Source organism: Hemibagrus wyckioides, unplaced genomic scaffold (assembly GCF_019097595.1).
Source record: "Hemibagrus wyckioides isolate EC202008001 unplaced genomic scaffold, SWU_Hwy_1.0 Contig16, whole genome shotgun sequence".
Taxonomy (NCBI): domain Eukaryota; kingdom Metazoa; phylum Chordata; class Actinopteri; order Siluriformes; family Bagridae; genus Hemibagrus; species Hemibagrus wyckioides.
In genome coordinates, this window is record NW_026690776.1 from 722 (window position 1) to 144,900 (window position 144,179).

A 144,179-nucleotide genomic window follows, 5' to 3' on the forward strand; every position below is an offset into this window, starting at 1 on the left:
ATTAGAGAAAGTTTGTGTAAAACACCAGCAGGCAGATTAATGTTAGAAACACTAAGTGGAAGAGAATATGATTTATTTAAGAATGAGGAAGAAATGAGTATTTTCCCTTTGGTAATTAAGGTTGACATTAATCCCTTATTTCTCAGCTCTAACAGTTAAATCTGAAAAATAAAACTTTCCTGTACTCACAGTAGCATCAGAAGAAGAGAAAGAAGAATAAAGGCACATCTCACATATAAGTTTCTAGTTTTTAATGTTTTCATTGACACAGCAGGTGCCAAAGAAAATGACATTAGATGATTTATTTATTCTTATGATACAGTTTAGTGTTAAGTGGACAGTTGTGTTGCTTTTAAACAGAATGGCATTCTCTGAAATTAGCTTAGGCACTAAGAGAGAGAGTAACCAGGGCAGGGGGTTAGGATATTATATCAGCAGTATGTATGATAGAAGAATTGCAAGTATACTCTTATGTCTCAGAGAATGTGAGCAGGTTGTGTTGTGCTCTAGTTCTAGTAATTCCACAAGATTAAGATAAGTGACTGCACCATCTTGTGCCTTCACTGAAGAGAAAAACCTTAACACCAAAAAAAAAAATTGTTTTTGAACTCTACCAAATATGTAAAGCAGAAATATAATTGAAAAAAAAATAATTGTTTATCTCTCTCTCTCTCTCTCTCTCTCTCTCTCTCTTTCACACACACACACACACACATACACACACACACACACACAGCCATTTGCTCTACCCATTCACACCTAGGGACAATTTAACATTATCAATCAATCTACTTAGACTAGCTTTCATTTAGATATTACTTCAAACTTGTTGCAAAATATACACTAATAATATTAAAAATTAGATGGATTGTTCAGTAAGTGCACATATACAGTATCTCAATAAGAAAGTGAGTACAATTCCCTCACATTTTTTGTAAATATATGGGCAAACCTGTAGCTCTGGTGAACTCCATGCCCAAGAGGGTTAAGGCAAAGCTGGAAAATAATGGTGGCCACACAAAATATTGACACTTTGGGCCCAATTTGGACATTTCCACTTAGGGGGTGTATTCTACTTTTGTTGCCAATGGTTTAGACATTTCTCTCAATGGCTGTGTGTTGAGTTATTTTGAGGGGACAGCAAATTTTACACTGTTATACAGGCTGTACACTCACTACTTTACATTGTAGCAGAGTGTCGCTTCTTCAGTGTTGTCACATGAAAAGATATAATAAAATATTTACAAAAATGTGAGGGGTGTACTCTACTTTGTGAGATACTGTATGTCCATGTGTCCATACAGCCCCCAAAAAAACATCAGGCATGTGTGGCTTGGGGTGTGCAGTCAGAATTCTAATTCATCCCAAAAGTGTTGGAGTGGGGTTTGAGCTCAGGGCTGTGTGCAGTGTAACTCATTTTATTCCACACCAAACTTGTAATAAAACATCTTCATTGAGCTGTTGGAAACATGTTTTTGTAAGAATATAAAAACATCCTCATACAATTGTGCAGCAGGTTGAGAATGCCCACATACTGGTGTGATGGTTAGGTGTCCACAAATATAGCCATATTGTACATATTCAGGACTTTGTTAGAATTAGTATTGTTGTAATAATGTTGTAATAATTGGCTGTGCAGTAAGGTCAATAAAGAAACATATGTAAAAATAGAATTAATTCACTGAACCCCTTCTCAATATCTCCTCAGTACCTTGTCAGGTTATGGACTCTTCCTTTCATATACATATGCATACTTGTACCCTTCTCTTTTTTAAAGGGCATACTGTAATATAAGCAGAACATTCATAAAGCTGCAACAAAATGTTCCCAATTATATATTTGCTTGAAATCTAATTCTAGTGCAAAGCCAATATTAAGTTATGAACTTGTACTCAATTCACAGACAGATTAAAAAGTGCACAGTAGAATTGCACATTTTATTAGGTAGAATGTGTGTGTGTTCAGTGATTGTTTGCAGTCCGAATGGCCCAGGGAAGAAGCTGTTTGTAAGTCTTGTGGTGTGAGACTTTGTTGACCTGAAGTGCCACCCAGATGGCAACAGGTCAAACAAGTGATGAGCAGGATGTGAGGAGTCTCCTGTGATGGCCTTGATTTTGCTGAGGCAGCAGGACCTGGACATGTCATCCAGGGGAGGGCAGAGGGCAGCCGATGATTTTTTGAGCTGTTTTTTCACCCTCTGCACAGTTTGTCTGTCCTCATCTGTGCAGCCTGTGTACCACACACCCAGACAGTATGTCAGTGTGCTCTCCACAGAGGTCTATAAGTGCTAGCCCTTGGGTAGCGTGGGCCGAAAGTGGTCTAAGGCGCTGGATTTAGGCTCCAGTCTCTTCGGAGGCGCAGGTTCAAATCCCACCGCTAAGCAGCTGAGCCTTTCAAGGCAGTGGTTGTGGGCTCTGGCACCCCAAAGGCTTTACAGGGGGTGTTGGCTCCTGTGCCTTCTGCAAATGTGCTTAAGAGTTGCCATTAGCTGGCTGCCTGGCTGCAAAAAAAAACGAGCTCACATGGTACCGGAGCCCCCAGACCCAGGTCCTGAAATAGCTCCCAGGTTTCTGCAACTGGTGTCAATGCTGGCTGCTTCGTTTCACACCTTTGCTTTTTCAAACAGCAAGTCCAAACAACCGCAGAACGGCACGCAAATCACGGTTTCCGCTTGAGCCGCATCAGTCGTGCCCTTACCATGGTTACGAGCTACCAACAAAACAACAAATCAACCAAGAATAAAAATCGACATAAGAAGTGGTGGCCAAGAGGTTTGGGTAATGGAGTGCAAGTGCCAGGTGCACTGAGGTGTAAGGTCATGTGGGTGACTCCAGGATGCCAAGAGGTTAAGGAAACAGACTGCTAATGCACGTGGGATGGGCTCCAGTTGCTTTGGGGAACAGGCTTGTTTAAACGCTGCTGAGTTATGGCGCCGCTACGGAATTGTTGCGGTCTCTGTGGACATTTGGTCGTGGGTGCCACACCTGCGTCTGATGAGGTGGCCGAGAGGTTAAGGCGATGGACTAATCCTTTGTGCTTTGCACGCGTGGGTTCGAATCCCATCCTCGTCGCTTGTGTGCCCTTTAACCTCGTCTTTTCCACAACTCATGCACGGAATGCTTCGAGTGCTAGAGGGGATCGAGAAAAGCTAACCCTGGGTCTAGGTGTTTCGCAACCGTGGGCTTATTTCCATGTTGGTTGGACACAGATGCTGTAAGGCTGATGGGTCGCCACTGGAGATCCGTGCAGATCAATGCAGTGCACAGTCCCAAGACAGCGGCCCGGATCGCACCTTTATATATCTCTATCAAACCAGATGAAATATCTAATTGGTCTAGATTAACTGAGTGTGTTAAAGATATTAGAGATCGGATGACCAATAATTTCCTATTATTAAATTCTGAAAAACGGAGATATTACTTATTGGCCCAAAAACTAGTACACAGAAGCTCTCACAATTCAGCTTGCACCTAGAAGGATGCACTGTTACTACTAGCTCAACATTGAAAGACCTGGGTGTAATATTAGACAGCAACTTATCCTTTGAAAACCATATTTACAATATCACAAAACAGCCTTCTTCCTTCTTAGAAATATTGCCAAGCTTAGGAACATTTTATCTGTATCTGATGCAGAAATGCTAGTTCATGCATTCATGACCTCCAGACTGGACTACTGTAATGCATTACTAGGTGGTTGTCCTGCATCTTCAATAAACGAGCTACAGTTAGTCCAGAATGCAGGCACCAGAGTTCTTACTAGGTCAAGAAAATATGATCAAATAACCCCAATATTATCATCCCTGCACTGGCTACCTGTTAAGTTTAGAATTGACTATAAACTAGCTCTACTCACATACAAGGCTCTAAATGGTTTAGCTCCCACCTATCTATCCAGTCTTCTAACACATTACAATCCACCACGCCTTTAAGATCACAAAATTCTGGACTTCTAGTAGTTCCCAGAATATCAAAGTCCACAAAAGGAGGTAGAGCGTTTCGCATTTAGCTCCAAAACTCTGAATAGTCTTCCTGACTGTGTTCGGGGCTCAGACACAGTCTCCCAGTTTAAATGTAGACTAAAGACTTATCTCTTTAGCCAGGCATACATCTAACACTTCCCATAACCTTGCACTCCAGTACATCTGATTAAATGCACATTCAGCTAGTACTGTTAATATTATGAACAGCAGCTACGCTAATGCTGTTCCATTGTTTCTCTTCTCCCCATCCCGAGGCATACAGAGACTGTGCCGGCTCCAGTGGCATCCGGAGATGGACCAGCTCCAGCCGGGTTCTGCTTGTGAGGATTGGGATATTCAAGCAGCGCCATGGACAACAACCTCCTTATTGATTCACATAACACTATACACATGCTGTATCTGCATCACACAATTGTCACCCAAATGAGGATGGGTTCCCTTTTGAGTCTGGTTCCTCTCAAGGTTCCTTCCTCATACCATCTAAGGGAGTTTTCTGCCACAGTCGCCTCAGTCACCTCAGGCTTGCTCACTTGGGACAACATCTAGACTGTTTGTCTGTTTGTCTGTTCATATGTTTGTTGTTTTCTTATGTGGTTTCTCATGTAAAGCTGCTTTGAGACAATGCTCTTTGTTAAAAGCGCTATACAAATAAAAATTGAATTGAATTGAATTGATTGCAACAGACTGGGATGCAAGTTCATATCAGCAAACCTTGTCAACAAGAGCCTAAGCCTTTCAAACCTTTCCTGGGTTTGGATCTTGAATCACGCCTGGTAATGGAAGCATGCGTGGTACAATCCATTGCGACCGCCTGCCAGAGTGCCTCTCTTTCCCGACCTGGCAGGCCTCCCTGACCACAGCCCCACAACCTCCAAGTGCATGGGTAGCGCCGCCAAAAAAACTATGGTTATTAATTAATGTAATTAATTAACTGATTAAATATGATTGTGATAGTTAAAACTATTGATAAACTGATGAAAATGAATGACCTGTAACTAGAGTGAGAATCAGTGGTATGTATCTCACTATGTACAGTAAGTTGTATAGTTGATCCATTTCTGAACACAGCTCTGTGAGGATTCTGTATAATAGTGCTGGTATGTGCTGAACTTTACACGCCTCTAGAAGGACACACTCCAGGAAGTGATGCAGTTTTAGAGTTATTTTTGTACAGATCACTTCACACAGTGTCAGTGACAGAAATCTAGAGTCATTATGGCTGGTGTTGTATTTCAAGATTCATCATCTATACAATACTATAAGCCTTTATCTGTTTGTGTGGTTTTTAAATTATTTGTACATTTATAAATAATTATGATAATTTGCTGTGGAAAATCATAGGAAACTGATCCAGATTTAAACAAAATCTCTCATAAGTAAATTTGCTGTGTCTATAACCAAAAGGTAATTAAATTCAGTTCAATTCAATTCAGTTCACTTCATTTTTATTTGTACAGCACTTTTAACAATGGACATTGTCTCAAAGCAGCTTTACAGAAATACAGAAATTCAGAATAGAAATTACAAAGTTGAAAATTAACTTTACCCCTAATGAGCAACTCTGGAGGCAACAGCGGTAAGAAAACTCTGTGAGACGATATGAGGAAGACTCAAATGTGAACTCCATCCTCATCTGGGTGATACCAGAGAGTGTGATTATGAATAAATTACACTTCTAATTGTATATTATCAAACATTAAAAGCAGCAGAGGAGATGATCAGATCCACTTGTTTAGTTTTATCATCAACTTTAGCAGACAGACGTGGTGGCATAGGGATTTACCTCACATGGAGTGATGAAAAAGGAATTCAGGTTTAGATTTTGGATGTTGTTTGTACCATTGTAGGTTGTTTACTGAACCACTGTCTTTGTTGCTGCAGGACAGAGTAACATCATCACCTTCATCTACAACTTTATGAGTGAAAAGTGGTTCTAATAAATCTGCCATGGAGTCACCTGTTATAGAGAAGAGAACATAATAATTTTTTAGTTTTGGAGTTATATAACTCATATTCTATTTTTCTTAACATCACACAGGCTAATTAATCATTAATTTATTATCTCCTTTCTGAAAAGATCAATGTTAACTTACCTAATGAAAGCCACAGACACATGAATATAACAGTGAACATGATGAATGGTGTTAGTAAAATGACAATATTCTGAGGTCTTTCTGTACTCTATTATATTAATATTTCAGAGGTTCATGTCTCCACAAAGTGGGACATTCTCCATCCCGCCCCTGTATTCCAGAGAGAGGCTCCAGGTTGGAGCTTTAATTTTCAGAGGTAATTAACAGTGGGATTTGAACCTTCTTGGACCTCTGGAGAAACAAGCTTCAAGCAAGAACCAAGCCGGCAGTGCAAGTTTCCATGAGTTTTATCCCAACCACTCTATTCCATTTAAAACCAGGGCTCATCCGGGATTTGAACCCGGGACCTCTCACACCAAGCGAGAATCATACCCCTAGACCAACGAGCCAGGTCGCCCCTGTGGAGTTTGGTGTGCGCCAATGGAGGTTCACTGTACTCTGTAACTGTATGACCTTCCTGTTCATATGGACTGGGGTCCGAGTAAAAGGAACTCAGTTACACAAAGTCAAGTTAACAATAAAGCGAGGGCTCCTGTCGGATTTGAACATTTTTGGAATCGAGACGCTTAAGTATGAACCAAGTAAGCAGCTCTTGCCATTGGGCCAAATATGTCATTAATCTCGGTGGACATGAAGATCAAAATCAATTCTTGTAGAACAAGCTTGCTTTAGTGTCAGGTGGAGGTTTCAGTATAGGTCAAGTTTACAGGATTGTAGCTTCTTTGCTGGAAACTGTACTGTTGCTCCAGTATAGCTTGGTGAATATTATGAGGCTTCAAGTAGTTTCTGTGACATTTGCAGTAAGTTTAAAAATGATTCCAGTTGGTAATAAAATTGAATTAGCTGGTTGCTAATGAAACTCAGGTGGCTGGTGGGGTATGGTTTGGTAACTGTTACAAGGTCTCATCTGTCTGATAGGGTGACACTAGGAAGCTGTAATGGAGTCCCATGTGGTTGCTATGGATTTTAAAAATATTTTAGTATGATTTATGTCATTTACATGGTTGTTACTGTAGTCTTAGATTTCTGTTCTTGGTGAACAGGAATGAAACCCGATGTGGTCTTTAGCTGTTGTAGCTCATCTACCTCAAGAATTGATTATGGGGCACTATTTCAGTGGAGCTTATTTATTTCCTGATTGTGTGATGGAGACTGTGTTTTTATTTTCCACAATTTTATTCTTAGTTATACATACTTTCAGGTATCCTGTAATTTCCCTTTATATTCCTGTAATATAAAAATATATTAAAGATCCTGCAAAGACACACATGATGAACACATTAAATCTCATGCTGAGAAACAAACAAACAAACATAAAATAAAAATAAAAATAAATCAGATCAGATGCTTGTCAAAAGAGTTGTATAATGTGTACATTTTTTTTCCTAGAACAGATTCACATTCCAGCATGTGATCTTTTCACTGTCATTAAGTTAATAAACCATCAAACCTGCCACTATTGTTTATGAGAACTGCACTTAATACTGCAGAGGGAGTGAACATGTGGCTTCTTCCAAACACACACCTAACTTTTTCTATCTGTATTTGGATTCACTTAGAATGTTTTGTCTATTCACTTCAAATAAAGTATTCATATATGGTTATATACATACATTTCTATTGGATCAATAATCAGAATGCTGATGTTATGCATAGCTTCCAGTCTTTTTCTTCTTATTGTGATTCTTTAACACTTTCATGTTTGAGGTCTCTGTAGGTTTTGGACAGTGAAGTTGACTTTCCTGTCACTGTGGGCTGCAAGGCGCAGTAGTACAGTGCAGAGTCTGATACTGAAGCAGGCGAGATCTCCAAATCCACACGCTTCAGACTCTTATGAACTTTAGCAGACAAATGAGGATGAGGAGTATCACCTGTCTGATTCACTCCCTATTCCGCCAATAGAACGAGGAATTCTGGTGCTGCATTGGAATATTGTCGATACCACTGTAGATTGTTCATAGAAACAGTGTATTTATAATCACAGGAGAGTGTAACTGCTTGCTCCTCTTTACCATAGACAGCAGAAGATGTTGGAGTAATGCTGTCCTGTGTGCTCTCACCTGAAGAGGACATTTATTTTCAGAATATTATCATTTTATATTATACAGTATACATACAGTACATGCTTACAATCTAAAACACTCACACATGGAAACATTTCTTTACTAGTTATAAAACATTTAAACATGATATATGGGGATATATAAAATATAAGCTTACTCTATGAACATGGTAAAAACAGAAACACAGAAAGCCATCATGTTTTAATTTCCTCTGTTCTTCTGAAAGTTTCTTTTTATGTTATTGTAAATGTCAAGTTTCCTTCTACTCTGTCTTCAGTGAAGCATCTAAGCATTTCTTGTGTACAAAGCTCTCAACTGTAGCTTCCCTCTGTTTTAACCTAATCAGAGTGCACGATTTGCCGCATTATGTAAAATACACACACGTTCTAAAAGAATTTAATGAGCAAAAGATTCATATATTTAGTTCCTGTATTTCCTATTTCTATGAACTTAAACCTTTTCTAATCTACAAAATATATTGTTGCAATTACAAACAATTCTTATTGTGAAATTAAATTCTTCAGCAGATTTATAGTACACCCTTAAAGTCTAAACAAAACACCAGATGTACTGTAGATTGATAGGATTTTAAAAATTCCCATAAAATTATAATAATATAAAACCCCTAACAAGGTGGTGTTTGAGAGCATGTGCACAAATACATAAGCATCTTGTATTAAGCTCAAGATTCTGCAGTAATTCAAGTGTTTCAGTCGGACTGCACTCCACACACCATGTAATCTGTGCTGAAGCTTTGTTCAGGCTTTAATGTTCATGGCTACTTTAACACTCCACATGGTTCTGTTGTGTCCAGGTCCAATCAGGTTCAGTTCTAGAGTATTTTCATGTCATGTACTGCCACATCTGCAGGAGCTGAATTTAAATAGACATATACATTATTTACATCAAGAACCATCAATATATTTTAAAACAAAAGTATTGCTCACCACGCTGGGAATAGTTCACACTTTCAATTCACAGATTCATTTGGAATCATTACAGCATTTCAGCATATCAGAACACAAGAATAACCTGTCTTTTTCTTTTTATCTGTATTTCTGACATTAACCTAGACAAAAACAAGTCCTCAGATTCAGCATCCTTAAAGAGACAAATTTGCTGGTGTGCTTGTGATTATTGTCCTTTAATATGACCCAGTTTCAGCACAACATAAGCTCATGGACAGTCTTACATTTGTCTCAAGAATATTCTAATATAAAGTGGAGATCATCAATGTCCAAATGATTAAAAGTTTTCTAGAGCCTGTGGCTGCAAACAACTGAATCCTCACCCTCCACAAACATGACACTTGGTATGAGGTGTTTGTTGTGATAAACTCTGTTTGACCTTCACCAAACATGAAACTATGAATAATGATTAACCATCAGTCCAAAAAAATATTGTTCCCAAATTTGTTAAGATGCTGCCATGTTTTTTTGTAGATAAAGGGCTTCTTCCTCTCACCTCTTCCATGAAAGCCATATGTGGAGGCAGGACTGAGGTGGAGCACAGGTTTGTGAATGGAAGGTGGTGCAGGGAAGAGTAAGTGCTGTTTCCACAGGTCAGGGTCGTAACACTTAAGACCTGGGAAATGCAACTGTGAATGGATTTTTGCTGATCCATTTAAAATTTGGCAGACATTGTACATCCATTTAACTGAAAATACAAATGTTAATACACAATTTCCATTTTCATTTCATTTTCACTCAATCTTGATGAATTTCATTATGATCAATAAAAGGAAAGCAAATTTGACTAACACTTTCCTTATTCATCCATTTTAACTTCTTGTAACTATACAATGGAATTATGGTCTGGAGTGCTCACATTTTGTTCTGGATCTTAGTTCACATTTGGTAAAGTAACATACATTTATACACACAGGTATAATAAACACATGAAAGAATAAATAAATATATGAATGGAAAAAATTACAGGATATATAATTATAGGATATTGTTTGTACTCAATAAAGCAGAATGTTATCTCTGCTTCACTTATATGAACATTTCAGAGTAACAGTGTACTGAATAAACAAAAAGTAACCATGTGCCGTTATCATGAATTAAAGTTTAAACCTAATGTCATGTATTGGAGTTGAGTTGAAAATCAACATTTTATATATATACACATATCTTGATGTATAGAAATGATCTGACCGAGGCTGTAATAGATGCAAATGAAATACTTTATTAGAGTTAGGATAGGAGGATGATGAGAGGAGGGTTAATATTGGTTGAAATGACAAACACAGATAATTCATTAACACTAAACCTGGAAATGTAACGAGAAAGCAATTATTTCTAGTGAGAATGATAAAATGCTACACAGGCTACAACTGACTGTGCAATTCTGGTCCTAAAGTCCTGGGATCAAGTGCAGACCTGTCAAGGGGAAAAAGAAGAGAGATATTTTAAAATGTGACAATTGAAATGTTACAAAATCAATTTATACTCATCTGTGGAACTCTTGAGCAATGTAGGGACAAAATATGAACTGTAACAAAGTATGGAATGGGAACTTGTGCAATAAATTGTGTGTTTGTGTGTGTGTGTTGTGTTGGTGGGTACTGGGAAGGTGTAGAAGTAAGGGAAGGACATTGCCAAGAGCCTCTCCAAAGTCTTCACCATCTTCTTCTCGACATGCTGCCCGAGGAGATGCCTAACCGTAGCTGGCTAAAGCTGGCGGGTCGGGTGTAGAGCTCCAGGGGCTGAGAGAACAGTACCACAAAAAGGCCTGTAAGCTGATCCTATCAACAAATTACACAAACACAAATCCAGTGTAATGTCACTGTCTTAGAGATACAATGCTGACCATTTGTGTATCGTGGGCATCAGAAGATATTTGAACACTTACAATAAGCACTGTGAAGTAGATCTTTGCTCCAGGCTCCCTAACGCCTACATCCCACTTGATGAGCGCCAGCAGGCGCCCCGAGAGTCCTCCTGAAGCTTTAGGAAAGGAGACGACAAGCTCTGTTAATTCCAGGGTTTAAAATATGGGAAAACAAAATGAAATAAAATAGATCCTGTTCTCAAACTACATTCAAGCATCGCTAAATCTCCCGATAAGACGCTACTGGCTGAGGCGTTAAGCCCTTCGTGAAGTATCCGCAGAGAAGCAGCTCAGAAACACGCCCACGAGGTTGTAGTGGTAGGCCTGCAGAGAGCAGAAAAGTTACAAAAGAAATTGAACTTTACATAATGGAGTCCTAATGGAGTTCTCTATTATCAAAGTCTTTCAGATTTAAACAGCTGTCATGTTACACAGGCATTCATAAGCTTACACAGGACCCGGAGAGCTCTGCTTTGATGGAGTCCCGATGAGAAGGAGTCCTCAGGAACCGAATCGGAGCCACGGAGGCCAGCTGTACGCCATCTGCACCCTGTTAAAACGTAAAAACAAAAAAATCTCTGTAATTCACTTATGGTGTTCTAGATGGCTACTTAATTTACACCTTAACACGAAGCAGGATGTAAGACTAAACATGTCCTGTTCTCCAAAAAAGATGATGTACTGTACATTTCCTCCCGCCCCATCATAAGTGCTTCTTCTCATCGCAGTTTCATAATAACACATCTAACATTCTGTCACGTTCCTTACAGTAAAACAGCTTGAGTAAAATAAAGGAAAGGTTTGATTACCGGTTAAAAGGTTTGCATTACTCATTACGATATTTATCTTAAACGCCAGAGAGACCCTGATGTTTCTAGTGTTTTTTTGTTCTGCTGTAGGTACTTGTGCTCTGAGACTCTGGGACTCAGAGACTGAGGGAGATGTCTGTTGTTCTGTCTCTGCAGGAAATTGAATCGCTTTTGGGATTTTCTGGCCCAGAAAAGATCCTAGGTGATTTGCACCCCCATACCTGGAAGCTTTCAGTTTAGCCAAGAATGGCATTCAAGCCCAGATTGTCTCCCACTACCTGGACAACTGTGAACTTAACAACACCATGAAATTCGGGGTATCAACAGTGATGCCATCCCTCTCAAGACACCTGATCTCTTCAACAATAGGGCACAGCACTGCATCAAGACCATAGGTTGAATTGCATTATCTGATTTGAAAACTGCTAGAAGGAAGTGTGACCGTAAACTTGATAGCAGGTCTGGTGGCAAGCTCTTCATGATGAAATATATAAATCCTAACTTGTGAATCCCAGTCTTCGATCCAAGGGGATTGACAGTTTCACAGTCATCACTATACAGCAGTAGCAGAACTGAAACCTCAAGAATAGTGGATACGCTTTACAAAACTCCCATCAAAGACATCCTAAAGTGCATCACCCTCTCTCTGCTGCCATTCTATCATGGCCTTCAAAATACCAGGAATTTCAAGTAGCTTGACAAGAAGGCACTGTAGTGGAATACGCTGATAGGAATCAGGAACTGCAACTTGTCGGACAGTGCCAGTGGTGGAATCCCACTGCTGTAGCTAGGAAACCCCAGGCAAAACTCCTCAACTGGCTGAATAAAGTTTCCTGATTTAGCAAAATACTGCATCTGTTTATAGTCTGTTTCAGTTCTCTGAAAGGCTCAGCTGCAAGAGCATGAGCGCTTCTACTTTTGGGCTTTGATCAAGACCAAACTGACTAAATAACGACATAGTCTGCAATTGTAGTCTGCTCACAATATCGAAGATTAAACTAGAGGTCTGTTGTACCACAAAGTTTAAGTTAGAAAATGTCTGGGCAGATCTAGACTTCAGATTAGCTAAAAAAAAAGGGTCACCCATTCGATAATGTCCTCTTGCTGTAGTTCATCCCATTCATCCTCAACTTCCTGTCCTAACTCCTCTTCGGCATTAAGTTCATCATCAGGCAGGGCCAGCTGTTCGAGAGGCTCATCAAGAATCTGTTCAACTTGGTTTTCATGCTGCTCACTAGGTGTCTTCTGTAAGACCTGATGTAAGAAAAAGTTCTGCCACAACCATTTTCACTACATTGGAAATATGTTGATGAACTGTTTATATGGTGTACTGCTTGTAAATGTTTAAAGATACTCCTGACATCCCCAGGAATTTGCCTTTACACCAAAAGCAAACATATGCCTTGGGAACGTTTAAAAATGATCTGCTAAAATAATAGTGCAAAAAGTGGGGAAAATTAAGCCCTTTCCATTTGCAGTGACCGTAACTACTTACAAATTCTCTGAAGTATTCCATGAACTTTAGCCTTGGGCCAATTTTTGGGATTATGCAGTTGATGGTCCCCTCATCTAAAAGCAGAAAGCTTTCTTCATCTATTGCCTGATCTGAAAGACAAAATGACACAGAACACAAAGACATCTTGTCAACATTAAAATCATGGAAGCTAGTTATAATAATAATAATAAGAATAGTTATAATAATATTGTCATAACTCGGGAGAAATGCGGAGAATTTTGATCACGGAGTAAATGGGGAGAGGGTAACGTTAATAGCTATTGTCAGCTAGAGTCAGCTAAACTATCAAGCTATATAGCTCAGACCAGGCTGAAAGTTCGAGTGTAACGTTAACACGGTAACAGTAATAAATGTTACAAACACAATGATAATTTTTTCTGTCATATGTGACTTAAGTGGGAGAAAATGTGTATACAGACCTTGTATTTAGCGTTATTTTCGCTTAAATGCATGAGGGAGATGAACCGTCAGCGGTGTTGGAGCCCAAAAGAGAAGACACGAAGTTGACACAGCTGTTGAATACACCGCTGAACTTTGGGGGAGGGGCGGTCTTGTCTGTGATGTGTCAGCAGTCACTAGCTAACCCAACCCAAACCCAGCGGCTGGGTTACACAAAAAGTACCCAATTCTCTGTAAATAACCCAGAAAATTGACCCAACAGAGGCAACCCAGCATGTGGGTAGAAAAAATAACCCAGCATTTTTTAATGTATACAGTTAATCATGCTAAAGCTGGTGAATCTGATCAAATCTGTTGCTTCAGGTCTTAGCTAGCCACTGAGCTGAAATTTTCAAATTTTCAAGCATGCAGTTATAGCTTTTTTCATAACCTTATGTTAAATGTTAATTAAAAACAAAGTACCTGCTTCAGTAAATCCAAATACATTTTTTAAATCAGGGATGTCAAAAACATAAGTTCACATTTATTAAATTACTAAACCTTTAAACTATCAAAACTCTATCAACTTAACAAAAGAATATTAGTTAGGAGACCTGTGACCTTACTTAGTAAATTGAGTTAAGTCAACTACTTGGGTTAAAAGTTGAGTTAACTCAAAAATGCTGTGCAGCAAGTTGCCTTAAAATTTTAAGTTGAGTCAACGTTGTATTTTTTTACAGTGCAGTTGCTTTGGGAGTATAATGGTATAATGTGACCAAACTCTACTTAGCTACTTCCCATAAATTTTCCAATATAAAATCAAACATTTAAAACCAAGATTTTTACCACAACTCTGCTCAAAACACATATCGGCTGTGATTACCTCCGACCAGATCTCAGGGTGCTGATATAACAGCATTCCCTTTGTTTTTATATTGTTTAATATCTCACATAGTTAAAACATTTTAGACAATAAAAGCACATACTGCACTCATAAAATAAAGGACAATAAAATTCTTTACAAAGTGGTCAAAAGCAGAGCTTGCAAACACTGAACATTGTCTGTAAGTTTAGTACAGCTTTCCTAATTCAGTTCTCTTTAAAATTGTCTTCTAATAAAACTATTCTAAGACCAATTTAACATTAGGTAAACTTGACATTGTTCAAAACATCCTTATAGATATTTTTCTTTTTCAACAATTGGAAATCACTGAACTATCAATGTAGTACTGAAAAATTTCCTTTAGAGTTCTCTTAAAGACAGCTCTATTTACTCTAGCTCAACTCAGGAATGGTTTACCATGGGGAAAAATCACATCATAGCAATGATTTTACTATTACTGCATCAGGCGATTTTTTAGTGATTGATTTTAGGTTTGAGTGACTTGTGGCCAAGAGACAAAATCACTCTCTGTATGAAATCAAATGTGCTCTTCAGAGCTGCAGGATACTCTAAGTTTAGATCATAAATCAGTCCAAAGAGCAGACACATTGCTTGTGGAAGATTTTCCACATCATCCACAACCATGGTACCTTCCAAAATAATAGTTGTTGTTTTGGCATCAAGATGCAGGGAGTAGGGTAATGTTGCAGTTGCAGAGTGCTTGGGAATCACCAGTCAAAATTCCAATTGCAATTTCGGACATTTCTTCATTGTCATCACAGTCCTAAAAACAGGGCATATAGCAAAATAAGGTCAAAGTAAGACACAAAACATCTTTTAAGAGCATATACTCACAGTAAAATGTGAAACAAAATTAATAACACTACAATATGTCTAAATGTACAGGCCTTTTCAATCAGGACACAGCAGTGGATGCAGGAACGAATACAGACATTCAAACCACTGCATGAAAAGACAATAAATCAAACGGAAGGCCAGCTATATAAACTAAAACCTATTCTAAAACTCACAATTTGATATTTGAAAAGTTATCAAAATACACAATTATGGAGGAGAATTGACTGAATTTTTAAAAAATTTTCTTTTCTTTCAATCTAATCTCCTTTCTGTATTTTATATTTATTTTACTGTACTTTCTTACCTCTTTTACTGACTTCATCTCTGTTGCATCTGTCCTTTATTCTTCCTACCTGTCTAAATTTCCAACCTCCTGTTTATTGTCCTTCTTACTATTGTTTTTCTTTTCTTTTCTTTATGTATTATAAAAATGTCTTCTTACTGTCTTTTTCTTAATTTATCTTTACTTTCTTTTCTCTACCCCAGGTGTAGGCAAGTTCGGTCCTAGAGAGCAGTCCTGCAGATTTCAGCTCCAACCCTGAAAAAAGATTTGCTTGCCTGTAGCATTAGTAATCCTGAAAACCTTGATTAGCTTGTTCAGATGTGTTTGATTAGGGTTGGAGCTGAACTCTGCAGGATTGCGGCTCTCTAGGACCTACCCCTGCTCTACCCCTCTTCTGTGTTTCAGTTTCCGTACTGTTTAGATCTCAAAACTGTTTAAAGAGCAGTTTGCCTGTCGAAACTACTTCTACAAAACAGGTCTTGTAAAAATCGGTGGGGTCCTCTCCAAGAAGGAATGGTAATCCATAGAGAACGGCTGTTCGCCTCACGCTGATGTTGGATTTCTGCAAAGTTATGAAAATTATTATTTAATAGCGCCATGGCACTAACACAACACAAAGCAAAGAACAACAGCAAAGCAACAGTTGTTTTAATATAAAAAAAAATTGTGATGTGTGTGAGGAGCTTACATCATTTTTAATCTGGTGCAAAATCTTCTTAAGTTTGGATAAAATTCTGTCATCATTCACTTGCTCCTCTGAGTTTCTAAACCTGTATAAATGTCTTTGTCCAGCCGAACTAAAGGAAGATGTTTGTGAGAATGTCAGTAACCAAACAGATCTCATCCCCATTTACTACCATAATAGGAAAAATAAATACTATGGAAGTAAATGGGGATGAGATCTGTTTGGTTACTGAAATTCTTACAAATACGCTCTTTTTGTGTTCAGCAGAACTAAAACATTTATACAGGTTTGAAACTATCTGAGTAAATGACAGTTTTAATTTTGGGTGAACTATTTCTTTAATGATCCATAAAACCAAGAATATTTATTCACCTGACTCTGTGTGAAAAGGGCTGGCCACCTTTCCACTGTATTCTTCACTGCAGGTTCCTTCTCTATCAGTTCCTTTCTACACAAGGCAAATGTAGAATTCATGTTCTGGGCTAGTGCAGGATTAACATGACGTTTCTTCATGTCTTCCACCATCTCCTTCCTTTTTAGACTCCATGCTGGCTTCATCTTCACCATCAGGGAAGTTCGGTAGAAAGTTGATTTCAAACCTCTTGTGATGTTTCTCTGAGGCTGCTGTCCCCTTCTTTTCCAACCATTTATGGATATCTCCAAACATCCAGCTTGATGCAGTTTTGAGTGGTAGTTACCCATTTTCCATCTGAGGCTATCATACCACCTATTCCGCCTTAGATGAGCTCTCCTGACACTTGTAGATATGTTTTATCTCGCATGTATTGTAGATTTCCTGATGTAATCTGTATTCAACGCCAACAGGAAAAGTAGGGATCTCAAAATATTCTGGCCATGCAGTCCATAGACTATGAGATGAATGATCATCAGAAGCCACAGACAGGACTTCAGTGTCAGCTGTGTTAGGGTTGTTGTCATCACAGTTCCATGTGGGCTTATCTGGCAAGTCAGCAATGTAGGTAAGATTCACAAGGGAATTGCTGAATTCTGGATCTTCATACTGAAGCTTTTCTTCAAGTTGCTCCATCAGGAGTCAACTGTCTGTGGTTTCGCAGGAAGTATGATTTTTCTGATGTCATTTTCACAAACTATAACTCAGAGTACAGTCCTTGTCTCCATATTTATTCTCTCTACAAAGGTTAAAGAATTGGGTTGGTTTTCTTAAATTAAAGTAATAGCTTCAACAGAAAAACAGTTGTCCAATTGCATAATTCTAAACCCATCCTTTGAAAAAATGATTTGAAAAGTTTCACTCATCCTTGTTTAAATGTACTTTAAAAAGTACACAAAATAATTAATAATTTAATGTGACATCTGCCATACAGTCCAAGCATTTAAGGCAAATAAATTGGTTTGTTGAGAAATCAACTTCAATATATAATCCATTTCACTGGATCAACCCTTCACATAGAATAGCATTTAACTGCTGCTCTCTCAGGAGTGCATGCAGGATATGACCATTTAAAGAAAATGAATTACATTTCAGTTTGTTTCTTAATAAACCCATTGATACTATTCAAACACTTGAAGTTGAATGAAATTATATGATGCTTTTTGTGTCCTCCTGAAGTTTGAGAAGCAATGCTTGCTATCTTCTTACATAGTAGTCAGACATCAGCAATCAGAAATCATTTCAAAATAAGCCTTTTGTCTTCCAAGTAAGAATGAGAGTAAATAATTTTTCAATAATTTCAAGTCTCTTTAAGCCTGAATTATCATTCATTCAGCATATGATATAATGTTTGAGTGTAACACAGGTCCTTACACGAAGTTTATAAGAGTTCTGAGAGTTTGGTGATTGTCAGTGATAGCACATGACAGCAAAGTTCAAAAAGAACGCAGGTGCTGAATGTACCAACATGTCAGATCTTTACACACAAACAGAACAGCACTGTTGATGACAAGAATTTTGAAAACTGTCTGAAATCAGACAGGCCTGGAAAAGTACCAACAGATACAACCATATCTGGATTATACTTGATTCCATCAATGCTCACAGATGATGCTGTGAGGACAGGATATCAAGGGCCACCATGAGGGCAGAAGTCTAATAAATGCCCAATTCTCATGGGCATTACCCCAGTGGTACCTTATGAGGCAAATGTGCCTGGGATGATCTGAGGCTGATAAACTTTGTCTGAGAATTTGTAAGGTAACTGCTTGATAGCTTGAGTCAGGGATTCAAGAGATATTAATTTCCTGATACCAAATCATTAATGCACAAGGACATTTCAATAGGGATGACACCCTCCATAAGGTTGTGCATTATGTCAGGTGGAAAACCACCAACTGTGTGAAAATGTTCCAACCTTTCACTTAACACACAGCCACCTTTCACACCATGTTCCCACCAGACCTCCTTCTCCTGGATTTCACTCCTCTTTGCAAAGCAGAACCGACATGGGTGCTCAACACTGAAACTCTCCTGTAGTCCTGCAAAAGAATGTGCACCCAGATTATCAGATGAAACAAAAGCAAACTTCCTTTCAAACAGTCTCCTAACTGTTCAATATATACACCATGCTTTTCAAGAGTTTCAAGGTCCCTAACAAGTGGGTGCAAGATGTCTTTGTAACCATGATGTTAAATTGCACTAGCTCTGCATAAAAATGCTAGCTGAATTGACTGAAGTGATGAAAGATCTTTTGAGGAAAGGTTGGCTAGAACCCAATAGAGAGCAAATATTTTATGTTTCTTTTGAGAAGTGCCAAGGGGATTGGCAAGCTCAAATTCATCAAAATAAAGACCTAGGACAATCCTGAAGGTCTCAGTGTTGAAAAGTCATTTTCTTGATACTGAGAGAATCCATGGCCACTTCCAGAACAGCGGAGACTCCCGGCACATGTGGCAGGGCATCCAGGCGATCACCAACTACAGAACATCACCACCTGCCTGTGACAGTGACGACTCCCTTCCAGATGCGCTGAACGACTTCTACGCTCGGTTTGAGGCACAGAACAACACAACAGCGAGGAAGACCATCCCTCCTCCAAACGACCAGGTGCTCTGTCTCACCACAGCTGATGTGAAGAGAACTCTATGCAGAGTTAACCCACGGAAGTCTGCTGACCAGACAACATTCCTGGCAGAGTGCTGAGGGAGTGTGAGGAGCAGCTGGCATATGTCTTCACTGACATCTTCAACATCTTGCTGAGCAGCTCCATCATCCCAATGTGCCTCAAGACAATGACCATCGCCCCTGTGCCTAAGAAGTCTACGGTTTCCTGCCTCAATGACTATCAACCCGTCGCCTCACACCAATTGTGATGAAATGCTTCGAGAGGCTCGCCCTGAGGCACATCAAGTCACAGCTACCACCCTCACTGGACCCCTTGCAGTTTGCGATCGTCCTAACCGCTCCACAGATGACACCATCACCACAACCCTCCATCTTGCCCTCACACACCTGGACTGTAAAGACTCCTACGCTCAATGCTGTTCATAGATTTCAGTTCAGCATTCAACACAATCATCCCTCAGTGGCTGCTTGAGCAGCTGAGCCTGCTGGGCCTGAACACCTCTCTCTGCAACTGGGTCCTGGATTTCCTGTCTGGGAGCCCTCAGTCTGTCCGATCAGGAACAGCATCTCCAGCACCACCACACTGAGCACTGGAGCCCTCAGGTCTGTGTGCTCAGTCCACTGCTGTTCACTCTGCTGACTCACGACTGTGCAGCAATGCACAGATCCAACCACACTGTCAAGTTCGCCGATGACACAACTGTGGTGGGTCTCATCAGTAAGAGCAGTGAGTCAGCTTACAGAGAGGAGGTGCAACATCTAACAGCCTGGTGCAGAGCCAATAACCTCTCCCTGAACGCTGACAAGACTAAAGAGATGGTGGTTGACTTCAGGAGAGCACAGAGTGACCATTCTTCGCTGTTCATCGATGGATCCTCGGTGGAGATCGTCAAGTGCCCCAAATTCCTTGGTGTTCATCTGGCAGAGAACTTCACCTGGTCACACACACCAGCTCCATCACCAAGAAAGCCCAGCAGCGCCTCTACTTCCTGTGGAGGCTGAAGAAAGCCCATCTCCCTCCCCTCATCCTGACTGTGTTCTACAGAGGGACCATCGAGAGCGCCCTGAGCAGCTGCATCACTGCCTGGTTTGGGAACTGCACCGCCTCGGATCGCAAGACCCTTCAGTGGATAGTAAGGACAGCTGAGAAGATCATCGGAATCTCTCTCCCCTCTATCACGGACATTTACACCACACGCTGCATCTGCAAAGCTAACAGCATTGTGGCTGACCCCACACACCCCTCACACACACTCTTTCACCCTCCTGCCATCTGGAAAGAGGTACCGAGCATTCGGGCCCTCACAACCAGACTGTTGAACAGTTTCTTTCCTCAAGCCATCAGCCTCCTCAACACCCAGGACTGAACTGTAGAACAACTCTCTCTCACACACACACATAAACACACACACACACTCAAGACTGAACTGTACAAAACTCTCTGTCTCTCTCACACACATACACACACACACACACTCTCTCTCTCTCACCTGGATGGATACACTCACACACACACACACACATAATTTAAATTGTTCATTACTTGTGGCACTACCACTACCTGTCATACGCTGCTATAGTTATACTTATGTTTATTTCTATTTGCACTACCTCAACTGCTGCTGTTGAATTTATTTTGCACAATATTTTTTACATCATTTCTTTTATCTTATTTTATTTCACTTATATTCCATTACACATGTTCTTTTTCTTTCTTTTCGCACTAAGTGTCCTGTGTTTTTGTGTTGCCTTTGTTTGTATTTATTATTTTTGCACTGTCTTGTCTTCGATCTGTTTGCACCTAGCTGCACACTGTGCACTTTATGTGGCTAAGACAAACTTCTGTCCTAGCTCTGTGTTTTTTTGTGTTTGATCTTTATGTTGTATGTTTCTGTAGCACCAGGTCCTGGTGAAACGTTATTTCATTTCACTATGTACTGCGTCAGCTATATGTGGTTGAAATGACAATAAAGCTTCTTGAATCTTGAATCTTGAGTGCCATCTCTGTAAGTCTTAAATTCATTAACTAATCGATCATTGCAAAGAACCCTATATAGAATGTCAGCCCAGTTTAGCATTTTCTGCAACATTTGCAGAACTGGCACATAAGAGACTGACTCTGAATCAAGCTTGTATTCAACTGGCATGGCAATCAGAAATTCACTCTGAAAATATGATGCTCCTCTGCTTATTGTGGAAAGAGGCTCACCATCTTTGGTCATTGTCAAGATGAAAGAAGTAAAATTTGATTTATATGTTGAATTATTTCCTGTGCAGCCAAATCAGAAACATGCAAAATCACCTGCATTTTGAGAGAGTGAGGCTATAATTTGAGAAAGAGTGAGGCTCCAACTGAGGACGCAATTCATCAAAGTTTTCAATCTCTATATCATTTATCTCCAAAAGTTCATCTACAGGATCAGCGCCAAGGGCTATTCTTGTTGCACATTATCTACACTGTGTGTAGCAACATACAAGAGAACGTCAGATTTTAACTGCCCCTGATCAAATGTTCCATGCTCTCTACATTTATGGGAATTAAATGTAGAGTAGATATTGCTCTCAAAATTGCAATTGTTGTAGGAAACTGCACAGTTCTATGATTTTTGAGATGCTGCCGCAAATGAGAAAAATTAGACTCTGTGCAGGGCTCCTCAAAACTGCAAAGTGGGCAGTGAAATATCAAAGGGATGTTATCACATGGACTGGATAGGCTACCATGTGCCTGATGTGAATGATGTTTTGTTAAGTGTACACTTATTGCATTAAATGATTTGAATGAGCACAGACAATCTGTGTAGAGACATGGAATTGAGTACTTCTAGTGTAGCTTCCATGTTTTATTCTGTAGTGTTTCAACAGCTGAGCCCACTTTTCACACGAAAACAAGCAAAACCTACACTTCCACTGCATGAATTTAAGTCCCCAAAATAAGCACACACTAAATAAAAACACAAAATATGGTACATGCTTGTTAATTAAGCTATCTTAATTCAGGCATCATGTTGTTCATTTCCATGTGAACCACACGCAAGGATCAAACGCTCTAGAAAGAATGTTCATAAAGGCCGCACAGGTTTTTACATATCATTAATGATAAACCATGAACTTACAAACCGATTAAAATAGCTTAGAAATGTAATAAAACAAGTGTTCAGTAAAAGTCGATTTTTGCAACGTAGCACTGGTCGATTTGACATAAAACTACTTCAGTGTGCCTTTTTATGTCTTTTCCTCTTTCCACACAACTAGCAAATAAAATTGTATTTAAGTTGTAAGAGACACTGATGTTTATAAACAGATCATTGTGAGCATACCTAGTCATTCTACTACATCCCTAAAACGTGCTGTTCTTTGAGTTCTTCTTCGTCAATGTCTTCTCCAAACACCTGTGTTCTGTCACATTGCGCATGCATGAGACAAAAGCGTGTTTAAGAAATTAGAAGAGTAATTCTAATTGTGATAGTAATAATAATTGTAATAGTAATTGTCTCGCCCTATGGTGAAACTTGACCAAAGGGCAGTACATATATCAAGCTCTGTTCATACAAATATGGTGGATTGTGATGTAGCAGCCGCTGATTGGCAATAAGCTTAAATCTTACTGGTTTCCAGGTTATTTTATAGCCAAAGGGGAAAAAGACCCAGAACCTATAAATAAATAAATAAATACTCTTAAGTACTCTTAAGTTTAGTTCACACTACACAGTCTAATCAATTTAAATCAACAAATTTTCTAAAGTCAGTTAAATTTACAAGTTTTTCTTGAGTAGATTCAACAATTACTTTTTACAGTGCATGTGTTTGACTGGTCTATACCACAAAAAGAAAATACTGTATATTACTGTTAAATTCTATGGTAACCTGCTTAAGATTTTACAAGTATGTTACTGTATCGTACTGTTTGGAAAAAACAGTATGTTGCTGTTAGAATTTGGATGTAATTTTACAGTCTGTCACTGCTCAAGTCCATGTTCATAGCTTGATATTGGCTAATATGGCCCACAAAAATTAATTTTGTTATAAATCATGATCATTTCTGAAAGTAATTGGATGAAAACATTCAGGGCGGAAAACACTATCTTATCTCTATTATCCCAATAGGTGGCAAAATAAGTCAACAAACATGATTTAATATACAGTATTATATATATAATCATGATATACTGTGTAATCCCAGTTAAGTTCATTTCAGGTCCAGGTTGTAATAGTACAAAATGTGAAAAAATATATAAGCACTTAAAAATGTATATTTCTTTGCAGTATGTCTTTCAATAGATTATGCAGTATGTTGGCGATATATCCATGTGTACAATCAGAATATAGTATGTAGATGCTGATAAATGAACGGATTCAAGAGGAAATGTGTTTTTTGGTCACTAATCTGGTTTTATTTCTGGCCCACTTGTTCATTTCTTTGGCATGTCCCATGTTATCTTTTCTTGGTGAAACTAGTTTCTCTGTTGTCCTGGTTTCATGGTTGTTAAATTTTTTTAGCTACTTATTTGGGTAAACAGGTTCATTTCATAATTATAGATACTTTAATGTAATGAACGTGAACAGAGTCAGAAACTTTAATTTAATGAAATACTTTGCAATTGTAGATTTAAATCAATCATGAGTAACCGAAAGGAAACAGTTACATGGAGGAAACCTTTGAGATGACATGAGGAAGAAACTTTATGACTTTAACTCATTAGACAATACAGGTTGTAGCTACTCAGGCAGTGAGGGCTTAACAGACATACATGAGACAGCGAAGGTTAAAATTCACAGTGTATTTATTTGGTGCACATAGGGAAAAAGAATCTTGAGTACAAAATTCAGTGAAAATAGAAAAAGGAGCAAAATAGGGAAAACATGGTTACACAGCCATGGTTGATGGTTGATGGCTGAAAGGGGCTGAAAGGGGTCCAGGTACGGTGGAGCAGTGACGAGTGCAATGGCTTAGGATGTGTTCCTAAGTGTCAGGATGGCCGAGCGGTCTAAGGCGCCAGACTCAAGGTTCAAACCTTCCCCTGATGTAAGGAGGATTCTGGTCTCCGAATGGAGGCGTGGGTTTGAATCCCACTTCTGACATGATCCTTTAGGGGCAGTGGTGGCTCAGGTGGTTAAGATCAGGGGTTCAAGCACCAGCACTGCCAAGTTGCCACTGTTGGGCCCTTGAGCAAGGCCCTTAACCCTCTCTGCTCCAGGGGCGCCTCTGCTCTCTGACCCCAACCTCCAAGGATGGGATATGCTAAGAAAGAATTTCACCGTAATGTATATGTGAAAATAAAGGCTGTTTCATTTCATTCATTTTCATTTAATTTCTTCGGTCTCCAACAGCTTTGCCATGCTTCACTCGCCCACACCGCAGCCATGTGCTCCTCTGCTATCCAAAAACATTGATGGTGCTGAACCAGCACAGTCTGTTCAGGTTTTTTATCAAGAAGAAAACCTTAAAACATGTATCTTCAATTCAGTAAAACTTTCAATATAACAGAACTGTCAAAATTTTTGTACAGTGCAGCTGGGATTTCCTGTCACTGTGGGTTAGGTTAGAGCAGAGTAGCATAGTGCAGAGTCTGATACAGTTGCAGAGGAGATGAACAAATCCCCTTTCTTCTCCATGGACTTTAATGTTGAATCAGAAAACACTTTAGTCTAAAGTGAACAGTTGTTTTATATGTCTGAAATTAGTTTAGCTCCTGAGATTAACAATGGCAAGGGTTAAATATTTGTGCAGTATGAATGATAGAAGAACAGGCAGAGCCTATATTACAGAAGGTGCTCTTGTACTTGTCAGACCATAAGATCGCCATCTTGTGTTCATCAAGAAACATATCTTTCTTTTCCTCTATTTATGCTATTTATATTCTTGAGTCTACAAAACTTTCCCTAGGTTCTACCTAGCTTTAACCTTGCCATTTTAAAAACATGTCCCCACCAAGAGATATCAGAGTGACCATTTTAGCAATTATAAAGGAAACCCAGCAAATCTGTACACTCTATAGATTACACTGAGCACCTGCTTAGATACAGAACTGCTCTGATCAGCAGCTGATCAGCGATTTCTCTAATATCAATAATGCCAGCTGTAATAATTGATTTATTTTGAAGATGAGAGCCCGAGCTGCTTCTTTATATTTTCTGTAGTGTAGTGGTTATCACGCTTGCCTAACACGCCAAAGGCCCCCTGTTCAAAAACCGGGCAGAAACAACCCAAGGCTTTTGAGCTTTGCTTCAGTATGCGCCCACTCGCCCTAATCGGCACCCTGAAGGCGACTGGAGCAGTTTCTCCACAATGTGATGCCTAGTTTGAAATGCGCTTTAGTGCTTAGAAAATGAACAAGTGTCTACTTCAAATCAAGCAGCGCTGTAGGGGCTTTTGCTGCAGGCTGCAAGCCATCACTTACACCGCAATTGTAAATCGGAAAGAGCTCTCACCAAAGAACTCTGGCCAAAGCCTGTCAAATGCAACTGGTGGACTTTGCCGCTCCGCTTTGACTTTCGAGAACGGGCAGAAACAAGCCTTGAGCTTTGCTCCAGTAAGAGCCCACTTGTCCTAATCAGGACAAGACTAGAGCAGTTTCTCCACTATGTGGTGCCTAGCTTCAAATGGGCTTTAGTCCATGAACAAGTGTTTGCTTGTTCGAGTCGAGCAACAAGTAGGGCTGTTTTTTTTTGGCCTCAGGCAGCAAGCAACCACTTAGAACACAAGAGGAAATCACTTGTGGAAAGACCTCTCACAAGCAGAGAAGCCTTCGCCACACTTCTTGCCAAAGCCCGCTAAACGCAGCTGGCGGACTGTCCTGTTCCGCTTTGCCTTTCAAGGGCAGCCTCGTGATTTCTTTTGCCACGCCCAACATGCGGCTTAAAGGTCGTGGCGCTGGCCGAATCGAACCCTGGTCAACTGCTTGGAAGGCAGCTATGCTCACCACTATACCACCAACGCCTGAGGCCGCATACTCATTACTGGTTGAAGGAACGCTTAAGCCTTTGGCGTTGATCGATTATTTATTTATTTACTTACTTTGCGGTTCCCCGCTGAAAGGAAACGCTTTCCTTCGCTTCTGTTTCTGTAGTGTAGTGGTTATCACGTCACCACACACGCTGAAAGGTCCCCGGTTCAAACCGGCAGAAACTTCTTTTGGTGGTCAGGGGCTTGTGCTTTTGGCGTCGAATAAGACTCGAGTATTGCGCTCTGTAGCACCCGTGTTTTGGGAACAAGCAGAAACTGAGATCCGGCCCCACTCCCACATAGTTTCTGTAGCGTGACTGTTTTCACGCTTTTCTGCTCATTTGCACTGGCGAACAAAAGTCTTGATATTGTCTTTTTTTGTTTTCTATTTTGGTTTAATTGATTTATTTTGAAGATGAGAGCCCAACAGCTTCTTTGTAGTTTCTGTAGTGTATTGGTTATCACGTCACTTAACACGCTGAAAAGGCCCCGGTTCGAAACCGGGCAGAAACAACCCAAGGCTTTGAGCTTTGCTTCAGTATGCGCCCACTCGCCCTAATCGCACCCTGAAGGCGACTGGAGCAGTTTCTCCACAATGTGATGCCTAGTTTGAAATGCGCTTTAGTGCATAGAAAATGAACAAGTGTCTACTTCAAATCAAGCAGGGCTTAGGAGCTTTTGCTGCAGGCCGCAAACCATCACTTACACCGCAATTGTAAATCGGAAAGAGCTCTCACCAAAGAACTCTGGCCAAAGCCTGTCAAATGCAACTGGTGCACTTTGCCGCCCGCTTTTGACTTTCGAGACCGGGCAGAAACAAGCCTTGAGCTTTGCTCCAGTAAGAGCCCACTTGTCCTAATCAGGACCCTGAAGGTGACTAGAGCAGTTTCTCCACTATGTGGTGCCTAGCTTCAAATGGGCTTTAGTGCATGAACAAGTGTTTGCTTGTTCGAGTCGAGCAACAAGTAGGGCTTTTTTTTTGGCCTCAGGCAGCAAGCAACCACTTAGAACACAAGTGGAAATCACTTGTGGAAAGACCTCTCACAAGCAGAGAAGCCTTCGTCACACTCTTGCCAAAGCCTGCTAAACGCAGCTGGCGGACTCTTTCTGTTCCGCTTGCCTTTCAAGGGCGGTCCTCGTGACATTTGCCACGCCCAACATGCGCTTAAAGGTCGTGGTGTTGGCCGAATCGAACCAACGCCTGGGGCCGTGCACTCATTACTCGGTTGAAGGAACGCTTAAGCCTTTGCATTGATCGATTATTTATTTATTTACTTACTTTGCGGTTCCCCGCCGAAAGGAAACGCTTTCCTTCGCTTCTGTTTCTGTAGTTTAGTGGTTATCACGTCGCCTCACACGCCGAAAAGTTCCCCGGCAGAAACATCTTTTGGTGGTCAGGGGCTTGTGCTTTGCGCCGAATAAGACTCGAAGTTTTATGCCTGTAGGACCCGTGCCTTTGGGAACAAGCTGAAACTGAGGTCCGCCCCACTCCAACATAGTTTCTGTAGCGTGACTGTTTTCACGCTTTCTGCTCATTTGCACTGGCGAACAAAGGTCTTGATATTGTCTTTTTTTCTGTTTTCTTTTTGGTTTAATTGATTTATTTTGGAAGATGAGAGCCCAACAGCTTCTTTGTAGTTTCTGTAGTGTAGTGGTTATCACGCTCTCCTAACTCGCAAAGGCCCCCGGTTCAAACCGGGCAGAAACAACCCAAGGCTTTTGAGCTTTGCTTCAGTATGCGCCCACTGTCCTAATCGGCACCCTGAAGGTGACTGGAGCAGTTTCTCCACAATGGGATGCCTTGTTTGAAATGCGCTTTAGTGCTTAGAAAATGAACAAGTGTCTACTTCAAATCAAGCAGCGCCAGAGGGGCTTTTGCTGCAGGCCGCAAGCCATCACTTACACCGCAATTGGAAATCGGAAAGAGCTCTCACCAAAGAACTCTGGCCAAAGCCTGTCAAATGCAACTGGTGGACATTGCTGTTCCGCTTAGACTTTCGAGACCGGCAGAAACAAGCCTTGAGCTTTGCTCCAGTAAGAGCCCACTTGTCCTAATCAGGACCCTGAAGGTGACATACTCACAATTTGCTACTTTTTAAAAAACATGTGTTCATTCATATCTAAGAATATTGTATTTTGCAATAATAAAAATGTTTACTCACCCAGTGAAAGCCACAGATACATGAATATAACAGTGAACATGATGACTGGTCTCAGCTGATTGAAAATATGCTTTCTTTACTCTGATATGTTAACATCATAAAGGTTCATGAAGCTCCACTCCCAAAGCATCACATGACAGTGTCAGTGATGTTAGTGTTGATTCTTATTGAAACATCCTGGCTTTACATTCATTTGGAACCTGTCCTGAACATGCAGTAAACAAACAATAACAGAATGAAAGATTTTTAATAAGGAGAAATATTTATTCCATTTCATAACATTAATCAATAATTGAATTAGAAAATACTTTGTTGTGTAGATTATAAATAGTGCATCTACTTTGGGATATTTTGGGTTATTTGTTTATTTTGAAGCCTGTTTGTTAAATAGGATTACAAACATTTTGTGGAGTATTTCACTGAGGTGAGGAACAAACCAGCCTCTTTTTCTTTCTTGTGTCTATTATTTTTTAATCAATCTCATTTGATTTCTTATTAATATCATTATTCTGCTTAAAAAAATCACCGTCCCAAAAATCAATCATCCCATAACCTTGTACTCCAGTACATGTTAATTCTGAACTAATGCATGTACTAATCTCAAACTAATAAAGAGCTAACCTTAACTATGCTGTGAGTTTTATAAATTCATGTGGGAATAATACCACCTCACATACATTTCACACACACACACACACATATATATCATGGATATTTCCTTGCTAGACCACCAGAGGGCAGCACTGAACATTAGAGTTGAACTCTATTTTGGTTCTATGTTCATTTCCCCTGTTCAGTTGGTTCACCTGTTTAGTGTTATGTGAGTAGTGACACAGGAATTAGCTTCCCGAGTTAAGCTCCTTTGCTGTACCTTGTAATTGCCTAGCTTCTGTTTGACGCACGTTTGCCTAGCCTAACCTAGCCTAGCCTAGCCTAAACTAGCTTAGCATAGCCTAGCCTAGTTTATTTCCGAATCAGGTTTTGGTTTGCTTTATTTTACTGCAGTTTCTGCTTCTATGTAGTAGTTTATTCAGCAGAATAAAAGACAAATACAAAGTTATAAAAATGAAATGTTTTAAAATGTCTGTGTATTGATAAATCCTTTATTATAAGAAGAGGAATTGTGGGATCTTTTGATTCTGTTCGCCAAAAAGATTCGCTTAAATTCATTTACTGATGTTCTCAGTGACTCTTCATAAGTTACATCATTACACCAGTTGGTGTTTCAGTCTGTCAATACATTCATTTAAAAAAAAGGTTTCAGGAGACAAGTCTTAGTATTATAATTGATTCGAATTGGCATGTCGACTTTTAAGAGGTCTGATAAAGTTATTTTCAAGAAAGCCATTTCAGGCAGTGAGAGAGGATCGAGCGATACAAATGTAATTTGGAAAAAAATACACATTTTTATGTTAGTGTATTAAATAGTTTTAATACAATAATTTAGCCATCTAGCCAATGTAGCCATCAGTCATTTCAGAATAACAGTCTCTGTTTCTTTCCTGACAATGTTGGCATCTTCATCCTTTGGTCCAATTTTATCTGCAAAACTGCCTGGTGTAAGAATAACATAAAGAAATATATCAGTGAAGTATTTTTTGCAAATCATATAATAAAAAATAAAAAAATGACTAGATTAATACAAATGGTAATTAATCAATATAATTTATAAACAGATTAAATATCATTGTAATAATTATTATAACAGATGAAAAATAAATGACCTGTAACTAGAGTGAGAATCAGTGGTATGTATCTCACTATGTACAGTAAGTTGTATAGTTGATCCATTTCTGAACACAGCTCTGTGAGGATTCTGTATAATAGTGCTGTATGTGCTGAACTTTACACGTCTCTAGAAGGACACACCCAGGAAGTGATGCTGTTGTAGCATAATTTTACACAGATCATCACTTCACAGTATCAGTGACAGTGAACTGAGTCACTAATACAACACAGAACTTTTCCACTGTTGCTGATCAACTTTTTGTGTGATTTGGTTTGGATATTTTTGGATGTTTTATTTACCGTTTGCTCTCTTTTTGATCTTTTGTCTATTTCTGCACCTTAGTTTATTAGTTATTCCTCTTACAGTAAATAAAGTAATTAAAGTTATTTAATTACACATTAAATTAGTGGTGTCTGCATCTACATCTGGAACCAATATTCCATTTAACTCCAAACTAGTTTCTATAGTAAGCAAACATTTAAAACTAATCCATTTGACATAGTCATGTTGTTTGCATGTATTTTTCAGATTCCATCTAGAATAAACCAAATAAATCAAATGTAGCATTAATATTCTAACTTTAATGGTACAAGAATGTCCAGAACAGAGCGTTTACTGGGTTTCTGATCCACAGTGTCCACTGGTTCCATGCAATAATAACCAGTTACACAACAAACTAGCTGTATGAGGAGTTGTTAGTGAAGTGCAGTTTGGGCTTTATTCTACAAACAATACAACATTAGTTAACCTCTAATATTGTGTCCATTAAAATATTACATTTGATGGTTAAATGATGGTTAATGTGAAAGGATGATGATGAAGTGAATGTAAAAGTGTAAATATCTCCATCTTGTGAGAAAAGCATGACTCTTAAGTTGGTAAAAGGAAAAGAAGAGTAAAGCTCAGTGTAATCACTGCTTGACTCGTATGAACATTTTAGAATAACAGAGTCTGTTTCTTTTCTGACAATGTTGGCATCTTCATCAGTCAGCCCAATTTAATCTGCTAAACTGCCCATTATAAAGAAGAATATAAATAAACTATTTAGTAGAATAACAAGTAAACTCTATGTCACAATTGTTTACTGTGAAAAGTAGCAACATCATCTCAGAGAATGTGAGCAGGTTGTGTGGTGCTCTAGTTCTAGACCCACAATAAGATAAGTGACTGCGCCATCTTGTGTTCACTGAAGAGAAAAACCTTAACACACTAATAAATAGTTTTATAATTTAGCAATTTAAAATTTCTCTCTCTCTCTCTCTCTCTCTCTCTCTCTCTCTCTCTCTCTCTTTCACACACACACTCACACACACACATTCATGAAAATTTTAAGGGTGAGACACACTTCAGCAGGTAAAAGATAGTGTAGTGTGTGAACATTATCTGTGAGTGAGCATGTAGTGAACACACCCCTATTACACCAATAAACTTATCACATGCAATTACAATTTTGTAGAATGAAAGGTTCAGTGACAACAGCCTATGCAGGATTATAAAGGAAATAAAAGATTTAAACATTGCTTGGTGAAATATGTTTATGGCTTGTTAAAGTTGGGCTGTCAAAATACATAATACTTAAAATAAGTAATTGTTCTTTATAATAACAATGACACAACACCACACTACAAGAAAACACTTTAAGCAGAAGGATTTTAACAGTGTGATAGCACAGTGACACAGCAGGTAGTGTTGCTGCATCACAGCTTCAGGATCCCCAGTTTGATGATGAGTTCAGGTTACTGTCAGTTTGTGTGCAGTTTTGCATCACCTCCAAAAAACATGACAGTAGTAAATTTTTTTATTTTTTTATTTTACTAATAAATTCACTATGTGTAAATAAGTATGTGAAAGGGTTTGTGTATGGAGCTCTGCAAAGGACTGACATCCCATTCAGGGTGTTTCCTACCTCATGTGTGGGACAGACTCCATTTCAACCATGACCCTGATCAGTAGAGAGAAAGAGAGAATCCCCCAAAAGGACATGTAACTTTCTCTAAAGCATTGGCAAAACTTCTTTATATATAACAAAACTGTGTGAAAGTTTTTGTACAGTGCAGCTGGATTTCCTGTCACTGTGGGCCTCAGAGCACAGTAGTATAGAGCAGAGTCTGATACAGCAGCAGAGGAGATGATCAGATCCACTTTATTACTCGTTTTATTTTGTTTTATGGACAATCGTGGATGAGGTGGTTGAGCCTCAGTGACATAACTACCACTTTCATCAGTTAGCAGCAGAAACTCAGGTCTTGATCCAGGTTTTCGTCGATACCAGTGGAGTCTGTTAACTGATCCAGTATATGTGCAGGACAGTGAGATGTTGCTGCCTTCCATTGAAAATACATTGGTTTGATCTGGTTTAATGTTATTGTCAGCAGCCTCTGCTATAAAAACATTACAACAATATTGTGATATTTTAATCATAAATGACACATTTCACATGGAAAATTGTATCTTCTTAATTAGTAAAAATAATATTTTGTGTGCAGTGTATATGACTTACCAACATCAGCAAGAGTGAAAAACACCACGAAGAGGAACAACATTGTTTTCCTGAGTGTTTAGTTCAAACTTCTAGCTTTAGAAATGAATGTCAGTGTTACTATTTGATGTACATCTTCACCTCTAGCTCCACCTACTTGTATTTATGCATATTCATGACTACTTTTCTATACTCAACATTTTGACATTATGAGTTTGGATCTCTCTCTCTCTCTCTCTCTCTCTCTCTCTCTCTCTATCCCTCTCTCTCTCTCTCTCATTAATAAAATAAGAATATTTTGTTGTGATGTCTTCATAACCACCATATATTTCTCTTTTTGTGTTTTTTTCCCACAATGATGTTGAAAGCAGTCATAAAACTCAACTCTACTGAACTGGTCATAAAGAAAGTCCTACATCCTGTCCTATCAGGGGAGTAAACACAGAATATGACCTTAAATTTACTTAAATACTTGATTATTAATCACAAGATAATATTTGAAACCAAAATACTTTCATAAAATGATTCTATGACAAAACAGTAGAAAAAATCAGTGCACTAATGAATGAGTTCTAGTCAACCTTGAATGAGGAACCTGTCCTAAGCACATAGTAAACAAATACTGACAGCATGTCATTTTTAATAATGAAAACAATCAATCTATTCTATAAACATTAAATCATCATTAAATTACTATATATTGTGGTTGAAAAAAATAATATACACACATTAGGGCGTTTGTGTGCTTATTTGTTTGTTGTGATTATAAATAGGACAGTTTGGAGGGTATTTCACTGAGGTGATGAACAAACCAGCCTCTTTTCTGTCTTTGTCTATTTTACTTTGTCATGACCCATTTGATTTTAATATAATTGATAAAGCCATCTGCTTAATAAAGCCACTGTGAAAACATTAGGCATCATCAAAAACACTTTGCAGTTCACAAATTAGTATTGATTCACCCCTAATTATTAACAGTAGTACAGATTTATTATCAAATATAATTAGGATCATCTGTATCTTGGGACCTGAAACAAAAATCTCACTTAGAAGTTTCCTAAACAATCTTGCTTTCTTTTACAGTTTCCACAGATGCAGGGTCTCAGAGGGTAACAGACATATTCCCAAAACCCACAGCAATTAAGTGCTGAAGTATTCAATCAATGTCAAAAACACACTGGGAAATCAAACTAGTGGACATTCTTATTATTCAAGACTCAAGACCAAAGTAAACATGCAAAGAAACATATGTTGAACACGTCAGATCTCAAGCACAATAAACAAAGAAATAACTGTTCATCAAAGAATTAGCATTTATTATCATTATTCCTGTAATAGTATAGCATTTTGTGGTATTTCTAACATGTGAACTTTACACTGTCATTTACTAAGCTAGCTAAAGTCAATCGGCTAAAAGCTGCCACCACTGGCTATGAGAACTGCCCTTAGTGCTGTGGAGACTGAGTGAACATGTGGCAGCACAGTGAGAGTCTGGAGTGGAGCAACCATTTCCATTTCAACCACAACTTGTGATTTCAAGTGCTATTTTATAATCTGCCAAATAATGAAGAGTGAAGTATTTAGTTCAGTGTTAAATGAAAAATCAGCATCCTAAATTATTTAAATACATATTGTTATTGAACTTTGTGTAACATTTTTATTACATCAGCGGAATAACAAATTCATTTTTTTGATTTAAGATTAACATTTATTTTTAAAGGATTTCTTCTCTGATTGTTCAACCAATAAGCATTACCAACATATGTAAGAGGATCATTGTTGAAATTCAAAGCAAATCAACATCAGAGTCTGAGAAATAAGAAAGAAACCTGTACATAAATGAAACAGGTAAACATCTCCCCCTGCTGAGAAAAACATGCAGCTTGACTTTTTGTACAGTCTGTTTGAGTTTTGTGTCACTGTGGGCTCCATGGCGTAGTAGTACAGTGCAGAGTCTGATACTGCAGCAGGAAAGATCTCCAGATCTACTTTCTTCTCATTTTTACGAACTTTGGTGGATAGTCTTGGGTCATGTTCAGATTTAGTGACACCATCTGTGGATTTATGAATCTGCAGGAGATATTCTGGTTCTGATTGAGGTTTTTGTCGATACCAGTGGAGATTTCTAGCTGAATCATCATATGTGCAGGTCAGTGTGATGTTGCTGCCTTCACTTGAAGATATGATGGTTTGTTCTGGTGTAATGCTGCTGTCAACAGCACCTGCTGTAAAACATTACAACAACATAAACATTTCTACTTTCATTGTGTAAGTTAATTAATCATGTTTAGGTATCAGCTCATTTCCAGCATTCGTCTAAAGTTTGTGTATAATATAAATGACTTACCAATGTTTTTAACAACTATGAAAATAAAGAAGAGTAACATGACTGTTGTGTCTCTCTTGCAGTAGGTATAAATGGCAGGATCCTCTGTGAAACTTTCTAAACTGTATCTTACCACATCTAGCTCCACCCACTTTTACTTAGTAATAATATTTTGTCAGTTCTGGCATTATATGTGCTAAATCCATTGTTTAAACAACAAGCAGTGAATGTTCATAATATATTTTATTGCTTGTTTAAGTCTGTTAAGGCTAAATTTTGATAGATTTAGTGATAATATTAAGCAGTTCACTAGAATGAGAACCTCTTTATTAATTGTTTCCATATTGTTTCTGTAGTATAGTAACTGCATTCAATCATATATTCAGATTAATTTTAATTATTCTGTAATGCTACATGCTACACAGTGTCGTTAATGCCATAGTTATCTGTTTGTGTCTAAAGCCAGACTTCAGTATCTACCCTGAATGAGCCTCCCTAACACACCCATATAAAATGATTCACTATGCTGGTGTAAACAAATACTTCACAAAATGAGTCCCATTTGTTTCTGAAGGTATGAACACCATCTAAATTTGAACAAGTCTTACATCCTCTGTGATAAACAGACTAGCATTAATGTGCTCCTTAATCTCTATCACTAGTGAACCTTTGCTTACCTGCTACACGTTCTAATCATATTTTTTTTTACAGTGAATCATTTTTGGCATACGTTTATGCTGGTATTTTTTATTATGTGCACATTTTAGAGGCATGCAATACGACAATTCACTGCAGACTTTGGTCAAGTAAAAGCATGTCTCTTTTGTCCAGTTTGATGAAGGTCCTGCTGTGCTGTTTAGCTGTGAGATGAAGTCGTGTGAAGTCACCAGATTACGTCTCCAACCCGATAGCAAGCAGTTGGCTAAGTTCTGAATCATCTATATTTTGTTAAAATTTGCGTAAAATAATACACACACTAGTGAGCTACAGCAGCTAGTTAGTCAAGTAGATAAGTAGCACCTTGACATAGCTTCAGCATCCCTGCTTTGATTCTGAGCCACAGATTACTCACTATGTGTAGTTTTGGATGCTCTCTCCATGGCCACAAGACATGCCAATAGCTGATTTATCTAGATTGCCCCTAGGTGTGAATGAGTGTTTTAGCATGGTGTCCTGTAAGAGGCTTCAATCCAAGGACCCACCCTACTCCCAGCATTCCTGGGATAGGCTCAAGGTTGGAGCTTTGATTTTCAGAGGTTATTTGGTGAAATACACCATGGGATTTGCACCTCCTGGGACCTCTCGAGAAACAAGCTTCCAAATGAGAACCAAGCAGCCGGCACTCCAAGTTTCCATTAGTTTTGTCCCACTCAGTCTATTCCATGTTACATGTTAACAATATAGGAAGGGCTCATCACTTTTCAGTTGACGACTATTGTAATAATTTCACTAACTCCATTCTGTTGGAAAGGAGACATCAACAAGCAGTGTTCTTGGGGATGTGCCCAAAGAACAGAAAGGAATGAAAGGAAGCCAATATTAAGTGGCAGGAACTTAGTTCATTTCATGAAAATAGTCAACATTAACTAAATACAAATTAATTTCTTTTCATTAAGTAGCACTGGTTTCAGTAGAAATAAAAATACTTACACAAATAGTGACAATGTGCAAAGCTTCATGTACATGTACATTCTCAGTACTTTTTCCACACCTGTGATATGGTGTATTCCAGTGGCGGACTGTGCATTTCACACCTAGGCCTTCACTGGTGTCCTTCCTGAATTAATCCACCTCTACACCATCATTATGATGCCACGGCAATAGATACTAATCAACCTTTAAATAGCAAAGTATATATTCTCTGATTATCCAATCAAAGGACGGGAAATTGCTGACGTAATCATATGCCTGCTAGATGGACCCAATGACGCCAACTCGAAATCTGATTGGTTAATTTAACAGTTTCATTGCCATTTATTTTAAGCTATGGGCGCCTGCACTATTGATTCTGAAGGCCTTAAGGCAGATTTCTTTCACCCTGGCAACACATGATGTCAGCCACTGGCTGAAATATGATTGGATAAATACTCTTATCATAAATATACACTACTGGAAGCAGTGCAACCAAGAGAAAAGCTATGAAGTTTAGAGAATAGACAACTGTGAATAATTTAATACACATTCATGGAAAAATATATTAAATATATTAAAATGCAAGTCAGTGATTCAGATCACTGCTGTTTAGGCCAGCAGAGAAGGCCTTGCTGGCACTGATAACCCACCACTGGTGTATTCCCTCCTTATGCCTAGTGTGTCCATGATTCTGGAGCCTTTATTTAGGAAGATCAGTGAATGAGCCCATTGTGGAATTCATGTAATGATACACATGAAAATACATATTGTAATTAGTCATATTAACATGTTTGTGTTACAGCCTGGGAATTATGTTTGTTGGCAAAATTTCCCATCTTCTGATTAGGTCAGTAAAACATTTTAAAACTTTATCTACTGCCCTCTGTACAGAGTGTGTAAGCTCTTCTCTCTGGCAATTGCAACTGCAAATCTGTAACAGTCTGCCAGTTAGAGCACCTGAACTTATTTTAATGATATTTATGGCTTTTGTCTGCATTTTGATGACATTTGGAAGTCCAAGACAATGGAGGCACCAGACAAGTGCTTTTTTTAAATAAAAATACATAAGTATCATCATCATCAAGCACATTGCATAAAATTTACCTCAGGTTTGATTCTCTGACTCCCCTGTCCTCCACAAAATCTTTAAGAGAACAATGGGGGAAAATGCCATTGGGATATTTTCTGCAAGGTTGACAATGTTACTTTGGGACACCTTTGAAAATATTATTCTCCTTCCCTAGATTATACTACACCTCTTAAATTAGACACTTCTGAATGTTGTGAATCCCCAAACAAGTTGTACAATATTGTGCCTCTTAGAATACATGACAAATCCTAATTTGTGTTTGTACATATACATGAATGAAAATTCATTCGAATTAATCATGGGAAAAACTACAATGCAAAAGTACAATGAATTAAATTTTAAACAGTACACACCAGCAACAAATGACACAGTGTCTCTTTATTTTATTCTCTTTCTTCAGCTGCATATGTTTCCACAAATGTCTTTTGTGTCTGTGGTTAACTGATAAGTTGCTAAAGGAAGTATCTTTGATATTAAACGTTGAACTTCAAATGAATTATTTCATAGGTTTTTGTACAGTCTCTCAGTGACTCTGTATCACTGTGCTACTACTGTAAGAGCACAGTGATAGAGTGCAGAATCTGAGATCTGCAGATGTTTGATAGTAAGTTCAGTAGAGTCTGGGGATGTTTCTGTATTGAATCGAGAGCCAGAGGGGTTGTGCTGAACTGAACTTGCTGACTTTGCACCTTTATACAGTAAAAACTGTGGTGCGCTGTTAGGATATTGTCTGTACCAGTAAAGCAGAATGCTACCACTGCTTGATTCATATGAACATCTCAGAGTAACAGTGTCTGTTTCCTTCCCCACAATGTTGACATCTTTGTCCTTCGGCCAAATTTTATCAGCAGAACTGCCTGTTGTATTGAAAAATGATTAATAAAAATATAATACAAATATCGAAAAATTCTAAAAATGTTTTTTGTGTAACACCAAAAACACTGACATTAAAAATAAATGAATTAATTCTATGAATATTAGTTAATTCCATTAATTAATTGATGAACTGATGAAAATTACCTGTAACTAGAGTGAGAATCAGTGGTATGTATCTCACTATGTACAGTAAGTTGTATAGTTGATCCATTTCTGAACACAGCTCTGTGAGGATTCTGTATAATAGTGCTGTATGTGCTGAACTTTACACGTCTCTAGAAGGACACACCCAGGAAGTGATGCTGTTGTAGTGTAGAGTCATTAATATGGCTGTGTTGTATTTTAAGATTCATCATCTATACCATACTATAAGCCTTTATCTGTTTGTGTGTTTTTTTAATTATTTGTACATTTATAAATAATTATGATAATTTGCTGTGGAAAATCATAGGAAACTGGATCCATGAGTAAACTGGATCCAGTCTCTCATAAGTAAATTTGCTGTGTCTGTTCCCAAAAGGTAATTAAATTCAGTTCACTTCATTTTCATTCATATCACTTTTAACAATAGACACTGTCTCAATGCAGCTTTACAGAAATACAGAAATTCAGAATAGAAATTACAAAGTTGAAAATTAACTTTACCCCTAATGAGCAACTCTGAGGCAACAGCGGCAAGAAAAAACTCTGTGAGACGATATGAGGAAGACTCAAATGTGAACCCATCCACATCTGGGTGATACCAGAGAGTGTGATTATGAATAAATTACCTTCTAATTGTATATTATCAAACATTAAAAGCAGCAGAGGAGATGATCAGATCCACTTGTTTAGTTTTATCATCAACTTTAGCAGACAGACGTGGTGGCATAGGGATTTACCTTTTACCCTCCTTTCTGAAAAGGTCAATGTTAACTTACCTAATGAAAGCCACAGACACATGAATATAACAGTGAACATGATGAATGGTGTTAGTAAAATGATAATATTCTGAGGTCTTTCTGTACTCTATTATATTAATATTTCAGAGGTTCATGTCTCCACAAAGTGTGACATTCTTCATCCCACTCCCTGTATTCCAGAGATAGGCTCCAGGTTGGAGCTTTAATTTTCAGAGGTAGTTACAGTGGGATTTGAACCTTCTTGGACCTCTGGAGAAACAAGCTTCCAAGCGAGAACCAAGCCAGCAGTGCAAGTTTCCATTAGTTTTATCCCAAACACTCTATTCCATTTAAAACCAGGGCTCGTCCGGGATTTGAACCCGGGACCTCTCGCACCCTAAGCGAGAATCATACCCCTAGACCAACGAGCCAGGTCATCCCTGGTACCTTGATGTGCGCCAATGAAGGTTCACTGTACTCTGTAACTGTATGACCTTCTTGCTCATATGGACTGGGGTCCCAGTAAAAGGAACTCAGTTACACAAAGTCAAGTTAACAATAAAGCGAGGCTCCTGTGGGATTCAAACCTTTTTGGAATCCAGACGCTAAGTGTGAACTAAGTAAGCAGCTCTTGCCATTGGGCCAAATTATGTCATTTACAGGGTTGTTACTGTAGTCTTAGATTTCTGTTCTTGGTGAACAGGAATGAAACCCGATGTGGTCTTTAGCTGTTGTAGCTCATCTACCTCAAGAATTGATTATGGAGCATTATTTCAGTAGAGCTTATTTATTTCCTGATTGTGTGATGGAAACTGTGTTTTTATTTTCCACAATTCTTATTCTTAGTTATACATACTTTCAGGTATCCTGTAATTCTCAAAAATATATTAAACACCCTGCAAAGACACACATGATGAACACATTAAATAGCATGCTCAGTAAAATAAACAAACAAACAAACATAAAATAAAAATAAATCAGATCAGCTGCTTGTCAAAAGAGTTTACAATATGCACATTTTTATTCCTAGAACAGAATCAAATTCCAGCATGTGATCTTTACACTGTCATTAAGTAAATAAACCATCAAACCTGCCACTATTGTTTATGAGAACTGCACTTAATACTGCAGAGGGAGTGAACATGTGGCTTCTTCAAACACACACCTAACTTTTCTATCTGTATTTGGATTCACTTAGAATGTTTTGTCTATTCACTTCAAATAAAGCTCCGTTAATGCCAGGGTTTAAAATATGGGAAAACAAAATGAAATAAAATAGATCCTGTTCTCAAACTACATTCAAGCATCGCTTTTAAATCTCCCGATAAGACGCTTACTGGCTGAGGCGTTAAGCCCTTCGTGAAGTATCCGCAGAGAAGCAGCTCGTAAAACACGTCCACGAGGTTGTACTGGTAGGCCTGCAGAGAGCAGAAAAGTTACAAAAAGAAATTAACTTTACATAATGGAGTCCTAATGGAGTTCTCTATTATCAAAGTCTTTCAGATTTAAACAGCTGTCATGTTACACAGGCATTCATAAGCTTACACAGGACCCGGAGAGCTCTGCTTTGATGGAGTCCCGATGAGAAGGAGTCCTCAGGAACCGAATCGGAGCCACGGAGGCCAGCTGTACGCCAACTGCATCCTGTTAAAACGTAAAAAACAAAAAAATCTCTGTAATTCACTTATGGTGTTCTAGATGGCTACTTAATTTACACCTTAACACGAAGCAGGATGTAAGCCTAAACATGTCCTGTTCTCCAAAAAAGATGATGTACTGTACATTTCCTCCCGCCGCCCCATCATAAGTGCTTCTTCTCATCGCAGTTTCATAATAACACATCTAACATTCTGTCACATTCCTTACAGTAAAAACAGCTTGAGTAAAATAAAGGAAAGGTTTGTTTACCGGTTAAAAGGTTTGCATTACTCATTACGATATTTATCTTAATGATGCTACCAAGTTAATTATCCAGGCTTGCTAACAGTGTAGATAAACCAGTGTTTTTTTCACCCACACCCAGAAATAGAGGATTTTGATTTCTTTTTTTTTTTTTAAAAAGGGAGACGTAAAAATACAAAAATTTCCTTTTTAACGCCGAAACGTTAATGAACCTGTGAGTTTGTAAACTAGTTAAGCTGAGAATAAACAGACAAATATTAGCATTAGTTTGCATTATCTAGCATTAGCATTAGCTTGTGTAAATTCACCGTACATGGTGACTGATTAAAGTCTCAAAAACCTCCTGTCCCAGTCCATCATCCGAAATCTATCTAAATATTATACGGAATAATTATTAAAACCTTCACCCGAGTTCAGCAAGCTTTATGATTGTTATATTATATGATATTGTGTAAATGAAATGATTAGCGAGGTTCGCTAGCTAGATAACATACATCTGTAACCAAGTCCTGTAATTTGCAGCAAACCTTTTACATTTCCCTGGACAAGCACACTCCACAACTCCTGACACTTTTCAGAGCTAAGGCATCGAAGGATGGTACCATTGGCAACCAGATGGCTAAAATATTAAAAGACTATCATGAACAAGTAAGTGGAATTCCCATTGAACATACTCAAGGGCTCTACAGGTTAAAAAAATTGTCACATTATGTTTTCAGTTGCCAGAAAAGACAAAAACATGAAGGCATTCTAAAACAGTAGTCTATACAAACAAAATAAATAAATTACACAAAGTAGTGTAGAATAACATGCAAGTAAGTGAATGATGACAATTTTTGTGTGTGGATGAACTAATCCTTAAAATGTGCTTGTGCTGTTATTAAACTGCCTAAAGGAATTTGCCTGTTATGTGGATTAGTAAGAAAGTGCCAGGTAATAACTAGTGCTGTTACATGTTGTAGCTAGGTTTGCAGTGTTAGAATGTTGTCTCATCATTAATCATGTTAATAAATTCAAAATGTTGCTTAGTTGGGAATTAAAAGTATGGTCATTTTTTGTTTTGTCTTTAAGGATCAGGATGACATCAGTGTCATTGGAACTCTTGTCCTGGCTGGACTGCCGCTTTACTTGAAGGAAGACTCGTCAGATGTTTTCAAGACACACACGGTAAGGCTCATCAGGACTACTTTCTGAAACATTTTGATCTTTTTGTCGACATCGAAAAAAATACAGCTAGAGTAGCTGTACAGTTGATCATTTCAGTAATCTTAAAGGAAAGGTTTACTCAAATGATGATTATATAATTCATTTACTCACCCTCGTGTAATTCCATTAGATTTTTGTTAAAGGTACGTTTAAATCTTTTTCTCTCCTTTTGTCTGTCCAATTAAAGGCAATCTGTATTTTCAAGCTTCAAAAATTACTTTGATTTAGACTTTACTAAAATATTAACATGGTTCAACACACACATTAAACACATTATCTAAATATAATATCTAAATTTGATGTGCATTGTTTTCTGTATGTTTATATCATTGTCATATGTAAAGCTCATACTCCAAAGTCATGAACATGATCTGCACTATTTGCAGAGGCTTGTTATGTTGTAATTATAAGGTTTAGTTTATTCTAATGGGAACCACTGGTATTAATTTTGTTTTGCCTCTTTGTTTTTTTGTTTGTATGTCTTGATTGTCCTTGAAGATGACGTGGTGATGTCTTCAAAATCCTGGGTCAGTGCTCTGATGCTGCTTTTTGGGCTGCTTTATGCCCTTCATATCAGCTACCCCAAGAAGCTGACTTTTTTTTTTTTGGTTCCTGCAACCAAGGAAAGTTCGATTTTGCTTAGTCTTTAAATCTGTTTGTGTTCAGGTAACAGATGTAATTAAGTCCAAATAACTTTTTAGCTACACAAATGGTTTGAGGAAACCGATTGCCTTAAATGGTTTGAGTTGACTGAACTCAAATTAATCAAGACTAACTTTATCAGTTTGTGTTCCGTCAACTCAAACTATTTAAGGCCATCGATTTCCTCAAACCATTTAAGTAACTATATATATATATACTTTACTACTTTTTTATTTATTGATTTATACCACAGAATTACCACAAACATTGTTTGTGTCTGTGGTTTTCTGATAACAGGTTGGTAAAGGAAGGATCTTTGATGTGGTTTTAGAATCTTCATTTATACTGGTTTATACGTTTTATTAATATTGACTTAAGAAATAAAGAAATGACTGGATGAATAATAAAAAACATGGTTATTAATTAATGCAACTAATTAACTCATTAAATATGATTGTAAGAATTAAAACTTTTGGTAAACTGATTAAAATGAATTACCTGTAACTAGAGTGAGAATCAGTGCATCTGACTTCACCTCTTAAACATATCTTTTGGAGTTAGAGGTCAGGGCTGTGTCTCAAAAGACACAATAACTTACAATACTTTAACCTTTCATACTAACTTTTTAAACTTTTTAACCATGAAGTTATGACATTGAAAACTCACAGCTGAAAATGTTAAATATGAATTCCACACGTTTACTTTCATTGTTGCTTGTTTTAATCTGCTTCTGAGAGAAATTCCGTTTCCAAGCACGTCATTTAATGTGTTTGACTTCATGCAACAGTATTAAACTCATGCAATATACTGTAGGGATTAAGTTGTAATGTTTTATTTATAAGGCCATATACATCAACGTGTTTGGAGTAATGTTCGAAGCAGATAAGTTATACCTACCTTATTATTAAAACAGATGGATGTGCATGCAATGAGTCAAGTTTCATTTTTATGCACTTTTATGCATATGCATAAGTCGTTTTATTCATACCTTAATTTCACTATACACAAATAGGCCTAATATATTATTCATCACTCTAAACGTGTTAATGTGAATAATGACATTATTCTCAAAATATCACGAATTTAATCCCGTATTGCTACGAATCTCGTGATTTTTACGTTATTCTCATAGTGTTAACGTTGTTCGCGAAATATTACTACTTTGTCACAATTTTATTTAGTTTGACTTTTTCTGGAATAACTACCAGTTAAATTTTGCATTATAATGACTTTAATCTGAAGAGGTTTTCCATTTTAATTTTTATCTTTGCCCAGGCATCTTTAAAGTTGAACAAAAAAAAGTTATGTGCAAATGGCAGGACAACACCAGCGCAATTAAGTATTTACAAAGCACATAAAATACTTCGCAGCTTTACACTCACACAGTCACGGGTAAATTTATACATATTCATTTAAAATGTAAATATTATTATATATGTATTAAAGTATTAAAATATATACTTTAGAAACTGTGTTTATGTCTTTCAGAATTTATTGTGGATGTTTTCTCACAATCACTACATTACATGTGCAGTTAACAAATTTACTGGACACTTTTTAATGTAACGTGATAAATTACAAGCGTATTTAACAAGAGTATGAAGACTACATAGCAAACTTTGAGTGATTATACTGTATAATGTGCTCAGGCCAGAGGTGTACCATGTGCCACCTGGTGGAGATTCTGTGAAGTACAACACATGCATTTAAATACCAAAGCGCCGACATCTCTATACATCAATTTAATTCAATTTTCAATTCAATTTTATTTCTAAAGCACATTTCAATTCAACCTTAGTTTGCCAAAGTGCTGTACAAAAATAAAAAGGATGAAAGCAGGAAAACACATACACTTTACAAACAATTAACAGCAGAAGAAAAGAGATGCGTTTTTAACATCGATTTGAATTCAGCTAACGTGGAAGCAGTTCTAATGGGTGATGGCAGGCTGTTCCACAGCTTAGGACCAGCTACTGCGAAGGCTCTGTCTCCCCTGCGTTACAGGCGAGACCATGGTATTCACAAAAGATGACCATCTTGGGATCTAAGTGACCGAGCAGGATTGTAAGTGGTGAGTAAATCGGAGAGATATCTTGGAGCTAAGTTGTTAAGAGCTTTATAGACAAATAACAGAATTTTGTAATCAATTCGATATCAGACTGGCAGCCAGTGCAGGGAGCGTAACATTGGTGTGATATGGTCTCGTTTGCAGCTACCCGTGTTTGCAGACACCAGAGCATGCAATGCATACCAGTTACTCTGATTTGGAATAAATTAGCCTGCATTAAGCTTTCAGTAAATGAACAATTATGCAGTGTCATGTGAGTTTAAATTGGGAGTGAGCAGAAACAAAGTAGCTTGAAGACAACTGTCATGTAACAAAGACTCTTTTTCACTGACTTTTTTCTTCTATAAGAATCCGTCATTGTTGTGATATGCTAATTAGGACATGCGGAAGTGTCACGTGACTTTCTGGCTCCTCCTGTCTCATTTTCTCATTACCTCGTTGCTGGTCTGTGTGATTGGTGTTAGATGATATATACAGTTCAAGGTGATAAATGTGGAGCCATGCCTTGTCTTTAGTGCACTTCTAATTTAATTATAAATTGCACTCAAGTATAAAGGAGTGTCACCAGCAGAACTGCCTTGAGTATAACAAAACTGTGTCAGAGTTTTTGTACAGTGCAGCTGGATTTCCTGTCACTGTGGGCGCCAGAGCACAGTAATATAGTGCAGAGTCTGATACAGCAGCAGAGGAGATGATCAGATCCACTTTCTTATCTTTAAGTGTAGCATTCATTCTTGGGGGACGGTTTTCACTTAGATCTCCAGTTTTGTAAATATAAAGAAGGAACTCAGGTTTAGATTTTGGATATTGTCTGTACCAGTGCAGGTAGAAGTCTGTAGCACTTGTTACAAATTCGCAGGACAGAGTAACATCATCACCTTCATCTACAACATTCTGAGTGGAAAGTGGCTCTACTGAATCTGCCATGGAGTCACCTGTCATAGAGAAGAGAACATAAAGTTTTACACAATCAAGCCAGAATTACACACAGAAATCATGCTTTCTATAACACCAGACAATTAATAAACAATACATAATATCTAAACTAACAAAAGGTGTTAACTCACCTAGTGAAAGCCACAGACACATGAATATAACAGTGAACATGATGACTGGTTTTAGCTGAATGAAAAAGCTCTTTCTGTACTCTAATATATTAACATGATAAATGTTCAGGAAGCTCCACCCCCCAGCATCACATGACAGTGTCTCCAGTGTTGATGACAGTGAAACATCCTGGCTTTACATTAAGCCTTGTTTGGGAAACTGTGCTGAAACTCTTTACATTGTAAACAAACAAAAACTGACAGCAGGAAAAAATTACTATTAATTAAAATGAGTAAATATTTTATTTTATTATTTTTTATATTTTATAAGTGGTGTCTGGACAATAAGGTATTTGAAAGCATGTTTATTAAATAGGATTACATTTTCATGAGGTGGTATTTTATTATGTGAGGAACAAACCAGCCTCTTTTCTTTCTCTTATCTATTATTCTTTATTGTGGATTAAACAACAGATAGAGTCGATATTATTTTGCAAAGAAGTATTTATAATCACAGAAGTCTACATTCTTGGGGATGTGAGCAGGGTCCTTGTATTTGGCCCACAGTAAGATAACTCACTACGCCATCTTCTGGAGAAAAGAGAAAAACTTTAACAAACAAGTCTTTTTTTCTTTAAATTCACAAATTAGAACAACAAATAGTCATTTCTGAACTTCTGTACAGAGCCTCAGCTGCTTTCATTAAATTCAGAATTGGCTCTGTGGACTTTTCTGAAAAACTTTCTATCTAATGTAACTGAGTAAACTAGGGAAATACAGTATCTTTTAAAACAACAATATTTTTCCCAAATCAACAAACTGTTGTTTAGAGAGAAAAGCAATTATTATTATTATTATTATTATTATTATTATTATTATTATTATTATTATTATTATATTTTTAATTCTTCAGTTACAAACAAACAAAACAAGATACATACTCAAGTTACACAATATGACGATATATAGCCAGCAATAGGTTGAGCAAACCATTAACAAAGCTGATTAAATATCATAATATCATCAAAAATGAATAAACAGATAAAAATAAATGATCTGTAACTAGAGTGAGAATCAGTGGTATGTATCTCACTATGTACAGTAAGTAAATCAATTCAATAGCATACATCAGGTAATTATTGTGAATATGTAATATAAACAGAAAGAGACTAATGTCTAGGATCCTGCATTCTCCCCACTGTGGCCTAAGCACAGAACCAACCCAGCCACTGGTGGTTGCACAAGTCTGTGCATTTTCAAGCTGAGATTAATTGGGAGGTGTGGGAGTAATTTTTAATGGTTTAAAGTGGTTTAGAGTGTTTAAAGTGGTTTTGAATGTTTTAGTGTTTAGAGTGTATATGAATGCATTCTTGTTTGTGTTTGTATAAAATAATCAGAGGACAGCATGGTTGGGTTGTCAGGCACCACCTTAATTTATTGGTCACCTCTATTTACAGTTTTAACAATGAAGGGTTTAACAGTATGAGGTTTGGGTGCGAGACTTTGTTGACAGTAGATGAGATTAGGATGGAGTTTCAATCTTGGTATGGCTGGGGTTGGAGCTGTGCCCAAGGTCCTGAGCAGAAGCGCAGCACGTCGTAGGAAGTCAAGGGTAGCAGGAGATAGAGCTAGGAATAACTGGAAAACAAGCTGGAAAAGTCCTATTGATAAGTGCACAGATGTCCACTATTTTTATAACTGACCTCGGAAGTCTGATTATAATGGAATGTGAAAGAGTTAAAAAGTAAGAGATAATGGTGTCCAAAAAGAACCTGATATTTCAGGAAGTAAATAGGAGTGACTTTCTCAGCAAAGAGGGTTTGGTTTGAATATTATGAAAAGATAAGAGAAAAGAATAAAAAGACTATGTTTTGTGATGATTATTTCGGAGGTTGTTGGGATGTTCATTCGTGAACAGCTCAATTCTTGTAACCAGCGCTGATTGCAAATAAAACCTTGTATCTGCATTCATCCAGTCTGGGCAGTTTGGATTTTTTTAGTTAGAGCCTTGCTTGACTGAGCTGTCAGGTCAATGTGGAGCTGGAGACAGATAATAGCAAAGTATTAATTGAGTAGTATTAAATAGAGCGTTATAGTATCAGAAAAATATTTTCCACAGAGGGTTGCATCAAGAAGGGCATCCACTGTAAAACCTGCATCAAATCAAAATATACAAACGATCCATTGTAGCAAACCCTAATAGGATCAGCCTAAAGAAAAAAAACAGTAGTATGTTTGCCTTCAGTGTAGTTAAACTGTGTGAAAGTTTTTGTACAGTGCAGCTGGATTTCCTGTCACTGTGGGCCTCAGAGCACAGTAGTATAGAGCAGAGTCTGATACAGCAGCAGAGGAGATGATCAGATCCACTTGTTGCATGTTTTTATCAACATCAGCGTTCAGACGAGGTGGGTATACCACAACAAAAAATGTCAGTGACTCAATAATTTGTCATGTGCCCTTGACCATCAATTACAGCTTGACAACGACGTCTCATGCTGTTCATGAGTCGACTTATTGTCTCCTGAGGCATGGCATTCCACTCTTCTTGAAGGGCGGCCCTCAGGTCATTGAGGTTATGGGGTGCAGGGTTACGAGCCTCTACATGGCGATTCAGCTGATCCCATAGGTTTTCTATGGGATTCAGGTCTGGAGAAAGTGCAGGCCACTCCATTTGAGGAACCCTAGCCTCCAGCAGCCGTTCTCTAATGATGCGATCTCGATGAGCTGGAGCATTGTCATCCATGAAGATGAAATTAGGCCTGTGTTGTTCATGCAGGGGCACAATGAATGGATTAATGATGTTATTCAGGTAGTATTGGCTTGTCACTGTACCATTCACAAGATGTAGGGCAGTTCTGTATTGAGTAGACACACCTGCCCAGACTGTAACACCACCACAACAGTGGCTGATGCATAGCGCTCTCCTTGAAGTATCCAACATCGTTGGCGGCCATCATTTCTGCTCAAAGTGAATCGACTTTCATCAGAGAACAGCACTGAGGCCCACTGGTCCCTCGTCCAGCGTAAATGCTCCCTGGCCCATGCAAGACAATGACGCCTGTGCCTGGTGGTATGGTCAGGTACCCTTGCAGGTCGTCTAGCACTCAGACCACGCTGATGTAAATGGTTTCGAATGGTCTGACGTGACAATTGGTCAAATTAATTTCACCTGGAAAGGTTATAGTGCATTTTAGGTGCATCCTGTAATTTCACCCGAAGGCTGAATATCCTTCACTTTTTGTGAGTAGTGTTTATGTATATATATATATATATATATATATATATATATATATATATATATATATATATATTGCCTCTAGTAGGCTAGGTAAAAACAGAAATATTTATGAAACACTACAATTCAAATTCCAATCCAAAATTTCAAAACAAAACAGGTGGAAATTCCATTTCTTGCTGATGATTATTGTTTATTGACCAGTTGATTGACCAACAAAGATTAGCAGTCCAATTTCTCCTAACATCTAATATCTAAATGTTATCTAAATGACTACAACACTTGATTTATCAGTATTAACAAATAAAACAGTTGAGTATTGGAATAGTGTAGTTTAGTTTCTGTGGTTCTACAAAACCTACACAGAATCCTGCACTTCAACAGAGGACCTGTCAATCTGATTAGATATTGTTTAACTGATTTTAGTTCAGCTTCTTAGCTTGATAATCTGTTCCAGTTTAATGTGTTAGGATGACTGAGCGATCTAAGATGCTGCGGTCAGGTTGCAGCCTCCCCTGGAGGCCTAGGTTTGGATCCCACTTCTGACTTTGGTTTCTTTCCTTTGTGTTGTTGCTTTGTTTATCAGCAGAATGGGGTTCAAGCCACATGTTGGGTCCCTGAGCGAGGCTCTTAACCCTCACTGCTCCATGAGTGCTGTATCATGACTCACCCCAATTTCAGTTGGATGTGTGAAAAAAGAATTTCACTGTGCTGTAATTTATACATGACAAATAAAGGCTTCTTCTCAATATATGTATGAACACAGATGTGAGAAAAGTTCTCTTTTATTTTTAAAGAGGTAAGAAGAAGGTGAAGGGTGCTGTTGTCGGCAGTGTGCTCTTCCAGGCAGTGCTGAGCAGTTATAAGGCAAAACCCAAGGCCAAAACAGCAGGATTGGGGAACGTCATCCTTAATTAGCCGCACAAACTCCATTATCTTTCTGTGTCTGCTACAATGGTTAATATAAGAACATTCCCTCTTCCTGCACCTCTTCCTCACCTCGTCACTCCTGAGTGATTGGGTGACCCCTTGTGCATCTATATAGGAAAAGCAGCTTAGCTGTATGCGCTCTAGCTTACACAGAGCACCCACTTAGATACAGAACGTCTCCAAACAGCACCTGATCATCTTATTTCTCCACCATCTTCACTAATGCCAGCTGTAAACCCTAAACACTTTTTGCCACAGTGCACAAACTCACCCATCCATCATCACATAATATCTCTGGTAGTGATACTCTCTGTCATCACATGATGTGTCTGTTTAATCCAAATAATGTATTTATGTTTAGTTACATCCCTAGCAGCCAGACAGGCAAAACAAGGTTTATTTATCTACCATGCTTAAATGTGATTGATAGATGTAAAAGTTTCCCACAAAAGAGTGTTGGAATATTGTAAAGAATATTGGTAAGAATTGAACCAAGACTTTATTCTTTATTTACATGTTATCAAGGAATATGGAATAGTATCCTCAGTGTATTAAAATGTATACGGTAAAGTGTAAAGGGTAGAAGGGTGGGAGGCATCAACTACAAAGTTGTTGGCTTTATACCTGTATATTTTCTGGTAAAGATCCTTAAAAGTGTTAGATAAAACCTGTTGATGTTTCCAGTCATTTTCATTATCTTCCATAGAGTCTTCTGCTCTGAGTGCAATTTCATATTAAACAGCAGTAAAGTTACACATGATGCCATCAATATTTCCCTGAATATAGTGATGAGGATGGGAGAGAGGTGTTTGCTCTCCTGTCTCTACATGAAATTAATTCTGAAATTTTCTGACCCAGATGAGATCCTATGTGATGCAACACAAAACTGTCATCACTGTGGGCCAACAGCTATCTATTTTTATATCCATGGGTTATTGGTTCTACACAGATTTATAAATATCATGGTATTATAAATACCAAATATCATACCATTAATGAATATCAAATATTCACCTAATTTCTACTTTTCAGGGATTGTTGAACTGTCAGACCAAGACATCAGGTAGTATTGCTGCCTCACAGTTCCATTATCTGACATTGAAGGTGGTTGGTCCAACACCTCTTCTTAAAATGCTAATCTATCGACCTCCTTAGTGAACTACTTACTCTTGCTTGTACAACATCTTCACCTGTAATATGACTTGATGACTTCAGTATCCATGTAGACACGGATTGTGCTATGAACAGGGAACTTATGTCAGTCCTGGAAAACTTTATTCTAATGAAACATGTAAACTTTCCCACCCACTTTCATGATCACACACTTGACCTGATCTGTTCCCCTGGGCTAAACCAGGTATCTCTGACCGCAAGCTTATTGATTTCAGTTTCACTATTCCACTACAAAAATCAAAACAAAAAACCTTGATATCATCCTAATCTCAGAGGGATTGATCTAATATCTTTCTCTCCCTCTATTTATGCTTTTTCTGTTCTTGACTCTGCTTAATTTTCTCGCCCCTCTGAGATTCTGTGCAGCTATAACCTTGTCATTTCCCAAGCTGTTCCCACCAAGATAAATCTGGTTCCATCTTCCTGCACCTCTCCCTGGTTCACTCCTGAGCTTCGGAAAATGAGTGATTGGGTGACACCTTGAGAGTCTATATAGGAAAATCAGCCTAACTGTACACTCTATAGCGTACCATAGCATACCAGAGCACCTGCTTAGGTACAGAACTGCTCTAAACAGCACATGGTCAGCTTATTTCTCTACTATCATCCCTAATGCCAGCTGTAAAGCCTAAATAATTTTTTTCCACAGTGCACAAACTCACTCAGCCATCGTCACATAATATCTCTGGTAGTGATGCTCTCTGTCATCACATGATATGTCTGTTTAATCCAAATAATGTTCTGATGTTCAGTTACATCCCTAGCAGCCAGACAGGAAAAAACTTTATTTCCAGTCAATAATTAACAAAACTGGAAAAAAAGGTCAATGAACTTAATTTCATGTCATTTGCACCTGTAACACATTGGATCTGTTAGTGTTTATAAAATACTTTTTTATCATAACAATGTAGATGTGTGACTTTATTGTGGTATTGTGGTATTTTTAAACACATTTTACTTTTATTTATTAGTTTGCTTGCTTGCTTACTTTTTTATTTATTCATTTATACCACAGAATTACCACAAACATTGTTTGTGTCTGTGGTTATCTGATAACAGGTTGGTAAAGGAAGGATCTTTGATGTGGTTTTAGAATCTTCATTTATACTGGTTTATACGTTTTTGTAAAGCCTTTCAGTGACTCTGTATCACTGTTCTGCTACTCTAAGAGCACAATGATAGAGTGCAGAATCTGAGAGCTTTAATCCTCTGATAGTAAGTTCAGTAGAGTCTCTGCCTGTTTTTGACTCTAATCGATGGTCATCAGGAGTGCTCCCATCAGCACTATTTGACCTTGCACCTTTATACAGTAAAAACTGTGGTGCGCTGTTAGGATATTGTTTGTACCAGTAAAGCCAAATACGATCACTGCTTGACTCATATGAACATTTCATAGTAACAGTCTCTGTTTCCTTCCTAATGATGGTATCTTCATTTGTTGGCTCAATTTTATCAGCAAAAATGCCTGTTGAAAAGAACATTAAAAAATAAAACTGTAAAGCATTTTTTAAAACCAAATATTGACCTGAAAATGAGAAAATTACTATATACTCTAAAAACATAATTATTACTTAATACAGTGAATTAACTAATGAAAATGAATGACCTGTAACTAGAGTGAGAATCAGTGGTATGTATCTCACTATGTACAGTAAGTTGTATAGTTGATCCATTTCTGAACACAGCTCTGTGAGGATTCTGTATAATAGTGCTGTATGTGCTGAACTTTACACGTCTCTAGAAGGACACACCCAGGAAGTGATGCTGTTGTAGTGTAACTTTGTACAGATCATTACATCACAGTATCAGTGACAGAAAACTAAAGCCATTAATTTGGCTGGTGTTGTATTTCAAGATTTATCATCTATACAATACTATAAGCCTTTACCTGTTTGTCTGGTGTTTTAATTATTTGTACATTTTTAAATAATTATGATATTTTGCAGTGGAACTGCATATGTGATGAATAAGGTCACTGGTCACTACATCAAGCTTTTATATGAAAAATGAATGCAAAATTTCCATAGTGATCATCATAGGAAACTGGATCCAGATTTAAACAAACTCCCTCATGAGTAAATTTGCTGTGTCTATTTCCAAAAGGAATTAAATTCAGTTCAATTCATTTTTGTTTGTACATCACTTCTAACAATAGACATTGTCTCAAAGTAGCTTTACAGAAATCCAGAAATTCAGAATAGAAATTACAAAGTTGAAAATTAACTTTAACCCTAATGAGTAAGTCTGAGGCAACAGGGGCAAGAAAAAACTCCCTGAGATGATTTGAGGAAGACTCAAAAGGAAACCCATCCTCCTCTGGGTGACACCAGAGAGTGTGATTATAAATACATTAACTTCTACAAGTGTAAATAGTCAAACATTAAACATGCAAATCAAATCAATTGCATATATCAGTTCATTGATGTGGATATGTAAGATACACAGTGAGAGTCCAACATCTAGGATCTAGCATTCTCTCACTGCGGCCTTAGTACAGAACCAACCCAGCCACTGGATCAGCTAAACCAACCCTAATGGGATCAGCTAAAAGAGGAAAAAACAGTAGTATATTTGCCTTCAGTGTAGTTAAACTGTGTGAATGTTTTTGTACAGTTCAGCTGGATTTCCTGTCACTGTGGGCTGCAGAGCACAGTAGTATAGTGCAGAGTCTGATACAGCAGCAGAGGAGATGATCAGATCCACTTGTTTCTCATCGATTTTAGCAGACATTCTAGGGTCAGTGTTGGAAAGTACATCTCCACTTTGAAGAATATTAAGAAGGAACTCAGGGTCAGATGTTGGATATTGCCTGTACCAGTGCAGGTAATTTGATGTACCAATTTTTTTGTATCTGCAGGACAGAGTAACATTGTCACCTTCATCTACAAATTTTTTGTGAAAAGTGCCTCTATTGAATCTTCATAGAGAAAAGGACATTAATTCATAAAACTTTACTTGATAAAGTCAGAATTACATAAATCAGGCTTTAACTCTACACAGACTAATTAATCACAAATTCAAAATATTTCTGAAATAACAAAATGTCAGTGTTAACTCACCTACTGAAAACCACAGACACATGAATATAGCAGTGAACATGATGACTGGTTTTAACTGAATGAAAATATTCTTTATTTACTCTATTTCAACATCATGACGGTTCATGAAGCTCCACCCCACAGCATGACAGTGTCACTAAAAGAACAAAATGTTCACTTGCTGCCTAATATATCCCACCCACTAACAGGTGCCATGATGAGGAGATCATCAGTGTTATGTCACTGGTCATAATGTTATGCCTGGTCGGTGTATACACTCAATAAATGTAGAGCTGTGAGGCTATTTTGTTTAACATCAGTTCATTAGAACAGTATGTAGTTTTTGTTGGTCATGTACTATACAAAATGCACAGGACTAACACATTAATGAGTAAGAAAATGGAAAGGAGAATCTTTTTCTCTGTTAGCTTTGCTATCACTCTGTCCCTCTTCTCTCTCAGCTCTTTTTCCTGCTTTCACCAAAAGAGCCTGAGCTGCATCTACCAACATAATATAAAGAAAGCATTTCCACAGAATGAATGAATCATGTGTAGTACATTGTCTACAGTCTAGTTGGGTTTCCTGTCACTGTGTGCACCAGAGTAGTACAGTTTAGAGTCTGTCACTGCTGCAGAGGAGATGAACAGATCCACTTTTGTCAAACTTAATGAACAATCATGGATGATGTTGTATGGCTGGTGTTACATGTTCACTAGCTTCATTAATTAGCATCAGAGGCTTTGGTCATAATGCAGGTTTTTTTTAATAGGTTTGCTAGGATTTACTAGGTTTTTGTTTGCTATGAGACACATTGCATGATCACACCAACTATACCTTATAAATAATATAAACAGCTGCTTACTGTCCTAATAAATGATCATTAACTCAGAAATTATTTTTATTAACTGCTCTATCCTGGTCACAGATCCACAACTGTCTATATACACCTACATTCATTCATTCATTCATCTTCAGTAACTGCTTTATCCTGGTCAGGGTTGCAGTGGATCTGGAGTTTCTCCCAGCAACACTAGTCATGAAGCAGGAATACAAATTACAATGGACTACACTGAGTTGTGGGTTTTTTTTTTCTAACTTTAATGGTACAAGAATGTCCAGAACAGAGCGTTTACTGGGTTTCTGATCCACAGTGTCCACTGGTTCCATGCAATAATAACCAGTTACACAACAAACTAGCTGTATGAGGAGTTGTTAGTGAAGTGCAGTTTGGGCTTTATTCTACAAACAATACAACATTAGTTAACCTCTAATATTGTGTCCATTAAAATATTACATTTGATGGTTAAATGATGGTTAATGTTACAGGTTGATGATGAAGTGAATGTAAAAGTGTAAATATCTCCATCTTGTGAGAAAAGCATGACTCTTAAGTTGGTAAAAGGAAAAGAAGAGTAAAGCTCAGTGTAATCACTGCTTGACTCGTATGAACATTTTAGAATAACAGAGTCTGTTTCTTTTCTGACAATGTTGGCATCTTCATCGGTCAGCCCAATTTAATCTGCTAAACTGCCCATTATAAAGAAGAATATAAATAAACTATTTAGTAGAATAACAAGTAAACTCTATGTCACAATTGTTTACTGTGAAAAGTAGCAACATCATCTCAGAGAATGTGAGCAGGTTGTGTGGTGCTCTAGTTCTAGACCCACAATAAGATAAGTGACTGCGCCATCTTGTGTTCACTGAAGAGAAAAACATAACACACTAATAAATAGTTTTATAATTTAGCAATTTAAAATTTCTCTCTCTCTCTCTCTCTCTCTCTCTCACACACACACACACACACACACACATTTTCATGAAAAAAGGGATTTAAGGGAGAGACACACTTCAGCAGGTAAAAGATAGTGTAGTGTGTGAACATTATCTGTGAGTGAGCATGTAGTGAACACACCCCTATTACACCAATAAACTTATCACATGCAATTACAATTTTGTAGTATGAAAGGTTCAGTGACAACAGCCTATGCAAGATTATGAAGGAAATAAAAGATTTAAACATTGCTTGGTGAAATATGTTAATGGCTTGTTAAAGTTGGGCTGTCAAAATACATAATACTTAAAATAAGTAATTGTTCTTTATAATAACAATGACACAACACCACACTACAAGAAAACACTTTAAGCAGAAGGATTTTAACAGTGTGATAGCACAGTGACACAGCAGGTAGTGTTGCTGCATCACAGCTTCAGGATCCCCAGTTTGATGATGAGTTCAGGTCACTGTCAGTTTGTGTGCAGTTTTGCATCACCTCCAAAAAACATGACAGTAGTAAATTTACTAATAAATTCATTATGTGTAAATAAGTATGTGAAAGGGTTTGTGTATGGAGCTCTGCAAAGGACTGACATCCCATTCAGGGTGTTTCCTACCTCATGTGTGGGACAGACTCCATATCAACCATGACCCTGATCAGTAGAAAGAAAGAGAGAATCCCCCCAAAGGACTTTCTCTAAAGCATTGGCAAAACTTCTTTCAATATAATAAAACTGTGTGAAAGTTTTTGTACAGTGCAGCTGGATTTCCTGTCACTGTGGGCGTCAGAGCACAGTAGTATAGAGCAGAGTCTGATACAGCAGCAGAGGAGATGATCAGATCCACTTTCATACTCGTTTTATCTGGTTTTATGGACAATCCTGGATGAGGTGGTTGAGCCTCAATGACATAACTACCACTTTCATCAGTTAGCAGCAGAAACTCAGGTCTTGATCCAGGTTTTTGTCGATACCAGTGGAGACTGTCAACTCGTCCAGTATATGTGCAGGACAGTGAGATGTTGCTGCCTTCCATTGAAAATACATTGGTTTGATCTGGTTTAATGTTATTGTCAGCAGCCTCTGCTATAAAAACATTACAACAATATTGTGATATTTTAATCATAAATGACACATTTCACATGGAAAATTGTGTCTTCTTAATTAGAAAAAATAATATTTTGTGTGCAGTGTATATGACTTACCAACATCAGCAAGAGTGAAAAACACCACGAAGAGGAACAACATTGTTTTCCTGAGTGTTTAGTTCAAACCTCTAGCTTTAGAAATGAATGTCAGTGTTACGATTTGATGTACATCTCCACCTCTAGCTCCACCTACTTGTATTTATGCATATTCATGATAACTGTTCTATACTCAATATTTTGACATTATGAGTTTGGATCTCTCTCTCTCTCTCTCTCTCTCTCTCTCCCTCTCTCTCTCTCTCTCTCTCTCTTTCTCATTAATAAAATAAGAATATTTTAATGGAGATTGCCACAAGATTGCCACAGATTGCCTTGTTTTTTTTTCCCACAAGGATGTTGAACGCAGTCATAAAACTCAACTCTACTGAACTGGTCATAAAGAAAGTCCTACATCATGTCCTATCAGGGGAGTAAACACACAAAATGACCTTAAATTTACTTAAATACTTGATTATCACAAGATAATATTTGAAACCAAAATACTTTTATGAAATGATTCTATGACAAAACAGTAGAAAAAATCAGTGCACTAATGAATGAGTTCTAGTCAACCTTGAATGAGGAACCTGTCCTAAGCACATAGTAAACAAATACTGACAGCATATCATTTTTAATAATGAAAACAATCAATCTATTCTATAAACATTAAATCATCATTAAATTACTATATATTGTTGTTGAAAAAAATAATATACACACATTAGGGCATTGTTTGTGTGCTTATTTGTTTGTTGTGATTATAAATAGGACAGTTTGGAGGGTATTTCACTGAGGTGATGAACAAACCAGCCTCTTTTCTGTCTCTGTCTATTTTACTATTTTACCCATTCGATTTTAATATAATTGATAAAGCCATCTGCTTAATAAAGCCACTGTGAAAACATTAGGCATCATCAAAAACACTTTGCAGTCCACTGGTTATTGATTCACCCCTAATTATTAACAGTAGTACAGATTTATTATCAAATATAATTAGGATCTGTGTCTTGGGGCCTGAAACAAAAATCTCACTTAGAAGTTTCCTAAACAATCTTCCTTTCTTTTACAGGTTCTGCAGATGCAGGGTCTCAGAGGGTAACAGACATATTCCCAAAACCCACAGCAATTAAGTGCTGAAATATTTCAATCAATGTCAAAAACACACTGGGAAATCAAACTAGTGACATTTTTATTATTCAAGACTCAAGACCAAAGTAAACCTGCACAGAAACACATGTTGAACACGTCAGATCTCAAGCACAATAAACAAAGAAATAACTGTTCATCAAATAATTAGCATTTATTATCATTATACCTGTAATAGTATAGCATTTTGTGGTATTTCTAACATGTGAACTTTACACTGTCATTTACTAAGCTAGCTAAAGTCAGTGGGCTAAAAGCTGCCACCACTGGCTATGAGAACTGCACTTAGTGCTGTGGAGACTGAGTGAACATGTGGCAGCACAGTGAGAGTCTGGAGTGAAGCAACCATTTCCATTTCAACCACAACTTGTGATTTCAAGTGCTATTTTATAATCTGCCAAATAATGAAGAGTGAAGTATTTAGTTCAGTGTTAAATGAAAAATCAGCATCCTAAATTATTTAAATACATATTGTTATTGAACTTTGTGTTACATTTTTATTACATCAGGGGAATAACAAATGTATTTTTTTGATTAAAGATTAACATTTATTTTTAAAGGATTTCTTCTCTGATTGTTCAACCAATAAGCATTACCAACATATGTAACAGGATCATTGTTGAAATTCAAAGCAAATCAACATCAGAGTCTGAGAATTAAGAAAGAAAAGTGTATGAATGAAACAGGTAAACATCTCCCCCTGCTGAGAAAAACATGCAGCTTGACTTTTTGTACAGTGTGTTTGAGTTTTGTGTCACTGTGGGCTCCATGGTGCAGTAGTACAGTGCAGAGTCTGATACTGCAGCAGGAAAGATCTCCAGGTCTACTTTCTTGTTCGTTTTACGAACTTTGGTGGATAGTCGTGGGTCATGTTCAGATTTAGTGACACTATCTGAGGATTTAGGAATTAGCAGCAGAAACTCTGGTCCTGATTGAGGTTTTTGTCGATACCAGTGGAGAGAGTAAGCTGAATCATCATATGTGCAGGTCAGTGTGATGTTGCTGCCTTCACTTGAAGATATCATGGTTTGTTCTGGTGTAATGCTGCTGTCAACAGCACCTGCTGTAAAACATTACAACAACATAAACATTTCTACTTTCACTGTGTAAGTTAATTAATCATGTTTAGGTATCAGCTCATTTCCAGCATTCGTCTAAAGTTTGTGTATAATATAAATGACTTACCAATGTTTTTAACAACTATGAAAATAAAGAAGAGTAACATGACTGTTGTGTCTCTCTTGCAGTAGGTATAAATGGCAGGATCTCTGTGAAACTTTCTAAACTGTATCTTACCACATCTAGCTCCACCCACTTTTACTTAGTAATAATATTTTGTCAGTTCTGGCATTATATGTGCTAAATCCATTGTTTAAACAACAAGCAGTGAATGTTCATAATATATTTTATTGCTTTATTAAGCAGTTCACTAGAATGAGAATCTCTTTACTAATTGTTTCCATATTGTTTCTGTAGTATAGTAACTCCATTCAATCATATATTCAGATTAATTTTAATTATTCTGTAATGCTACATGCTACACAGTGTCATTAATGCCATAGTTATCTGTTTGTGTCTAAAGCCAGACGTCAGTATCTACCCTGAATGAGCCTCCCTAACACACCCATATAAAATGATTCACTATGCTGGTGTAAACAAATACTTGACAAAATGAGTCCCATTTGTTTCTGAAGGTATGAACACCATCTAAATTTGAACAAGTCTTACATCCTCTGTCATAAACAGACTAGCATTAATGTGCTCCTTAATCTCTATCACTAGTGAACCTTTGCTTACCTGCTACACGTTCTAATCATTTTTTTTTTACAGTGAATCATTTTTGGCATACATTTATGCTGGTATTTTTTATTATGTGCACATTTTAGAGGCATGCAATATGACAATTCACTGCAGACTTTGGTCAAGTAAAAGCATGTCTCTTTTGTTCAATTTGATGAAGGTCCTGCTGTGTTGTTTAGCTGTGACATGAAGTCGTGTGAAGTCACCAGATTACGTCTACAACCCGATAGCAAGCAGTTGACTAAGTTCTGAATCATCTATATTTTGTTAAAATTTGCGTAAAATAATACACACACTAGTGAGCTACAGCAGCTAGTTAGTCAAGTAGATAAGTAGCACCTTGACATAGCTTCAGCATCCCTGCTTTGATTCTGAGCCACAGATTACTCACTATGTGTAGTTTTGGATGCTCTCTCCATGGCCACAAGACATGCCAATAGCTGATATATCTAGATTGCCCCTAGGTGTGAATGAGTGTTTTAGCATGGTGTCCTGTAAGAGGCTTCAATCCAAGGACCCACCCTACTCCCAGCATTCCTGGGATAGGCTCATGGTTGGAGCTTTGATTTTCAGAGGTGATTTGGTGAAATACACCATGGGATTTGCACCTCCTTGGACCTCTCAAGAAACAAGCTTCCAAATGAGAACCAAGCAGCCGGCACTCCAAGTTTCCATTAGTTTTGTCCCACTCAGTCTATTCCATGTAACATGTTAACAATATAGGAAGGGCTCATCACTTTTCAGTTGACGACTACTGTAATAATTTCACTAACTCCATTCTGTTGGTAAGGAGACATCAACAAGCAGTGTTCTTGGGGATGTGCCCAAAGAACAGAAATGAATGAAAGGAAGCCAATATTAAGTGGCAGGAACATAGTTCATTTCATGAAAATAGTCAACATTAACTAAATACAAATACAAGTTTCTTTTCATTAAGTAGCACTGGTTTCAGTAGAAATAAAAATACTTACACAAATAGTGACAATGTGCAAAGCTTCATGTACATGTACATTCTCAGTACTTTTTCCACACCTGTGATATGGTGTATTCCAGTGGTGGGCTGTGCATTTCACACCTAGGCCTTCACTGGTGTCCTTCCTGAATTAATCCACCTCTATACCATCATTATGACGCCACGACAATAGATACTAATCAACCGTTAAATAGCAAAGTATATATTCTCTGATTATCCAATCAAAGGATGGGAAATTGCTGACGTAATCGTATGCCTGCTAGATGGACCCAATGACGCCAACTCGAAATCTGATTGGTTAATTTAACAGTTTCATTGCCATTTATTTTAAGCTATGGGCGCCTGCACTATTGATTCTGAAGGCCTTAAGGCAGATTTCTTTCACCCTGGCAACACATGATGTCAGACACTGGCTGAAATATGATTGGATAAATACTCTTATCATAAATATACACTACTGGAAGCAGCGCAACCAAGAGAAAAGCTATGAAGTTTAGAGAATAGACAACTGTGAATAATTTAATACACATTCATGGAAAAATATATTAAATATATTAAAATGCAAATCAGTGATTCAGATCACTGCTGTTTAGGCCAGCAGAGAAGGCCTTGCTGACACTGATAACCCACCACTGGTGTATTCCCTCCTTATGCCTAGTGTGTCCATGATTCTGGAGCCTTTATTTAGGAAGATCAGTGAATGAACCCATTGTGGATTTCATGTAATGATACACATGAAAATACATATTGTAATTAGTCATATTAACATGTTTGTGTTACAGCCTGGGAATTTTGTTCTGTTGGCAAAATTTCCCATCTTCTGATTAGGTCAGTAAAACATTTTAAAACTTTATCTACTGCCATCTGTACAGAGTGTGTAAGCTCTTCTCTCTGGCAGTACAGGTCCATCACAGACATAATTAAACTGAACAAAGTGTGACATTTATTGAATGAGAAATGCAGCATAACCAGTTTTTAGACATCTTTAGGCAGACTGACTGCATTTACTGTCATGGACTGCTGGACATTTCCCTGCCAGGACACCAGAGGGCGGTCTGGCAGGGTTTAATTATGCTCCCATGTGTTTTTGTTAACATTGTATGCACCCTACCGCCCCACCGCTGCACACCTGTTCCTTACTTTTCAATGATTTTATCAGTACCTACTGCTTCTGATTCAGTATCTTCTGCTCGGCCACTGATACAGTACGCATTGATCAGTATAAGTGTGTAGTATAAATACAATATTGATATTCTTCATCTGTCATGTTGACATGGTGACCTGCAACTGCAAATCTGTAACAGTCTGCCAGTTAGAGCACCTGAACTTATTTTAATGATATTTATGGCTTTTGTCTGCATTTTGATGACATTTGGAAGTCCAAGACAATGGAGGCACCAGACAAGTGCTTTTTTTAAATCAAAATACATAAGTATCATCATCATCAAGCACTTTGCATAAAATTTACCTCAGGTTTGATTCCCTGACTCCCCTGTCCTCCACAAAACCTTTAAGAGAACAATGGGGGAAAATGCCATTGGGATATTTTCTGCAAGGTTGACAATGTTACTTTGGGACACCTTTGAAAATATTATTCTCCTTCCCTAGATTATACTACACCTCTTAAATTAGACACTTCTGAATGTTGTGAATCCCCAAACAAGTTGTACAATATTGTGCCTCTTAGAATACATGACAAATCCTAATTTGTGTTTGTATATATACATGAATGAAAATTCATTCGAATTAATCATGGGGAAAAACTGCAGCAAAGTACAATGAATTAAATTTTAAACAGTACACACCAGCAACAAGTGACACAGTGTCTCTTTATTTTATTCTCTTTCTTCAGCTGCATATGTTTCCACAAATGTCTTTTGTGTCTGTGGTTAACTGATAAGTTGCTAAAGGAAGTATCTTTGATATTAAACGTTGAACTTCAAATGAATTATTTCATAGGTTTTTGTACAGTCTCTCAGTGACTCTGTATCACTGTGCTGCTACTCTAAGAGCACAGTGATAGAGTGCAGAATCTGAGATCTGCAGATGTTTGATAGTGAGTTCAGTAGAGTCTGGGGATGTTTCTGCATTGAATCGAGAGCCAGAGGGGTTGCGCTGAACTGAACTTGCTAACTTTGCACCTTTAAGCAGTAAAAACTGTGGTGCGCTGTTAGGATATTGTCTGTACCAGTAAAGCAGAATGCTACCACTGCTTGATTCATATGAACATCTCAGAGTAACAGGGTCTGTTTCCTTCCCCACAATGTTGACATCTTTGTCCTTCGGCCAAATTTTATCAGCAAAACTGCCTGTTGTATTGAAAAATGATTAATAAAGATATAATACAAATATCGAAAAATTCTAAAAATGTTTTTTGTGTAACACCAAAAACACTGATATTAAAAATAAATGAATTAATTCTATGAATATTAGTTGATTCCATTAATTAATTGATGAACTGATGAAAATTACCTGTAACTAGAGTGAGAATCAGTGGTATGTATCTCACTATGTACAGTAAGTTGTATAGTTGATCCATTTCTGAACACAGCTCTGTGAGGATTCTGTATAATAGTGCTGTATGTGCTGAACTTTACACGTCTCTAGAAGGACACACCCAGGAAGTGATGCTGTTGTAGTGTAACTTTGTACAGATCATCACTTCACACAGTTTCAGTGACAGAAAATAGAGTCATTAATATAGCTGTGTTGTATTTTAAGATTTATCATCTATACAATACTATAAGCCTTTACTTGTTTTTGTGGTGTTTACATTATTTCAAAACTATGAACAATTATGATATTTTGCTGTTAATCTGTAAATGTGATAAATAGGCTCATTGGCCACTACATCAAGATATTTGTATGAAAAGTAAATGCAAACTTTTTATAATAATGATCATAGAACAACAAAACCAGATTCGTACAAAATCTCTCTTTACACATACATTTGCCCAATAGGTAAGTATAGGAAAGCTGATTAGTGTAATTATATCTAAATAATAATTTCATGTCATTGCTTTTCCACAATTACTATCATTAATTAATCTTTAAATTTATATAGCCTTTCTTCAAAGGTAAGTAATAAAATATTGGTATTCAAAATTGACATAGTTGCTAAAAATCCAAATCAATCTCTTTATATACCTGTGTGTTCACAGTTTAGGATGAGAAGTAAATATCTATTCTACTTTGAAGGTGCTGATAGTAAGAAATAAAAGACCAAAATAATTTAATTATTGTTCATAACATACAATAAGTTAAGCGTGTGAGAGAAATGTCTGAGGTGGTGTGTCTGTGATACATTTACAGGATGGTCTTTTGAATTTTGGAGGTTTTATTTAGATTTTTAGTTTAAAGTAGACGAATAAAAAGGAATTGAGGAACCAGTAAGAAGAGTTTTACTGAGTGTGAGTTTAAATCTGGAGACACAGCACAGAGACATTAACTTATTATTTTTGTTCCTTCAGCTAGAGTTTATAATGTGCAGTCAGTAAACACAAACCTGATATCACCTGATACTACAAATGCACTAGCCTCTGTTTTATATATATTACACTATCCTAGATTTCTCATGTAAATTATTTGGACTCTAACTTCTCTAAACTTCTCCTTGATGTCCATCACTGTATGTGTTTTTATTGCTTTAACCAGAACAAAATGGCTACTGTATATGTATGTATGAATGGATGGATAAATGCATAGATGAATGAATGTTAGTGCCAAAGGGTGATATCTATTTTTTTTGTTGCTGCCATTGTTGAATAAAAAGGATGCCAATAAACATCAATTCAATAGCATACATCAGGTAATTATTGTGAATATGTAATATAAACAGAGAGAGACTAATGTCTAGGATCCTGCATTCTCCCCACTGTGGCCTAAGCACAGAACCAACCCAGTCACTGGTGGTTGCACAAGTCTGTGCATTTTCAAGCTGAGATTAATTGGGAGGTGTGGGAGTAATTTTTGAATGGTTTAAAGTGGTTTAGAGTGTTTAAAGTGGTTTTGAATGTTTTAGAGTGTTTAGAGTGTATATGAATGCATTCTTGTTTGTGTTTGTATAAAATAATCAGAGGACAGCATGGTTGGGTTGTCAGGCACCACCTTAATTTATTGGTCACCTCTATTTACAGTTTTAACAATGAACGGTTTAACACTACGAAGTTTGGGTGCGAGACTTTGTTGACAGTAGATGAGACTTGGACGGAGTTTCAGTCTTGGTATGGCTGGGGTTGGAGCTGTGCCCAAGGTCCTGAGCAGAAGAGCAGCACGTCGTAGGAAGCCAAGAGTAGCAGGAGATAGAGCTAGGAATAATTGGAAGGAAACTGTGATTAAAACTACAGCAGGTGTAGAAGTGAAAGAAAACATTGTTTGCAATGAATTAAAACTAAGCAATCAAAGACAGAGCAGTGGCCCTGAAACTTACCCATGCTGTCCTCGGAGGTCAAAATGAACTGTTTGATGAAAACAAGCTGGAAAAGTCCTATTGATAAGTGCACAGATGTCCACTATTTTTATAACTGACCTCGGAAGTCCGATTATAATGGAATGTGAAAGAGTTAAAAAGTAAGAGATAATGGTGTCCAAAAAAGAACCTGATATTTCAGGAAGTAAATAGTGACTTTCTGAGAGGGTTTGGTTTGAATATTATGAAAAGATAAGGGAAAAGAATAAAAAGACTATGTTTTGTGATGATTATTTCGGAGGTTGTTGGGATGTTCATTCGTGAGCAGCTCAATTCTTGTAACCTGCGCTGATTGCAAGAAACCTTGTATCTGCATTCATCCAGTCTGGGCAGTTTGGCTTTTTTTAGTTAGAGCCTTGCTTGACTGAACTGTCAGGTCAATGTGGAGCTGGAGACAGATAATTGCAAAGTATTAATTGAGTAGTATTAAATAGAGCGTTATAGTATTGGATAAAAATATTTTCCACAGAGGATTGCATCAAGAAGGTCATCCACTGTAAAACCTGCATCAAATCAAAATATGCAGATCAATGATCCACTGTGGCAAACCCTAATAGGATCAGCCGAAAGAAGAAAAAACAGTAGTATGTTTGCCTTCAGTGTAGTTAAACTGTGTGAAAGTTTTTGTACAGTGCAGCTGGATTTCCTGTCACTGTGGACCTCAGAGCACAGTAGTATAGAGCAGAGTCTGATACAGCAGCAGAGGAGATGATCAGATCCACTCGTTGTATGTTTTTATCAACATGAGCGTTCAGACGTGGTGGGATTGGGTCACTTTTATACCCACTTGTATCAATATAAAGAAGGAACTCAGGGTTAGATGTTGGATATTGTCTGTACCAGTGCAGGTAGTTTCCTGAAATACTGCTAAATTTGTATTCGCAAGACAGAGTAACATTTTCACCTTCATGTACAACATTATGAGTTGAAAGTTGCTTTATTGAATCTGCCATGGAGTCACCTGTCATAGAGGAAAGAACATAATGTCAGTAACCTATGTGTGGATCAAGCCAGTGTTACATAAATCTCACATTCTGCTTTTTCACATCACCACACAGACTATTTAACCATTAATTCAACTTTTAATATTTATGCAATAAACAAGGCAATTTACTCACCTAGTGAAAGCCACAGAAACACGAATATAAAAGTAAACATGATGAACGGTTTTAGCTGAATGTAAATATTCTGAGGTCTTTATGTACTCTGATATGTCAACATCATAAATGTTCATGAAGCTCCACCCCACAGCATCACATGACACCAATGTTACTGACAGATTGTTGATTCTTACTGAAGCGTCGCTGTTTGTGGAGAATATTTCCACATTGTATTCAAGTTCAAGCAGGACATTTATTTAATTAATTTCACAAAAGGCAGATGCAAGTGCAAATTGCAAACTACCAGAAAAGGCTATGGTTGAAGCTGTGCTACACACAACAACCACAACAAGAAGTCATTTTCATTCACAAAGTATAACAACAAATACTAATTTCCAGAACATTACATAACATTACTCTCCTGAACTCCTGAATTTGTAAATCTTCAGCTGTTTAACTTGAGCTTGCTTCAGCTTCTAACTGTCCTCACAGTCAGGCATTTCAGAAGTGAATGTAAACATGTAAATAGCTCCATCTTGTGAGAAAAGCATGGCTCTGCTCCAGTCATGTGTAGTGCTTTTTGTACAGTGTGGTTGGGCAGCAACAGTAAAGAAAAGCAAGAAGAGGAGTAACATTGTTATCCTGAGTGTTTAGTTCAGGTCTCTAGCTTTAGAAATAATTGCCAGTGTTGTGTATTTGAAATGTGTCTCTGATGTCTAGGAGAACTACTACTATAATTGGGATTACATTTTTTTTCTTTTCATTTTATTTCTTTTGTCTGCAGTATATAACATATAACAGTATTTAATATATTCCATCAACAGTAAAATGCACTATTCTGAAAAGACCATTAATTCACATGTGTTATTGAATCTTTTCTTGTGATAATGAATTCATTGATTTTTAATCATCTTTAATTATTTCTATAATTATCACATGTTGCAAATTATACACGAGCCCACATCTACATTATAAACAATATAAGCATGAAGAAAGGAAGGAAAGAATGAGAGTAAACTGGTTACAATGAATCATCAGGACAACTGGACAGAAAAGGTCAATTCTATTTTAATTCTATATCAACAATTGACACTAAAAGTTCTGTTAGCATCAGACAAAATATACTTGAAAATGTACAAATTTACTGCAGTGTTTAGTTGTGTATTCATTTTTCTTTTCAGTTGCATATGTTACCACCACTGTATTTTGTCTGTTGTTAGCTGATAAGTTGGGAAAGGGAAAAGGAGAGTAAATTCAATTCAAGATAGAACTGTAGAGAAAACCATCATGTTTTAATTTCCTCAATTCTTCTTTAAGTTTCCTTTTTATGTTACTGTAAATGTCAAGTTTCCTTCTACTCTGTCTTCAGTGAAGCATATAAGCATTTCTTGTGTACAAAGCCTCAACTGTAGCTTCCCTCTGTTTTAACCAATCAGAGTGCAGGATGTGCCACATTATGTAAAATACACACACATGTTCTAAAAGAATATAATGGTTAAAAGATTTGTATATTTATTTACTACACTTCCTATTTCTATAAAGTAAACATTTTCTAATCTACAAAATATATTGTTGCAATTACAACACTGTAAGGCTTTCTATACTTTCTATATATTAGAATTGATTATATCACATTAATAATTACTAATGAAGTGTTACTGTATTGTTACTTAATTACACTTGCATATACTTGGCTTGAAGTAATGCATTACTTCAATAATCTTTTTTTAATCAAACAATTCTTTCACAGGCACTGCAGTGACTGATACAATTTTAAAAATTCCCCATAAAATTATAATAATATAAAACCCCTAATACAATTTATAAGCGTCTTGTATTAAGCTCAATGCTCTTTTAAGTATCTGTGGTAATTCAAGTGTTTCCCTTAATATCAGTGCTGGATCAAGTGCTATTTTATAAGCTGCCAAATAATGAAGAGTGAAGTCTTTAGTTCACTAGTGTTACATTAAAACTCAGGAATTTAAATTATTTAAAGACATTGATATTTAACTTTGTTTTACATTTTTATTGCATCAGGGGAATAACAGCATGAACCTTAGCAGAAATAATTATTTTTGATTAAAGATTAACATTTATTTTTAAAAGATTTCTTCTCTGATTGTTCAACCAATAAGTATTAACAACATATGTAAGAGGATCATTGTTGATATTTAAAGCAAATAAACAGCGAATTTTGAGAATTAAGAAAGAAACCTGTATTTGAATGAAACAGATAAACATCTCCCCCTGCTGAGAAAAAAATCAAGCTTGACTTTTGTACAGTCTGTTTGAGTTTTGTGTCTCTGTGGGCTGCATGGCTGTAACAAACCTCCAGACACCGGGTGAGTAGGATCCATGTGCAGTTTATTAATATAATGCAAAACGACAGGCAAGGTAAATGTAATCAGGGACCGGCAGAAAGGTCAGAGAACCGTAAAGATGAACTGCGATGCAAACTAATCCGAAAAACACTAGACTGACTCAGAAAACCGATGAAACAAAATGAGATCAAAACCACAATAGGAATCAGACAGAGAAACACGAGAAACAGCTTGGTACAGAGCTAGTCACAATACTCTGTAATGTGCATCCAAGACTGTCTCCATGATCAGACCAGCAGAGGAGCAGAGATTCATCACTGAGGCTCACAACTGATAGATTTGTGTCTGAATGAACATACTGTCTCCTAATAATACATGTGTCAAAAATCTAATGTGATTTATAAATATACTCTTTATAAATCACATTAGAGACAGAATTCCTCCAAACATGGCATGTAAATTCAAAATGATCAGTAGATAATAGATTTCCATATAACAAAACTGTGTGAAAGTTTTTGTACAGTGCAGCTGGATTTCCTGTCACTGTGGGCGCCAGAGCACAGTAGTATAGAGCAGAGTCTGATACAGCAGCAGAGGAGATGATCAGATCCACTTGTTCATCTTTAACGTTAGCAGTCATTCTTGGGTCAGTGTTGGAAAGTAGATTTCCTTTTTGGTCAACATTAAGAAGGAACTCGGGTTTAGATTTTGGATATTGTCTGTACCAGTGCAGATAGTCTGTTCCACCACTTTTTTTGTATTTGCAGGACAGAGTAACATTGTTACCTTCATCTACAGCTTTATGAGGGAAAAGTGGCTCTATTGAATCTGCCATGGAGTCACCTGTCATAGAGAAGAGAACATAATGTTTTTAATCTTTAAATAATCAACAGGAAATACTTAAGTCAGACCCACACTCTACATTTTCACACTGCATCACCACACAGACTAATATTTAATATAATATAGTTAATATTTCTGCAATAACAAAAAGTCAATGTTAACTCACCTAGTGAAAGCCACAGATACATGAATATAACAGTGAACATGATGACTGGTCTTAGCTCAGTGAAAATAGTGGAGATCTTTCTGTAATCTAATATGTTAACACCATAAAGCTTCAAAATTGCTCCACCCCACAGCATCACATGACAGTGTCACCAATGTTGTTGTCAGATTGTTGATTCTTACTGAAACATCCTGGCTTTACATTCAGCCTCATATGGGAAACCTGTCCAGAGGACATTTAAGTAAACACATACTGAAAGCAGGAAAAAAAGTTTTGTTGTAAATCTGAAAAATAAAACTTTCCTGTACTCACAATACTATCAGAAGACGAGAAAGAAGAGTAAAGGCAGATTTACAGATAAGTTTCCAGTTTTCAGTGTTTCTGACACAGCAGGTGCTTTTGCTTGTCAAAGAAATGACATTAGATGAGTATTTATTCTTATGACAGTTTAGTGTTAAGTGGACAGTTGTGTTGTTTAATCAGAATGGTATCTCTGAAATTATCTTAGGCACTAAGAGTAACCAGGGCAGGGGTTAGGATATTATATCAGCAGTATGTATGATAGAAGAACAAGTATACTCTATGTCACAAAGGTTTTACTGTGAAAAGTAGCTTCCATCATCTCAGAGAATGTGAGCAGGTTGTGTGGTAGTGTCTCTAGTACTTAACCCACAATAAGATAAGTGACTGCGCCATCTTGTGTTCACTGAAGAGAAAAACCTTAACACACTAATAAATAAAGCCCTGCAAAAAGGTCATACAGCCACACATATATTGGATTTTTAATTTTTATTAGACCTTATATTTAAATTGTATTTACAGTTTGGGGTGTCATCCATTTCTCTCTTAAATACTGCTGGGTTTGTCACTGTATCTTTGTTTTTTATATTTTCTTTAAGTTACTTAATACAAAGCAGAAAAAATAAATAATAAGGGAAAACTAAAAGGAAACAGATGTTGAACACGGTTGTAAAACTCAACAACTAAACTAAATTGGCCACTGAGAAATGCTTTATATTCACATGATATACTTTCTGTCCTATCAGGGGATTAAACACACACAACTGCCTTTAGATAAATTTACTTAGATGCTTGATTATGAATCTCAACACAATATTTTAAACCAACATACTTTTATGAAATGATTCTTAGTCTTTTCTTCAAATGTTCTCACACTGAATACAAAAACAAACCAATGTAGTAATGAATGATCCAGTTCTAGTCAACTGTAGTGTTTATAAAATCTGATGACACTGATAATGCATGATGACAGGATAATGCTAGGTGAAGTGCAGGCCAGTTGGTGGGTGCATGTGTAAAAGTTTAGGATTTAAAATAAACACCATATAAAATAAATAACAAAACTTTACATCAGACGCACTTCAGCAGTTCATTATTTTCTGTGATTTTGTGCACCTTAGTTTATTAGCTTTTTTTATACCATGAATGGTCTTAGCTGAATGGAAATATTCTTTCTGTACTCTAATATGTTCATTTTATGAAGCTCCACCCACAGCATCACATGACAGTGTCACCAATGTTGCTGACAGATTGTTGATTCTTACAGATAAATCCAGGATTTACATTCAACTTTAGTTAAAGGACCTATATATATTTTAAGCAAACCCAAAGCAGGAACTATTTGTAATATACAGATAATAGCAACAATATAATTAAACAAATGTAATTATTCTAATGATAATTATACAATTGTTAAGCCATAATATAAAAATTAAACAAGTTTTAAATTAATTACACATTATATGTTTACAATCAGGCGGCTTAGTGGTTAGCACGTTCGCCTCACACTTCCACGCGTCCATCTCCATGTGTCCTGGGTTCAAGTCTTGCTCCTGCTCACTGTGTGTGTGTGTGTGTGTGTGTGTGTAGAGTTTGCATGTTGCTTGGTGGGTTTCCTGCGGGTGCTACAGTTTCCTCCCAAAGACATGCTTCTAGGCTGATTGGAGTTCTGTAGTGTGTAAATGAGTGTGTGTGTGCACCCTGCGATGAATTGGCACTCTGTCCAGGGTGTATCCTGCCTTGATGCCCGATGATGCCTGAGATAGGCACAGGCTCCCTTTGACCTGAGAATAGATCAGATAAGTGGTACAGAAATAAAATGTTAAAAAGTAATCAGTGGTGTCTGCATCTACATCTGGAATATTCCAATCCAAAATAGTTTCTAAAGTATCTAAACCAGTGGTGGGCCATCAGTGCCAGCAAGGCCTCCTCTGCTGGCCTAAACAGCAGTGATCTGAATCACTGATTTGCATTTTAATATATTTTTCCATGCGTGTGTATTAAATTATTCCCAGTAGTCTATTCTCTACATTTCCTAGCTTTGCTCTTGGTTGCGCTGCTTCCAGTAATGATAAGAATGTTTATCTAATCATATTTCAGCCAGTGGCTGACATCATGTGTTGCCAGAGTGAAAGAAATCTGTCTTAAGGCCTTCAGAATGAATAGTGCAGGCGCCCGTAGCTTATTATAAGTGGCAATTAAAATTGTTACATTAACCAATCAGATTTCGAGTTGGCGTCATTGGCGCCATCTAGCAGGCTTACGATTACGTCAGCAATTTCCCGTCCGTTGATTGGACAACTGGAGTAGTCAGAGGCAGAGAACCACACAAACTAAATAAAATTATTTTAACTCACAATGACTGACAGAGGAGAAGAAATCGATTTGGTGGCAGACATCCTTACACATGCATTTTCAAGGCAGACTGTAATAAAATTGACTATTCCTTGTGAGGTGTGAAATACTCTAGCCTAATTTCTATTTTACTTTGCTATTAAACGGTTGAGGACACCAGTGAAGACCGCAGGACGCGGTAACCATAGTAACCAGGGATTTCCGGATTGGACCTAAGATTTCCAGCCAAGCTACAGCTTAAAACCCGTCCATTTAAAAATAAAATAAAATAAAATAGCAGCCCAAAATGCATACTGTGATAACTAATACATTAACAAACAGAAAACCCAAAACAAATGGGTAAGTGCAAAGGGCACTATATAGACACACACACACACACACACACACACACACTGACAGACCCACAGCACAGGCGATCTCACCCAGTGTCCAGCTCTTCAAGTCCTGCAGAAATCCGCGGAAGTTTTGATAATTTTATGATCATTCCTAAATATCATTCAACATTACATTAGTAATATTGACTGTCAGATACTGAGCCAAAAGTGGTCACGTGATGAACGAACGAACGAATCAGACCCGAAGACGGTACTGACTGCAGAGCCGAAGTCTATGAGGCTGTCACGTGACGAGCAAGTTTCCCCGCACAGAACCAGATAGGATCTTGCGCACTTATGGTGTTCTAGATGGCTACTTAATTTACACCTTAACACGAAGCAGGATGTAAGCCTAAACATGTCCTGTTCTCCAAAAAAGATGATGTACTGTACATTTCCTCCCGCCGCCCCATCATAAGTGCTAGCTCAACTCAGGAATGGTTTACCATGGGGGAAAAAATCACATCATAGCAATGATTTTACTATTACTGCATCAGGCGATTTTTTAGTGATTGGATTTTAGGTTTGAGTGACTTGTGGCCAAGAGACAAAATCACTCTCTGTATGAAATCAAATGTACTCTTCAGAGCTGCAGGATACTCTAAGTTTAGATCATAAATCAGTCCAAAGAGCAGACACATTGCTTGTGGAAGATTTTCCACATCATCCACAACCATGGTACCTTCCAAAATGATAGCTGTTGTTTTGGCATCAAGATGCAGGGAGTAGGGTAGTGTTGCAGTTGCAGAGTGCTCGGGAATCACCAGTCAAAATTCCAATTGCAATTTCGGACATTTCTTCATTGTCATCACAGTCCTAAAAACAGGGCATATAGCAAAAATAAGGTCAAAGTAAGACACAAAACATCTTTTAAGAGCATATACTCACAGTAAAATGTGAAACAAAATTAATAACACTACAATATGTCTAAATGTACAGGCCTTTTCAATCAGGACACAGCAGTGGATGCAGGAACGAATACAGACATTCAAACCACTGCATGAAAAGACAATAAATCAAACGGAAGGCCAGCTATATAAATTAAAACCTATTCTAAAACTCACAATTTGATATTTGAAAAGTTATCAAAATACATAATTATGGAGGAGAATTGACTGAATTTTTAAAAAAATTTTCTTTCTTTCAATCTAATCTCCTTTCTGTATTTTATATTTATTTTACTGTACTTTCTTACCTCTTTTACTGACTTCATCTCTGTTGCATCTGTCCTTTATTCTTCCTACCTGTCTAAATTTCCAACCTCCTGTTTATTGTCCTTCTTACTATTGTTTTTCTTTCTTTTCTTTATGTATTATAAAATGTCTTCTTACTGTCTTTTTTTCTTAATTTATCTTTACTTTCTTTTCTCTACCCCAGGTGTAGGCAAGTTCGGTCCTAGAGAGCAGTCCTGCAGATTTCAGCTCCAACCCTGAAAAAAAGATTTGCTTGCCTGTAGCCTTAGTAATCCTGAAAACCTTGATTAGCTTGTTCAGATGTGTTTGATTAGGGTTGGAGCTGAACTCTGCAGGATTGCGGCTCTCTAGGACCTACCCCTGCTCTACCCCTTCTGTGTTTCAGTTTCCGTACTGTTTAGATCTCAAAACTGTTTAAAGAGCAGTTTGCCTGTCGAAACTACTTACAAAACAGGTCTTGTAAAAATCGGTGGGGTCCTCTCCAAGAAGGAATGGTAATCCATAGAGAACGGCTGTTCGTCTCACGTTGATGTTGGATTTCTGCAAAGTTATGAAAATTATTATTTAATAGCGCTCATGGCACTAACACAACACAAAGCAAAGAACAACAGCAAAAGCAACAGTTGTTTTAATATAAAAAAAAATTGTGATGTGTGTGAGGAGCTTACATCATTTTTAATCTGGTGCAAAATCTTCTTAAGTTTGGATAAAATTCTGTCATCATTCACTTGCCCTCTGGTTTTTCCAAACCTGTATAAATGTCTTCCAGCCGAACGCAAAGGAAGATGTTTGTGAGAATGTCAGTAACCAAACAGATCTCATCCCCCATTTACTACCATAATAGGAAAAATAAATACTATGGAAGTAAATGGGGGATGAGATCTGTTTGGTTACTGAAATTCTTACAAATACGTTCTTTTGTGTTCAGCAGAACTAAAACATTTATACAAGTTTGAAACTATCTGAGTAAATGACAGTTTTAATTTTGGGTGAACTATTTCTTTAATGATCCATAAAACCAAGAATATTTATTCACCTGACTGTGTGAAAAGGGCTGGCCACCTTTCCACTGTATTCTTCACTGCAGGTTCCTTCTCTATCAGTTCCTTTCTACACAAGGCAAATGTAGAATTCATGTTCTGGGCTAGTGCAGAATTAACATGACGTTTCTTCATGTCTTCCACCATCTCCTTCCTTTTAGACTCCATGCTGGCTTCATCTTCACCATCAGGGAAGTTCGGTAGAAAGTTGATTTCAAACCTCTTGGGACTTGTGATGTTTCTCTGAGGCTGCTGTCCCCTTCTTTTCCAACCATTTATGGATATCTCCAAACATCCAGCTTGATGCAGTTTTGAGTGGTAGTTACCCATTTTCCATCTGAGGCTATCATACCACCTATTCCGCCCCTTAGATGAGCTCTCCTGACACTTGTAGATATGTTTTATCTCGCATGTATTGTAGATTTCCCTGATGTAATCTGTATTCAACGTCAACAGGAAAAGTAGGGATCTCAAAATATTCTGGCCATGCAGTCCATAGACTATGAGATGAATGATCATCAGAAGCCACAGACAGGACTTCAGTGTCAGCTGTGTTAGGGGTTGTTGTCATCACAGTTCCATGTGGGCTTATCTGGCAAGTCAGCAATGTAGGTAAGATTCACAAGGGAATTGCTGAATTCTGGATCTTCATACTGAAGCTTTTCTTCAAGTTGCTCCATCAGGGAGTCAACTGTCTGTGGTTTCGCAGGAAGTATGATTTTTCTGATGTCATTTTCACAAACTATAACTCAGAGTACAGTCCTTGTCTCCATATTTATTCTCTCTACAAAGGTTAAAGAATTGGGTTGGTTTTCTTAAATTAAAGTAATAGCTTCAACAGAAAAACAGTTGTCCAATTGCATAATTCTAAACCCATCCTTTGAAAAAAATGATTTGAAAAGTTTCACTCATCCTTGTTTAAATGTACTTTAAAAAGTACACAAAATAATTAATAATTTAATGTGACATCTGCCATACAGTCCAAGCATTTAAGGCAAATAAATTGGTTTGCTGAGAAATCAACTTCAATATATAATCCATTTCACTGGATCAACCCTTCACATAGAATAGCATTTAACTGCTGCTCTCTCAGGAGTGCATGCAGGATATGACCATTTAAAGAAAATGAATTACATTTCAGTTTGTTTCTTAATAAACCCATTGATACTATTCAAACACTTGAAGTTGAATGAAATTATATGATGCTTTTGTGTCCTCCTGAAGTTTGAGAAGCAATGCTTGCTATCTTCTTACATAGTAGTCAGACATCAGCAATCAGAAATCATTTCAAAAATAAGCCTTTTTGTCTTCCAAGTAAGAATGAGAGTAAATAATTTTTCAATAATTTCAAGTCTCTTTAAGCCTGAATTATCATTCATTCAGCATATGATATAATGTTGGAGTGTAACACAGGTCCTTCCCCGAAGTTTATAAGAGTTCTGAGAGTTTGGTGATTGTCAGTGATAGCACATGACAGCAAAGTTCAAAAGAACGCAGGTGCTGAATGTACCAACATGTCAGATCTTTACACACAAACAGAACAGCACTGTTGATGACAAGAATTTTGAAAAAACTGTCTGAAATCAGACAGGCCTGGAAAAGTACCAACAGATACAACCATATCTGGATTATACTTGATTCCATCATTGCTCACAGATGATGCTGTGAGGACAGGATATCAAGGGCCACCATGAGGGGCAGAAGTCTAATAAATGCCCAATTCTCATGGGCATTACCCCCAGTGGTACCTTATGAGGCAAATGTGCCTGGGATGATCTGAGGCTGATAAACTTTGTCTGAGAATTTGTAAGGTAACTGCTTGATAGCTTGAGTCAGGGATTCAAGAGATATTAATTTCCTTGATACCAAATCATTAATGCACAAGGACATTTCAATAGGGATGACACCCTCCATAAGGTTGTGCATTATGTCAGGTGGAAAACCACCAACTGTGTGAAAATGTTCCAACCTTTCACTTAACACACAGCCACCTTTCACACCATGTTCCCGACCAGACCTCCTTCTCCTGGATTTCACTCCTCTTTGCAAAGCAGAACCGACATGGGTGCTCAACACTGAAACTCTCCTGTAGTCCTGCAAAAGAATGTGCACCTAGATTATCAGATGAAACAAAAAGCAAACTTCCTTTCAAACAGTCTCCTAACTGTTCAATATATACACCATGCTTTTCAAGAGTTTCAAGGTCCCTAACAAGTGGGTGCAAGATGTCTTTGTAACCATGATGTTAAATTGCACTAGCTCTGCATAAAAATGCTAGCTGAATTGTCTGAAGTGATGAAAGATCTTTTGAGGAAAGACCTAGGACAATCCTGAAGGTCTCAGTGTTGAAAAAGTCATTTTCTTGATACTGAGAGAATCCATGGCCACTTCCAGAACAGCGGAGACTCCCGGCACATGTGGCAGGGCATCCAGGCGATCACCAACTACAGAACATCACCACCTGCCTGTGACAGTGACGACTCCCTTCCAGATGCACTGAACGACTTCTACGCTCGGTTTGAGGCACAGAACAACACAACAGCGAGGAAGACCATCCCTCCTCCAAACGTCCAGGTGCTCTGTCTCACCACAGCTGATGTGAAGAGAACTCTATGCAGAGTTAACCCACGGAAGTCTGCTGGACCAGACAACATTCCTGGCAGAGTGCTGAGGGAGTGTGAGGAGCAGCTGGCATATGTCTTCACTGACATCTTCAACATCTTGCTGAGCAGCTCCATCATCCCAATGTGCCTCAAGACAATGACCATCGTCCCTGTGCCTAAGAAGTCTACGGTTTCCTGCCTCAATGACTATCAACCCGTCGCACTCACACCAATTGTGATGAAATGCTTCGAGAGGCTCGTCCTGAGGCACATCAAGTCACAGCTACCACCCTCACTGGACCCCTTGCAGTTTGCGTATCATCCTAACCGCTCCACGGATGACACCATCACCACAACCCTCCATCTTGCCCTCACACACCTGGACTGTAAAGACTCCTACGTTCGAATGCTGTTCATAGATTTCAGTTCAGCATTCAACACAATCATCCCTCAGTGGCTGATTGAGAAGCTGAGCCTGCTGGGCCTGAACACCTCTCTCTGCAACTGGATCCTGGATTTCCTGACTGGGAGACCTCAGTCTGTCAGGATCAGGAACAGCATCTCCAGCACCACCACACTGAGCACTGGAGCTCCTCAGGTCTGTGTGCTCAGTCCACTGCTGTTCACTCTGCTGACTCACGACTGTGCAGCAATGCACAGATCCAACCACACTGTCAAGTTCGCCGATGACACAACTGTGGAGGGTCTCATCAGTAAGAGCAGTGAGTCAGCTTACAGAGAGGAGGTGCAACATTTAACAGCCTGGTGCAGAGCCAATAACCTCTCCCTGAACGTTGACAAGACTAAAGAGATGGTGGTTGACGTCAGGAGAGCACAGAGCATTCTTCGCTGTTCATCGATGGATCCTCGGTGGAGCTCGTCAAGAGCACCAAATTCCTTGGTGTTCATCTGGCAGAGAACTTCACCTGGTCACTCAACACCAGCTCCATTACCAAGAAAGCCCAGCAGCGCCTCTACTTCCTGAGGAGGCTGAGGAAAGCCCATCTCCCTCCCCTCATCCTGACTGTGTTCTACAGAGGGACCATCGAGAGCGTCCTGAGCAGCTGCATCACTGCCTGGTTTGGGAACTGCACCGTCTCGGATCGCAAGACCCTTCAGCGGATAGTAAGGACAGCTGAGAAGATCATCGGAATCTCTCTCCCCTCTATCACGGACATTTACACCACACGCTGCATCTGCAAAGCTAACAGCATTGTGGCTGACCCCACACACCCCTCACACACACTCTTCACCCTCCTGCCATCTGGAAAGAGGTACCGGAGCATTCGGGCCCTCACAACCAGACTGTTGAACAGTTTCTTTCCTCAAGCCATCAGCCTCCTCAACACCCAGGACTGAACTGTAGAACAACTCTCTCTCACACACACACATAAACACACACACACACTCAAGACTGAACTGTACAAAACTCTCTGTCTCTCTCACACACATACACACACACACTCTCTCTCTCTCTCTCTCACCTGGATGGATACACTCACACACACACATACACACACACATAATTTAAATTGTTCATTACTTGTGGCACTACCACTACCTGTCATACGCTGCTATAGTTATACTTATGTTTATTTCTATTTGCACTACCTCAACTGCTGCTGTTGAATTTTTTTTGCACAATATTTTTTACATCATTTCTTTTTATCTTATTTTATTTCACTTATATTCCATTACACATGTTCTTTTCTTTCTTTTCGGCACTAAGTGTCCTGTGTTTTTGTGTTGCCTTTTGTTTGTATTTATTATTTTTGCACTGTCTTGTCTTCGATCTGTTTGCACCTAGCTGCACACTGTGCACTTTATGTGGCTAAGACAAACTTCTGTCCTAGCTCTGTGTTTTTTTTGTGTTTGATCTTTATGTTGTATGTTTCTGTAGCACCAGGTCCTGGTGAAACGTTATTTCATTTCACTATGTACTGCGTCAGCTATATGTGGTTGAAATGACAATAAAGCTTCTTGAATCTTGAATCTTGAGTGCCATCTCTGTAAGTCTTAAATTCATTAACTAATCGATCATTGCAAAGAACCCTATATAGAATGTCAGCCCAGTTTAGCATTTTCTGCAACATTTGCAGAACTGGCACATAAGAGACTGACTCTGAATCAAGCTTGTATTCAACTGGCATGGCAATCAGAAATTCACTCTGAAAATATGATGCTCCTCTGCTTATTGTGGAAAGAGGCTCACCATCTTTGGTCATTGTCAAGATGAAAGAAGTAAAATTTGATTTATATGTTGAATTATTTCCTGTGCAGCCAAATCAGAAACATGCAAAATCACCTGCATTTTGAGAGAGTGAGGCTATAATTTGAGAAAGAGTGAGGCTCCAACTGAGGACGCAATTCATCAAAGTTTTCAATCTCTATATCATTTATCTCCAAAAGTTCATCTACAGGATCAGCGCTCAAGGGCTATTCTTGTTGCACATTATCTACACTGTGTGTAGCAACATACAAGAGAACGTCAGATTTTAACTGCCTCTGATCAAATGCTCCATGCTCTCTACATTTATGGGAATTAAATGTAGAGTAGATATTGCTCTCAAAATTGCAATAGTTGTAGGGAAACTGCACAGTTCTATGATTTTTGAGATGCTGCCGCAAATGAGAAAAAAAATAGACTCTGTGCAGGGCTCCTCAAAACTGCAAAGTGGGCAGTGAAATATCAAAGGGATGTTATCACATGGACTGGATAGGCTACCATGTGCCTGATGTGAATGATGTTTTGTTAAGTGTACACTTATTGCATTAAATGATTTGAATGAGCACAGACAATCTGTGTAGAGACATGGAATTGGAGTACTTCTAGTGTAGCTTCCATGTTTTATTCTGTAGTGTTTCAACAGCTGAGCCCACTTTTCACACGAAAACAAGCAAAACCTACACTTCCACTGCATGAATTTAAGTCCCCAAAATAAGCATACACTAAATAAAAAACACAAAATATGGTACATGCTTGTTAATTAAGCTATCTTAATTCAGGCATCATGTTGTTCATTTCCATGTGAACCACACGTGTGGATCAAACGTTCTAGAAAGAATGTTCATAAAGGCCGCACAGGTTTTTACATATCATTAATAATAAACCATGAACTTACAACCGATTAAAATAGCTTAGAAATGTAATAAAACAAGTGTTCAGTAAAAGTCGATTTTTGCAACGTAGCACTGGTCACATTTGACATAAAACTACTTCAGTGTGCCTTTTTATGTCTTTTCCTCTTTCCACACAACTAGCAAATAAAATTGTATTTAAGTTGTAAGAGACACTTATGTTTATAAACAGATCATTGTGAGCATACCTAGTCATTCTACTACATCCCTAAAACGTGCTGTTCTTTGAGTTCTTCTTCGTCAATGTCTTCTCCAAACACCTGTGTTCTGTCACATTGCGCATGCATGAGACAAAAGCGTGTTTAAGAAATTAGAAGAGTAATTCTAATTGTGATAGTAATAATAATTGTAATAGTAATTGTTTCGTCCTATGCTGAAACTTAACCAAAGGCCAGTAAATATATCAAGCTCTGTTCATACAAATATGGTGGATTGTGATGTAGCAGCAGCTGATTGGCAATAAGCTTAAATCTTACTGGTTTCCAGGTTATTTTATAGCGCAAAGGGGAAAAAGACCCAGAACCTATAAATAAATAAATAAATACTCTTAAGTACTCTTAAGTTTAGTTCACACTACACAGTCTAATCAATTTAAATCAACAAATTTTCAAAAGTCAGTTAAATTTACAAGTTTTTCTTGAGTAGATTCAACAATTACTTTTTACAGTGCATGTGTTTGACTGGTCTATACCACAAAAAGAAAATACTGTATATTACTGTTAAATTCTATGGTAACCTGCTTAAGATTTTACAAGTATGTTACTGTATCGTACTGTTTGGAAAAACAGTATGTTGCTGTTAGAATTTGGATGTAATTTTACAGTCTGTCACTGCTCGAAGTCCATGTTCATAGCTTGATATTGGCTAATATGGCCCACAAAAATTAATTTTGTTATAAATCATGATCATTTCTGAAAGTAATTGAATGAAAACATTCAGGGGGAAAAACACTATCTTATCTCTATTATCCCAATAGGTGGCAAAATAAGTCAACAAACATGATTTAATATACAGTATTATATATATAATCATGATATACTGTGTAATCCCAGTTAAGTTCATTTCAGGTCCAGGTTGTAACAGTACAAAATGTGAAAAAAATATATAAGCACTTAAAAATGTATATTTCTTTGCAGTATGTCTTTCAATAGATTATGCAGTATGTTGGCGATATATCCATGTGTACAATCAGAATATAGTATGTAGATGCTGATAAATGAACGGATTCAAGAGGAAATGTGTTTTTTGGTCTGGTTTTATTTCTGGCCCACTTGTTCATTTCTTTGGCATGTCCCATGTTATCTTTTCTTGGTGAAACTAGTTTCTCTGTTGTCCTGGTTTCATGGTTGTTAAAGTTTTTTAGCTACTTATTTGGGTAAACAGGTTCATAACATAATTATAGATACTTTAATGTAATGAACGTGAACAGAGTCAAAAACTTTAATTTAATGAAATACTTTGCAATTGTAGATTTAAATCAATCATGAGTAACCGAAAGGAAACAGTTACATGGAGGAAACCTTTGAGATGACATGAGGAAGAAACTTTATGACTTTAACTTATTAGAGAATACAGGTTGTAGCTACTGTGGAATAAAAAATTCTACTGTACTCACTACTAAAATCTGACTCCAGCTCCACACTGACCCGACAGCTCAGTCTAAGTGAGACTCATAGTTAGTAAGGCCTCAAAACTAAATAAGCCAATCAAGCAGACTAGATGAATGCAGATAAGAGATTTTTATTTTGTAATCAAGCGCTGACACAAGAATTGAGATGCTCACGCATGAACGTCCCAACAACCTCTCTTCGGGGAACTCCAACTACAGCCTTTATATACATTTCCCTTATCTTCCCAATGCAACACGTCACTGGTTCTTTTGCCTAGACAATCCCACCCATCTTTCTTTTTTAGACCTTTTAGACTCTTTTTTACACCATTATCTTTGAATTTACAACTTTTCAAATACCATTATAATTAAAACTTCCCTACATCATTATATTAACAAATTGGGCGTTTCCGCCCCCACCAGTGGGATTGTCTTCGGCCTCACTCTTGCCAACACCTCATTCTTCTTCAGGAGACAGCATGGGTAAGTTCTCAGTCCTTCAGGGGCCAACACCCTTTCTTTTATTACACTCTACACTTCCACGGCTTTTCTGATTTATCCACTGTCTTCCTACGTATGTACTCTAGATATTTCGCCTGGTACCACCATTGCCATCCAGCACGCGCTATGCGTTTACTTCATGATGAGATCACTGCCGCTCCAGGTACCAGCGGAGCGAAGATTGACCATAATAATCTAGGGTGCATCTCTGCCATTGATTGGTCCAAGTTTGGAAAGCCTGGTACCGCAGAGAAGGCCTGCCAGACTGACATCATTCATACAACTATTTGTTCTTCAAAGCCCTTGCAGCCTGTGTGCAAGGCCCGTGTCAGAGCATCATGCCGCGTTTAACCCTATATTGTTCTTAAGCTCAAAGCGACCTAACGAGTAAACCTTACCTGAGAACTCACTCCTGCTGTCCCCGATTATTTCACACTACAACAAACACACACCGCATACATATATCCTCATTTACAAAATTATCTCCCACACTACTCAGGCAGTGAGGGCTTAACAGACATACATGAGAAAGCGAAGGTTAAAATTCACAGTGTATTTATTTGGTGCACATAGGGAAAAAAGAATCTTTGAGTACAAAATTCAGTGAAAATAGAAAAAGGAGCAAAATAGGGAAAACATGGTTACACAGCCTTGGTTGATGGCTGAAAGTGGGCTGAAAAGGGGTCCAGGTGCGGTGGAGCAGTGACGAGTGCAATGGCTTAGGGATGTCTTCTTCGGTCTCCAACAGCTTTGCCATGCTTCACTCGCTCCACACCGCAGCCATGTGCTCCTCTGCTATCCAAAACATTGATGGTGCTGAACCAGCACAGTCTGTTCAGGTTTTTTATCAAGAAGAAAAACCTTAAAACATGTATCTTCAATTCAGTAAAACTTTCAATATAACAGAACTGTCAAAATTTTTGTACAGTGCAGCTGGATTTCCTGTCACTGTGGGTTAGGGTTAGAGCAGAGTAGCATAGTGCAGAGTCTGGATACAGTTGCAGAGGAGATGAACAAATCCCCCTTTTTCTCCATGGACTTTAATGTTGAATCAGAAAAAAACACTTTTAGTCTAAAGTGAACAGTTGTTTTATATGTCTGAAATTAGTTTAGCTCCTGAGATTAACAATGGCAAGGGTTAAATATTTGTGCAGTATGAATGATAGAAGAACAGGCAGAGCCTATATTACAAAAGGTGCTCTTGTACTTGTCAGACCATAAGATAACCAAGTTCGCCATCTTGTGTTCATCAAGAAACATATCTTTCTTTTCCTCTATTTATGCTATTTATATTCTTGAGTCTACAAAACTTTCCCTAGGTTCTACCTAGCTTTTACCTTGCCTTTTTAATATTCATGTCCCCACCAAGAGATGTCAGAGAGTCCATTTTAGCAATTATAAAGGAAACCCAGCAAATCTGTACACTCTATAGATTACACTGAGCACCTGCTTAGATACAGAACTGCTCTGAACAGCAGCTGGTCAGCATATTTCTCTAATATCAATAATGCCAGCTGTAATAATTGATTTATTTTGAAGATGAGAGGCCCGAGCTGCTTCTTTTATATTTTCTGTAGTGTAGTGGTTATCACGTTTGCCTAACACGCGAAAGGCCCCCCTGTTCAAAACCGGGCAGAAACAACCCAAGGCTTTTGAGCTTTGCTTCAGTATGCGTCCACTCGTCCTAATCGGCACCCTGAAGGCGACTGGAGCAGTTTCTCCACAATGTGATGCCTAGTTTGAAATGCGCTTTAGTGCTTAGAAAATGAACAAGTGTCTACTTCAAATCAAGCAGCGCGTAGGGGCTTTTGCTGCAGGCTGCAAGCCAACACTTACACCGCAATTGTAAATCGGAAAGAGCTCTCACCAAAGAACTCTGGCCAAAGCCTGTCAAATGCAACTGGTGCACTTTGCCGTTCCGTTTTGACTTTCGAGACCGGGCAGAAACAAGCCTTGAGCTTTGCTCCAGTAAGAGCCCACTTGTCCTAATCAGGACCCTGAAGGTGACTAGAGCAGTTTCTCCACTATGTGGTGCCTAGCTTCAAATGGGCTTTAGTGCATGAACAAGTGTTTGCTTGTTCGAGTCGAGCAACAAGTAGGGCTGTTTTTTTTTTGGCCTCAGGCAGCAAGCAACCACTTAGAACACAAGTGGAAATCACTTGTGGAAAGACCTCTCACAAGCAGAGAAGCCTTCGTCACACTCTTGCCAAAGCCCGCTAAACGCAGCTGGCGGACTGTCCTGTTCCGTTTGCCTTTTCAAGGGCAGCCCTCGTACTTTTGCCACGCTCCAACATGCGGCTTAAAGGTCGTGCGTTGGCCGGGAATCGAACCCGGGTCAACTGCTTGGAAGGCAGCTATGCTCACCACTATACCACCAACGCCTGAGGCCGCATACTCATTACTCGGTTGAAGGAACGCTTAAGCCTTTGCGTTGATCGATTATTTATTTATTTACTTACTTTGCGGTTCCCCCGCTGAAAGGAAACGCTTTCCTTCGCTTCTGTTTCTGTAGTGTAGTGGTTATCATGTTCGCCTCACACGCGAAAGGTCCCCGGTTTGAAACCGGGCAGAAACTTCCTTTGGTGGTCAGGGGCTTGTGCTTTGCGTCGAATAAGACTCGAGTATTGCGCTCTGTAACACCCGTGCCTTGGGAACAAGCAGAAACTGAGATCCGGCCCCACTCCCACATAGTTTCTGTAGCGTGACTGTTTTCACGTTTTCTGCTCATTTGCACTGGCGAACAAAAGTCTTGATATTGTCTTTTTTTTGTTTTCTATTTTGGTTTAATTGATTTATTTTGAAGATGAGAGCCCGAACAGCTTCTTTGTAGTTTCTGTAGTTTAGTGGTTATCACGTTCGCCTAACACGTGAAAGGCCCCTGGTTCGAAACCGGGCAGAAACAACCCAAGGCTTTTGAGCTTTGCTTCAGTATGCGTCCACTCGTCCTAATCGGCACCCTGAAGGCGACTGTAGCAGTTTCTCCACAATGTGATGCCTAGTTTGAAATGCGCTTTAGTGCATAGAAAATGAACAAGTGTCTACTTCAAATCAAGCAGGGCGTAGGGGCTTTTGCTGCAGGCCGCAAGCCATCACTTACACCGCAATTGGAAATCGGAAAGAGCTCTCACCAAAGAACTCTGGCCAAAGCCTGTCAAATGCAACTGGTGGACATTGCTGTTCCGTTTAGACTTTCGAGACCGGGCAGAAACAAGCCTTGAGCTTTGCTCCAGTAAGAGCCCACTTGTCCTAATCAGGACCCTGAAGGTGACATACTCACAATTTGCTACTTTTTAAAAAACATGTGTTCATTCATATCTAAGAATATTGTATTTTGCAATAATAAAAATGTTTACTCACCCAGTGAAAGCCACAGATACATGAATATAACAGTGAACATGATGACTGGTCTCAGCTGATTGAAAATATTCTTTCTTTACTCTGATATGTTAACATCATAAAGGTTCATGAAGCTCCACCCCACAGCATCACATGACAGTGTCAGTGATGTTAGTGTTGATTCTTATTGAAACATCCTGGCTTTACATTCATTTGGAACCTGTCCTGAACATGCAGTAAACAAACAATAACAGAATGAAAGATTTTTAATAAGGAGAAATATTTATTCCATTTCATAACATTAATCAATAATTGAATTAGAAAATACTTTGTTGTGTGGATTATAAATAGTGCATCTACTTTGGGATATTTTGGGTTATTTGTTTATTTTGAAGCCTGTTTGTTAAATAGGATTACAAACATATTGGGGAGTATTTCACTGAGGTGAGGAACAAACCAGCCTCTTTTCTTTCTTGTGTCTATTATTTTTTAATCAATCTCATTTGATTTCTTATTAATATCAATATTCTGCTTAAAAAAATCACCGTCCCAAAAATCAATCATCCCATAACCTTGTACTCCAGTACATGTTAATTCTGAACTAATGCATGTACTAATCTCAAACTAATAAAGAGCTAACCTTAACTATGCTGTGAGTTTTATAAATTCATGTGGGAATAATACCACCTCACATACATTTCACACACACACACACACATATATATCATGGATATTTCCTTGCTAGACCACCAGAGGGCAGCACTGAACATTAGAGTTGAACTCTATTTTGGTTCTATGTTCATTTCCCCTGTTCAGTTGGTTCACCTGTTTAGTGTTATGTGAGTAGTGACACAGGAATTAGCTTCCCGAGTTAAGCTCCTTAGCTGTACCTTGTAATTGCCTAGCTTCTGTTTGACGCACGTTTGTTTGCCTAGCCTAACCTAGCGTAGCCTAGCCTAAACTAGCTTAGCATAGCCTAGCCTAGTTTATTTCCGAATCAGGTTTTGGTTTGCTTTATTTTACTGCAGTTTCTGCTTCTATGTAGTAGTTTATTCAGCAGAATAAAAGACAAATACAAAGTTATAAAAATGAAATGTGTTAAAATGTCTGTGTATTGATAAATCCTTTATTATAAGAAGAGGAATTGTGGGATCTTTTGATTCTGTTCGCCAAAAAGATTCGCTTAAATTCATTTACTGATGTTCTCAGTGACTCTTCATAAGTTACATCATTACACCAGTTGGTGTTTCAGTCTGTCAATACATTCATTTAAAAAAAAAAAGGTTTCAGGAGACAAGTCTTAGTATTATAATTGATTCGAATTGGCATGTCGACTTTTAAGAGGTCTGATAAAGTTATTTTCAAGAAAGCCATTTCAGGCAGTGAGAGAGGATCAAGCGATACAAATGTAATTTGGAAAAAAATACACATTTTTATGTTAGTGTATTAAATAGTTTTAATACAATAATTTAGCCATCTAGCCAATGTAGCCATCAGTCATTTCAGAATAACAGTCTCTGTTTCTTTCCTGACAATGTTGGCATCTTCATCCTTTGGTCCAATTTTATCTGCAAAACTGCCTGGTGTAAGAAGAACATAAAGAAATATATCAGTGAAGTATTTTTTGCAAATCATATAATAAAAAATAAAAAAATGACTAGATTAATACAAATGGTAATTAATCAATATAATTTATAAACAGATTAAATATCATTGTAATAATTATTATAACAGATGAAAAATAAATGACCTGTAACTAGAGTGAGAATCAGTGGTATGTATCTCACTATGTACAGTAAGTTGTATAGTTGATCCATTTCTGAACACAGCTCTGTGAGGATTCTGTATAATAGTGCTGTATGTGCTGAACTTTACACGTCTCTAGAAGGACACACCCAGGAAGTGATGCTGTTGTAGCATAATTTTACACAGATCATCACTTCACAGTATCAGTGACAGTGAACTGAGTCACTAATACAACACAGAACGATTCCACTGTTGCTGATCAACTTTTTGTGTGATTTGGTTTGGATATTTTTGGATGTTTTATTTACCGTTTGCTCTCTTTTTGATCTTTTGTCTATTTCTGCACCTTAGTTTATTAGTTATTCCTCTTACAGTAAATAAAGTAATTAAAGTTATTTAATTACACATTAAATTAGTGGTGTCTGCATCTACATCTGGAACCAATATTCCATTTAACTCCAAACTAGTTTCTATAGTAAGCAAACATTTAAAACTAATCCATTTGACATAGTCATGTTGTTTGCATGTATTTTTCAGATTCCATCTAGAATAAACCAAATAAATCAAATGTAGCATTAATATTCTAACTTTAATGGTACAAGAATGTCCAGAACAGAGCGTTTACTGGGTTTCTGATCCACAGTGTCCACTGGTTCCATGCAATAATAACCAGTTACACAACAAACTAGCTGTATGAGGAGTTGTTAGTGAAGTGCAGTTTGTTCTTTATTCTACAAACAATACAACATTAGTTAACCTCTAATATTGTATCCATTAAAATATTACATTTGATGGTTAAATGATGGTTAATGTGAAAGGATGATGATGAAGTGAATGTAAAAGTGTAAATATCTCCATCTTGTGAGAAAAGCATGACTCTTAAGTTGGTAAAAGGAAAAGAAGAGTAAAGCTCAGTGTAATCACTGCTTGACTCGTATGAACATTTTAGAATAACAGAGTCTGTTTCTTTTCTGACAATGTTGGCATCTTCATCGGTCAGCCCAATTTAATCTGCTAAACTGCCCATTATAAAGAAGAATATAAATAAACTATTTAGTAGAATAACAAGTAAACTCTATGTCACAATTGTTTACTGTGAAAAGTAGCAACATCGTCTCAGAGAATGTGAGCAGGTTGTGTGGTGCTCTAGTTCTAGACCCACAATAAGATAAGTGACTGCGCCATCTTGTGTTCACTGAAGAGAAAAACATAACACATTAATAAATAGTTTTATAATTTAGCAATTTAAAATCTCTCTCTCTCTCTCTCTCTCTCTCTCTCTCTCTCTCTCTCTCTTTCACACACACACTCACACACACACATTCATGAAAATTTTAAGGGTGAGACACACTTCAGCAGGTAAAAGATAGTGTAGTGTGTGAACATTATCTGTGAGTGAGCATGTAGTGAACACACCCCTATTACACCAATAAACTTATCACATGCAATTACAATTTTGTAGAATGAAAGGTTCAGTGACAACAGCCTATGCAGGATTATAAAGGAAATAAAAGATTTAAACATTGCTTGGTGAAATATGTTTATGGCTTGTTAAAGTTGGGCTGTCAAAATACATAATACTTAAAATAAGTAATTGTTCTTTATAATAACAATGACACAACACCACACTACAAGAAAACACTTTAAGCAGAAGGATTTTAACAGTGTGATAGCACAGTGACACAGCAGATAGTGTTGCTGCATCACAGCTTCAGGATCCCCAGTTTGATGATGAGTTCAGGTGACTGTCAGTTTGTGTGCAGTTTTGCATCACCTCCAAAAAACATGACAGTAGTAAATTTTTTTATTTTTTTATTTTACTAATAAATTCACTATGTGTAAATAAGTATGTGAAAGGGTTTGTGTATGGAGCTCTGCAAAGGACTGACATCCCATTCAGGGTGTTTCCTACCTCATGTGTGGGACAGACTCCATTTCAACCATGACCCTGATCAGTAGAGAGAAAGAGAGAATCCCCCAAAAGGACATGTAACTTTCTCTAAAGCATTGGCAAAACTTCTTTATATATAACAAAACTGTGTGAAAGTTTTTGTACAGTGCAGCTGGATTTCCTGTCACTGTGGGCTCCAGAGCACAGTAGTATAGAGCAGAGTCTGATACAGCAGCAGAGGAGATGATCAGATACATTTTATTATTCGTTTTATTTTGTTTTATGGACAATCGTGGATGAGGTGGTTGAGCCTCAGTGACATAACTACCACTTTCATCAGTTAGCAGCAGAAACTCAGGTCTTGATCCAGGTTTTTGTCGATACCAGTGGAGACTGTTAACTGATCCAGTATATGTGCAGGACAGTGAGATGTTGCTGCCTTCCATTGAAAATACATTGGTTTGATCTGGTTTAATGTTATTGTCAGCAGCCTCTGCTATAAAAACAACAACAATATTGTGATATTTTAATCATAAATGACACATTTCACATGGAAAATTGTATATTCTTAATTAGTAAAAATAATATTTTGTGTGCAGTGTATATGACTTACCAACATCAGCAAGAGTGAAAAACACCACGAAGAGGAACAACATTGTTTTCCTGAGTGTTTAGTTCAAACCTCTAGCTTTAGAAATGAATGTCAGTGTTACTATTTGATGTACATCTCCACCTCTAGCTCCACCTACTTGTATTTATGCATATTCATGACTACTTTTCTATACTCAACATTTTGACATTATGAGTTTGGATCTCTCTCTCTCTCTCTCTCTCTCTCTCTCTCTCTCTCTCTCTCTCTCTCTCTCTCTCTCCCTCTCTCTCTCTCTCTCATTAATAAAATAAGAATATTTTGTTGTGATGTCTTCATAACCACCATATATTTCTCTTTTTGTGTTTTTTTCCCACAATGATGTTGAAAGCAGTCATAAAACTCAACTCTACTGAACTGGTCATAAAGAAAGTCCTATATCCTGTCCTATCAGGGGAGTAAACACAGAATATGACCTTAAATTTACTTAAATACTTGATTATTAATCACAAGATAATATTTGAAACCAAAATACTTTCATGAAATGATTCTATGACAAAACAGTGGAAAAAATCAGTGCACTAATGAATGAGTTCTAGTCAACCTTGAATGAGGAACCTGTTCTAAGCACATAGTAAACAAATACTGACAGCATGTCATTTTTAATAATGAAAACAATCAATCTATTCTATAAACATTAAATCATCATTAAATTACTATATATTGTGGTTGAAAAAAATAATATACACACATTAGGGCGTTTGTGTGCTTATTTGTTTGTTGTGATTATAAATAGGACAGTTTGGAGGGTATTTCACTGAGGTAATGAACAAACCAGCCTCTTTTCTGTCTTTGTCTATTTTACTTTGTCATGACCCATTTGATTTTAATATAATTGATAAAGCCATCTGCTTAATAAAGCCACTGTGAAAACATTAGGCATCATCAAAAACACTTTGCAGTTCACAGATTAGTATTGATTCACCCCTAATTATTAACAGTAGTACAGATTTATTATCAAATATAATTAGGATCATCTGTATCTTGGGACCTGAAACAAAAATCTCACTTAGAAGTTTCCTAAACAATCTTGCTTTCTTTTACAGTTTCCACAGATGCAGGGTCTCAGAGGGTAACAGACATATTCCCAAAACCCACAGCAATTAAGTGCTGAAGTTTTCAATCAATGTCAAAAACACACTGGGAAATCAAACAAGGAGACATTCTTATTATTCAAGACTCAAGACCAAAGTAAACCTGCACAGAAACATATGTTGAACACATCAGATCTCAAGCACAATAAACAAAGAAATAACTGTTCATCAAAGAATTAGCATTTATTATCATTATTCCTGTAATAGTATAGCATTTTGTGGTATTTCTAACATGTGAACTTTACACTGTCATTTACTAAGCTAGCTAAAGTCAATCGGCTAAAAGCTGCCACCACTGGCTATGAGAACTGCCCTTAGTGCTGTGGAGACTGAGTGAACATGTGGCAGCACAGTGAGAGTCTGGAGTGGAGCAACCATTTCCATTTCAACCACAACTTGTGATTTTAAGTGCTATTTTATAATCTGCCAAATAATGAAGAGTGAAGTATTTAGTTCAGTGTTAAATGAAAAATCAGCATCCTAAATTATTTAAATACATATTGTTATTGAACTTTGTGTTACATTTTTATTACATCAGGGGAATAACAAATTCATTTTTTTTGATTAAAGATTAACATTTATTTTTAAAGGATTTCTTCTCTGATTGTTCAACCAATAAGCATTACCAACATATGTAAGAGGGTCATTGTTGAAATTCAAAGCAAATCAACATCAAGGTCTGAGAATTAAGAAAGAAAAGTGTATTTGAATGAAACAGGTAAACATCTCCCCCTGCTGAGAAAAACATGCAGCTTGTCTTTTTGTACAGTCTGTTTGAGTTTTGTGTCACTGTGGGCTCCATGGTGCAGTAGTACAGTGCAGAGTCTGATACTGCAGCAGGAAAGATCTCCAGATCTACTTTCTTTTTATTTTTACGAACTTTGGTGGATAGTCGTGGGTCATGTTCAGATTTAGTGACACTATCTGAGGATTTAGGAATTAGCAGCAGAAACTCTGGTTCTGATTGAGGTTTTTGTCGATACCAGTGGAGATTTCTAGCTGAATCATCATATGTGCAGGTCAGTGTGATGTTGCTGCCTTCACTTGAAGATATGATGGTTTGTTCTGGTGTAATGCTGCTGTCAACAGCACCTGCTATAAAACATTGCAACAACATAAACATTTCTACTTTCATTGTGTAAGTTAATTAATCATGTTTAGGTATCAGCTCATTTCCAGCATTCATCTAAAGTTTGTGTATAATATAAATGACTTACCGATGTTTTTAACAACTATGAAAATAAAGAAGAGTAACATGACTGTTGTGTCTCTCTTGCAGTAGGTATAAATGGCAGGATCTCTGTGAAACTTTCTAAACTGTATCTTACCACATCTAGCTCCACCCACTTTTACTTAGTAATAATATTTTGTCAGTTCTGGCATTATATGTGCTAAATCCATTGTTTAAACAACAAGCAGTGAATGTTCATAATATATTTTATTGCTTGTTTAAGTCTGTTAAGGCTAAATTTTGATAGATTTGGTGATAATATTAAGCAGTTCACTAGAATGAGAATCTCTTTACTAATTGTTTCCATATTGTTTCTGTAGTATAGTAACTGCATTCAATCATATATTCAGATTAATTTTAATTCACTAGTGAACCTTTGCTTACTTGCTACACGTTCTAATTTTTTTTTTTTACAGTGAATCATTTTTGGCATACATTTATGCTGGTATTTTTTATTATGTGCACATTTTAGAGGCATACAATACGACAATTCACTGCAGACTTTGGTCCAAGTAAAAGCATGTCTCTTTTGTCCAGTTTGATGAAGGTCCTGCTGTGCTGTTTAGCTGTGAGATGAAGTCATGTGAAGTCACCAGATTACGTCTACAACCCGATAGCAAGCAGTTGGCTAAGTTCTGAATCATCTATATTTTCTTATAATTTGCATAAAATAATACACACACTAGTGAGCTACAGCAGCTAGTTAGTCAAGTAGATAAGTAGCACCTTGACATATCTTCAGCATCCCTGCTTTGATTCTGAGCCACAGATTACTCACTATGTGGAGTTTTGGATGCTCTCTCCATGGCCACAAGACATGCCAATAGCTGATTTATCTAGATTGCCCCTAGGTGTGAATGAGTGTTTTAGCATGGTGTCCTGTAAGAGGCTTCAATCCAAGGACCCACCCTACTCCCAGCATTCCTGGGATAGGCTCAAGGTTGGAGCTTTGATTTTCAGAGGTTATTTGGTGAAATACACCATGGGATTTGCACCTCCTTGGACCTCTCAAGAAACAAGCTTCCAAATGAGAACCAAGCAGCCGGCACTCCAAGTTTCCATTAGTTTTGTCCCACTCAGTCTATTCCATGTAACATGTTAACAATATAGGAAGGGCTCATCTGGGATCTCTCACACCCATAGCGAGAATCATAACTCTAGACCAATGAGCCAGATTGCCCTGGACAGGGAAGTTGTGCACTGATGCAATTTCATTGTACCCTGCAAATGTACATCTTCCTGTTCTATGGGCTCATGATAAACTTTTCAGTTGACGACTATTGTAATAATTTCACTAACTCCATTTTGTTGGAAAGGAGACATCAACAAGCAGTGTTCTTGGGGATGTGCCCAAAGAACAGAAAGGAATGAAAGGAAGCCAATATTAAGTGGCAGGAACTTGGTTCATTTCGTGAAAATAGTCAACATTAACTAAATACAAATTAATTTCTTTTCATTAAGTAGCACTGGTTTCAGTAGAAATAAAAATACTTACACAAATTGTGACAATGTGCAAAGCTTCACGTACATGTACAATCTCAGTACTTTTTCCACACCTGTGATATGGTATATTCCAGTGGTGGGCTGTGCATTTCACACCTAGGCCTTCACTGGTGTCCTTCCTGAATTAATCCACCTCTATACCATCATTATGACGCCACGGCAATAGATACTAATCAACCGTTAAATAGCAAAGTATATATTCTCTGATTATCCAATCAAAGGACGGGAAATTGCTGACGTAATCATATGCCTGCTAGATGGACCCAATGACGCCAACTCGAAATCTGATTGGTTAATTTAACAGTTTCATTGCCATTTATTTTAAGCTATGGGCGCCTGCACTATTTATTCTTAAGGCCTTAAGGCAGATTTCTTTCACCCTGGCAACACATGATGTCAGCCACTGGCTGAAATATGATTGGATAAATACTCTTATCATAAATATACACTACTGGAAGCAGCGCAACCAAGAGAAAAGCTATGAAGTTTAGAGAATAGACAACTGTGAATAATTTAATACACATTCATGGAAAAATATATTAAATATATTAAAATGCAAGTCAGTGATTCAGATCACTGCTGTTTAGGCCAGCAGAGAAGGCCTTGCTGGCACTGATGACCCACCACTGGTGTATTCCCTCCTTATGCCTAGTGTGTCCATGATTCTGGAGCCTTTATTTAGGAAGATCAGTGAATGAACCCATTGTGGATTTCATGTAATGATACACATGAAAATACATATTGTAATTAGTCATATTAACATGTTTGTGTTACAGCCTGGGAATTTTGTTCTGTTGGCAAAATTTCCCATCTTCTGATTAGGTCAGTAAAACATTTTAAAACTTTATCTACTGCCATCTGTACAGAGTGTGTAAGCTCTTCTCTCTGGCAATACAGGTCCATCACAGACATAATTAAACTGATCAAAGTGTGACATTTATTGAATGAGAAACGCAGCATAACCAGTTTTTAGACATCTTTAGGCAGACTGACTGCATTTACTGTCATGGACTGCTGGACATTTCCCTGTCAGGACACCAGAGGGCGGTCTGGCAGGGTTTAATTATGTTCCCATGTGTTTTTGTTAACGTTGTATGCACCCTACCGCCCCACCGCTGCACACCTGTTCCTTACTTTTCAATGACTTTATCAGTACCTACTGCTTCTGATTCAGTATCTTCTGCTCGGCCACTGATACAGTACGCATTGATCAGTATAAGTGTGTAGTATAAATACAATATTGATATTCTTCATCTGTCATGTTGACATGGTGACCTGCAACTGCAAATCTGTAACAGTCTGCCAGTTAGAGCACCTGAACTTATTTTAATGATATTTATGGCTTTTGTCTGCATTTTGATGACATTTGGAAGTCCAAGACAATGGAGGCACCAGACAAGGGCTTTTTTTAAATCAAAATACATAAGTATCATAATCATCAAGCACACTGCATAAAATTTACCTCAGGTTTGATTCCCTGACTCCCCTGTCCTCCACAAAACCTTTAAGAGAACAATGGGGAAAATGCCACTGGGATATTTTCTGCAAGGTTGACAATGTTACTTTGGGACACCTTTGAAAATATTATTCTCCTTCCCTAGATTATACTACACCTCTTAAATTAGACACTTCTGAATGTTGTGAATCCCCAAACAAGTTGTACAATATTGTGCCTCTTAGAATACATGACAAATCCTAATTTGTGTTTGTACATATACATGAATGAAAATTCATTCGAATTAATCATGGGGAAAAACTGCAGCAAAGTACAATGAATTAAATTTTAAACAGTACACAGCAGCAACAAGTGACACAGTGTCTCTTTATTTTATTCTCTTTCTTCAGCTGCATATGTTACCACAAATGTCTTTTGTGTCTGTGGTTAACTGATAAGTTGCTAAAGGAAGTATCTTTGATATTAAACGTTGAACTTCAAATGAATTATTTCATAGGTTTTTGTACAGTCTCTCAGTGACTCTGTATCACTGTGCTACTACTCTAAGAGCACAGTGATAGAGTGCAGAATCTGAGATCTGCAGATGTTTGATAGTGAGTTCAGTAGAGTCTGGGGATGTTTCTGTATTGAATCGAGAGCCAGAGGGGTTGTGCTGAACTGAACTTGCTGCCTTTGCACCTTTATACAGTAAAAACTGTGGTGCGCTGTTAGGATATTGTCTGTACCAGTAAAGCAGAATGCTACCACTGCTTGATTCATATGAACATCTCAGAGTAACACTGTCCGTTTCCTTCCCCACAATGTTGACATCTTTGTCCTTCGGCCAAATTTTATCAGCAGAACTGCCTGTTGTATTGAAAAATGATTAATAAAAATATAATACAAATATCGAAATTAATTAATGAATTAATTAATATTGAATTAATTCTATGAATATTAGTTAATTCCATTAATTAATTGATGAACTGATGAAAATTACCTGTAACTAGAGTGAGAATCAGTGGTATGTATCTCACTATGTACAGTAAGTTGTATAGTTGATCCATTTCTGAACACAGCTCTGTGAGGATTCTGTATAATAGTGCTGTATGTGCTGAACTTTACACGTCTCTAGAAGGACACACCCAGGAAGTGATGCTGTAGTAGTGTAGAGTCATTAATATGGCTGTGTTGTATTTTAAGATTCATCATCTATACCATACTATAAGCCTTTATCTGTTTGTGTGTTTTTTTAATTATTTGTACATTTATAAATAATTATGATAATTTCCTATGATAAAAATCATAGGAAACTGGATCCAATCTCTCATAAGTAAATTTGCTGTGTCTGTTCCCAAAAGGTAATTAAATTCAGTTCACTTCATTTTCATTCATATCACTTTTAACAATAGACACTGTCTCAATGCAGCTTTACCGAAATACAGAAATTCAGAATAGAAATTACAAAGTTGAAAATTAACTTTACCCCTAATGAGCAACTCTGAGGCAACAGCGGCAAGAAAAAACTCTGTGAGACGATATGAGGAAGACTCAAATGTGAACCCATCCTCATCTGGGTGATACCAGAGAGTGTGATTATGAATAAATTACCTTCTAATTGTATATTATCAAACATTAAAAGCAGCCGAGGAGATGATCAGATCCACTTGTTTAGTTTTATCATCAACTTTAGCAGACAGACGTGGTGGCATAGGGATTTACCTTTTACCCTCCTTTCTGAAAAGGTCAATGTTAACTTACCTAATGAAAGCCACAGACACATGAATATAACAGTGAACATGATGAATGGTGTTAGTAAAATGACAATATTCTGAGGTCTTTCTGTACTCTATTATATTAATATTTCAGAGGTTCATGTCTCCACAAAGTGTGACATTCTCCATCCCGCTCCCTGTATTCCAGAGATAGGCTCCAGGTTGGAGCTTTAATTTTCAGAGGTAATTACAGTGGGATTTGAACCTTCTTGGACCTCTGGAGAAACAAGCTTCCAAGCAAGAACCAAGCCAGCAGTGCAAGTTTCCATTAGTTTTATCCCAACCACTCTATTCCATTTAAAACCAGGGCTCGTCCGGGATTTGAACCCGGGACCTCTCGCACCCAAAGCGAGAAGCATACCCCTAGACCAATGAGCCAGGTCCTCCCAGTCAGCTTGATGTGCGCCAATGAAGGTTCACTGTACTCTGTAACTGGATGACCTTCTTGTTCATATGGACTGGGGTCCGAGTAAAAGGAACTCGGTTACACAAAGTCAAGTTAACAATAAATCGAGGCTCCTGTGGGATTCAAACCTTTTTGGAATCCAGACGCTAAGTGTGAACCAAGTAAGCAGCTCTTGCCATTGGGCCAAATTATGTCATTTACAGGGTTGTTACTGTAGTCTTAGATTTCTGTTCTTGGTGAACAGGAATGAAACCCGATGTGGTCTTTAGCTGTTGTAGCTCATCTACCTCAAGAATTGATTATGGAGCACTATTTCAGTAGAGCTTATTTATTTCCTGATTGTGTGATGGAAACTGTGTTTTTATTTTCCACAATTCTTATTCTTAGTTATACATACTTTCAGGTATCCTGTAATTCTCAAAAATATATTAAAGATCCTGCAAAGACACACATGATGAACACATTAAATAGCATGCTCAGTAAAATAAACAAACAAACAAACATAAAATAAAAATAAATCAGATCAGCTGCTTGTCAAAAGAGTTGTACAATATGCACATTTTTATTCCTAGAACAGAATCAAATTCCAGCATGTGATCTTTACACTGTCATTAAGTAAATAAACCATCAAACCTGCCACTATTGTTTATGAGAACTGCACTTAATACTGCAGAGGGAGTGAACATGTGGCTTCTTCAAACACACACCTAACTTTTCTATCTGTATTTGGATTCACTTAGAATGTTTTGTCTATTCAATTCAAATAAAGTATTCATATATGGTTATATACATACATTTCTATTGGATCAATAATCAGAATGCTGATGTTATGCATAGCTTCCAGTCTTTTCTTCTTATTGTGATTCTTTAACACTTTCATGTTTGAGGTCTCTGTAGGTTTTTGGACAGTGAAGTTGACTTTCCTGTCACTGTGGGCTGCAAGGCGCAGTAGTACAGTGCAGAGTCTGATACTGAAGCAGGCGAGATCTCCAAATCCACACGCTTCAGACTCTTATGAACTTTAGCAGACAAATGAGGATGAGGAGTATCACCTGTCTGATTCACTCCCGATTCCGTCAACAGAACGAGGAATTCTGGTGCTGCATTGGAATATTGTCGATACCACTGTAGATTGTTCATAGAAACAGTGTATTTATAATCACAGGAGAGTGTAACTGCTGGCTCCTCTTTACCATAGACAGCAGAAGATGTTGGAGTAATGCTGTCCTGTGTGCTCTCACCTGAAGAGGACATTTATTTCAGAATATTATCATTTTATATTATACAGTATACATACAGTACATGCTCACAATCTAAAACACTCACACATGGAAACATTTCTTTACTAGTTATAAAACATTTAAACATGATATATGGGGATAAATAAAATATAAGCTTACCTATGAACATGGTAAAAAACAGAAACACAGAAAACCATCATGTTTTAATTTCCTCTGTTCTTCTGAAAGTTTCCTTTTTATGTTATTGTAAATGTCAAGTTTCCTTCTACTCTGTCTTCAGTGAAGCATCTAAGCATTTCTTGTGTACAAAGCCTCAACTGTAGCTTCCCTCTGTTTTAACCAATCAGAGTGCAGGATTTGCCACATTATGTAAAATACACACACATGTTCTAAAAGAATATAATGAGCAAAAGATTCATATATTTAGTTCCTGTATTTCCTATTTCTATGAACTTAAACCTTTTCTAATCTACAAAATATATTGTTGCAATTACAAACAATTCTTATTGTGAAATTAAATTCTTCAGCAGATTTATAGTACAGCCTTAAAGTCTAAACAAAACACCAAATTATAACAATATAAAACCCCTAACAAGGTGGTGTTTGAGAGCATGTGCACAAATACATAAGCATCTTGTATTAAGCTCAAGATTCTCAGTAATTCAAGTGTTTCAGTCGGACTGCACTCCACACACCATGTATCTGTGCTGAAGCTTTGTTCAGGTTTAATGTTCATGGCTACTTTAACACTCCACATGGTTCTGTTGTGTCCAGGTCCAATCAGGTTCAGTTCTAGAGTATTTTCATGTCATGTACTGCCATCTGCAGGAGCTGAATTTAAATAGATATATACATTATTTACATCAAGAACCATCAATATATTTAAAACAAAAGTATTGCTCACCACGCTGGGAATAGTTCACAGTTTCAATTCACAGATTCATTTGGAATCATTACAGCATTTCAGCATATCAGAACACAAGAATAATCCGTCTTTTTCTTTTTTATCTGTATTTCTGACATTAACCTAGACAAAAACAAGTCCTCAGATTCAGCATCCTTAAAGAGACAAATTTGCTGGTGTGCTTGTGATTATTGTCCTTTAATATGACCCAGTTTCAGCCCAACATAAGCTCATGGACAGTCTTACATTTGTCTCAAGAATATTCTAATATAAAGTGGAGATCATCAATGTCCAAATGATTAAAAGTTTTCTAGAGCCTGTGGCTGCAAAACAACCGAATCCTCACCCCTCCACCAACATGACACTTGGTATGAGGTGTTTGTTGTGATAAACTCTGTTTGACCTTCACCAAACATGAAACTATGAATAATGATTAACCATCAGTCCAAAAAAATATTGTTCCCGAATTTGTTAAGATGCTGCCATGTTTTTTTGGAGAGAAAGGGCTTCTTCCTCTCACCTCCTCCATGAAAGCCATATGTGGAGGCAGGACTGAGGTGGAGCACAGGTTTGTGAATGGACAGTGGTGCAGGGAAGAGTAAGTGCTGTTTCCACAGATCAGGGTCGTAACACTTAAGACCTGGGAAATGCAACTGTGAATGGATTTTTGTACATTGTACATCCATTTAACTGAAAATACAAATGTTACAATGCTGATACAATGCTGACCATTTGTGTATCGTGGCATCAGAAGATATTTGAACACTTACAATAAGCACTGTGAAGTAGATCTTTGCTCCAGGCTCCCGAACGTCTACAACCCACTTGATGAGCGCAAGCAGGCGCTCCGAGAGTCCTCCCTGAAGCTTTAGGAAAGGGAGACGACAAGCTCTGTTAATGCCAGGGTTTAAAATATGGGAAAAGAAAATGAAATAAAATAGATCCTGTTCTCAAACTACATTCAAGCATCGCTTTTAAATCTCCCGATAAGACGCTTACTGGCTGAGGCGTTAAGCCCTTCGTGAAGTATCCGCAGAGAAGCAGCTCGTAAAACACGTCCACGAGGTTGTAGTGGTAGGCCTGCAGAGAGCAGAAAAGTTACAAAAAGAAATTAACTTTACATAATGGAGTCCTAATGGAGTTCTCTATTATCAAAGTCTTTCAGATTTAAACAGCTGTCATGTTACACAGGCATTCATAAGCTTACATAGGACCCGGAGAGCTCTGCTTTGATGGAGTCCCGATGAGAAGGAGTCCTCAGGAACCGAATCGGAGCCACAGAGGCCAGCTGTACACCAACTGCATCCTGTTAAAACGTAAAAAACAAAAAAATCTCTGTAATTCACTTATGGTGTTCTAGATGGCGACTTAATTTACACCTTAACACGAAGCAGGATGTAAGCCTAAACATGTCCTGTTCTCCAAAAAAGATGATGTACTGTACATTTCCTCCCGCCGCCCCATCATAAGTGCTTCTTCTCATCGCAGTTTCATAATAACACATCTAACATTCTGTCACGTTCCTTACAGTAAAAACAGCTTGTGTAAAATAAAGGAAAGGTTTGTTTACCGGTTAAAAGGTTTGCATTACTCATTACGATATTTATCTTAATGATGCTACCAAGTTAATTATCCAGGCTTGCTAACAGTGTAGATAAACCAGTGTTTTTTTCACCCACACCCAGAAATAGAGGATTTTGATATTTAAAAAAAAGGGAGACGTAAAAATACAAAAATTTCCTTTTTAATGCTGAAATGTTAATAAACCTGTGAGTTTGTAAGCTAGTTAAGCTGAGAATAAACAGACAAATATTAGCATTAGTTAGCATTAGCTTGTGTAAATTCACCGTACATGGTGACTGATTAAAGTCTCAAAAACCTCCTGTCCCAGTCCATCATCCGAAATCTATCTAAATATTATACGGAATAATTATTAAAACCTTCACCTGAGTTCAGCAAGCTTTACACTCTATATGATATTGTGTAAATGAAATGATTAGCGAGGTTCGCTAGCTAGATAACATACATCTGTAACCAAGTCCTTTGGGGCGCTAACTGGATAATCACTAGTCTAATCATGATTTAGTGTGAAACCAGTACTCAGGGTTGGGAAAAGTGATCTGTTTGATGGGGTAAATATTATAATGTGGAAATAAATTCTCGTTAGCCGAGCTCATCAGCTTGGTTCAGGAGTTTAGCATTAGCACCAGTAGGCAAGTTTGCTAGCAGGCTAACTAAATATTATATTTACATCAACTGACCCAAACAATTGTGTAATAATTACAACAAACAGACAAGCTCTCTCAGTAGATAACATTAATCTATATATATATATATATCTAAATATTATACAACATTACATTAGTAATATTGACTGTCAGATACTGAGTCAGGAAGTGATTATGCCCAAGGCATAAGCGAACTAAGCGGCCCCAAGAGTACATGAAATGACCGTCTTTTTTCTGATATCTGTCAATGCACAATGGTTATTATACAAAATGCAGGTTGTTTCCTGTAGTATAGCTTGATTTGTATGTGCAGGACAGAGTAACATCATCACCTTCATCTACAGCTTTATGAGGGAAATCTGGCTCTATTGAATCTGCCATGGAGTCACCTGTTATAGAGAAGAGAACATAATGTTTTTAAACTTTAAATAATCAACAGGAAATACTTAAGTCAGACCCACACTCTACATTTTCACACTGCATCACCACACAGACTAATATTTAATATAATATAGTTAATATTTCTGCAATAACAAAAAGTCAATGTTAACTCACCTAGTGAAAGCCACAGATACATGAATATAACAGTGAACATGATGACTGGTCTTAGCTCAGTGAAAATAGTGGCGATCTTTCTGTAATCTAATATGTTAACACCATAAAGCTTCAAAATTGCTCCACCCCACAGTATCACATGACAGTGTCACCAATGTTGTTGTCAGATTGTTGATTCTTACTGAAACATCCTGGCTTTACATTCAGCCTCATATGGGGAACCTGTCCAGAGGACATTTAAGTAAACACATACTGAAAGCAGGTTACTGTCAGTTTGTGTGCAGTTTTACATCACCTCCAAAAACATGACAGTAGGACATTTTTCTAGGAGAAATAATGCTTTTGTGTGAATGAGTGTGTGAAAGGGTAAGTATATGGTTTGTATATGGAGCTCTCCAAAGGGTGTTTCCCTACCTCATGTGAACAAAGTTCATACCATATCAACCATGACCCTGACAGAATCCCCCAAAAGGACATGTAACTTTCTCTAAAGCATTGGGAGAACTTCTTTCAGTATAACAAAACTGTGTGAAGGTTTTTGTATAGTGCAGCTGGATTTCCTGTCACTGTGGGCTGCAGAGCACAGTAGTATAGAGCAGAGTCTGATACAGCAGCAGAGGAGATGATCAGATCCACTTTCTTATTCGTTTTATCTTGCTCTTTTTTAAGTTGTATGGACAATCCTGGATGAGGTGATTGAGCCTTTGTGACATATTCACTGCTTTCATCAATCAGCAGCAGAAACTCGGGTCTTGATCCAGGTTTTTGTCGATACCAGTGGAGACTGTCACCTGATCCAGTATATGTGCAGGACAGTGAGATGTTGCTGCCTTCCATTGAAAATACATTGGTTTGATCTGGTTTAATGTTATTGTCAGCAGCCTCTGCTATAAAAACATTACACAACAATATTGTGATATTTTAATCATAAATGACACATTTCACATGGAAAATTGTGTCTTCTTATTTAGAAAAAATAATATTTTGTGTGCAGTGTATATAACTTACCAACATCAGCAAGTGTGAAAAACACCACGAAGAGGAACAACATTGTTTTCCTGAGTGTTTAGTTCAAACCTCTAGCTTTAGAAATGAATGTCAGTGTTACTATTTGATGTACATCTCCACCTCTAGCTCCACCTACTTGTATTTATGCATATTCATGATAACTGTTCTATACTGTATACTGTTCATATAAATCTGTACAAATGTTTTTGTATTAAGGTCCTAAGCCATGGATTCACTCATACCATTTATTCAATTTTCCTGTGATATTTTGACATTGTTAGTTACATCACTTGTTTTTGGATCTCTCTCTCTCTCTCTCTCCCTCTCTCTCCCTATCTCTCTCTCATTAATAAAATGAGATGGACATTCAGTAAAGTCCTTTCTTTAGTAGGTGGTGTTTGTGACTGCACTGTGTGACACTGGTTTTGGTGGTGTGTAAACTAAACCCATCACTGGGTCACACGGTTATCACAGTGTCTTTTACATAGTGCTACTTTCCATTTGTAATTTTACAGATTGTTCTATTGCCTCATTGTTCTGTGAAATTCTATCTAAGACAGTTTTACTGGATTAAATCTACTTAGCAGTGGTATTTATTGGTTTTGTGTGTAGAAATCTGTTTTGTGTATTTACCTTCCTCTGTGTGTCATTTGTACAGCAGAAGGTGGCTTATTGTTAGAACCATTAAAAGAATAAGGTTTATTTGAGAATACAGAAGAAATATTCACACAAAAGTATGTCTTCATAACCCCCATATATTTCTCTTTAAATACTGCTGAATTTGTCATTTTCATGTTTGAAAGCAGCTATAAAACTCAACTCCACTGAATTGGCCATTAAGAATGTCATTTGACTCTGATCTGACTTTGATTTTAATGTAATTGATATAGACATCTGCTTAATAAAGCCACTGTGAAAAAATTAGTTTAGCTGATGGATCCAGGCACAGCAGCTGCACTTTGCAGTTCACAGAAAAGTATTGATTCACCCCTAATTATTAACAGTAGTACAGATTTATTATCAAATATAATTAGGATCATCTGTGACTTGGGGCCTGAAACAAAAATCTGACTGAGTTTCCTAAACAGACAGGTTTTTTTTTTTACAAGTTCTGCAGATGCAGGGTCTCAGAGGGTAACAGACATATTCCCAAAACCCACAACAATTAAGTGCTGAAGTATTTCAATCAATGTCAAAAGCACACTGGGAAATCAAACTAGTGGACATTCTTATTATTCAAGACTCAAGACCAAAGTAAACCTGCACAGAAACATATGTTGAACACGTCAGATCTCAAGCACAATAAACACAGAAATAACTGCTCATCAAAGAATTCATATTTTAGAATTAATATTAATAAAGCTGCCACCACTGGCTATGAGAACTGCACTTAGTGCTGTGGAGACTGAGTGAACATGTGGCAGCACAGTGAGAGTCTGGAGTGGAGCAACCATTTCCATTTCAACCACAACTTGTGATTTCAAGTGCTATTTTATAATCTGCCAAATAATGAAGAGTGAAGTCTTCAGTTCACTAGTGTTACATTAAAAATCAGCACCTTAAAATACTTAAATACATATTGTTATTAAACCTTGTGTTATATTTTATTACATCAGGAGAATAACAAAATAACACCATGAGCATTAGCAAAAATATTTTTTTTATTAAATATTAACATTTATTTTTAACGGATCTATTCTTCTCTGGTTATTCAACCAATAATCATTAGCAACATATCCAAGACGATCACTGTTGATATTCAAGCAAATGAACGTCAAAGTCTGAGAATTAAGAAAGAAAAGTGTATTTGAATGAAACAGGTAAACATCTCCCCCTGCTGAGAAAAAAAACAAATGCAGCTTGACTTTTTGTACAGTCTGTATGAGTTTTGTGTCTCTGTGGGCTCCATGGTGCAGTAGTACAGTGCAGAGTCTGATACTGCAGCAGGAAAGATCTCCAGATCTACTTTCTTGTCCTTTTTACGAACTTTGGTGGATAGTCGTGGGTCATGTTCAGATTTAGTGACACCATCTGAGGATTTATGAATCTGCAGGAGATATTCGGGTCCTGATTGAGGTTTTTGTCGATACCAGTGGAGATAGTCTGCTGAATCATCATATGTGCAGGTCAGTGTGATGTTGCTGCCTTCACTTGAAGATATGATGGTTTGTTCTGGTGTAATGCTGCTGTCAACAGCACCTGCTATAAAACATTACAACAACATAAACATTTCTACTTTCATTGTGTAAGTTAATTAATCATGTTTAGGTATCAGCTCATTTCCAGCATTAACCTAAAGTTTGTGTATAATATAAATGACTTACCAATGTTTTTAACAACGATGAAAATAAAGAAGAGTAACATGACTGTTGTGTCTCTCTTGCAGTAGGTATAAATGGCAGGATCTCTGTGAAACTTTCTAAACTGTATCTTACCACATCTAGCTCCACCCACTTTTACTCATAGTCATGTCAGTTCTGGTATCATATGTAATAAATCCATTGTTTAAGTTAATTGACTGAAACAAGCAATGAATGTTCATAATATATTTTATGTCATGTTTAAATCTGTTAAGGCTGATTTTTGCTAAATTTAATGATAATTTTAAGCAGTTCACTAGAATAAGACACCCTTTATTAATCTCATATTGTGTCTGTATTTAATAACTGCATTCAACCATATATTTAAATTAATTTAAGTTATTCTGTAGTGCTACATGCTACACAATGTAATTAATGCTATGAGCCTCCCCTTGATAAAGCACTCCCTAAATAAAATGTTTCACTACGCTGGAGTAAACAAATACTTGACTAAATGAGTCCCATTTGTCTCAGAAGGTATGAATACCATCTAAATTTGAAAAAGTCTTACAATATGTACAAATTCATCTAACAAATAACTGATTACAAGTTTCTTTTCATCATTAATGCTATAGACTAGCACTGGTTCTGAGGTTCACATCTGGTTCACATCTGTTCTGAGGGGTTTGTAAAAGGTCATTGCTCTAGCTCACATCCAACAAAGTAACAGTGATCTGTACAAACATAAAACACACAAGACTGAAGGAATAAATGAATCTACCATTTTATTTATTTGTTTGTTTGTTTGTTTGATGATTTCAAATGACTATTAATTACAGTGAATCATGGACAAAACTGGCAAGAAAAGATCAATAAACTTAATTTCATGTCATATGCACCCAAACATCCAAAACAATGGATCTGTGTCTATAAAATACTGTTTGTTCATAACAATGTAGATTTGTGACTTTAATGTGATGAATGTGCGGCTTATGTGGTTTTTAAACACATTTGCATTTGCATTTACATTTGCACTTTTATTTATTAGTTTGCTTGCTTACTTTTTTATTTATTCAGTTATACCACAGAATTACCACAAACATTGTTTGTGTCTGTGGTTTTCTGATAACAGGTTGGTAAAGGAAGGATCTTTGATGTGGTTTAAGAATCTTCATTTATACTGGTTTATACGTTTTTGTAAAGTCTTTCAGTGACTCTGTATCACTGTGTTCCAACTCTTAGAGCACAATGATAGAGTGCAGAATCTGAGAGCTTTAGTCCTCTGATAGTAAGTTCAGTAGAGTCTCTGCTTGTTTTTGTCTCTAATCGAGTGTCAGTGGGTTTGCGCTCTGCTGATAATGACCTTGCACCTTTATACAGTAAAAACTGTGGTGCGCTGTTAGGATATTGTTTGTACCAGTAAAGCCGAATATTTTCACTGCTTGACTCATATGAACATTTCAGAGTAACAGTCTCTGTTTCCTTCATGACAATGTTGGCATCTTCATCTTTCGGCCAGATTTTATCTGCAAAACTACCTGTTGTAAAGAACATTAAGAAAAAAACTGTAAGGCATTTTAAAAACCAGATATTGACCTGAAAATCAGAAAATTACTATATACTCTAAAAACGTAATTATTACTTAATACAATGAATTAACTAATGAAAATAAATGACCTGTAACTAGAGTGAGAATCAGTGGTATGTATCTCACTATGTACAGTAAGTTGTATAGTTGATCCATTTCTGAACACAGCTCTGTGAGGATTCTGTATAATAGTGCTGTATGTGCTGAACTTTACACGTCTCTAGAAGGCCACACCCAGGAAGTGATGCTGTAGTGTAACTTTGTACAGATCATCACTTCACACAGTTTCAGTGACAGAAAACTAGAGTCATTAATGTAGCTGTGTTGTATTTTAAGATTTATCATCTATATAATACTATAAGCCTTTACTTGTTTTTGTGGTGTTTACATTATTTGAAAACTATAAACAATTATGATATTTTCCTGTTAATCTGTAAAGGTGATAAATAGGCTCATTGGCCACTACATCAAGATATTTGTATGAAAAGTAAATGCAAACTTTTTATAATAATGATCATAGAACAACAGAACCAGATTCGTACAAAATCTCTCTTTACACATACATTTGCCCAATAGGTAAGTATAGGAAAGCTGATTAGTGTAATTATATCTAAATAATAATTTCATGTCATTGCTTTTTCACAATTACCATCATTAATTAATCTTTAAATTTATATAGCCTTTCTTCAAAGGTAAGTAATAAAATATTGGTATTCAAAATTGACATAGTTGCTAAAAATCCAAATCAATCTCTTTATATACCTGTGTGTTCACAGTTTAGGAGGAGAAGTAAATATCTATTCTACTTTGAAGGTGCTGATAGTAAGAAATAAAAGACCAAAATTATTTAATTATTGTTCATAACATACAATAAGTTAAGCGTGTGAGAGAAATGTCTGAGGTGGTGTGTCTGTGCTACATTTACAGGATGGTCTTTTGAATTTTGGAGGTTTTATTTAGATTTTTAGTTTAAAGTAGACTAATAAAAAGGAATTGAGGAACCAGTAAGAAGAGTTTTACTGAGTGTGAGTTTAAATCTGGAGACACAGCACAGAGACATTAACTTATTATTTTTGTTCCTTCAGCTAGAGTTTATAATGTGCAGTCAGTAAACACAAGCCTGATATCACCTGATACTACAAATGCACTAGCCTCTGTTTTATATATATTACACTATCCTAGATTCCTCATGCAAATTATTTGGACTCTAACTTCTCTAAACTTCTCCTTGATGTCCATCACTGTATGTGTTTTTATTGCCTTAACCAGAACAAAATGGCTACTGTATATGTATGTATAAATGGATGGATAAATGGATAGATGAATGAATGTTAGTGCCAAAGGGTGATATCTATTTTTTCTGTTGCTGCCATTGTTGAATAAAAAAGGATGCCAATAAACATCAATTCAATAGCATACATCAGGTAATTGGTGTGAATATGTAATATAAACAGAGAGAGACTAATGTCTAGGATCCTGCATTCTCCCCACTGTGGCCTAAGCACAGAACCAACCCAGTCACTGGTGGTTGCACAAGTCTGTGCATTTTCAAGCTGAGATTAATTGGGAGGTGTGGGAGTAATTTTTAATGGTTTAAAGTGGTTTAGAGTGTTTAAAGTGGTTTTGAATGTTTTAGAGTGTTTAGAGTGTATATGAATGCATTCTTGTTTGTGTTTGTAGAAAATAATCAGAGGACAGCATGGTTGGGTTGTCAGGCACCACCTTAATTTATTGGTCACCTCTATTTACAGTTTTAACAATGAATGGTTTAACACTACGAAGTTTGGGTGCGAGACTTTGTTGACAGTAGATGAGACTTGGACGGAGTTTCAATCTTGGTATGGCTGGGGTTGGAGCTGTGCCCAAGTTCCTGAGCAGAAGCGCAGCACGTCGTAAGAAGTCAAGGGTAGCAGGAGATAGAGCTAGGAATAATTGGAGGGAAACTGTGATTAAAACTACAACAGGTGTAGAAGTGAAAGAAAACATTGTTTGCAATGAATTAAAACTAAGCAAAGACAGAGCAGTGGCCCTGAAACTTACCCATGCTGTCCTCGGAGGTCAAAATGAACTGTTTGATGAAAACAAGCTGGAAAAGCCCTATTGATAAGTGCACAGATGTCCACTATTTTTATAACTGACCTCGGAAGTCCGATTATAATGGAATACTAAAGAGTTAAAAAGTAAGAGATAATGGTGTCCAAAAAGAACCTGATATTTCAGGAAGAAAATAGGAGTGACTTTCTCAGCAAAGAGGATTTGGTTTGAATATTATGAAAAGATAAGAGAAAAGAATTAAAAGACTATGTTTTGTGATGATTATTTCGGAGGTTGTTGGGATGTTCATTCGTGAGCAGCTCAATTCTTGTAACCAGCGCTGATTGCAAATAAACCTTGTATCTGCATTCATCCAGTCTGGGCAGTTTGGCTTTTTTTAGTTAGAGCCTTGCTTGACTGAGCTGTCAGGTCAGTGTGGAGCTGGAGACAGATAATAGCAAAGGATTAATTGAATAGTATTAAATAGTGTTATAGTATCAGAAAAATATTTTCCACAGAGGGTTGCATCGAGAAGGGCATCCACTGTAAAACCTGCATCAAATCAAAATATGCAGATCAATGATCCACTGTGGCAAACCCTAACAGGATCAGCTGACAGAAGAAAAAACAGTAGTATGTTTGCCTTCAGTGTAGTTAAACTGTGTGAAAATTTTTGTACAGTGCAGCTGGATTTCCTGTCACTGTGGACCTCAGAGCACAGTAGTATAGAGCAGAGTCTGATACAGCAGCAGAGGAGATGATCAGATCCACTCGTTGCATGTTTTTATCAACATGAGCGTTCAGACGTGGTGGGATTGGGTCACTTTTATACCCACTTGTATCAATATAAAGAAGGAACTCAGGGTTAGATGTTGGATATTGTCTGTACCAGTGCAGGTAGTTGTTTCCTGTATAACTTGTTTTATAGCTGCAGGACAGATTAACATTTTCACCTTCATGTACAACATTAGGAGGGAAAACTGGCTCTATTGAATCTGCCATGGAGTCACCTGTCATAGAGGAAAGAACATAATGTCAGTAACCTATCTGTGGATCAAGCCAGTGTTACATAAATCTCACATTTTGCTTTTTCACATCACCACACAGACTATTTAACCATTAATTGAACTTTTAATATTTATGCAACAAACAAGGCAATTTACTCACCTAGTGGAAGCCACAGAGACACGAATATAACAGTAAACATGATGAATGGTTTTAGCTGAATGTAAATATTCTGAGGTCTTTATGTACTCTGATATGATCATAAATGTTCATGAAGCTCCACCCCACAGCATCACATGACACCAATGTTACTGACAGATTGTTGATTCTTACTGAAGCATTGCTGTTTGTGGAGAATATTTCCACATTGTATTCAAGTTCAAGCAGGACATTTATTTAATTAATTTCACAAAAGGCAGATGCAAGTGCAAATTGCAAACTACCAGAAAAGGCTATGGTTGAAGCTGTGCTACACACAACAACCACAATGAGAAGTCATTTTCATTCACAAAGTATAACAACAAATACTACTTTCCAGAACATTACATAACATTACTCTCCTGAACTCCTGAATTTGTAAAGCTTCAGCTGTTTAACTTGAGCTTGCTTCAGCTTCTAACTGTCCTCACAGTCAGACATTTCAGAAGTGAATGTAAACATGTAAATAGCTCCATCTTGTGAGAAAAGCATGGCTCTGCTCCAGTCATGTGTAGTGCTTTTTGTACAGTGTGGTTGGGCAGCAACAGTAAAGAAAAGCAAGAAGAGGAGTAACATTGTTATCCTGAGTGTTTAGTTCAGGTCTCTAGCTTTAGAAATAATTGCCAGTGTTGTGTATTTGAAATGTGTCTCTGATGTCTAGGAGAACTACTACTATAATTGGGATTACATTTTTTTTCTTTTCATTTTATTTCTTTTGTCTGCAGTATATAACATATAACAGTATTTAATATATTCCATTTTAAAAATTCCCCATAAAATTATAATAATATAAAATACAATACAATTTAGAAGCATCTTGTATTAAGCTCAATGTTCTTTTAAGTATCTGTGGTAATTCAAGTGTTTCCCTTAATATCAGTGCTGGATCAAGTGCTATTTTATAAGCTGCCAAATAATGAAGAGTGAAGTCTTTAGTTCACTAGTGTTACATTAAAACCCAGCAATTTAAACTATTTAAAGACATTGATATTTAACTTTGTTTTACATTTTTATTGCATCAGGAGAATAACAGCATGAACCTTAGCAGAAATAATTATTTTTGATTAAAGATTAACATTTATTTTTAAAAGATTTCTTCTCTGATTGCTCAACCAATAAGTATTAACAACATATGTAAGAGGATCATTGTTGATATTTAAAGGAAATAAACAGCGAAGTTTGAGAATTAAGAAAGAAACCTGTATTTGAATGAAACAGATAAACATCTCCCCCTGCTGAGAAAAAAATCAAGCTTGACTTTTGTACAGTCTGTTTGAGTTTTGTGTCTCTGTGGGCTGCATGGCTGTAACAAACCTCCAGACACCGGGTGAGTAGGATCCATGTGCAGTTTATTAATATAATGCAAAACGACAGGCAAGGTAAATGTAATCAGGGACCGGCAGAAAGGTCAGAGAACCATAAAGACGAACCGCGATGCAAACTAATCCGAAAAACATAAGGACTGACTCAGAAAACCGATGAAACTAAATGAGATCAAAACCACAATAGCAATCAGACAAAGAAACACGAGAAACAGCCTGGTACAGAGCTAGTCACAATACTCTGTAATGTGCATCCAAGACTGTCTCCATGATCAGATCAGCAGAGGAGCAGAGTTTAACCACTGAGGCTCACAAGTGATAGATTTGTGTCTGAATGAACATACTGTCTCCTAATAATACATGTGTCAAAAATCTAATGTGATTTATAAATATACTCTTTATGAATCACATTAGAGACAGAATTCCTCCAAACATGGCATGTAAATTCAAAATGATCAGTAGATAATAGATTTCCATATAACAAAACTATGTGAAAGTTTTTGTACAGTGCAGCTGGATTTCCTGTCACAGTGGACCTCAGAGCACAGTAGTATAGAGCAGAGTCTGATACAGCAGCAGAGGAGATGATCAGATCCACTTGTTCATCTTTAACGTTAGCAGTCATTCTTGGGTCAGTGTTGGAAATTAGATTTCCTTTTTGGTCAACATTAAGAAGGAACTCAGGTTTAGATTTTGGATATTGTCTGTACCAGTACAGGTAGTCTGTTACACCACTTTTTTTATATGTGCAGGACAGAGTAACATCATCACCTTCATCTACAGCTTCATGAGGGAAAAGTGGCTTTATTGAATCTGCCATGGAGTCACCTGTCATAGAGAAGAGATCATAATGTTTTTAATCTTTAAATAATCAACAGGAAATACTTAAGTCAGACCCACACTCTGCATTTTCACACTGCATCACCACACAGACTAATATTTAATATAATATAGTTAATATTTCTGTAATAACAAAAAGTCAATGTTAACTCACCTAGTGAAAGCCACAGATACATGAATATAACAGTGAACATGATGACTGGTCTTAGCTCAGTGAAAATAGTGGAGATCTTTCTGTAATCTAATATGTTAACACCATAAAGCTTCAAAATTGCTCCACCCCACAGCATCACATGACAGTGTCACCAATGTTGTTGTCAGATTGTTGATTCTTACTGAAACATCCTGGCTTTACATTCAGCCTCATATGGGAAACCTGTCCAGAGGACATTTAAGTAAACTCATACTGAAAGTAGGAAATTAATGTATTCCCTTAATGCTCAGCTCTAACAATTAAATCTAAAAAAATATGATTATGATTAAAATTATGATATAAACATAATACTTATGATATCAAGAGAAGAAGAGAAAGAAGAGTAAAGGCAGATTTACAGATAAGTTTCCAGTTTTCAGTGTTTCTCACACAGCAGGTGCTTTTGTTGATTTTTGTATGATTGAAGAACGTCACAAAGGTTTTACTGTGAAAAGTAGCTTTCATCGTCTCAAATAATGTGAGCAGGTTGTGTGGTGCTCTAGTTGTTGAGGCACAATAAGATAAGTGACTGCGCCATCTTGTGTTCACTGAAGAGAAAAAACTAATAAATAAAAAACCCTGCAAACAGGTCATATAGTCACACATGTATGCTCTGGATTAATATTTTTATATTTGACCTTAGAATTTAATTGTATTCACAACACACAGAATTCCCTTTAGATAAATTTTCTTATGCTTGATCATGAATCACAACATTATATTTTAAACTAACATTCTTTTATGAAACATTTCTCTTCTTCACACTTTCTCACACTGAACACTGCAAAAGAGCAGAAGACAACAATGCACTAAAGAATAAGACGGTTCTAGTTACTTGTTTAAAAATACAAGGAATTGGTTTACTGATTAGTTTGACTATTATATATGTGAAGTTACTACACTTAGACAATAAAATGCCCTTCATCTGCAGTGTAATTACTCCAGTCAGAACAGAGAGGATCATGAGTCCACTGGCATTGTGGAATTCTGCTATGAGGATTGACCTGAGCCTTGTCTTTAGTGCACTTGTTATCAGTCAATATGGAATTGTACCATGAGGGTAGAAATCTTTCTTTATAATAACAATGACACAACACCACACTACAAGAAAACACTTTAAGCAGAAGGATTTTAACAGTGTGATAGCACAGTGACACAGCAGGTCGTGTTGCTGCATCACAGCTTCAGGATCCCCAGTTTGATGATGTGTTCAGGTCACTGTCAGTTTGTGTGCAGTTTTGTATCACCTCCAAAATACATGACAATCACCAGAAGAGAGAAAGAGAGAATCCCCCAAAAGGACATGGAACTTTCTCTAAAGCATTGGTAAAGCTGCTTTCAATATAACAAAACTGTGTGAAAGTTTGCTTGTTCCTACATTTTCCATTTCTTGATCATTCTGTAAAATTCTATCTAAGATAGTTTTAATGAATTAAATGTTGCAGTGGTATTTATTGGTTTTGTGTTGAAATTGGTTTTGTCTGTTTTCCTTCCTCTGTGTGTCATGTGTGCAGCAGAAGGGAGCTTATTGTTAGAACCACTATACTTGAGAATAAGGAAGAAGTTTTTTTTTTTTTACTTTAATTAACCCCTTAATGCTCAGTCCTAACAAACACACAATGTTACAGGGAGTTAAATAGAAAAAATAAAATGTTCCTGTACTCAAGATAGCATCAGAAGTGAAAGAACAATAAAGGCAGAGTTTCAGATGAGTTCAGTGTTTCTGACACAGCAGGTGCTTTTGATTGTCACAGAAATGACATTAGATTTGTATTTATTTTTATTACAGTTTAGTCTTAAGTGGTCAGATGTGTAGAATTGTGCAGAATGAAAGGGTCAGTGATTAATTCTTGTAGTTTGTGCTCTGCCTCAGATAGCAAGGTTTCCAAGTCTGTAAGCAGCTTTACTGTTTTTACCGCCATGTTTGTCTCTTTATTCAACTTTTACACTGTAGGCAAACAGCCTCTGCAAGATTATATAAAAGATAAAAACATTTACACATAGTTTTGGTGATATATATGTTCATGGTTGTTAAAGTTACAGTGTCAAAATACATTAGAAACAGAAAAAGCAGAATTCAGAATTCAGTCACAGCAACATCTGTCATGTTCTCCTAGACTGGCACTTACATATGGCCTGGATTAATAATTTTATGTATTTTGATAGTTGTGATGTCTTCATATATTTCTCTCTGAAATACTGCTGAACTTATCATTTTCATGTTTTTAATTTTTTCCACAAGGATGTTGAAAGCAGTAAAACTCAACTCAAATCAGTTAGCCATTAAAAAAGTCCTGTCCTACACCCTGTCCTACTTCCTGTCCTATCAGGGGAGTAAACACACAAAATGACCTTAAAGTTACTTAAATACTTGATTATTAATCACAAGATAATATTTGACCCCGAAAAACCTTCATGAAATTATTTATTTATTTTGCCCAAACTGAACACTGTGCAAAACAATAGAAAAAATCACTGTAATAATGAATGAGTTCTAGTCAACCTTGAATGAGGAACCTGTCCTAAGCACATAGTAAACAAATACTGACAGCATATCATTTTTATTAATGAAAACAATCAATCTATTCTATAAACATTAAATCATCATTAAATCTTATGTTGTTATAAATTTAATATATATACATTGGGGCATTGTTTGTGAGTTCAAGTGTAGTATTGATTCACCCCTAATTATTATCAGTAGTACAGATTTATTATCAAATATAATTAGGCTCATTTGTGTCTTTGGGCGTGAAACAAAAATATCACTTAGAAGTTTCCTAAACAATCTTGCTTTCTTTTACAGGTTCCACAGATGCAGGGTCTCAGAGGGTAACAGACATATTCCCAAAACCCACAGCAATTAAGTGCTGAAGTATTTCAATCAATGTCAAAAACACACTGGGAAATCAAACTAGGGGACATTCTTATTATTCAAGACTCAAGACCAAAGTAAACCTGCACAGAAACATATGTTGAACACGTCAGATCTCAAGCACAATAAACACAGAAATAACTCTTCATCAAATGGAATAGTATAACATTTTCTGGCATGTGAACTTTACACTGTCATTTAATAAGCTAGCTAAAGTTATTATTACATCAGGAGAATAACAGCTTGAACCTTAGCAAAAATAATTATTTTATAATATATAGAAAGAATTATAATCTTTTATAATTCTTTAAAGATTAAGATTTATTATTAAAGGATTTCTTTTTCAAGAATTATTCAACCAGTAAGCATTACCAACATATGCAAGAGGATCATTGTTGATATTCAAAGCAAATATACATCAACATCTGAGAAATAAGAAAGAAACCTGTACATAAATGAAACAGGTAAACATCTCCCCCTGCTGAGAAAAAACATGCAGCTTGACTTTTTGTACAGTCTGTTTGAGTTTTGTGTCACTGTGGGCTCCATGGTGCAGTAGTACAGTGCAGAGTCTGATACTGCAGCAGGAAAGATCTCCAGATCTACTTTCTTTTTATTTTTACGAAGTTTGATGGATAGTCGTGGGTCATGATGTTCAGCTTTATTGACAATGTCTGTGGATTTCTGAATCAGCAGCAGAAACTCTGGTTCTGATTGAGGTTTTTGTCGATACCAGTGGAGATAGAGAGCTGATTCATCATATGTGCAGGTCAGTGTGATGTTGCTGCCTTCACTTGAAGATATGATGGTTTGTTCTGGTGTAATGCTGCTGTCAACAGCACCTGCTATAAAACATTACAACAACATAAACAATTTCTACTTTCATTTTGTAAGTTAATTAATCATGTTTAGGTATCAGCTCATTTCCAGCATTCATCTAAAGTTTGTGTAGAATATAAATGACTTACCAATGTTTTTAACAACGATGAAAATAAAGAAGAGTAACATGACTGTTGTGTCTCTCTTGCAGTAGGTATAAATGGCAGGATCTCTGTGAAACTTTCTAAACTGTATCTTACCACATCTAGCTCCACCCACTTTTACTCATAGTCATGTCAGCTCTGGTATCATATGTAATAAATCCATTGTTTAAGTTAATTGACTGAAACAAGCAATGGATGTTCATAATATATTTTATGTCATGTTTAAATCTGTTAAGGCAGATTTTTGCTAAATTTAATGATAATTTTAAGCAGTTCACTAGAATAAGACACCCTTTATTAATTACATATTGTGTCTGTAGTTTAATAACTGCATTCAACCATATATTTAAATTAATTTAAGTTATTCTGTAGTGCTACATGCTACACAATGTAATTAATGCTATGAGCCTCCCCTTGATAAAGCACTCCCTAAATAAAATGTTTCACTATGCTGGAGTAAACAAATACTTGACTAAATGAGTCCCATTTGTCTCAGAAGGTATGAACACCATCTAAATTTGAAAAAGTCTTACAATATGTACAAATTCAGCTAACAAATAACTGATTACAAGTTTCTTTTCATCATTAATGCTATAGACTAGCACTGGTTCCAGTAGCCAGCATAAAAAATAGGCATACACAAAGAGTCACAATGTACAAGGCTTCATGATGTGTGTTAGTGTCCATGTGCTTGATTCTCAGTACTTTTTCCACTCCTGTGATATGGTGTGTTTCCTCCTTGTGCCTAGTGTGTCCATGATAGATTCTGGAGCCACCGTGACCCTGATCAGGATAAAGTCTTTACTGAAGAAATGCAGCATAACTAACCAGGTTTTAGACATCTTTAGGCAGACTGACTGCATTTACTGCTAGATTTGTTAATATGGGTCTTTATCAAGCACAATCTTTGTCATAATGTTTGAGTGTTTTCCAAAGTTTATTCACAGTAATATCTGATGGATTTTCTCAGAAGCTACACATGTAGTACATATACTACACCATAACTCAAACACACTTTCATTTAATTTTATCCAAAGTAAGGTATTATTTACACAATTCCACAGCTGCCTGGCATACATCGGCATAAAAGTGAGTTTACATTCTTTACACTGAATAACAAAATTAAAATACAGAATATGTTTACAAGTATATTATTTATTTAAAAAATATCAATGTCAAAAAAAAATCACAATCTCTCAGCTTTGACAGACTGCTTTCCAGAATCAAATACATGGAGACACAAAACTCTGGTATATAATCACCTGCAGTAGCAGTGAAATTGCAGGACAGAATGACATAATTATCTTCCAAGACATGCTCTTCTGCTATAAGATGCTCAGTCATTTACATTGATGTGTTCCCTGTGGAAAAAAGAGAAAAGAAAAATGTAAAAACTGAATGAAATATTAAAAAATGTAATTATTCTATTAAAACGAACATACCTAGTAGAAGTATTAACAGAATAAGATTAAAGAGCAGCATGTATTTTGAGTGGGGTGATAGCTTTGCTCAACACAGCTGACCTGAAAGCAGTAGCAGGCTTTGTTCATTATTTTACCCTGAAAACACCTAATGTGACCAACAGGCTCACTCACCACTCCATCTGAGGTTTTATATGAAAAATAAATGATCAATACAGGACACTTGAAGCATATTTTTACAAATAATTTTATTTCACTTTAAACTCAAAATATCTCTTTAAACCACTGTGTCCAAAGGATTACATGGTGGACAAGACAACTTTGTTCATTCAAGAGAAAAGAAGGATTGGAATTGATTATAGGTGTATGATATAAAATTATGGGTGTCCATATCATCATTTTCTATTCATTCTGTCACACATAATGGAAAGCTTTGTTTAGTTGCTTAAGACTGCAATAAAATTACAAATCATATACAATCTATTTTTATGCAATGCATGATATCTGAAAGTACTATGTGTGTATGATTGAAGAAAGGGTATAGCCTATATCATTGTGTTATTCATAATCAAATAAATCTACATCTCTGGGGTATGTGAGTAGGAACTAGTACTAGTATTGTACTTAGCCCATGATAAACTAACTGACTTCGCCTTCTTGTGAAGAAAGGAGCCACTAGCACAAGTTACTTTCTTAAGTCCTGTGTGTGTTTTCTCCAGGTTATCCAGTTTCCTATCACCTTCTAAAACATGACAGTAAGTGGATTGGAGACACAAACTTTTCTCAGTTAAAAGAACATTCTCACTATAACCACATTTCACTGACAACCAGAAACTAATATAAATTCATTTTGTATTTATCTAATAGTTATGTTTTGCTACTTAAAGATGTCCTGTGTGACTTCATTAAACAGTTTATTCTGAGTGGCTAAATGAGCAGAATGTTCCACCAATCAGGCATAACATTATGACCACCTGCCTAATATCATGTTGGTCCCCCTTTTCCTGCTAAAACGGCCCTGACCCGTCATTCACTGTGTATTCTGACACCTTTCTATCAGAACTCACATTAACTTCTTCAGCAATTTGAGCAACTGTAGCTTGTTTATCAGATTGGACCACATGGGCCAGCCTTCGCTCCAACCACTGTTCCTTCCCTGGACCACTTTTGATAGATACTGACCACTGCAGACCGGGAACACCCCACAAGAGCTGCAGTTTTGGAGACGCTCTGATCCAGTCATCTAGCCATCACAATTTGGCCCTTCTCAAACTCACTCAAATCCTTACACATGTCCATTTTTCCTGCTTCTAACACATCAACTTTAAGGACAAAATGTTCACTTGCTGCCTAATATATCCCACCCACTAACAGGTGCCATGATGAGGAGTCATCAGTGTTATGTCACTGGTCATAATGTTATGCCTGGTCGGTGTATACACTCAATAAATGTAGAGCTGTGAGGCTATTTTGTTTAACATCAGTTCATTAGCACAGTATGTAGTTTTTGTTGGTCATGTACTATACAAAATGCACAGCACTAACATATTAATGAGTAAGAAAATGGAAAGGAGAATCTTTTTCTCTGTTAGCTTTGCTATCACTCTGTCCCTCTTCTCTCTCTGCTCTTTTTCCTGCTTTCACCAAAAGAGCCTGAGCTGCATCTACCAACATAATATAAAGAAAGCATTTCCACAGAATGAATGAATCATGTGTAGTACATTGTCTACAGTCTAGTTGGGTTTCCTGTCACTGTGTGCACCAGAGTAGTACAGTTTAGAGTCTGTCACTGCTGCAGAGGAGATGAACAGATCCACTTTTGTCAAACTTAATGAACAATCATGGATGATGTTGTATGGCTGGTGTTACATGTTCACTAGCTTCATTAATTAGCATCAGAGGCTTTGGTCATAATGCAAGTTTTTGTTAATAGGTTTGCTAGGATTTACTAGGTATTTGTTTGCTATGAGACACATTGCATGATCACACCAACTATACCTTATAAATAATATAAACAGCTGCTTACTGTCCTAATAAATGATCATTAACTCAGAAATTGGAATAGAAAAGCTATACTTGTATTCAGGCTGTATAGGTAACAAGAGGTTTTGTGTTTTTGTTAGCTGATAATTCTGAACTACTGTATGAGTGCAGCATTTGATTCTGCAAGCTACTGTTATAAACAGACATAGCTAATGTTAGCTTGCAAGCTATATTCTCACAGTTATATCAGAGAACAAACAATTCCTCAAATAAATGAATACATAACGTTTACCGTTACAAATGAGATATTAAATAACAGTTGCAATATATGCCTTGAGGAATACAAGCTAGCTAGCAAAAATAACTGGAAAATGCTAACTGGAAGTCTTACAAAAAAAAGCACAATTTTTTGAAAAAGGCATCAAAGTTTTAAGAACATTTGAAAACAAGAATATAAGATAATGTTACATTTACGAAATTTCTAAGTTTTAACGTTTTTGTAGACCAACATTAACCTGCTCTGGCTAGTCAGCATTATCATCTCAGCTAGTATAATTGTCTCCTCATGGTAACTAGCTAACATTAGCTAAACAATGGTTTCAGTTATATTTAGCATGAAAAGCTAACAGGACATTACTCTTGAAAACTGCTATAGCATAAGAAAATATGATATGCTATTATTCATAATGTTAGCAGAAGCAACTGAATAAACATCATCTAATTAACATGGTGAGCTAACATTAGAGATAATCTTAAAGGTTAAGTTTAGCCTTCTTTCCATTTTAATTAACTTTAGAAGAGTCCCCCATTATAGACTGTAATAATGTCATAGATAATTACAGTGGAAATGTGTTCCTGTAGTCAAACTGGTAGATGAAGGTGCTAGCAATGCCAGTAGTCATGGGTGTGAAAGTTCAGATTGAGCCAGCCTCTGAACTTTCAAACCCATGACCACCTAATGAAATGGACCTAATGAAAATTCAATTGTTTATGATTATTGATCACTTCATTTATTAAATATGTTACAGGGTCATTTACATGTTTCAGTGTCTGAAAATCCAGCCTTGTCCAGTCCAGTGGAGTGTACCTCTGAGCAGGGAAATGTTCACATCCAGTGAGTATTCATCACATTAAACCAGCCACCTTTTCATTTATCAATCCACCATTAAATCTAAGTACATTCTTTGTGTGTTTTTGAGACTCTCTACATGCAAAACCTAAGAAAGCTAGAGGTCTAAAATCCAGTGACAGATCCAGGCTCAGTGTCAGGTCAGGGTATAGTGATGGTTCCAGACACAGTGACATGGTCAGGGCACACAGTCAGGCACAGTGTTAGGTCATGATAATATGACACTTTATTAATCTCCTAAAGGGAACTTGTTACAGCAGCAGCATGTAAAATAGAAAAAATAGACATGAGACATAATAGTGCCATAATTAAGATGAACAGAATACGACAATAAGACTAATAGTAGACATAATATAGTAGTAAACATGCAGCAAACAAACAAATACACACATAACATGAGGTATTTAAGAGTATAGTTTGAAGCAAAGGAAAATGTACATTTTTTAATTGCCCATACTATGCCCCAGTAACATCTGATAAAACGATTCTGTTATTGTCATTAAAATAGCATGATGTTTGTGAATATACTATGATTCTTGTGTAGGTGTTATTTTAATCTCTTTTCATTTTTTCCCCACCAGCTGCATGTGTTACCACAAATGTTGTTTGTCTGTGGTTAACTGATATGTTGGTAAAGGGGCTTCTGTGGCTTTATAAATTTAGATATTCCATTGTTATGTTTTTGTAAAGCCTTTCAGTGACTCTGTATCACTGTGCTGCTACTCTAAGAGCACAAAGATAGAGTGCAGAATCTGAGAGCTTTAGACCTCTGATAGTAAGTTCAGTAGAGTCTCTGCTGGTTTTCGACTCTAAGCGACGATCATCAGGAGTGCTATCAACACCTGCTCTTGACCTTGCGCCTTTATACAGTAAAAACTGTGGTGCGCTGTTAGGATATTGCTTGTACCAGTAAAGATAAATGTAATCATTGCTTGTCTCATATGAACATTTCAGAGTAACAGTCTCTGTTTCTTTCCTGACAATGTTGGCATCTTCATCCTTTGGTCCAATTTTATCTGCAAAACTGCCTGGTGTAAGAAGAACATAAAGAAATATATCAGTGAAGTATTTTTTGCAAATCATATAATAAAAAATTTAAAAAATGACTAGATTAATACAAATATGGTAATTAATCAATATAATTTATTAACTGATTAAATATCATTGTAATAATTATTATAACAGATGAAAATGAATTACCTGTAACTAGAGTGAGAATCAGTGGTATGTATCTCACTATGTACAGTAAGTTGTATAGTTGATCCATTTCTGAACACAGCTCTGTGAGGATTCTGTATAATAGTGCTGTATGTGCTGAACTTTACACGTCTCTAGAAGGACACACCCAGGAAGTGATGCTGTTGGAGCATAATTTTACACAGATCATTACTTCACAGTATCAGTGACAGTGAACTGAGTTACTAATACAACACAGAACTATTCCACTGTTGATGATCAACTTTTTGTGTGATTTGGTTTGGATATTTTTGGATGTTTTATTTACCTTTTGCTCTCTTTTTGATCTTTTGTCTATTTCTGCACTTTATTTTATTAGTTATTCCTCTTTTTTTTATTTTTTACCATGAATGGTCTTAGCTGAATGGAAATATTTTTCTGTACTCTAATATGTTAATTTCATAAAGATTCATGAAGCTCCACCCACAGCATCACATGACAGTGTCACCAATGTTACTGACAGATTGTTGATTCTTACAGATAAATCCAGGATTTACTTACAGTAAATAAAGTAATTAAAGTTATTTAATTACACATTAAATTAGTGGTGTCTGCATCTACATCTGGAACCAATATTCCATTTAACTCCAAACTAGTTTCTAAATTAAGCAAACATAACATTTAAAACTAATCCATTTGACATAGTCATGTTGTTTGCATGTATTTTTCAGATCCCATTTAGAATAAACCAAATAAATCAAATGTCGCATTAATATTCTAACTTTAATGGTACAAGAATGTCCAGAACAGAGCGTTTACTGGGTTTCTGATCCACAGTGTCCACTGGGTCCATGCAATAATAACCAGTTACACAACAAACTAGCTGTATGAGGAGTTGTTAGTGAAGTGCAGTTTGGGCTTTATTCTACAAACAATACAACATTAGACTCTTACTACATTTGATGGTTAAATGATGGTTAATGTGAAAGGATGATGAAGTGAATGTAAAAGTGTAAATATCTCCATCTTGTGAGAAAAGAATGACTCTTAAGTTGGTAAAAGGAAAAGAAGAGTAAAGCTCAGTGTAATCACTGCTTGACTCGTATGAACATCTTCATCGGTCAGCTCAATTTAATCTGCTAAACTGCCCATTATAAAGAAGAATATAAATAAAATAAATAAATCTGTCAAGTATTTTTGTGAACAAACTACAGACTATGTTCACTCTTTCCACACTGGTAATATTTGTGTATAACTGGTTTTAGTTTAACTTTTCTAGTAATATATTGCCTCTAGTAGGCTACATAAAACAGAAATACTGATGAAACACTATACTTTAACTAAAAATCCAAATCTACAAAGCTCAGAGTGTCTATTTTCATATGAGACATAAACCACGACTGTGGAGTTTAACCTGACTTCTTCTTCTTCTTCTACTTTCGGCTTTTCCCTTCAGGGGTCTCCACAGCGAATCATCTCTCTCCACCTATCTCTATCTGCATCCTCAACACTTACACCCACTAGCTTCATATCCTCATTTATTACATCCATATACCTCCTCTTTAGCCTTCCTCTTTGCCTCCTTCCTGGAAGCTCCATGTCCAACATTCTCCTACCAATATACTCACTCTCCCTCCTCTGGACATGTCCAAACCATCTTAATCTGTCCTCCCTAACTTTGTCCCCCAAACATCTGACATGAGCTGTCCCTCTGATGTACTCGTTCCTAATCCTGTCCAACCTTGTCACTCCCAAAGAGAACCTCAACATCTTCAGCTCTGCTACCTCCAGCTCTGACTCCTGCCTCTTCCTGAGTGATACTGTCTCTAAACCATACAGCCTGGCTGGTCTCACCACTGTCTTGTACACCTTCCCCTTGATTCTCGCTGAAATGTTTCTATCACACAGGACTCCTGACACCTTTCTCCACCCATTCCAACCTGCCTGCACTCGCTTCTTTACCTCTTTCCCACACTCTCCATTACTCTGGACTGTTGACCCCAAGTACCTAAACTCCTGTACCTTCTTCACCTCTTCACCCTGTAATCTTATTGTTCCACTTCCCTCCCTGTCATTCACACACATGTACTCAGTCTTACTACGACTGACTTTCATTCCTCTTCTCTCCAGCGCAAACCTTCACCTCTCCAGGTTTACCTCCACCTGCTCCCTGCTCTCACTACAGATCACAATGACATCTGCAAACATCATTGTCCAAGGAGACTCCTGTCTGACCTCCTCTGACAACTGGTCCATCACCATAGCAAACAGGAAGGGGCTCAGAGCCGATCCCTGATGCAGTCCCACTTTGAAGTCCTCTGTCTGACCTACAGCACACCTCACCACTGTCCTGCTCCTCTCATACATGTCCTGCACCACTCTGACATACTTCTCTGCTACTCCTGACTTCCTCATACAGTACCACAGCTCTTCTCTTGGCACCCTGTCATACGCTTTCTCCAAGTCTACAAACACACAGTGCAACTCTCTCTGACCATCCCTATACTTCTCCATCAACATTCTCAGAGCAAAAATTGCATCTGTTGTGCTCTTTCTGGGCATGAAGCCATACTGCTGCTCACATATTTCCACTACCTTCCTTAACCTAGCTTCCACTACTCTTTCCCATAGCTTCATTGTATGGCTCTTCAACTTTATCCCCCTATAGTTGCTGCAACTCTGCACATCACCCTTATTCTTAAAGATCGGCACTAATACACTTCTTCTCCATTCCTCAGGCATCTTCTCACTCTCTAAAACCCTGTTAAACAGACTAGTTAAAAAATTCCACTGCTGCCTCTCCTAGACACTTCTGTGGAGTTTAACCTGACAATGAAATTAAATACTGAACATGGACACAACAAAACAGGTGAAAATTCTATTTAATGCTGGTGATTACTGTTTATTGACCAGTTGATTGACTAACAAAGATTAGCAGTCCAATTTCTCCTAACATCTAATATCTGAATGTTATCTAGAATGACTACAACACTTGATTTATCAGTATTAACAAATAAAACAGTTGAGTATTGGAATAGTGTAGTTTAGTTTCTGTGGTTCTGTGGTTGACAGAGGACCTGTCAATCTGATTAGATATTGTTTAAGTAATATTAGTTCAGTTGATAATTTGTTAATTTTTTGTGTGTTAGGATGGCTGAGTGATCTAAGGCACTGTGTTTAGGTTGCAGTCTCCCCTGGAGTTGTGGGTTCAAATCCCTCTTCTGATACTGGTTTCTTTCCATTGTGTCATGATCCTGTACAGAAGTCTGTTGTTAAACAGTTAAGGGTTTCTGGTTTGTTAAATGGCAGAATGGGGTTCAAGCCATGAGCAGGACCTTTAAAGTAATATATGTACTCCCACTGAATTATATGTATAAATTATATGTTACTTTATCAATTTTTTATAGTCAGATGTAAGTGTCAGGACATAAAAAGACTTTTTGAGACATTTCAATATAAAACAATAACACAAACATGAAACAAGCTCATTTATTTGAATACCCCGCCCAACCACCATTATGTATGCAAATATATTCAGGTCACATGACCATAAAAGCACGTGTCCGAACATGACGGACATTTCCCAAGAAAGCACAAACACGGTGAGTAAAAGTTTAATACTCAGTTAGATAGTTGAAAACATTAAATCAATAAACAAACAAAGCTAGTGGCTCGATGCACTATTTATTATTTTAAACTGTATTTATTGTAAACTTTCTGGTAAGGATCCTTGATTGAAGTAAAAGAGCCGGTGATGAAGTTTTTTGTGTTTTTCACCTCATCTGTTTCATCTGTTGTAGTGTCTTGTGCTCTGCGACAGAATACTCTTTTCATATTAAACAATGGTACAGCTGCACAGGATGCTTTTTATTTCTTTTTTATGTTTTCTCTCATATATGTCTACAGGAAATTGAGAATTCTGCCTATAGATTAATCCTTCTACACTTGTCCTCGCACTCCTCCACCTTCTCTCTGTATGTAAACTCAATATTTTGCTGATGAGACTCAACACTGTATTGTCATCAGCATACTTGAAGATATGATTCATGCTGTGTTTTAAAGAAGATTTGTGCTTCAGCAAAGTTTTTATGATATTCAGACATTTTAAACAGTTTACAATTCATACCTAAGAACTGTGGAAACCAAAAACTTGTAAAGAATAGAAACTTTCCCTTCAGGGGTCTCCACAGCGAATCATCTCTGTCCACCTATCCCTATCTTTTGCATCCTCAACAATTGCACCCACTAGCTTCATATCCTCATTTATTACATCTGACGATTCTCATGATTAAATTTGGCAATGTTTTACACCGGATGCCCTTCCTGATGCAACCCTCTTTATTTATCCGGGACCGGCACAGAAGTCACTGGACTGTGACCCCCATGGCTAGATTAATATGTTAACACCATAAAGCTATAGTGTTCATTTTAATATGTTAATATTTAATATGTTAACACCATAAAGCTATAAAATTGCTCCACCCCACAGCATCACATGACTGACTGTTGATTATTAAGGCTTAATGAAGCTTAAGTTAATACTCAGCTGCAATAGTTAAATATGAAAAATAAAACTTTTTACTGTATTTGTTCTTATAACAGTTTAGTATTTCTTCTCTGAAATTATCTTAGGCACGAAGAGTAACCAGGGCAGGGGTTAGGATATTATATCAGCAGTATGTATGATAGAAGAACAAGTATACTCTATGTCACAAAGGTTTTCCTGTGAAAAGTAGCTTCCATCATCTCAGAGAATGTGAGCAGGTTGTGTGGTGCTCTAGTTCTAGACCCACAATAAGATAAGCGACTGCGCCATCTTGTGTTCACTGAAGAGAAAAACACAACACATTAATAAATAGTTTTTTAATTTAGCAATTTAAAATCTCTCTCTCTCTCTCTCTCTTTCACACACACACACACACATTTTCATGAAAAAAAGGGATTTAAGGGTGAGACACACTTCAGCAGGTAAAAGATAGTGTAGTGTGTGAACATTATCTGTGAGTGAGCATGTACTGAACACACCCCTATTACACCAATAAACTTATCACATGCAATTACAATTGTGTAGTATGAAAGGTTCAGTGACAACAGCCTATGCAGGATTATAAAGTAAATAAAAGATTTAAACATTGCTTGGTGAAATATGTTTATGGCTTGTTAAAGTTGGGCTGTCAAAATACATAATACTTAAAATAAGTAATTGTTCTTTATTATAACAATGACACAACACCACACTACAAGAAAACACTTTAAGCAGAAGGATTTTAACAGTGTGATAGCACAGTGACACAGCAGGTAGTGTTGCTGCATCACAGCTTCAGGGTCCCCAGTTTGATGATGAGTTCAGGTTACTGTCAGTTTGTGTGCAGTTTTGCATCACCTCCAAAAAACATGACAGTAGTAAATTTACTAATAAATTCACTATGTGTAAATAAGTATGTGAAAGGGTTTGTGTATGGAGCTCTGCAAAGGACTGACATCCCATTCAGGGTGTTTCCTACCTCATGTGTGGGACAGACTCCATATCAACCATGACCCTGATCAGTAGAGAGAAAGAGAGAATCCCCCGAAAGGACATGTAACTTTCTCTAAATCATTGGCAAAACTTATTTCAATATAACAAAACTGTTTTGTTATAAAAACAGTGCAGATGGATTTCCTGTCACTGTGGGCCTCAGAGCACAGTAGTATAGAGCAGAGTCTGATACAGCAGCAGAGGAGATGATCAGATCCACTTTCTTACTCGTTTTATCTGGTTTTATGGACAATCGTGGATGAGGTGGTTGAGCCTCAGTGACATAACTACCACTTTCATCAGTTAGCAGCAGAAACTCAGGTCTTGATCCAGGTTTTTGTCGATACCAGTGGAGACTGTCAACTGATCCAGTATATGTGCAGGACAGTGAGATGTTGCTGCCTTCCATTGAAAATACATTGGTTTGATCTGGTTTAATGTTATTGTCAGCAGCCTCTGCTATAAAAACATTACAACAATATTGTGATATTTTAATCATAAATGACACATTTCACATGGAAAATTGTATCTTCTTAATTAGTAAAAATAATATTTTGTGTGCAGTGTATATGACTTACCAACATCAGCAAGAGTGAAAAACACCACGAAGAGGAACAATATTGTTTTCCTGAGTGTTTAGTTCAAACTTCTAGCTTTAGAAATGAATGTCAGTGTTACTATTTGATGTACATCTCCACCTCTAGCTCCACCTACTTGTATTTATGTATATTCATGACTACTTTTCTATACTCAACATTTTGACATTATGAGTTTGGATCTCTCTCTCTCTCTCTCTCTCTCTCTCTCTCTCCCTCTCTCTCTCTCTCATTAATAAAATAAGAATATTTTGTTGTGATGTCTTCATAACCACCATATATTTCTCTTTTTGTGTTTTTTTCCCACAATGATGTTGAAAGCAGTCATAAAACTCAACTCTACTGAACTGGTCATAAAGAAAGTCCTATATCCTGTCCTATCAGGGGAGTAAACACAGAATATGACCTTAAATTTACTTAAATACTTGATTATTAATCACAAGATAATATTTGAAACCAAAATACTTTTATGAAATGATTCTATGACAAAACAGTAGAAAAAATCAGTGCACTAATGAATGAGTTCTAGTCAACCTTGAATGAGGAACCTGTCCTAAGCACATAGTAAACAAATACTGACAGCATATCATTTTTAATAATGAAAACAATCAATCTATTCTATAAACATTAAATCATCATTAAATTACTATATATTGTGGTTGAAAAAAATAATATACACACATTAGGGCATTGTTTGTGTGCTTATTTGTTTGTTGTGATTATAAATAGGACAGTTTGGAGGGTATGAACAATGAACAAACCAGCCTCTTTTCTGTCTTTGTCTATTTTACTTTGTCATGACCCATTTGATTTTAATATAATTGATAAAGCCATCTGCTTAATAAAGCCACTGTGAAATCATTAGGCATCATCAAAAACACTTTGCAGTTCACAGATTAGTATTGATTCACCCCTAATTATTAACAGTAGTACAGATTTATTATCAAATATAATTAGGATCATCTGTATCTTGGGACCTGAAACAAAAATCTCACTTAGAAGTTTCCTAAACAATCTTGCTTTCTTTTACAGTTTCCACAGATGCAGGGTCTCAGAGGGTAACAGACATATTCCCAAAACCCACAGCAATTAAGTGCTGAAGTATTCAATCAATGTCAAAAACACACTGGGAAATCAAACAAGGAGACATTCTTATTATTCAAGACTCAAGACCAAAGTAAACCTGCACAGAAACATATGTTGAACACGTCAGATCTCAAGCACAATAAACACAGAAATAACTGTTCATCAAAGAATTAGCATTTATTATCATTATTCCTGTAATAGTATAGCATTTTGTGGTATTTCTAACATGTGAACTTTACACTGTCATTTACTAAGCTAGCTAAAGTCAATCGGCTAAAAGCTGCCACCACTGGCTATGAGAACTGCCCTTAGTGCTGTGGAGACTGAGTGAACATGTGGCAGCACAGTGAGAGTCTGGAGTGGAGCAACCATTTCCATTTCAACCACAACTTGTGATTTCAAGTGCTATTTTATAATCTGCCAAATAATGAAGAGTGAAGTATTTAGTTCAGTGTTAAATGAAAAATCAGCATCCTAAATTATTTAAATACATATTGTTATTGAACTTTGTGTAACATTTTTATTACATCAGGGGAATAACAAATTCATTTTTTTGATTAAAGATTAACATTTATTATTAAAGGATTTCTTCTCTGATTGTTCAACCAATAAGCATTACCAACATATGTAAGAGGATCATTGTTGAAATTCAAAGCAAATCAACATCAGAGTCTGAGAAATAAGAAAGAAATCTGTACTTAAATGAAACAGGTAAACATCTCCCCCTGCTGAGAAAAACATGCAGCTTGACTTTTTGTACAGTGTGTTTGAGTTTTGTGTCACTGTGGGCTCCATGGTGCAGTAGTACAGTGCAGAGTCTGATACTGCAGCAGGAAAGATCTCCAGATCTACTTTCTTCTCATTTTTACGAACTTTGGTGGATAGTCTTGGGTCATGTTCAGATTTAGTGACACCATCTGTGGATTTATGAATCTGCAGGAGATATTCTGGTTCTGATTGAGGTTTTTGTCGATACCAGTGGAGATTTCTAGCTGAATCATCATATGTGCAGGTCAGTGTGATGTTGCTGCCTTCACTTGAAGATATGATGGTTTGTTCTGGTGTAATGCTGCTGTCAACAGCACCTGCTGTAAAACATTACAACAACATAAACATTTCTACTTTCATTGTGTAAGTTAGTTAATCATGTTTAGGTATCAGCTCATTTCCAGCATTCATCTAAAGTTTGTGTATAATATAAATGACTTACCAATGTTTTTAACAACTATGAAAATAAAGAAGAGTAACATGACTGTTGTGTCTCTCTTGCAGTAGGTATAAATGGCAGGATCTCTGTGAAACTTTCTAAACTGTATCTTACCACATCTAGCTCCACCCACTTTTACTTAGTAATAATATTTTGTCAGTTCTGGCATTATATATGCTAAATCCATTGTTTAAACAACAAGCAGTGAATGTTCATAATATATTTTATTGCTTGTTTAAGTCTGTTAAGGCTAAATTTTGATAGATTTAGTGGTAATATTAAGCAGTTCACTAGAATGAGAACCTCTTTACTAATTGTTTCCATATTGTTTCTGTAGTATAGTAACTGCATTCAATCATATATTCAGATTAATTTTAATTCACTAGTGAACCTTTGCTTACTTGCTACACATTCTAATTTTTTTTTTACAGTGAATCATTTTTGGCATACATTTATGCTGGTATTTTTTATTATGTGCACATTTTAGAGGCATGCAATACGACAATTCACTGCAGACTTTGGTCAAGTAAAAGCATGTCTCTTTTGTTCAGTTTGATGAAGGTCCTGCTGTGCTGTTTAGCTGTGAGATGAAGTCGTGTGAAGTCACCAGATTACGTCTACAATCCGATAGCAAGCAGTTGGCTACGTTCTGAATCATCTATATTTTGTTATAATTTGCATAAAATAATACACACACTAGTGAGCTACAGCAGCTAGTTAGTCAAGTAGATAAGTAGCACCTTGACATATCTTCAGCATCCCTGCTTTGATTCTGAGCCACAGATTACTCACTATGTGTAGTTTTGGATGCTCTCTCCATGGCCACAAGACATGCCAATAGCTGATTTATCTAGATTGCCCCTAGGTGTGAATGAGTGTTTTAGCATGGTGTCCTGTAAGAGGCTTCAATCCAAGGACCCACCCTACTCCCAGCATTCCTGGGATAGGCTCAAGGTTGGAGCTTTGATTTTCAGAGGTTATTTGGTGAAATACACCATGGGATTTGCACCTCCTTGGACCTCTCGATAAACAAGCTTCCAAATGAGAACCAAGCAGCCGGCACTCCAAGTTTCCATTAGTTTTGTCCCACTCAGTCTATTCCATGTAACATGTTAACAATATAGGAAGGGCTCATCTGGGATCTCTCACACCCATAGCGAGAATCATAACTCTAGACCAATGAGCCAGATTGCCCTGGACAGGGAAGTTGTGCACTGATGCAATTTCATTGTACCCTGCAAATGTACATCTTCCTGTTCTATGGGCTCATGCTAAACTTTTCAGTTGACGACTATTGTAATAATTTCACTAACTCCATTCTGTTGGAAAGGAGACATCAACAAGCAGTGTTCTTGGGGATGTGCCCAAAGAACAGAAAGGAATGAAAGGAAGCCAATATTAAGTGGCAGGACCTTGGTTCATTTCATGAAAATAGTCAACATTAACTAAATACAAATTAATTTCTTTTCATTAAGTAGCACTGGTTTCAGTAGAAATAAAAATACTTACACAAATAGTGACAATGTGCAAAGCTTCATGTACATGTACATTCTCAGTACTTTTTCCACACCTGTGATATAGTGTATTCCAGTGGCGGACTGTGCATTTCACACCTAGGCCTTCACTGGTGTCCTTCGTGAATTAATCCTCCTCTATACCATCATTATGACGCCACGGCAATAGATACTAATCAACCGTTAAATAGAAAAGTATATATTCTCTGATTATCCAATCAAAGGACGGGAAATTGCTGACATAATCGTATGCCTGCTAGATGGACCCAATGACACCAACTCGAAATCTGATTGGTTAATTTAACAGTTTCATTGCCATTTATTTTAAGCTATGGGCGCCTGCACTATTGATTCTGAAGGCCTTAAGGCAGATTTCTTTCACCCTGGCAACACATGATGTCAGCCACTGGCTGAAATATGATTGGATAAATACTCTTATCATAAATATACACTACTGGAAGCAGCGCAACCAAGAGAAAAGCTATGAAGTTTAGAGAATAGACAACTGTGAATAATTTAATACACATTCATGGAAAAATATATTAAATATATTAAAATGCAAGTCAGTGATTCAGATCACTGCTGTTTAGGCCAGCAGAGAAGGCCTTGCTGACACTGATGACCCACCACTGGTGTATTCCCTCCTTATGCCTAGTGTGTCCATGATTCTGGAGCCTTTATTTAGGAAGATCAGTGAATGAACCCATTGTGGAATTCATGTAATGATACACATGAAAATACATATTGTAATTAGTCATATTAACATGTTTGTGTTACAGCCTGGGAATTATGTTCTGTTGGCAAAATTTCCCATCTTCTGTTTAGTTCAGTAAAACATTTTAAAACTTTATCTACTGCCATCTGTACAGAGTGTGTAAGCTCTTCTCTCTGGCAATACAGGTCCATCACAGACATAATTAAACTGAACAAAGTGTGACATTTATTGAATGAGAAATGCAGCATAACCAGTTTTTAGACATCTTTAGGCAGACTGACTGCATTTACTGTCATGGACTGCTGGACATTTCCCTGTCAGGACACCAGAGGGCGGTCTGGCAGGGTTTAATTTTGTTCCCATGTGTTTTTGTTAACGTTGTATGCACCCTACCGCCCCACCGCTGCACACCTGTTCCTTACTTTTCAATGACTTTATCAGTACCTACTGCTTCTGATTCAGTATCTTCTGCTCGGCCACTGATACAGTACGCATTGATCAGTATAAGTGTGTAGTATAAATACAATATTGATATTCTTCATCTGTCATGTTGACATGGTGACCTGCAACTGCAAATCTGTAACAGTCTGCCAGTTAGAGCACCTGAACTTATTTTAATGATATTTATGGCTTTTGTCTGCATTTTGATGACATTTGGAAGTCCAAGACAATGGAGGCACCAGACAAGTGCTTTTTTTAAATAAAAATACATAAGTATCATCATCATCAAGCACTTTGCATAAAATTTACCTCAGGTTTGATTCCCTGACTCCCCTGTCCTCCACAAAATCTTTAAGAGAACAATGGGGAAAATGCCATTCGGATATTTTCTGCAAGGTTGACAATGTTACTTTGGACACCTTTGAAAATATTATTCTCCTTCCCTAGATTATACTACACCTCTTAAATTAGACACTTCTGAATGTTGTGAATCCCCAAACAAGTTGTACAATATTGTGCCTCTTAGAATACATGACAAATCCTAATTTGTGTTTGTACATATAAATGAATGAAAATTCATTCGAATTAATCATGGGAAAAACTACAATGCAAAAGTACAATGAATTAAATTTTAAACAGTACACACCAGCAACAAATGACACAGTGCCTCTTTATTTTATTCTCTTTCTTCAGCTGCATATGTTACCACAAATGTCTTTTGTGTCTGTGGTTAACTGATAAGTTGCTAAAGGAAGTATCTTTGATATTAAACGTTGAACTTCAAATGAATTATTTCATAGGTTTTTGTACAGTCTCTCAGTGACTCTGTATCACTGTGCTGCTACTGTAAGAGCACAGTGATAGAGTGCAGAATCTGAGATCTGCAGATCTTTGATAGTGAGTTCAGTAGAGTCTGGGGATGTTTCTGCATTGAATCGAGAGCCAGAGGGGTTGTACTGATCTGAACTTGCTAACTTTCCACCTTTAAGCAGTAAAAACTGTGGTGCACTGTTAGGATATTGTCTGTACCAATAAAGCCGAATGCTACCACTGCTTGATTCATATGAACATCTCAGAGTAACAGCTTCTGTTTCCTTCCCCACAATGTTGACATCTTTGTCCTTCGGCCAAATTTTATCAGCAAAACTGCCTGTTGTATTGAAAAATGATTAATAAAGATATAATACAAATATCGAAAAATTCTAAAAATGTTTTTTGTGTAACACCAAAAACACTGATATTAAAAATAAATGAATTAATTCTATGAATATTAGTTGATTCCATTAATTAATTGATGAACTGATGAAAATTACCTGTAACTAGAGTGAGAATCAGTGGTATGTATCTCACTATGTACAGTAAGTTGTATAGTTGATCCATTTCTGAACACAGCTCTGTGAGGATTCTGTATAATAGTGCTGTATGTGCTGAACTTTACACGTCTCTAGAAGGACACACCCAGGAAGTGATGCTGTTGGAGCATAATTTTACACAGATCATCACTTCACAGTATCAGTGACAGTGAACTGAGTCACTAATACAACACAGAACTATTCCACTGTTGCTGATCAACCCAATGCATCTGACTTCACCTCTTAAACATATCTTTTGGAGTTAGAGGTCAGGGCTGTGTCTCATGACTCTAACACCAAAAAGACACAATAACTCACAATACTTTAACCTTTGGTACTAACTTTTGAAACAAAGTTCATTTCCAAGCATGAAATGAAGTATTTTTCTACTTTATTTTGAATAGAAATTTTAATAGAAAAGCTATACTTGTTTTCAGGCTGTATAGGTACAGGTGTTTTGTTAGCTGATCATTCTGAACTACTGTATAAGTGCAGCATTTAACTCTTCAAGCTACTGTTATAAACACACATAGCTAATGTTAGCTTGCTAGCTAGCTATTCTCACAGTTTTATTAGAGAACAATCACCTCATAGAATAACCTGATACATTACTGTTACATATGAGATGTTAAAAGGCAATTATAATGTTGCAGTATATGCTTGAAGACTACAAGTTATCTAGCAACAAAAACTGAAAATAACAGTCTGTGTCTTGGGGTAAAAACAAAAATCTCACTTAGAAGTTTCCTAAACAGACTTCATATGAAATTTAAAGGAGACTGAGGCGATCACGAATTTGTGTACAATTTATGGAGAAAAAGGAGAAAAAGTGTCCATGATAGATTCTGGAGCCACCGTGACCCTGATCAGGATAAAGTCTTTACTGAAGATTAATGAATGAACCCATTGTGGAATTCAGTTATGTAATGATACACATGTAAATACATATTGTAATTAGTCATATTAACATGTTTGTGTTACAGCCTGGGAATTATGTTTGTTGGCTAAATTTCCCGTCTTCTGTTTAGGTCAGTAAAACATTTTAAAACTTTATCTATTGCCCTCTGTACAGAGTGTGTAAGCTCTTCTCTCTGGCAGTACAGGTCCATCACAGACATAATTAAACTGATCAAAGTGTGACATTTATTGAATGAGAAATGCAGCATAACCAACCAGGTTTTAGACATCTTTAGGCAGACTGACTGCATTTACTGCTAGATTTGTTAATATGGGTCTTTATCATAATATTTGGGTGTTTTTTGTTTAGTCACAGTAATATCTGATGGATTTTCTCAGCCATCACACATTTAGTACATATACTACTTATATAAACTTAACTATATATGAACTTAACTCATGCATTGGTAAATTGTAGTTTTATTTTATTTGACAGCTGATTTTATCCAAAGTAAGGAATTGTTTACACAGAACACAGTATGAACACAGAACACAGTATGAACACAGAACACAGTATGAACACAGAACACAATATGAACACAGAACACAGTATGAACACAGAACACAGTATGAACACAGAACACAGTATGAACACAGAACACAGTATGAACACAGAACACAATATGAACACAGAACACAATATGAACACAGAGCACAGTATGAACACAGAACACAGTATGAACACAGAACACAGTATGAACACAGAACACAGTATGAACACAGAACACAATATGAACACAGAACACAATATGAACACAGAGCACAGTATGAACACAGAACACAATATGAACACAGAACACAATATGAACACAGAGCACAGTATGAACACAGAACACAATATGAACACAGAACACAATATGAACACAGAGCACAGTATGAACACAGAACACAATATGAACACAGAGCACAGTATGAACACAGAACACAGTATGAACACAGAACACAATATGAACACAGAACACAATATGAACACAGAACACAATATGAACACAGAACACAGTATGAACACAGAACACAGTATGAACACAGAACACAGTATGAACACAGAACACAGTATGAACACAGAACACAATATGAACACAGAACACAATATGAACACAGAGCACAGTATGAACACAGAACACAATATGAACACAGAACACAATATGAACACAGAGCACAGTATGAACACAGAACACAATATGAACACAGAACACAATATGAACACAGAGCACAGTATGAACACAGAGCACAGTATGAACACAGAACACAATATGAACACAGAACACAATATGAACACAGAACACAGTATGAACACAGAACACAGTATGAACACAGAACACAATATGAACACAGAACACAGTATGAACACAGAACACAGTATGAACACAGAACACAATATGAACACAGAGCACAGTATGAACACAGAACACAGTATGAACACAGAACACAATATGAACACAGAACACAATATGAACACAGAACACAGTATGAACACAGAGCACAGTATGAACACAGAACACAATATGAACACAGAGCACAGTATGAACACAGAACACAATATGAACACAGAGCACAGTATGAACACAGAACACAGTATGAACACAGAACACAATATGAACACAGAACACAATATGAACACAGAGCACAGTATGAACACAGAACACAATATGAACACAGAACACAATATGAACACAGAGCACAGTATGAACACAGAACACAATATGAACACAGAGCACAGTATGAACACAGAACACAGTATGAACACAGAACACAGTATGAACACAGAACACAGTATGAACACAGAACACAATATGAACACAGAGCACAGTATGAACACAGAACACAGTATGAACACAGAACACAATATGAACACAGAACACAATATGAACACAGAGCACAGTATGAACACAGAGCACAGTATGAACACAGAACACAATATGAACACAGAGCACAGTATGAACACAGAACACAGTATGAACACAGAACACAGTATGAACACAGAACACAATATGAACACAGAGCACAGTATGAACACAGAACACAGTATGAACACAGAACACAATATGAACACAGAACACAATATGAACACAGAACACAATATGAACACAGAGCACAGTATGAACACAGAACACAATATGAACACAGAGCACAGTATGAACACAGAACACAGTATGAACACAGAACACAATATGAACACAGAACACAATATGAACACAGAGCACAGTATGAACACAGAACACAGTATGAACACAGAACACAATATGAACACAGAACACAATATGAACACAGAGCACAGTATGAACACAGAACACAATATGAACACAGAACACAATATGAACACAGAGCACAGTATGAACACAGAACACAATATGAACACAGAGCACAGTATGAACACAGAGCACAGTATGAACACAGAACACAATATGAACACAGAGCACAGTATGAACACAGAACACAGTATGAACACAGAACACAGTATGAACACAGAACACAGTATGAACACAGAACACAGTATGAACACAGAACACAGTATGGACACAGAACACAGTATGAACACAGAACACAGTATGAACACAGAACACAGTATGAACACAGAACACAGTATGCACACAGAACACAGAGCACAGTATGAACACAGAGCACAGTATGAACACAGAACACAGTATGAACACAGAACACAGTATGAACACAGAACACAGTATGAACACAGAACACAGTATGAACACAGAACACACAGTATGGAGACTTTGAACATTGATTTCTGGCATAAATTGGCATAAATGTGAGTGTTTACACTGAATAACAAAATTTAAAAATTATGAAACTATTGAATTTTATATTTATTTGTACACTCCTTTAAACACCAGACAATAACAAAGCACCAGTTCAAAATAAAATAAACAGTGATTACATTTAAGTTAAATTAAAAATGTAATTTTAAAAATTCCTGTTCCTTTATTTAGTTTCTTTAACCAGGGCTGGGGTTAAGATAATATTTGTGCAGTATGTATGATAGAAGAACACCCACTGTGGGTGGAAGGATCAGGATGGAGTTGGGAGGGTGTAAATACAACCATGAAACTATGTTACTGAACTTTAATACATAAAGTAATAACATCATTTTCATTCAACTTTTGGCCCTCAACAATAGAACAAAAACAAACAAATTAAAAAAAAAATGTTTAGCATTTAACACCTTTTACATGACACTCTTTCTTTCTTTAAGGCCATAGGTTAAAGTAAAATAAAAAAAATCAGTTGAAATGAAAAAAAAGAAGAAAATAAAATCACTATTTCAGTCAAAAATCATTTCAGTCCTCCTGATGTTCTCTCGTATACTTTCCTGAAGAACAAATCTTTCCCAGTAGTCCCTGATTACCAATTAAGTAAGCATGAAAGTCTCAGCTGCCGTGATTGCTTCCATCAAACAGCACAATAAGGTATGTCTTCCTGTGCTTTCAGAGCTAAGTCGACCGAATGTGGCGCTATCACAGCGTTAACAATTGCTTCAGTCTTCGTACGAGACTTCATAACAACCTAAAAATGCAAATAAAAGTTCACAGACAAAAAGAGGTTTGATTCATCAAAAAGAGTATTTAAACTTTGTATATTTATAAAGGATTTTTTCTCTGTAATACTGTAATACATTATATGTCTGCTTGTGGTGGTGAGCATGCTGTTGTTCACTGCAACAAACTCAAAATATTCAGTACTGCCTTCCACAATATAACCTTATTTGAGTATCTGACATTGAAGGTGGTTGGTCTAACACCACTCATTATAATTCTAATCTATTGACCACCTTAGTGAACACAACATCTTCAACAGTAATACAACCTGATGACTTCAATATCCATGTAGACACGGATTCTGCTAAAACCGAGGAACTTATGTCAATACTGGAAAACTTTAACCTTATGCAATATGTAAACTTACCCACCCACTCTCATGATCACACACTTGACCTAAACTATTCATTTGGGTTAAGCTGGGTATCTCTGACCATAAGCTCATGGACAAGGGATTGACCCAATATGTTTCTCTTCTCTATTTATGCTTTTTCTATTCTTGACTCTGCTAAATTTTCCCACCCTTCTGAGATTCTGTCCAGCTATAACCTTGCCATTTCTCAAGCTTTAGAAGGACATGTTCCCACCAGTATAAGTATATATATATATATATATACTTATACACCAGTATAAGTCTGGTTCCCTCTTCCTGCACCTCCCTGGTTCACTCCTGAGCTTCAGAAAATGAAAGTGATTGAGTGACCCCTTGAGAGTCTATATATGAAAACCAGCCTAGCTGAACGCTCTAGGTTACTGTCTGTGCAATGGCTTTCTGTATCCTCTGATAGAACTTATAGATCTTTGACCAGGAAAAAAAATAATAATAATATTAGTCTCCTAATAATCCAACATTTGTCAAAACAAATTTATGAATTTTGTATGAATTGAAAAAGAGACAGAATTCCCCTAATGCCACGTAAATTCAAAATCATCAGTAGAACTACTTTCAATATAACAAAACTGTGTGAAGGTTTTTGTACAGTACAGCTGGATTTCCTGTCACTGTGGGCCTCAGAGCACAGTAGTATAGTGCAGAGTCTGATACAGCAGCAGAGGAGATGATCAGATCCACTTGGTTTTTATTTTTATCAATTTCAGCAGACAGACGTGGTGGAATGGATTCACTTTTATCTCCATTTGGAGTGATGTAAAGAAGGAACTCAGACTTAGATTTTGGATATTGTCTGTACCATTGCAGGTTGGTGTTTGCTGCAACAACTGTTTCATATTTGCAGGACAGAGTAACATTATCAACTTCATCTACAACTTCATGAGTGAAAAGCGGCTTTATGGAATCTCCCATGGAGTCACCTGTCATAGAGAAGACATCATAATGTTTTTAAACTTTACACAATCAAGTCAGAATTACATAAATCACACCTACAGTCTGATGCTTCATAACACCACAAAAAGTAATTATTTAGTAATTCAACAATGAATATTTCTGCAATAACAAAATGTCAGTGTTAACTCACCTAGTGAAAGCCAAAGACACATGAATATAACAGTGAACATGATGAATAGTTTTAGCTGAATGAAAATATTCTTTCTTTGCTCTATGTGATCATTATGATGGTTCATGAAGCTCCACCCCACAGCATCACATGACAGTGTCACTAATGTTACTGATTCAGCCTCGAAGGAGGAACCGGTCCTAAGCACACAGTAAACAAATACTGACAGCATAGAATTTTTTAATAATGAAAACATTCAATCTATTCTATAAACATTAATTAATAATTAAATTACTATATATTGTGTTTGTAAATTTAAAATATATACTGTACATTGGGGCATTGTTTGTGTGCTTATTTGTTTGTTTGTTGTGATAAACCTGTTGTTATAAATAGGACAGTTTGGAGGGTATTTCACTGAGGTGATGAACAAACCAGCCTCTTTTCTTTCTCTTGTCATTTGACTCATTTGAACATAATTAATATAGCCATCTGCTTAATAAAGCCAGGATATAAAAGTAGTTTATCAATCAACATCAACATCTCTGGGGTATGTGAGCAGGAACCTAGTCCTTTGCCCACAATAAGCTAACTGACTACGCCATCTTGTGGAGAAAGGAGAATGACTATACCACAACAAGGTTTTGTTTGTTTGTTTGTTTTCTCTACTTCTTTACCACTTTGCCCCAATTTGTACTGATGAATTCTGATAAAACATGTACAAAGTGGGTGATTTCTTAAATTCATTTTCCTGGTAAGGCTCAGCTGAAGTAAAAGAAACTGCACAGGATGCTGAATGTGGATGTGAATTCCGTGAATGTAGTGATGATAGAAGAGGCGAGGTTTAGTCTCCTGTCTCTGCAGAAAACTGACAAACTGATGGGATTTTATGGTGGACTATCATTGTGCTTAGTAAAAAAGGTGTAGTATTTCCTACACTGTTCACCCGATTTGAATGAAAAACTCTTAAATTAAAGGTGAAAGTATACACTTTAATCTCATTTTCACTCATATTTGGTTGTTAATTTCATAGAACATTTTCTAAGGCATTTCACTAAAGTGAGAAGAAAATCTTCTGCTGGTCTTGGTCATACTATCAAAGATGCCAGAAAGCCATTAAGCCTCACAGGAGAGAGGTGTTTGGTATGTGTGCATGACATTTGCTGATTTGAATGAAGGTTGGTTTTCACTTGGTGTGTGTTTGGTAAACTGAGTGTTTTATTTGCTTTAGGTGTTTTACCTCCTCCCTGTGGCTTTCATATACATTTAGATTTACTTTTATCAATACCACTGTAATCAGCTAATCTTTATGGACATGACTGTAGGTGTTAATCATGAATACACTATATGGCCAAAAATATAAAGATGCCTAAATTGACCCCCATATCTGAAATAGGAGGCCATGACTTTGCAATAGGATGTTCAACAAGCACATGTGGGTTCCTTGGTCAGATGTCCACATACTTGTGGCCATGCAGTGTACCTACATGTACCTCGGTGTTGACAGGTTGGGATGTGAAGTACACATGGATAATTTCTATGTGGTGTTCTCCTTGAGTCCTGTGTGTGTTTTCTCCAGGTTATCCAGTTCCCTGTCACATTCTAAAAACATCAGTAAGTGGATTGGAGATTCAAACAGAATATCATCTAGACAGAAAAAGATCTGCAGAGGAACAGAAACTTTCTCCAACAATTCTCTCAGTTAAACGAACATTCTTACTATAACCATATTTCACTGACAACCAGAAACTCATATAGATTTAATTTGTGTTCATCTAATAGTTATGTTTATCTACTTAAAGATGCTCAGTGTGACTACATTAAACAGTTTATTCTGAGTGACTGAATGAGCAGAATGTGTTATACACTCAATAAATGCAGAGCAGTGAGACTATTTTCTTTAATATCAGTTCATTAGAAAACTATGTTATATCTTGAATTATATCCTGATCACACTCCCACACCTGTCAATATACACCTACATTCATTCATCTTCAATAACTGCTTTATCCTGGTCAGGGTTGCAGTGGATCTAGAAGGCCACACCCAGGAAGTGATGCTGT

At 37.1% G+C, this 144,179-nt stretch overlaps 5 non-coding genes and 1 gene segment (V, D, J or C); 3 read left to right on the forward strand and 3 right to left on the reverse strand.

Annotated features, from left to right (window-relative positions):
* Nucleotides 1-12,865: 12,865 nt before the first annotated feature.
* On the reverse strand, nucleotides 12,866-104,697 carry LOC131349923 (T cell receptor beta variable 19-like; the record flags this gene model as incomplete). The annotated part of the segment is given in 3 exon segments: nucleotides 12,866-13,036; nucleotides 104,253-104,557; nucleotides 104,679-104,697. Coding segments are annotated over 3 exon segments (495 nt in total), but the record flags the coding sequence as incomplete, so codon positions are not given.
* On the forward strand, nucleotides 24,392-24,504 carry trnal-caa (transfer RNA leucine (anticodon CAA)). Its single transcript has 2 exons — nucleotides 24,392-24,429; nucleotides 24,459-24,504. It is a non-coding gene; the product is annotated as a tRNA-Leu (tRNA).
* Nucleotides 39,903-39,974, reverse strand: trnap-agg (transfer RNA proline (anticodon AGG)). Its single transcript has one exon. It is a non-coding gene; the product is annotated as a tRNA-Pro (tRNA).
* Nucleotides 85,986-86,057, reverse strand: trnag-ucc (transfer RNA glycine (anticodon UCC)). The gene has a single exon. It is a non-coding gene; the product is annotated as a tRNA-Gly (tRNA).
* trnav-cac (transfer RNA valine (anticodon CAC)) lies at nucleotides 86,179-86,251 on the forward strand. Its single transcript has one exon. It is a non-coding gene; the product is annotated as a tRNA-Val (tRNA).
* On the forward strand, nucleotides 86,506-86,578 carry trnav-aac (transfer RNA valine (anticodon AAC)). Its single transcript has one exon. It is a non-coding gene; the product is annotated as a tRNA-Val (tRNA).
* Nucleotides 104,698-144,179: the final 39,482 nt, after the last annotated feature.